Genomic DNA, 144,179 nt, shown 5'->3' with positions numbered 1-144,179 from the left:
CTAGGGCTATGTCTAGACTGCACAGTTTTTCCAGAATACTGGAGGTTGTCCGAGGCAGAACATCAGAAATGGCTGCCCGTCGCAGGGAGCCATAGCCTGTAATACCTCTGAGGCTGGTATAGGGGGCTCTGTCTGTGAGGTGGAGTGTTTTCCATATAAGGGCATGTAAATTAATAATCTTCCCCTGCTCGCTCCACCCATTGCAGTAACAGATCAGCCAGTGGGCTGACTGGTGCTCAGGCCTGCTACTCCACCCACTGCAGCAAAAACCAACCTATGGGGTGATAAGTTCACAGGCAATAAAACAGGCAGGCAGCCCCTCTCTCACTGGGGATTCGCATTGAGTGAACGCCTGGCCTGATCACCCAGACGCCTTGCACCCCCCGCTCTTGAGTCTTACTGAGCGTACTCCGAGTTGTTCGACCCGAGTGGAGACAGTTTATGAGCGTGTGACCGGTACTTGTGTTCCTGCTGTCTCCAGAACTGGTATAACACCCCCCCCCCCCCCACCATCATCCCTATCCTAATTGATTTTTTAGTTGTCCTTATTGCTTGCCAAGTGACAGTGGCTAAAAAGTTACTAAGTTAGTTTATAAATAGTTGTGGTTTAGGTTTTTTACTGTTTCCTTGTATAAAGTTGTGTAAATAGTTAGCCCTATGGATAATACCAGTGTTAATTCAACTGTTCCTAACCCCTGGGCAGTTATTGGGAATTATTGTGATTTAGAAAAGCCTCAGGGAATTGTTTTGTGTTGTCTGGCAATCTGTTTAATTTTTGTTCTGATGATTGTCTGGCGCCATCAAAATAAAATCAGTTTGTGCTTTTTGAAACCCCCAGTTGTGGTCTCATCCTTTCCGGCATCCCTTCGAACCTCGTGTATTACGGGGACTGACAGAGGTATCCCAAAAAATCTCTGCCATGTCCAAGGAAAATGTCCGCTTTTCCAAAAAATCGGTCAGAAAAGTGGACGGGTTTTGTTGGCATCCCTATAAACCTCATTTTCCGAGGAAGAAGAGATGTTCCGAAAGAAGGTTTTCTCCAAAATTTCGGAAATCTTTTCCAAAATTTGTAGACGGGCCAAATTTTGGAAAAGCCTCTTTCAGAAATAAATCAGAAATAGATACGCAAATTGCGTACATTGCGTTTCTTTTTCCAATTTATCTTTGTAGCCCAAGTTGCTTTTTAACTGTTTATAGCCCTTTGATCTACTAGTCCCCTGACTTGGCAGCACAAGGCTTGAAGCATTTTGGAGAAAGGATGCAAGGTCCCCAGTGCTGACAGCTTTGCCCATTAGCTTTCAAGTGTGCGCTGGAGCATTCTTATCTGGGGCTCTTATTATCATCTTGTTTACTCTTCCCTCAGCTCCCTACAGAGCTAACTCAGTGCCTTCACTCAGGAAACCTTATAACCCAATATGACTTGTATACGATTTCTCCTCACTGACTAGGTCACAGATAGACATCTCATTACAGTCAACACCCTCATGCTGAGAGCCCTCACCTGGGACGTGAGAGAACTGAATCCAAACTCCTGCTTCAAATCCAACAGAGGGCAGAGATTTGAAGTTGGGCCCCCCCGCATTTCAGACAAGTGCGCTAACCACGGGCCTCTTGTGCATTCTGGACACAAACACCCATATCAAAAAATGTCTGGCTTTGGAGCAGGTCCCAGTCCTGTAGGCATGTGCAGAGCGAGGCCTGGACCCAACTGGGTAGGAATCCCCACCACAGCTCTCGCTTCAGTGAGGACTATCAGGACTTACGCCGCTTTGCGACGGTCTCCTGGTGGAAACTTGGGTGCTTATGAAGATTTAGGCACCTACAAGGGGGTTGAGAATGTCATTGATGCCTCCATGTCAGCCATAGCTGCCTACCTACCTTTGTGACCATCACCCTGTCTGTCCAGTGTTTTGAAGCCATAAAGCCCTGTATAAAGGCTTATGATTGATAGATCCTTTGTGAGAGTCAAAGGCTGCAAAGGTCCCTGGATAAAATATGCTGATGCAGGTGAATGTCAGTATGCTGTTGGGAAGAAGACTCTGACCTCGGGACTATTTTTGGAGTGTTTTTCTTAACTGTGGAGCCAGTGATCTATGATAATGATGCTGTGACTAAGGACTCTGCGCTAGCAATGAGAGCGAGCCAGAGCCAGAAGTGAGGGCTGTGTGTGGGCCTCAGGGGACTGGGTAATGGGATAGAGAGCCTTTCCCCTCCAGCTTGCTCGTTTAATGGCCATACTGATTATTTATAGAGCCGTACTGCTGTGCACAGTGTTTTACAGAGACACGGGAAGTCAAGGTCCCATCTCCCAAGAGACTGCCCTGTAAATAACAGCTAAACAAAGCAAAACACAAGATCTCGCTATCCTTGTCTACTTTAATGCACATTTATGGCCCCATAACTCTACAAGAGCCCTGCCATGCCTCTCCCCTGGTCAGAGGCACCCCTCCAGAAGAGGGTAATTTAAGGTCCTTGTCTCTTCCAATCCTGCTGAAAGTTGCCAACTGCGATATCTGTTCTATGAACACACAAGACCTGAGCTGATAACTTGCAGAAGTAACGGTAGCACCCTGTTTGGAGAGACATGCTCAGGTTGTAGGGGGAGAAGGTTGGAGGAGCCACCAGGAAGTCAATCTGTGTGCACATGCCTGGAAAGCTAGCTGCAGTTTCTACACTTCTTGTAATAAGGAGCCATTTTAATTTTACAGGCATGGAGCCCTCTCTTGCTATTATCTAGCACATGAACTAGTAATGGTGTTCATTGGCTGGACTGGGGGAGCCAAGGCAGCTGGGGAGCTCTGCTTGGGGACAAGGAATTCTAGTCACCTGGAGTTCCCCAGGGCTGTGTGTGGAACATATGGCTGGGGACTGTGCCCAAACCTGACAATGTTCAGAGCTTCTTTTCAGTACAGCTACCCCTCCACCAACAAGGCTTATTGAACAAAATGCCTTCACACCAGGGATAATTAATATTGGTTAATTGAATAGTCGAGTAACCTCATTAATTCTTATTAATTAGTCGACTATTTGATAGTCCTTGGGGGTGGGGCCAGCAGCAGCATGGGGTGCCAGGCAGGAGCTGGTCCATGAAGGGAACCATTTTAAAAACCAGCTGTCCTCGCAGACTAGCTGCCTGCCACCCCACGCTGCCACCTCTGATAAAGAGGCAGCAGCGTGGGGTGGCAGCAGCTCCTGTCTAGGGGAGGTCTGATTTCCTAGACCTGGCGCGAACAACTGAGCCGGGCTGCCTGCCCATCTGGCTTCTAATACTTTAAATGCAGAGCGTTAGCAGGGTGAGCCAGAACTCAGCCGGGCTGCTGGCCAGCTTACTAAAAAATGTACTGGTTGTGGGGGGGTGGGGAGGAAATGTGTGTAGTCTATAGCGTTAACCTAAAAGCTTCGTTTATCAATTAATCAACTACACTATTACACTACACTATTACAGCCCTACTTCACACCCATAGGCTATGTCTACACTGGTGGGTTCTTATGCAAGAACCCACAAAACATCCACACTGCCCGCCCGCTCTTGCGCAAGATTTACAGTACAGTGTCGGAAGACAGGGCTCCTTGCGCAAGAGCTATGCTCTTTTCTAACATGTATAAGCCCTCTTGCACAAGAGGGCATTGTGGATGTGCGGCAGGGGTTTCTTGCGCAAGAAAGCCCTATGGCTAAAATGGCCATCAGAGCTTTCTTGCACAAGAGAGCATCCACACTGCCATTGACGCTCTTGCGTAAAAGCTCGTGGCAGTGTGGACATGTTCTTGCACAAGAATCCGCCAGTGTAGACATAGCCATAGTGCCCCAGCTCTGGCTTGGAGGAAGAAGAGCTCTTGAATTCTGGGAAGCATTTCAACACAGGCAATGTATGTGGGCTTGTGCCCCCAAACACCATGGGTAGGAGGGACAAGGGGTTGGTCAGAAACCAGCAAAGCCAGAGTCCCTGAACATCTGGGGGGGATTAGGTGAGGGCCTGGTGCCCACAGCAGGAATCCAACACACACATACACACACACACACACACTCCCCTACACTCACCTCAGCAGTGGAGGAAATGGAGCAATGCGGCACAGCTGGCTCAGCTCTCCCAGTGCGCCGGTCAGGGGAGGGGATGGGACCGCCCACACTCACCTGCGGGAAGTGGAACGACGCAGCTGGGGGAGCAGTAAGATGGGACATTGCTCTGCTTCCCCTGCTGCTGAGTGGGGGAGCAGACCCCTGTTGCCAATGCTGGCCACCCTTACTTTGCTAGCCCCCCAGGCCACATCACTTTGGAGAGAGGGGTAGGAGAAGGGGTGAGATGGAGGCAGAAGGGGTGTGTTGTCCCACTCCTTACCTGAGCTGGGAGGGTGGTCATGTGGCCAGTGGGCCCCCGCCCCCCATCACCCCTCACCAGTTGCCCCTGAAGGTAGATGCTGAACAACCTACACTAAACACACAGGGGAAGACACTAAAATCACTTGTTCATTTATTTCATTTGAAAAATCACCTTGAGGCCTTCAAGCTGTGTGCACAGCTAATCTGTGCAGCCTCATCCTCCTGCTACACTTCTCTTCTCCCCTCCTTCATCCTTCCTTGTGTCCTGCCCAGTGGCTGTGTTGTGTCTATTTAGGACCCAAACACACACATAACAGCCAGTCCATGAATAGCCCCACGGAGCCAAAAGAAGTATTTGCAGGATCAGGCCATTTCATTACCAGCTCTTTAGGGCAGGAACTGTCTCTTAATATACAGCACCGAGCCCAACAGCGCAACTGGTTGTTACTGTGAGACAAGACAGTCAATGATTGGATAGATTGGAATCTGGAATTCTTGAGGCAACTGGTTGGGGGGAGGGATAGCTCAGTGGTTTGAGCATCACCCTGCTAAATCCAGAGTTGTGAGTTCAATCCTTCAGGGGGCTTTTAGGAATCTGGGGCAAATCTGTCCAGGATGGTACCTGGTCCTACTATGAGGGCAGGGGACTGGACTCCATGACCTCTCAAGGTCCCTTCCAGTTCTATAAGATAGGTATATCTCTGGTTCCTCTTGCCACCCAGCCCAGTTTACTCCTCCATTTCAGCTATCAGGCATGCTCTTAGCATCACTTGTTCTACACTGTAATCTGAGCCAGCAGGCAAAATCTAGTGTAGTGCAGCACTTACAGCACCCGTGGGTACAGGCTACTGTCCAGTTTGCTTCTCTTTATTCACCTTTCGAAGGTGCAGGAAATTCACTCTCTAAAACATGCTGTGTCTTTGATCTGGGGATCAGCTGTCTTTCAGCAGCCTGAGAGAGATGCAGTAGGAATCTCAGATGATTATCGATTAGGAACAGCCCTTCTTTATTTCCTGTATTTTTCCTTATTGGATCAGAGAGGGAGGATTGGTTTAGTAATTTGCAGCAGCCAGGCCTGGTGGAACTCTAGTTTCCAGGCCACTGGTATCAGCCCAGCCTGTGAATAATTCCTCATCATCTCCAAGTGCCCCCTTGTATTTGGGCATCATCTTGATGGGACTATTGTCCCACTTTCCCTCTTGGCCCCCACCACAATCTTACTTGCTTCAATAACGCCCATCCTGGGGGGAGGGGGCAATTTATTACAAAAACATGGTGCAAATAATCTGTAAGGAGAGCTCCAAAGCGTGTCCCATTCATCACCTCCCCCCTCCCCCAAGACAAATAGTCCTTCCAACCCCACATCTTGTCCACCTAGGGAGCAAGGACCACACTCCAGTCTTGTCCACCACATCCTCCTGCTCCCAGAAAAGCCAATGGCAAATGTCCCACTGAACTCACTGGGAGCCGTCAGGTCCCAATGGAGCAAGCCGCCAGTTTCCAGGAGGAAGCCTGTCGTGTGCACCAAGCTTTGGGATCCATGAGAATGCCAAGTGTCACCTCCCAGAGGGTGCCAGCTGTAAGGCCCTGTCATTTCCATCCAGTGTGAATCCTGGCCTGTGTCTACACCAGGGAGCTTACAGTGGCACTGCTGTGCCAAGGCAGCTGCTCAGTGCCCATGGGGGAGGGTTCTGCCGTCAACATAATGCAGCCACCCCCAATGAGTGGTGAGAGCTAGGTCCACGCAAGAAGCTCTTGTTCTACCACACATGCCAACAAAATTATGTTGCTCAGGGAGGTGTTTTTTCATACCCCAACATCATACGTTTTGATGAAATAAACAGTGTAGACATGGCCTCAGAGAGAAACTGCCTGCTTCACGCATGGGATCGCCCACGAGGGCCTAGAACATTGTCACTGTCAGTATCTAACAGGCCCATGCCAACAAACTAAACACCCCATATCAGATCGATAGGACAATGGATTGACCAGTTATGGGACATTAGCATGTAGCCCTGTGTGCTCTCCCTCTGCTGAGCTGATCAGCATTAACCTAGTTAGAAGATGCTGACCATCCAGCATTACCCAAAGCAGAACTGCCGTGCTCTGATAACTTCCGGCCAGCCTGGGGTTCAACAGGCCTCTTTTGTTTTGTCTGCAGCAGCACCAGTGTCTGTTTCCTGTTTGTTAGTTGCCCGTGTTTAACAAATGAGGAGCTTGTGTACAGGAGGTTCCTTTTGGGCCCTGGTCTCCCACCCTTGCTCTCACAGAATAGCACCAAATTCCATAGGTCAACATGCGGAGTAAGGTACTATTCAACATGTGAAAGGCAGGGAGGATTGGGCCCCAGCTGGATAACTAAGTGGTATGTTCAAAGGCCTCAGCAGGGTAGCCGTGTTAGCCTGTAACTAAAAAAACCTTGAACAGCAATGGTCCTGTAGCTCCTTAGAGTATGTCTACACTACCACCCTAGTTCGAACTAGGGTGGTTAATGTAGGCATTCGAAGTTGCAAATGAATCCTGGGATTTAAATATCCCGGGCTTCATTTGCATCTTGCCGGGCTCCGCCATTTTTAAATCCCCGTTAGTGCAGACTCCGTGCCCGCGGCTACACGCGGCACGGAGTAGGTAGTTCGAATTAGGCTCTCTAATTCGAACTACGGTCGAACTACGGTTACTCCTCGTGGAATGAGGTGTACCGGTAGTTCAAATTAGAAAGCCTAATTCGAACTACCTACTCCGTGCCGCGTGTAGCCGCGGGCACGGAGTCCACACTAACGGGGATTTAAAAATGGCGGCGCCCGGCAAGATGCAAAAGAAGCCCGGGATATTTAAATCCCGGGCTTCATTTGCAACTTCGAATGCCTACATTAACCCCCTAGTTCGAACTAGGGTGGTAGTGTAGACATACCCTTAGAGACTAACAACAATGTATAAATAGTATCATGTGCTTTCATGGGGACAACCCACTTCTTGGTAAGCGGGATGTGGTTCTGGGCTTGAACTGGGTTGCAGAAGAGTGGACTGAGGGCTTGACTAAACAACAAGGTACCATGCTACGAGCTGGGCATGACCCTGCAGGACACCAGCTGCTGTGTAGTAACGTGCCACAGTACAATGAGAATCTGCACTCTGGGCCTTTCACGGCCCAGTAGCCGTGTCCACACAGAACATTCCTGAGCACCATGAGGATGCGCTGTCAAGTCGCACGCTGGCTTGTTGCATGGCAACATGCTGTAGAGACAAGCCCATCCCAGTCCCCACTCATAGGACACCGCCACTCTTATTGGCCTAGTGCTGTGTGGAAATATTTTTTAGTTTTATCCAAGGGGCTTGCCTCAGCTTTTGAGGTCCATACAGAAAGTACTAACCTCAGCCGATCCAATGGCAATTAACACATGAAACCCAGTTTACACTCCCACATCCCGCCACCTCAGAGAAGAACCCAACCCTCAGCCATTAGACCCCCAAGGAAGTTATCCCATTCCTGGGCTGCGAGCACCCACACAGCAGCCCCTGATGTCCGAGTCATGGGGCTGTTCCCTTGAGCGCTTTGGCTGATCTCAGCTGACTGATGTTCTGTGCTCACCAAGGGCCCACAATTGCATGAACAGAGAGGGCTGTAGGACAGGGCTGTGATACATCAGCAAAGCCTGAGGGGCAGAGCTGAAACAGGAAGAGGTGCTGCAGATTGTGAGTGAGAGGTGCTGGCAGGGCTGCAGGTGGGTACCCAGGGTTGGACTAGCTGAGGGTGCTGAAAGGCAGGATGGGGGTGTAATGGTGGAACTGTGTGTGGTGACAGGGGGAGAGGTACAGCCGGCCAGCATGGAGATGCTCTGAAAGAGCTGTTTGTGGGAGTGGATAGGAGCACAGAATAGGACTAGCTGGCAGGTGCAGCAGGTCAAGAGTGAGGGGCATTGGCAGAGCAGTGTACAAACCCACAGAACATAGAATCATAGAATAATAGGACTGGAAGGGACCTCGAGAGGTCATCGAGTCCAGCCCCCTGCCCTCAAGGCAGGACCAAGCTCCGTCTACACCATCCCTGACAGATGTCTATCTAACCTGTTCTTAAATATCCCCAGAGAGGGAGATTCCACCACCTCCCTTGGCAATTTATTCCAATATTTGACCACTCTGACAGTTAGGAATTTTTTCCTAATGTCCAATCTAAACCTCCCCTGCTGCACTTTAAGCCCATTACTCCTTGTCCTGTCCTCAGAAACCAAGAGGAACAAATTTTCTCCTTCTTCCTTGTGACACCCTTTTAGATATTTGAAAACCGCTATCATGTCCCCCCTTAATCTTCTTTTTTCCAAACTAAACAAGCCCAGTTCAGGACAGGAATAGCAAAGGGGGCTGAGGTAAGGATTGAGGGGCATTGTCAGTGCTGTGGGAGGAGCCTAGGTCCAGAACAGCAAAGGAGGCTGCAGGTCAGGACAATGCGCTGTTGGGCTGTGGGTTTCTTGCAAAGGAACGCTTTGCAGAACACCATGAGGCAGTCTTGGCCTACACCTGCCTGGCTTCAGCTAGTTTTGTTCTCTAGCTTTTATGAAGTTAAAAAGAGAGAGGAGAAAGTGCCTAGTCCAGAGCTGGCAGGTGGTGTGCAATTGCTCTGGCATCGCTTCATGTTTGTATTTTATAACTGGAAGGCAACGTGAGGCATACAGCCGAGTTAGCTTATAGCCAGGAGAAGACCATAATAGGGAAAGTGCTTCCTTTATTCCTTGGAGAGAGCAGAAATGGGACAGTGATCCTTCATTGCTGCATGTGATATTAACTCTTCAGTCGCCAGGTTCACTAGAGGTCTGTGGAGCTCAAAAGCTTGTCCCTTCCACCAGCAGAAGTTGATCCACTATAAGATCTGACCTCACCAACCTTGTCTCCCCACCCTTTTTCCATCGCTCTGATACGGCAGCTGGTGGTGTTGGGTTTTCTTGTTGTAAAACCTTGGGGAGCCAGTTGGAATTGGCTGACAGCAAACAGGAGACCGGCGAGAGAGCTGCTACAGCATGCACAGCTCTCTAAACCTCCATCTCCAGGGTGTTCTGAATGCGAGAGCGACCAGTGCATTGTCCCTGCTGAGATGCCACTTCAGGCAGCTGTCTCGAGAACTGCCACTCACTGCACAACTGCAACCTATTTCACCAGCTGCCTTCATCAGCAATGCTACAGTCAGCTGTGCACAGAGTGAGATGCACAGGTGGTGGTGGAAGGAGCAAAATCAGCTTTATTTTATTTAAATTTTTTTGACAGCTGACCCACAGCTGTGGAATTAATTCCCTTCCACCAGAAACCAGAATGACTGCCCATCTTAAAAACAAGTAGTCCTGTTGCACCTTAGAGACTAACAAAAATATGTATATAGTAGCATGAGCTTTCTTGGGCACAATCTACTTTATCAGAGGAACAACAGAAACTCAGAAAAAGAAGGGGAAAAAAGGTACCTGTCAATTGTTGGACCGGTGCTAATGAGGCTAATTAAGTAGGCTGGAAGTGTCTCATACTTAGCTTTGGATGTTAAAATGCGGTGTTACATGCAAGAACGGCTGCCCATCTTACCAGCCTCCCATTTCAGTGTAAACCTATAAGGCCAAATCTATAGTTCCAACTGCAGCCAAAGGAGTTTCACTGATTTACATGAGGGTCTGGCCCTCTCTCTTTACCACAATTTTGCTCTAGTCACTGCCAAATTAATAAATAAATTAATCACAAATTGAACCACACAAGCTGTCACAGCAGTCCAGGGAGGAAGCGTGGGAAATACAGACTGAAGACCTTATCCTGCTCTGGGTTACATGGCATCAGTTATACATCATAGCACTGAACTCCAAGGCGTTACTCCTGATTTACACCAGGCTAACCAAAAGCAGAATCTGGTCGATCTGTCTGTACTCACATACCACAGTGATGCCAGTGGGCAGGTGGATAGAAAGTTGTGACTACCACCATGAGAGATACTCACAGGTTAATTATTGCCCATTCACCCGGGAACACAACATTTCTTCAATCATATCTGACATGTAAACAAGATCCAGACGTGTTCTTCAGTTATAAGCCAAACTCAGTGTTGCTGGCCTAGCACACAATTCCATTGAAGCTTGTGCCTGCTTATGCCAGCACAGAGAATGTGATACACAGAGGAAACAAACACGTCACTTCTGAAATGCACTCAGGTCTGGGATGGACAGCCACAAACTAGAGCACAGCGCATGAGTGAAAAGAAATGTTGGCCAAGGACACTGTGAAAAAGTGACAGGTCCCCTTTCATGCTCACAGAGAGAAGATGAACAGAAGAGTATCCATCTAGCCCAGCATTCTCTCTGCTGATGGTGGCCAAAGCCAGTGCCCCAGAGAGAATGGACAGAACCTGTTTGGCTCAGCACATTCCATGCTTTCTGCGATCTCTAATCTAGATCACGGAGCCATCGCCACATCGTTTTCATCAGTCTCCATCCAGGTAGGAATTGACATAACCCTGGAATCCACAGCTACACTTGATTCCCTAAAGAACACCCTTCAAATGCTAAGGAAAGGAAACCCAACAATCTCACCACTATAATTTCACATGCTAGATGGTGCACGCCCAACCCTGCCCTCATTCCATGTGTTAGCATTAGTCCATCAGGCCAGACCATTCCTGTGGAAGCATGAGGTGGTGGGGCACTGAACACTGGGCATGTTCCTAGAGGTCTGCCTTAGCTCAGTCACAGGGGTTAGCACTGGCCAGAGACAGCTAGCCCAGTGGCTCTCATTCTGTTTGGTCTGGGGACCAGTGTCCCCTGTAAGCTGTGCACTAGGGTGGCCACCCAGATAATGAGCAGAGCACCCACAGTAAGTAGCAAGTGTTGATATTGGTGGTGCACATCTGCACTTGCCTTGGTGCACAGAACAAAATGTATTCTGCACATGGATGGAAAAAATTAGAGGGAATATTGCTGAGGCCTTCCCATGGTTGGCAGAATCTTTCCTTATGGTCCACATGGGGGTGTAACCCTATTGATTGGTCTCAGGTGATGGCACCTTGGAAGACCTTGCTCCCATAACCTTTAATTCAACTCCAGGTATCTGCAAATCCAGGTCTTATTCTTCCTAGGCATGGTAGTAGGAACCTGGGACTCCAGTTCTCATCTAGCTCAGGGAGGATAAGACAAGGGGCTCTTACATAGGCCCTCCACTTCTCTGCTCCCGCCCCTTCTCAGAGGTTTCTGCTCCTGCTCCATGGGCAGCTGTCTGTCAGTCAGCTGCTAACTCAAGGTAGTTCTCAATCTCTCTTAAAGCCACCCTCGCCTGCCTGGGCTGCAGCCTCTCATCCTATCTATCGCTAGTTAATCAATTAGCCCACTGGGGGAAAGCAGCGACTCTGTTTCTTAGGCTATGTCTACACTGCGGCTTTTGCTGCAACAGCCTATGCAAATGAAGCACAGATTTGCATATCACTGCACTTCATTTGCATAATTTATTCATGCTGGTTTTGTGCAAAAACAAGCAGTGTGGACTTTTTTGTGTGCAAAACCCCGTTTTGTGAGGAAAAAACCCCCTGTCCACACTGCTTGTTTCTGTGCAAAATCCCCTTGCGTAAAAACGATTTGAATAAATTATGCAAATGAAGTGTGGTGATATGCTAATCCACGCTTCATTTGCATAGGCTCTTGCGGCAAAAACCACAGTGTAGACGAAGCCTTAGTGGATTTATACCTCTCATCAAAGAAACTTTTCAGAGAGATAGCTGTGTTAGTCTGTAACTTTAAAAACAATGAGTAGTCCTGTGGCACCTTAGGGTATGTCTACACAGCAAAGTTATTTTGAAATAACAACTGTTATTTCGAAATAACTTTACTAGCCTCTACACAAGCCAACCGCTATCATCCTCATTTTTTGAGGAGTAACGTTAGTTTGAACCAAGCGAACGAACACGTCCCAGTGCACACTGTCACTTTTGAAACTGCTGGCATTCGGAGTAACGCGCCAGCGAGATCATGCTAATGAAGCGCGGGATATTTAAATCCCCGCTTCATTAGCAATTTCGAACGCCTGCATTTCCATCCCTAGTTCGAACTAGGGTGCAAGTGTAGACATACCCTTGGTACCACAGAACTACTTATGGTTTTCAAGACCATTTAGTGGAAACAGATTCAGTAGCATGGTGCCCGTAGTGATCCTGATACAGTCCAATGCACACCTGCACAGGGAACTGGTATAGCTGGATAGTCACATTCAAAATGCATTTTTGTGCCTCTGCAATCTAACCCTCTGGGGAGCATTTTGCAGTCAAACCCTGCCTGACTGGAGCTTCTTGGATATTATAAGCTAAGTAGCATGGATGCCAGACATTTGTACAGGAGACCTGCAGGGAAAACCCAACCTGCACAGGAAGCAATATTGATGAGTCAGGGGTTGATTTATTTATATGCTGGCAGTGTTTGTGGCCCTACACAGAACAGAGAAGGCATGATCCCTGCCCCCAAGGCTCAGCATCTGAAGAGCTTCTAGATGCTCCCCTACTAAGTCTGCGCTGAATTAATACCCCCTCGGCACTGCTAGAGGACACTCTGCTGTTGTAGATGCCACCATTTGGAGGCAACATAAAACCAAGCTCTTGGCCACTGGTGGTCTCTGGAGATGCCATGACAAGCTTTGCAAGTGGAGTTGGTGCCCCAGCTAAGCTACAACCAGGGTACGTGCAGCCTACATGCATCTCCTGTGCAGGACCAACCAGACACAGTATTCTGCACTGCTGCTGGCAGCATGGCTGTATGCCAGTGGTGGGCAATCTACATCTCATCAGGGTTCCATGTGCGGCCCAAGCACCCCCTCTCTGCCCCTCCCCTTGTGCCTCTCGTGCTGGGGGGCCACACTTACCTACTGCTGCCCCTCCCTCCCAGTACTTCCGGAGCACCATGGATCAGCTGATGTGTGTCCCAACCCCACTCCTCCCTCTCCCTCCCAGAACTTGAATGCCGCACATCAGCTGATTCGTGGCATTCAAACTCCAAGGGAAGGGGAAGAGCAGGGATGGGACATGGTTGGGAGAGGAGGCGAGGACGAGGCCAGGCGGGGATTTAATGGATAGAAACCTCATTGCTGAATTGCAAAGTGTCTGCACATCCCTCGTTCCTAATCTAAGAAAGCTTGTGGAGGACAGACCCAAACAGAAATCACACTGAGAATGATGTATTGTAAAGTAAGCGTAAATGTTTCTTCTTATTATCATTATTTTAAATTGATGACAGTTCTATTAATATATGAATAATTTAAGCATTTCTACTTGTTTTGAAATATCCCATGTGTCGGGTATTAATGTATTTAATTATTTAATCTTATTCTTGGGAACAGGGATAGCGCACATGACCAATTTAAATCTTGTGGCCCGCTGAGACAAAGGAGGGCTATTCATGTGGCCCACTCACTCACCTGGGTTGCCCATCGCTGCGGTATGCTCCTAGGTCCTGACCCAAGACATGCTAAAGTCACTGGAAAGACTCCCATTGCTTGCAATGAATTTTGCATCAGGCCCTTCACCAGCTTTTGCATTTGACCCCCATTCTCCAGATAAGCACCCAGACAGAAGAAGGAATGAAGTCTGGGGCCCTGTTATATGAAAGGTGTGGAGTGCTTGGAAAGCCAACAGGAAACAAATCTGAATAAATGTGAGATGATTATTACCGGATGCTGTTGCATAATCTCGTGTGTAAGGATCACACTGCAGTTCATACTGTATTCATTAAACGCCACTTCATCCGGGCAACATCAGCCTGGCTGTTTGACCTCAGGCTTGACAACACCATGCTGAATCAGTCTCCTTGGCTTCTGCCAAACAGACTCAAACTAGCCTTCAAATGTTATGGTTTGAGGGCTGGCTGATTTATTAGCAACCATGGGAAGACAGAACTCTGGCTAGGAGGGTGGAAACCTCTCTCTCTTGTTGTATGCTAATGAAAAAAAGAAATACTATTTGAAAGGTGATCCAGGGAACAATAAAACAAACCCCAGCTATGGGAAACGTTGGCATATTGTTCACAAAAGCATTGAGCAAATCGATTGAGTTGGAAACAGCCCTGGTACATGCTGATAACGTGGCCTCATTTCCTCATCCTTTTGCAGCAGCACTGGCTTCTCATTTATTTCAAAATGTCCCTCTTTATTTTTAAAACCTTCAGTGGAGTTGCTCAAATCCACTTCCCAGACCTGCTCTCCACTTCCCTCCCGGCTCCCTCTGCTTATCCAGCACCACACTCCTCTCTGACCCTTCACACGACCTCACTGCTGCTCATGCGAGAGCCTTCTCCCCTGCAGCCCTTTCCATCTCTCATGATCCTGGGTGTTTGCTTAATGCCTTAGCTCTTGGAGTCATGTGAATATGCAAGAAATTCCACTTCCATTTAAAAAAAAAGAATCATAAGATCATAGAACTGGAAGAGACCTCAGGAGGTCATCAAGTCCAGCCCCCTGCCCAAAGCAGGACCAATCCCAACTAAATCAACCCAGCAAGCGCTTTGTCAAGCCGAGACTTAAATAGGAACATTTACACCCCAGTTGTTGCTGAGAAAAGCTTCAGTGTGCGAGCCCTACAGTCTCAGACACCAGCAGACAAATAAAAAGAACCCAGCATTTGTTGTTTCTTAGAATCTCACAATTTTTAGCTAATGCTCATTGGGGGGCTGATTTCTGATACCTGTATTAAGATTAGAGGTTAGTAATGCTGCATCTAGCCTCCCTATATTTCTCTGCTTCAACTGCTCTGCCTCATTTCAAATCTCCGCTGCACACACATCTGCTCTCCCTTTCCTATCATAGAAGATCTAGATGGAAATTAGGAGGGATACAGAACACCTAGTGCCACAACACTTAGCCATACTTTATTCATTGGTTGAGGGGTGCAAATGTTTTCTTCTGGGCCAGTCCATGAAGTTCCAAGAAAACCCAGTTGAGGGGACAGAGTCGGGGCAGATGACAGTTTTGCGGGGCCCCGGGCAGCATAATTCCGCGGGGCCCCCCCTTTGCCACGGCGCATGCGCAGCAACGCCATGCGCATGCGCAGCGGCGCCACGGCGCATGCGCAGCGGCGCCGCGGCGCATGCGCGGGGCTTTCCGAAGTGTGGGGCCCGGGGCAGCCTCCCCATTCTCCCTGCCCTATATCCGCCCCTGGACAGAGTAGCCCCTTTACAAGGGTGGTTCCTCAATTTACAGAGGAACATCAGAACGGCCATACTGAGTCAGACCACAGGTCCATCTAGCCAACTATCCTGCCTGCCGACAGTAGCCAATACCAGGTGCCCCCAGAGGGGATGAACAGAACGGAATCATCAAGTGATCCATCCCCTGACGTTATTTCCAGCTTCTAACAAACAGAGGCTGGGGACACCATTCCTACCCATCCTGGCTAATAGCTACTGACGGACCTAACCTCCATGAATTCATCTAGCTCTTTTTTGAACACTGATCAAGGCTGGTCTTCACACCATCCTCTGGAAAAGAGTTCCACAGGCCAACTGTGTTTTGTGTAAAGAAATACTTCCTTGTCTTTGTTTTAAACCTGCTACCTATTAATTTCTTTTGGTGACCCCTAGTTCTTGTGTTATGGGAGCAAGTACATAATTTCTCCTTATCTACTTTCTCCACACCGGTCATGATTTTATAGAGGTCTATCATATCCCCCCCCCCCCCTTAGACTCCTGCTTTCTAACCTGAAAAGTCCTAGTTTTCTTAATCTCTTAGGATACGTCTACGTAGCAACATTATCTCAAAATAACTAGTGTTATTTCAAAATAACAGTCCATGTCCACACAGCAGGCAGTTATTTCGAAATAATGTCGAAATACTGTCAAGCTGGAGGACTTTTTACTCCGACTCCTGTAACCCTCATTGTACGAGGAGAAAGGGAAGTCAGAGGAAGAATGCTCTGTTTTGAAACAAGTGCTGTGTAGACCCTCCCAATTTTGAAATAAGCTATTTTGAAATAAGCTACGTAAGCAACATAGCTTAATTTGCATATCTTATTTCAAGTTAAGCCTTGCTGTGTCGATGCACCCCTACATATTTATCTTTTTTCCATTCATTTATATGGTAGTTGTCTTGTATTAAGGACCAAAGCCTGAGAGATGCTGAGCAACTGTGAGAGCAACAGGTCCTTGTTTTCCTTGATAAGGGTTAGAGGGCTCACAGAGAGGGTTCAGGATGGGAGAACTTGCTTTTGTCACAGATCACGGCAGATAATGAACCTGTTTGTGTGGACCCTTCTCTGTTGCATTAGCAGTCACCCCAGCTTCATGTGGAGTCTCATCCTTGTAGTAAAAAGACGCGAAGAAGAGGGCGAGAACTTTGCTCCATTGGGTGGTACGTGAAAATGTGAGGTGATAATGACAAGCACAAGCCATATGCTTTGTGACCAGAGATCTCTGAACGTAAAGCAGAGATGGCTAAGTATTATTATCCCTATTTTACAGATGCAGAAAACTGAGGCACAAAGTAGGGCAGTAACTTGTTCTGACATTATGGAGGCGTAATTTAGTGAGAATCCATCAGCTGATCATTTGGCTTTGCTTCAGGTCTGCCACATGCTCAGCTTCTCTGTTTAACCACATTTTCTCTGAGATGATTGTTACATAGCTCACATAAGCCAACAGCAGAGTGTACTGGAATTGCCAGACAATCAGACCAGGCTGCCAGACTATCTATCCCTGTAGCCTGCCTTCTCAGTGGCCCAGGGCCAAGTACTTGAGAGGAAGGTACAAGAATCCCCCCAGCAGGCAATGATGGGATTATCTGCCCACAGCGGAAGCATCCTCATTAGTCAGAAGCTGGCTGGGCCATATGAGGGCATGTAGCTCTTCCAAACTTTGAGCCTCTCCCCTCTTCTGAGGCAGTGGATCTACCTCCCTTTAACTGAGAGCAGAATTTAGCCTCTTTTTTTTCTTGCACGACCTTTAAAGTCTTGCTCTGCTTAGAACTACTTGGTTTCAGCTCCACTATGGTCTATGATCTTTAGACACAGAGGGAAGTCGTTCTTCCTGCCTTGGTTTCTATGGCAGATGTCCCTCCTGCTAAAAGAGACATAAAATGACTAAAAGCTGCGCTGCGGCTTTCAGTCTGATGTATAAAAGCATTCCAGAGACTTAATGCAAATAGGCGGCTCTAGCCGACCAGCTCCCTTGTTTTCCAAAGTGATATTGATTTGTTAAATATAACTATTAGGAGTGACAAATGGATCTATTTGTGTCAGAGAATTGGAAAGAAGGCTAAGAAAAGACTACTGGAGCTTGGTCAGCTGGAGACTTGAATGCTGCACTGCTGACTTGACACTAAATAAACTGCATATGCCTGGCTTTCCCCAGTTCTTCGTCGTTTGACATAATATTGGATGCCAGCTCCTGCTTGAATAATTCATGGAACATGAGAATATGAAACATTTCCAACTATTTTCTGTTTTAAACGCTTCATTTCAATCCCTGGCTGATAAATTTGTCACTGTCACTTTAAATACGGGTTTTACTTGGTTCTAACTGTCTAGATTGCTGATCCATCATTAAACAGCGGCAAGTGTTAAGGACGAGCAGACTCACTAATCTTAACCTGCGTCCGTGTTCAGAAGTCCGTCTGGGCTGTTAGTAATTTAGAAGAGATGTGGGAAAATGAGCAAGTCTGGGGAGAGGGGAGAAGATTGCGATGGGAAAATGATGGGGTGCAATGGGTCGGGGGGAGGGGCAGTGAGACATTCTGATGGAAAAATAGGCTTCCCACATCTCATGAGGCATTAAGTAGGTGGATGACAGGCAGATCCCAGCCCCATTCACGTTCCAGTGTTGATCCAGGATACTCCCCTCACTGCTGTTCCTGATTGGCAGGGGCAGTAAGAGAAAATCCTTTGCTCTCCCTGGATTATCATTGAAGCACAGATGCCCTGGCCATAGGACCTCCCCAATCCCCAGGGCTCAGATCAGCACAGGTGCTCATTTCCGTGGACACCCTAAACAGATCCTGCAAGTGGAGTGCTAAGAGATCCTCCCCCTTCCTGGGACAGCCTGCAGGATTCCATAAATTACGCAGGGCTGCTATCTGTGCCAGCACAGAGTATGGGGCAGGGAAGGGACCCTTCTCTCCCCGACACACAACAGGCTTCCCTCTAGCTAGGAAAAAAAATCATTTGGCCCACCCTTGACATAAACAACATGTGGCTTTCAAACCCAGGGGGAAAAGTTCCCGAATGCAAACAACCAGAGTCCTGCAGATCTAAAAAGCAGTCTGCAGACTCACTGTCCGTGAAGCTCATACAGGCATAGGGCATAACAGCGTGCCCCAGAAATGCTTGCCGCAGACTCAAACAAATCTCCCCATTGCCACATGGAGAGGGATCGGCCTCTTGTGTGGCACCTTCCAGCCTGCCCAGCACCCTGCAGAGAGCAGGGGAGACTCCCACAAACACGGCCTCAATGCAGTGGTAAATCTGTACAAACGTTAATGCACTGTGCACACACATCAGAGAGGGTTCTCCAGTGTGAGAGCCTGGGGTAAACGCCAGCAGTATCAATGTCAGAGCTGGGGCCTTTGCAAAGATTTATGGAGCTTGGCGGCCAAGCCCCTTTGTGTTCCAGGGGGCAGGCGGGACCGTGGATATGATACAATAACATCTTAGGTACTATAGAAATAGCTATAATAATCATCCTTATTTGGGGAACACTCTGCAAGTGGAACCTCAGGGTGATTTTTCTCTCCAAAACGTTTTGTCCTAAGAGGGGGAGCAGGGGTGTGACTGTCCCTTCAAGGCATTTATCCTAGAGGGGTCCTACAAAAGATTCTCCATGGGAAAAGATGGAACTTGAGCTTTTAAAATCTCCTTCTCCCAGTTGCAGAAAGCTGCTCCCTGTAACTGACAGTCACCTCTTCTCCTGTGTGCACTCCAGGCGCTGCAGCTGAAACGCTGTTATGTCAGCAAGCAGCTATCCTATGGATTCCCCGCACCCATCCTACGCTCCACCCAACAGTCCTGTACTTTAAAAGCCACAGATATAAACTCCAAGCACGAGGAACAAAACCCTGGAAGTCACCACCGGGAGGAGCCCTTGTCCTCATCTTTGTCCTTCCCCTAATGCCAGGGGTGGGGAACCTCAGCCCCCCCCCCCCCCCGGCTTGCCTGGATCCGGCCCCTGAGGGAGCTGCACTGGTGCTCCAGCCCTCTCCCCCCGCCACCCTATCAGGGGTCTTGGTTGTTGTTTTTGAGTTTTTTGCTTCTCACTAGTGTTCGCCTCCCAACTGATTTTTCTGTGGGTCAGCAGCCCCTGACCCAAAAAAGGTTCTCCACCCCCAGCCCTATGCCCATTCCATCACTCATCCCTTGCTTCTACCACCCCCCTTCTGGACAAATTCGGCTCCCAGTCACGCCCCAGCAAGAATCCTCCCTTTAGGAATTGCTTTGATTTCATAAACCACCCTGGGCATAGCCTGGTGTCTCTGGGGGCAGGATTTACCCCCCAGCTCCTTGCCAGGGGGATTATAACTTTATCCCTACAACTGCAAAGTGCCCTGCATCCCCAATGTAGATATTGACTGAGCACCAGAGGGAGCAGCCAGGGAGTTACTCCAGACTGGTGTGAAAGCAGAATCTGGCCCATCGCTGGGAAATAAACAATACCCATGACCCCTGTGCCCACATACCGGCTACACACCCCCTGCCCTCCTCTCCCGGACCAAAACTCACCCTCTCCTGGCTGCTTCTCCAGAGCTAACACAGTGAGGCGCGTTCTCCTCCCTTTCCAACAGAGACAGGATAGCGCTGACCCGAGAGAAACTCTAAAGAGGGGCAACCCCCCGCAGGGCGCCGGGGCTACACACACAGCCCAGGGGAGGGGCGGCGCTCTGAACCGGGCCAGCTCCTGCTACGGAGTGCGAGCGCAGCAGAGGCAGCTGAAAGGGCAGGTGTGAAATCTTTATCCCGGGACACCGCTGGCCCACAGAGCCAGCGTGGGAGCTGGCTGTATCCCGGCTCTCCCCTCCCCCACACTCAGGCGACTGCTGCCCCCTGGCTGGGCTGGGCTGGGCCACTTGGGGAGGAGGGAGCTGGAGAGAGGAGGCGCGTTGCTGGGTCTGGCTACCCCGCCCCGGCGCGCAAACCCGAACGGATCGGGGCGCCTCGCTGCCTCCTCCCCGCGCAGAGTTTAATCCTCCCCAGAGAAGGGCAGGGGCAGGTCTGCGAGCCCCCCCATCGGTGCAGGGAGACGTCAGGGGACTGCCAGCGCCAGCAGCAGCTGCCGGGCTGCGGGAGCTCGGACCCCACCCCCGCCCCTCCCCTCCGCTCCCGGGGCTCTCACTTTGGGAGCCGCGTCGCTCCCGTTCACACTTGGCGGCGGGCGCTGGGCGGGCGTGTGATGAGGCGGCCCGGCTCCCGCAGGCTCCCGGAGCTGTGAGCGGGATCCCCGGGGGGCGCTTTCGGAGTCCCCCCGCCCCCGCTCCCCGCAGGGACTCGATGCCCAGGCAGGGAGGATGGCAGGGAGGCGGCCGGCGGGCGCCGGGGCGCTGCGGCTGCTGAGAGCCCGCGGGCGCGCCCTCTCCCTGCTCCGCTGGCTGGGCATGCTGCTGCTGCAGCCGCTGCTGCAGGCCGGGCAGGGCTGCCCCGAGCACTGCTCCTGCTTCTCCACACCGGAGTTCGTCCAGTGCAGCGACGTGCCCCTGCAGGAGCCGCCGCCGGACCTGCCCCGCGGCGTGCGCAACCTCAGCATCGCGGGCGGCAACCTGACGGTGCTGAGCCGGGCGGCCTTCGCCGGCAACGGGAGCCGGCCGCTGGGCAACCTGAGCCTGCTGCTGCTGGCCCGGGACAACATCCAGACCATCGCGGAGCGCGCCTTCCAGGGGCTGCCCAGCCTGGAGGAGCTGGATCTCAGCCTCAACCCGCTGCGCGCCCTGGCGGCCGGCGCCTTCCGCGGCTGCCCGCGGCTCCGCACCCTCAAACTCAACCAGGCGCTGCTGCTGCTGGGCGAGGAGCCGCTGGCCGGCGCCCTGCGCAACCTCAGCCTACGGCGGCTGGAGCTGGCGGGCAACGAGCTGCGGGAGCTGCCGGGCGCCGCGCTGCCGGACGGACTGGAGGAGCTGGACCTGCGGAACAACTCGCTGCAGGGGCTGAGCCCCGAGGAGCTGGCCCGCCTGGACTCGGCCCCGCTGGGCAGGCTCCAGCTCTACCTGGACGCCAACCCGCTGCGCTGCGACTGCGCCCTGCGCCCGCTGCTGGACTGGATGCGCAACGCCAGCTGGAGGGTGCCCGACGCGCACAGCCTGCGCTGCGCCGCCCCGCGGGAGGTGAGCGGCACCGAGGTGCTGCACCTCCGCCTGGAGCAGCTGGGCTGTGGGGCAGGCCGGGAGCTGAGGCCCGAGGAGGCCGGCGAGCAGGAGGAGCTGGAGACCGCCTCCTACGTCTTCTTCGGCATCGTGCTGGCGCTGATTGGGGTCATCTTCCTCATGGTGCTGTACCTCAACCGCAGGGGCATCAAGCGCTGGCTCAACAACCTGCGGGAGGCCTGCCGGGACCAGATGGAGGGTTACCACTACCGCTACGAGCAGGACACCGACCCGCGCCGGGCCAGCGCCAGCCCCTCCTCGGGACTCTGAGCCGGGGCCACCTCTGGGCCAGAGAGCCCTGACCCCTGCCCTTGGGGATCCCACCCTATCAGCCCTGCCCCCACGCGCCCCGCCCCTCCAGCTCCCCCAATCCGGAACTTTGGGAAGCCCTGCCCAATGCCCGCTAGGGGACCCCACCCCTCTGACATCCAGCTGTTGGGGATTCCCCCCTTGCAGCCAGATCCTACCACTCCAGTCCCCAACCCTGGGGTTTGGAAAGCCCACCCATCCAGCCCTAGGCCCTTGGGGATTCCCCCCTTCCAGTACCCACTCCCCTGGCTCTTGGGGATTCCACCTTATTACCCAATGAGTGTTACCCACATGCATGCATAAGGCTACCACTACCCAGGAAATCCCCACAGCACTTCACCTAGAGATGGCTTGGTGCAGGAGATACCTGTTCACTCCTCTCCCCAGGAGAATACCCTTCACCAATCCCCATCCATTACCCCAGGAATACATACCGCACCCACCCACCCACTACTTGGGAATACTCCCGTCTCCCTTCCTGCCCAACAGAGGGCACTTCCAACCAGGACAACACCCACCTGTCCAGGGAACACCCAGCAACAATACCCCTCCACCAACCCCCACCTCCAGCAGAACAGTTCTGTGCTAGTCTGCTTGGGGTAGTGCAGGATCCATCCTTGGGACAATAATCCCCCAAACAAGAAAACTACCCAGGAGTCCCCCTGCTCCACCCCCTCCTCCCTCACTTCCCAGAAGAATACACCCCCTCAAGGGCCCTGGGAATTGTGAATGTACCAGAGCTACGCATCTTCAAAGGATTAACCTGCATTAGAGCACACCCATGTTCCCCCCAGTGTTCTAGGGACATACGAATGTACAGGATTCTGCATGTAGAATTAACCCCTCGGTGGTGAATTCACTGGCTCCACCCTGAGAGGCCCTTCTCTCCCCACCCCTGTGATCCAGGTGGGGTATGAATGTACAGGAAACACCCAGATCCATGCAGAATTAACTCCCATCCAGGACTATGCAGCAACCCCTCCTGAATAACCTGCCCACAGTCCATGGGTGTGCAGAATCTAGCTCAACAGAACACACCCCCTTCTGAATGAAAGCTCTTCACTCCTCCAGAGTGTGTGACTGCTCACATGAATGCACAGAAGAGTTCCATGCACAAGTGACGCTTAGTTACTCCAGGATTTGTTTGATTTTTTTCCTTTATAAAAAAAAACAAACTTCTGCAACAAGCTTAGAATCCAACTCCCTTTGAATTTACTTTGTGCACCTGGACCATGGGTGAGTTTTTACTTGGCAAATTGCTGTAAGCAATGAGCTAGCTGGTGGTAAACTTGTCTCCTGGATTTTACTGGAGCCTAGACTTTACTTTTACTGTGTACAGTTCTCTTTCTTAGTATATTTCTATTTAACACACACAAAACTAACTTGATTTTTTTTCGCTCCAAAAACTGAGGATGAGAAAACAAAAACAAAAAAAAACACAAGAAATGATATGATCTGCTGAGTCCATTTATGTTTTATGTTTTTGGTCCACAAAAATTATTACTTCTCTCAGGCACAATATAATGCACCTGCACAACAACAACAGCCCTTCCCCACAGGCTGAATGCATGTTGCTAAAGCACATGGAGGCAATTCATTTCCAACTGCGAAATATAATCTAGGTGAGGTTGTCTCAGCGATCTTTGTAACTGTTTGGGGAAAAAAAAGGCTCTCCATAACTTGCACAGGTTTGGATTAGAACTGCGCCTGTTAGTATATACTAGAGCCAATACACTGAAAGCTGCATCCAATGTATTGTATGTTTTCTATAAAACTTATTCCAAGAATTTTGGAATACTTCATGGTGGAAGCAATGTTGTTATTATGGTCTGTGTTTTGCAGAGCAAGACAGATATGAAATCATCTCTGTAAATAGTTGGTCCAATATAAACTTTTGTTCTGTTGCTAGTTCTGTGTTTAGTGAAGGAGAATGAATTGAATGGTTAGTGCACAGCATTCGGGTTCTAATCATTCTGACCGAAACTTGCTATGGGGTATATGGCCAGTAATTTCCAAAGTGGTGGGGCATATGGCTAATAATTCTGGGGTTCCTCGGTGTTCCGATGCCTAACTATTGGAACGTCTTTAGCCTGTTGTGCCTCCCAGCCCGCCAGCTGGGGAGCAGCAGGTGCTCCGTTTCTCTGGACTCACGCTGATTTTGGCCTTAAGCTGGTCTCTGTTTGCTTCTCTGTCAAAGCTGGATAATAATGTTTCATACTTCACAGGAGTGTTGTGAGCCCTAATAAATTAAAGCCTGACCCTGCTGACATCCAGGGGTACAGGATCCCCATGTCTATAGCATGCTTTGAGATATTTGGAAGCAAGGCAACATGTAATTATTATTGGGCTACCCTAAGGCATGAGCAAATCCAGGTCTCAATTCTGCAAACTGCTCCACATAGGATGTCTCCTGTGGCTAAGCAAGTCCCCCTGAAAGTCCAAGGGGAAAGCTGTGCAGAGCAGCTCTGAGGATAGGAAGCGAAGAGACTTGCAGTCCTTGCTCTGGCAAATCTCAAGTAAAGAATTCAGGCTCAGTGTGAAAAGCATCCTACGCACATGGGGTGTGGATCCGTTCCTGTTGACTCCAATGGCAAAGTCCCCATTGGCTTCCATGGAACTCAGACCCCTAACTCACACAAATGCTTTTCAAAATTCCACCTGTGGGTTCCTGCATATGAACTTAGAAGCCCAACTTTTCAGCTCCACATGTCAGCCTCTCTGCGTTTTATAGAAGGAGCTCTCTCTCAGCTCTGGCACCTAAGATTAACACTCTGACAAAACATGTCTATAGGTTTATGCAGCTTTTTAATTGCATGTGGCTTTGTCAGTTTGTGATACGGTTTAATCTAATTATGCCTGACCTGTCTGCCAGAAACTTTTTGACCATATTCAATAAATAAAGTTGGCAGAACATTTGTGGGAGCAAAGGACTCTTGCTTCATGACACCAGAGATCTGAGTTGCTGTTTCCTAAAAAGGGTTCTTTTTTGCCAAAATGAGTGAGTTGGTATTTTCCTGTTCATCAAAGGGAAGGACTTCCTAGCTCCCGCAGCAATGAGGCAGAACAAGGTTGAGTGCTGTGCGTGTCTTTAATACACCTTGGTCCTTTCCTGCAGCACCTGCTCCTTGCCATACTTGAGCGAAGCAAAACCCAACAGACCAGATTCTGCAGTCCTCCCTCCATCTCAGATCCCATTGGCTTCCAAAGAACCCAGATCTGGCATAATGTCTAAATGGAGAATAGTTGTTTACATGAATATAGAATGGCGTGCCTTGTTGCTGAACTAACCTGCTTGCCTGCTTCTAAAGGAATTAAATGCAAGGTGGATGGAAAACCTGGTGGAATTTTACTGAAAACTCCCTCTGACAAAGTAGAGGTGCCTACTACTTCATCATCTTGGGAAAGGAGGCGTAGGCATGCCTGCCATCCAGCTGGCAGATGTAATGGTAACACTGTATGTTTTCCTATGTAAGGGTGGACAATATGCAGCCTTCATAACCCTGTTAAGATCAGCGCCTCTATCTCTCCCTCTTTCCTGTGTTGTTTTCCTGTCTCCTGGAGTTAACTCAGTTCACCCTGTCAGGGCCTGATCCTGCAAACCCTCATTCACATTGGTCCAACGGGCACTGCAGATCTGCACCCCGTGGCTCAGAGTCACAAAACTCTGTTTGCAGTAAAAAAGTGGGCTCTGAGCTTCCAGTTCCCTTTGTGGACCTGGGCCTGGGTCCCTTTATGCATAGAGTGGGATTTCCAGTAAACAGAAAAGTTCCAGTGTAGACCTGCCCGGCAGGGCTCAGTATCAGCCCAGCCCTGTGACTGGCCTTGGAGGTGAACTTCCATCAGACTGAAGCAGGGGAGGACATCCATGATGGGGAGGGTCTATGTGTGGCCCAGGAAACATTTTACCATGGCCCATGAACAGGGTTTCCATCCATGCAGGTTTTTTCCTACTGGTATTACTAAAGTGACACATACATGAAGCAGGGGCATGTGAGGAGAGGTCCATGCTGATCGCACACAAAAATGATTGTGAGAGCTGTGCGCTCCTTCTGCATCCAATCAAAGTGCTTCTAGAGTTCAACCAACCCACTTCACAAATCCTAGGTATGGAAGTGCAGTTAGCAAAACTGCCCTGTCCCAGGAGGCCATTTTGGTTATGACAATCTTGTGGCCCACTGAAATGGAGGGCCCCTCATACAGCCCATTCACTAGCTTGGGTTACCCATTGCTGGGCTAAAGAAAACTCCAGAAGGCCCCCGGCCCCCACACCTGCAGGACGGTGACCAGGCCCCTTGCCTTCAGTGGCTCTTCCCACATGAGTATTGGCATGCAGGATTGGGCCTGTGGATGCCAGTAAGGCACAATGCCCCTTTTGGATTCTCACAATTCCTTGCTCAGTTTCCCATAGAACTTAATTTGCTGGGACCACCCCCCCACCCCCGCCCAGACACCTGCGGGTGAGTCACTGTAGTTCTAGAGCTGATGGGAACTGGGTTGTAGGGATCTATATTGCAGTGTTATCTGCTTGCAGAGATCAACCACAGCTTATTTTTAGTGGTGGTTTTGCTCTAACTTCTCTCGTTCCTTAAAGTTTTAGAATTTGATTCTAAAACATTGAAGTAAATGGGAGTTCTGCTTTTACTGAGCGCAGGACTGCTCACCTGGTTTGCAAATTCATGGCATCTGTTTGCCCCTCAGACATAGCTCTGGTGTCCAAGCAAAGTATTCTAGATAAATTAGAGTTCCCATGATTCTCCTCTAACTTGACTGGTGAAAATCAGGAGCCATCAGTGAAGTCCATGGAGTGACAGCAGTGGAGAAATGATCATAAGCAAAAGCAGAATCTGCCCCCCCCCCCCCTTCGGGGACTGTTGTGAACAATGCAGATGCGGCATCTCTCTGTGGTGTTCCAAAGACTCCCTGAAAAGGAAACACACTGACCAATAGAGCTCACTGCACAGAGGCAGCTGCAGGGAGCCAGGCCAGCAGTCGGGGCCTGAGTGTCTCGCGTGTGCGATTTACCGTGGATTATTGTCATCTTAGTTTCTCATTTGTTCAAAAGAAACCAACCATGGGAGGAGGGTAGTTGGTAGTATGAAAGCAGATTTGGAAGAAACAGTGTGTATTTATATATCTGTAACCCTGTGTGTGTGTATGTGTGTGGCCAGCTCCCCAACTGGTGGGAACTGGCCCAGCTACAGTGAAATGGAATCTCCGTCACTGGAGATTTTTAAGAGATGGTTAGACAAACATCTATCAGGGATAGTCTAGATAGTGTTTATCCTGCCATGAGGGCAGGAGACTGGGCTAGATGACCTCTTGAGGTCCCTTCCAGTCCCATGATTCTATGAAATCAATGGGGCTGTATCAGTTAACACCATTATTAATTGTACTGCAGTCATGACTAGCTGTCCCCCATTATGCTAGGAGAGCATACACATAATGAGACAGTCCCTCCCCTAAAGATCCTACAGTGTAAATTGACAGACAAGGGGAAACTGAGGCATAGATAAGGCCATGACTTCCTGAAGGTCACCCAGCAGGTCAGCAGGAAATCCAGAATTAAGAACCCAGGTCTTCAGATTTGCAGTTCAGTTCTGTATTCACTTGACTATGTGAAGTTGCTATGCCAGATAACACCATCTGAAGATTTGGCCCGTAACATTTCAGCTGTAACACACTAAAGAGTTCCTTAGCTTCAGTATATGCTTGAAAAGACCTTCAGGATTGACCAGGACGTGGTTAAATTTTCTAGCATTCTTTCAGCCTTGCTTATAGAATATAATAATGTCACAGCCCTGCTATATAGAATTCTACAGCACATGGGAGCTCTAATAGAAAGGGCTCATTCGCCAATACATTTCACAGAGGGATTCCTGCAGGTCTGATTTCTCCGCTGTGTTGCACCAGTTTTACATCTATCTGACTCCACTGATCTCAATAGTGCTGTCATGGGCAAAAACGGATGTAACTGTGGCGAATTAGATTCAATCTCTGTAAATTCTATTGAACTCTTCCATGGGGGTTTTCATAGTCACCCATCCCATTTCCAACACTTCCTCTGCAACAAGGCCCTTCTGACTTAGGTGCTCTGGAAGGTTGCCTTTCCCAGTTAGCTATTGTGACCATCCTAGACGTGTTATTTTGTGCTGTACAGACCACAGGAAACCTCTCCCCACTCCCAAAAACTTCCGAGTTATGTCATTTGTGTTCATCTGGTGTCAGTTTTGTTCTCCAAAGGCCAGATCCTGGATCTGCTGAAATCTAACCTCACTGGGACCAGGATTTGGTTTTTAGCACTTATCCTACCGACCCAGAATGGGAGAGAGTTCAGGGTAGTTCTCTGGGTCTGAAGAGTTCAGGGTGGGTCTCTGCTCCACTTCCTTCTGGAGTTGGATTGAGGCAGTCAGGATTATTACAAGTTAGGGATAGGCAGCAGACCAGCCATTCCCCACTAATTATCCCACGGCCACCAGAGGCCCCGAGGTTCTTAGATGCAGCAGAACTGGGAATCCCCATCCCCTGGCAATGGGGCAGGCTCTTAGGAAGTCCATGCAGGTGAGTGTCTATGGAGATTTGCTGTGCACTGTAAGGGGGCCGCTGCAGGCCAAGGAGGCAGGTCACAGCTGTTCATGGAGACACCAGGGCTATGTCTACACTCATATGCAAATTAGGCTAAATGTGGAATATTGCTGAGCCTCATTTGCATACCTAATGAGCTGCCATTTTTGCAGAAGAGGCACTTGCGCCAGAAGGAGCTGTCTACGCTACCCCTTCTTGCACAACAAAAACCCTCTTGCGCAATGCTGTTACACCGATGATTTTTCAGGAAGAACGGCATTGCACAAGAGGGTTTTTCTTGTGCAAGAAAGGGCAGCATAGGGTACGTCTAGACTACATGCCTCTGGCGACAGAGGCATGTAGATTAGGCTACCAGACATAGTAAAATGAAGCAGCGATTTAAATAATCGCCGCTTCATTTAAATTTACATGGCTGCCGCGCTGAGCCGACAAACAGCTGATCAGCTGTTTGTCGGCTCAGCGCGATAGTCTGGACGCGCGGGTGTTGACATCAAAGGTATTTGTCGACCACCCAGGTATACCTCCTGGGATGAGGTTTACCTGGGTGGTCGACAAATACCTTTGATGTCAACACCCGCGCGTCCAGACTGTCGCGCTGAGCCAACAAACAGCTGATTAGCTGTTTGTCGGCTCAGCGCGGCAGCCGTGTAAATTTAAATGAAGCGGCGATTATTTAAATCGCCGCTTCATTTTACTATGTCTGGTAGCCTAATCTACATGCCTCTGTCGCCAGAGGCATGTAGTCTAGACGTACCCGTAGACAGCTCCTTCTGGCGCAAGAGCCTCTTCTGCAAAAATGGTGGCTCATTAGGTATGCAAATGAGACTCGGCAATATTCCACGCTTAGCCCCATTTACATATTTCTGGCACAAGAAGCCGCGAGTGTAGACATAGCCTATGGGTCCCATCCCGCGCTCAGTTACTCAAGGGCAAACCCATTGAAGTGAATTGTCCATGGCCAGATATAGTCTGTGTTGGGCTTCTGTATCAGGCTGGTGGCTTTTGAATGCAGTATGGCAACTCCAGAGGCTGGTGGGGGGAGAAGCACCTTTCAGCTCTGGTGTTAGAACAGAATGCTCCTCTAGCCATTGCAACCAGGATTTGGCCTTTCTGCACACTCCAAGCAGCACAAAGAGGCAGACTGGACGAGAGCTTCTGGTCTTAATGGCAGCAGCAAACACTAGTGTTTCAGGCCAGGTGTGCTCGTAGCAATAGCATTGGATATAAAGAGTATGTCTATGCTGCAAACCAAAAAACAACCTCCCTAGTCTCAGAGCTCGATGTTTCCACTTGGGCTGGAGCTTGGGCTCTGAAACCCAGTGGGGCAGTGGTCTTCAGTCCAAGCAGGAATATCTGTACTGCTATTTCAAGTGCAGTAGCATGAGCCCTGGGAGCCCCAGTCTTTAGACCCCGGCCCTGAGATGTGCTGCTGGGGGTATTATTTTGCAGTATAGACTCACCCTAGGAAGGTGTAATAGCCTTTCACACATCTAATGTGGTTAGCACGGCTCTGATCTGAGGGCACGCCATGCCATGGTGTCATAGAAGGGCAGATGGCACGTAACACTGGAATGGCATTACGCCCCTACTGGGCAAAGCTGCAGCCTGGAATGCCTACATCACCTCCCTGGCTCCTTCCACCGATTGATTTGTGGCTTTCCATTTAGGCCCCAGATTGAGGGTTTGTAAACACAAGGGGCCATATCTTGGATTGGCTTCCAGTGAAGATCCCCTGTGCCAGGATCTCCCTGTTTCTGTGTGCACGTGGGGGGCCAGCCGCCTCTGGGCACTGTTCCCCTGACCCTGAACCCTGTCAAGGACACACCATCAGTTCCATGATCCATGCATCAATAGACAGAAAAAGTACATGGCACAAGAGGTGATGCTGCAAAAACCTAATGAAGCCTAATGTTGCCTTGATGTTCACATGCGGGCCCATGGCATGGGGGGGGGGGGGCGGTCCCAGAGACAGCAGTAGCTGAGGGAAAACTTGATAACATTGCTCTGTTGCACCACACTGCCAGGCAGCCAAAATGGGGAGCTAAAGAACCCTTGTACAGACAGCCACCTTGGAGGACCCAGAGATCTTTGGGGGTCAAACCCCAACTTGTTCCTTTAGTGGACAACTCAGTCCTTTACTCCCATGATAGAATCATTGGGGGGGGGAATTCTATGTAGGGGAACCTTTCAGAATTTCCCTCCCATCTTGCCCCATTCCATGAGATATTTGTTGGTGGAGGAGGAGAATCTAGTTCTACAGACTGGCAGCAAGAGAGATATTTGTGCATGTAAAATGTCAATGGAAACAGGGCCATGTTTGAGCTGAAACATTTCCCCTGCACAGTGGAATACCGAAGCCTGGGGCTATTGCAGGAGAGCCTGGAAAGAGAGACAATCTGCAGAGAAAGTAGGAGCCAAAGAGAAACGGACTAAATTATTTCAAAATCCAGTGCAAATCAATAGCATACTTTTAAAAATAACCAGCATCAGTGGTAACAGCTAATGTACAAATTAAAACCCCAGTGGTGAGCATTGAGTGTCACAAGCTAGAGGTGATTTTTAAGTATAGCTCTAAGAATGTGCCTTTCATTTCAAGTTGTCACCATCCCGTTTATTTTTCATAGTGCGATTTTAAGGCAGCCCTCCAATTTTCATTGTGCCATCCTCCTCTCAGCTTCACATACAGGCCCAAGAGTCATAAGACATCGTCCTTGCTCTACTACTGATTTCCTATAGGATGGCTCTTTTACCCACCTTTGTAAAGTGCTTTGATATCCATTTTCAGTTTAGGTCTAAGTGGCACCACTTGGCAGAGTTTGTCAGTAACCCCAACCTCTAATTAATGTCTGTTGTCTGGATTGTTTATACATTGCACATGGATCAGTCTGCTTACATAGGAATGCATTGCATGACATAGTTAGCACCCTGACAAGATTGTGAGAAGACATGGCCGTTTATGTAAATAATTATTGTAATGCCTTGAAACAGATGGCTACAAAATCCGATGTGTGAGCCAATGCTGCTCACAAAGAAACCAGCATCCTGGGAGGCAGCATGGCTTTTACTATGTTCCCAGGTCCACTGTTGACTTAGGGGTGGCTGTTGCAGTCATGGCCATGTTGTTGCACTCCTCAGTGTGTCAGTTGGCCTACCGGTAACATGGGCATGTGAACATGTAACCACCACACAAGGGTCAGGCTCAGAGAAACAGTGTTTATAAAGGGCTTTGAGAGCCATGGCCAAATGGCGTGATGTAACTAGCACGTACGGATGGATCGTCAGCGTTTGTACAGTATCTTGAGGGTGCAATGGGCCACCTGATGTTTGTATTTGAAAGGGCTTTGAGATCTTTGCTTAAAGATTGCTTACTCTTTATCAAATGAAACACCTGGCATCTACGAACTCATGGACCTGTCGTGTCACCAATCGGTCAGTTCTGGGGTAGGAGCTGATCACTTCCAGCATGTGTTTAAGTTGCTGCCTACTCACCCAGAGGTGAGGGAACCCCCCTACCCAAATCCCAGCCCAAGGTAGCAGTGAGTCCAGAGACTTCTGGGAGGCAAATCAAACGGACTTGCTTTCAAAGATGGAGGGACACGGGAAGGGCGAGGTGTAAGGCACGGGGCAGTGCATGCAATCCCTCAGCCCCACACGTATTGCGGCTCTCTGAAGAGAACTTCCCACCCACAGAGGGATGAGCTCTCCCTTGTGCTGCTCTGTCTGGTGGGAGGCAAATTGCAGCTGGCCACCATTCTGAGCCTGCAACAAACCCCCTCCTCTCCCGTACAATGCAGGCTGGGAGCTCACATTAAAATAATGCTGGTTTTGTATCACACTTCTCGTTGTGGAAGATGGCTGAGGCACAATGGCCATGTGGTGGGGAAAGAAAAAGCTTGTGTTGTCCCTTCACCATCCTCGAGAAACTAGGCTATGTCTACACTGCAGGCTTCTTGCACAAGAACTGTTTTGCACAAGAGTTCCTGCGCAAAAGTTCTTGTGCAAAAGTGCATCCACACTGCCATGTGATTTTGCGCAAGAGCGTCCATGGCAGAGTGGATGCTCTCTTGCAGAAGAAAGCTCTGATGGCCATTTCTCTCTTGCGCTAGAAACCCCTGTTGCCCGTCCACACTGCCTTCCTGCTCAAGAGCTCTTGCACAAGAGGGCTTATTCCTCGTGGGGAGAGGAATAACTCTGGTGCAAGAAGCCCTCTGTTCCAATGCTTTACTGTAAATTTACTTGTGCAAGAATGCACATGCAGTGTAGACGCTCTGCCAGTTTTTGTGCAAGAACAATTGTTCTTGCGCAAAAAGTAGTCCCCTTTGCATTACTATGCAGTACATGTGCATTGTGCAACATTGTACAGTCATCTGCGCAGGGTATAAAGTCAGGGTGAAGCTAAGCAGGGCAACAGGGGGTGAACGAAGTACCAGGCTGACCCAGAACCAGGTTCCATTCTCAGCGCTGCAACTTTGGGGCAGTCACTTCAGATCTCTGCACCACAGTTTCCTTATCTGTAAAATGGGGGCACTCTTTCTTACCACTGAGTAAAGTGCTTGGAGATCTACTTTTGGGCCACACAGGTCCAAAGTTTGATTAAATGATGGTGTTAAGTCAGCAATTAGAACTTGCAAAGCAGTGCAACATGGCTAGCTTGCTTAATTATCTAGACTCCTGCACTGCGAATCCTTGTGGCTTGGTAATATCATTTTGCAAAATATGAACCCCCCAGTGTGGCAAATCAGCATTTTAATAGCATTACTCAGTTCCTGGTCCTCATTCATGAATCTTTACATTAGTTAGAGCAGTATGAGGTCAATGCTGGGCATGCTTTTGAAAATTGCACCCTAAATACACCCTTGGTAGAATATTAATGCTCAAAATTATTTGATGGCCTAAAATTGATCACACTTCATGTAAATTCTGAAACCAAGCTTTTCTGCAAATAGAAACCAGCCTCTTCTAATATTAGGAACTCTAATGCTGCCTGCAGTGCAGTATTGTGTGCCCAAAACGCCAGTTCACTTCAGCAAGTGCTTTGACTTTGCAAGATTTGCTGGGCCCAATAATATACGTGAAGGATCTAGGGTTTGAAGAAATCTCTGAATTAATATTTACATTTTATTTTACAAGTAATATCTTGTTTTCCTCATAGTATCTTCTGTGCTACTATAACACACTAGTTTAATGCTGTGTCCATGTCTCTCTCTAGTGGCTGGCCCCAGTGATTACAACAGCTAACTCCGAATGCCCAGTTAAAGGAATTGCTCATTTCAGTATTCCTTTTGCTCAAGTGCCAAAAGCTCATGCTTTGGGTGCTGAAAGTCTCAGGTTAGATCCTGGTGGACATTCATAAGGTCTGTATATATAAGCGGTATGGAACTAATTCTGCAAGGCCCCCTTATGCAGAAATCCTATTGGAGCATGTCAACACTAATACCTTTAGTACCTTGAGTCACTGGATTGCTAATTAATCCAAGGATACCAAAGCGTAGTAAAGACAACCCGTTGGAAGTAATAACAGTTCTCTATGATCCTACATGCCAGTCTATTTTATTTTTACATCAACGTAAGCCATGTGAACTGAAACCAAACAGCGGGAGAGGTTGCCTAGTGTTCCTAGGAATCCACAGTGATTTAGCAAAGATTTAATTCACACTGACTAGGGAAACTGTTGTCTACTGAGCAGATCCCTCCGGAATGCTCAAGATATATTTATGGAAGCGTTTGCAGGCAAAGTTCCCAAGCCCCAAATTAGACCTATTGTACATTGCATAGTTAAAGCCCTTACACAGGTCAGGGCCCCACCAATCAGTTGGCGCCTGAGTTGCCTGTAACTAGAAACACCCATTTTCGATATTTCAAACCCATGGCCGGTGCACTGGGCAAAGTGCAGAACACTGTGCTACCTGCAACCAGGGCCGGATTAACTCTTCTGGGGACCTGGGACTATTAGATTTTGTGGGGCTCCGTAAGCAATGTGGTGAGGCCAAAAATGAGGGGTTCAGAGTGGGGGGGGGCTATGGGTTGAGGCAGGGAGTTGGGGTGCAGAAGGGGGTGAGGGCTGTGGGGGGGCTGCAGATGAGGTATTTGGGGTGCACGAGGCATTTGGGGGGCTCCAGGCTGAGGCCAAGGAGTTTGCAAGTGCAGGACGGGGCCCAGGACAGGAAGTTGGGCAGAGGGGTGGGGGTAGGCTCTGGGTGCGAGTTAGGATGCTGAAATACCATCAGTGCCAGGGCAGGAGGTTGGGGTGCAGGTTCTGGGTGTGGGTTAGAGTGCATGAGGGGCCTCAGGACTGGGCAGGAGGTTGGGATGCAGGACACTTAGCTGGGACAGCTCCCCTTTGGTAGTGGAGGGGAAGCAGGTGGCTCGCCACAGGCCATGCTGCCCTTGCACTCATCTGCAGGCATCGCTCCTGCAGTTCCCATTGGCCGTGATTCCCAGCCAATAGGAGCTGTGGGGTGGAGCTTGCAGGCAAGCACAGGGTACGGACAGCACTTCCCTCAGCACTTGAGGGAAAGGCACTCAGGAAAGGCAGCGCACATAGCCTCCCCCAACCGGGCTAAGGGAACCCTGCAAAAAGATTTGCCCTTTTGGTGCCCATAGAGATCTTTTTGCATGGCCACCTTAGCTCAGAGCCCTGGGCTGCAGCCCCTAACATCCCTTTCTTAATTTGGCCCTGCACACACCAGAATCTACAGCAGGATCCCAGCATATGGAAACATGGAAACTTCTCCACGCCTTTTGCACTCCACACATTCTTGCGCCTACTCCCCTTCCTGCATCTGCCTGACTGATGTTGGAGAAAAGATGCAAACAAATTTGGCCCCACACTAAGAGCACCTCACAACAATAGCACCTCAGTGGGAAAGGACAACCATGTCCTCCATGCTCCATTTCTCCCTCTCCCCTTATTTTGCCCCTTACACCATGTGGTGGTACCTTGTGTGGTGTTTGCCCAAATTAGATTATACGCTCTGCAAGAAAGGGACCTTGTCATCATCTGTCCATCTGTCAAACACCAGACAGCTGTCTGCATGGCAGAGAAGCTCACAGGTGCCTCCCACAAACTGCGGCTTGGACATGGGTGAACTGGCTCCAATTTAGCCAAGACAAGGCTGAGGAAATGCTTAGAGGTTGCAGAAGCCACCAGAAGAAGTAGTGGAGGTTCTCTCTATTGCTTGCCATAAGGTGTAATCCTGCGCTCTGTCTCACACCTTGCCAACTTAAGGGGATTTAACCAATGCAGCATGATCAATCGGCCCTTCTCAAGAAGATTATAGCTTTTTCGTTCAGATTCTGACCTCACCAGTTACCCCAGGCCTTCGTCACTCCAAGTTAAGATCACTTCTGTGCGTTCTGCACGAGATAGGATCACTGCAAAGCAATCTCCCGGGGCTACATTCTAAACATTCAGAAGTTTCAGTCCCAGGCAAATTGCTGGTCCATTTCATTCAAGGACTGCATTACATGAGTGCTCCAAGTCTGCCCAGGCTTCCAACTCATGGTGCTGGTGCGGGCCCATAAAACCCAATATGATCTGGACCCTACTGACCAGAATAATGCCTCTGAGCAGACAGCCACATTCTTAATGTTGAGGGGGATGTTCTCCACCATTGGAAGTTACTTCTCCTTGAGGCCCAACAAAGCAGAAGTCCAGTGACCTTCAAGGAATTCTACAAGGTTCATCTGCTCTCCTTGGCTCTTGTGAAGGAGCAGAGGGTGAGAGAGTGGATATTGAGGTCTGACGGGCTGGGGGAACCATCAGAGTAACTTTGCACAGTTTTATTCATCATATAAAATGCAGCAGTGTCCCCTTAGCCTCGGAGCCTTAGAGCATAGACAAATACGTTCTCCAAATACAACTGAAATAGAAACAAAGGAGGAGGTACTAACAGAGCTAATAACAGTAAGTACATCCCTCTCCTACACACCCACACAGCACCCTCTGGGGAGGGACCTTTGATTAGACGTTCACTGAAGTGTTTCCATCCTGAAGCATAGATCTTTGCTGACAGCCAGCAAGTGCTGCTCAGGGTTGATATTAATGACCCAGGAATAACTCGTTGCCATCACAGAAGTGTCATTAATGGACATCCTGGTTGCAAAGATACGGGAAGTGTGGCCCGGTGAAGGCCAGGGAGTGCAGTAGCTATACTTGTGTTGCCGCATGCTGAAACAGGGACATAAAAAGCGTCCTGTCATACTCTGGTGCTTATATACAATAAGTGGGGTGAACTCAGGGTATGCAGTCCAGCTACAGACCTCACCCTTCACTTCCACACACCCAGTAACCCTTCCCACCAGCCTCTGACCTCTTGCCTTCGTGGAAGGGACCATTCAGGCTAGGGTCATTCTTATGTCCCGCTTGCCTTCTGCCTCTTTCTCCACAGTGCTGGTAATCACTGACATTTCCATTCCCTGGACTCCTCCTCCCCCATGAAACAATCAGTGCAAATCTCTGCCCTGCGATGCCACCCTAATATATTCCAAAAGCTTCAAAGGGGTAGCTGCATTAGTCTGTAACTTTAAAAAACTTGAAAAATAACAAATAGTCTTGCAGCATCTTAGAGACTAACAAAACATGCAGATAGTTTCATGAGCTTTCCTGGGCACAGCCCACTTCTTCGGGTGAATGGCATTAAGGGAGTCAGATTCCAAATAAACAGCAGAGAAAGAGAAGAGATGGTGGAAAAGAAGGAAAAAAACACTGTCAAGTAGACAATTGGCAATATATTCCAGTTAGTTTATGCAATAGAGTCTAACAGCCCCTCTGTACTGCCCGACAACCCACAGTGAGCAGAGGGTTTCAATGTACTGTGTGCAAGAGCAAGTCCATCAGAGGGCCAGAAGCTGGCAATGGGTGACAGGAGAGGGATCATGTAGGCTGTGTCTACGCTACAGAGTTTTTGCGGAAAAACTCGCGGCGCATCCACACCCCAAGCGCATTTTTGCGCAGGAGAATCGAAAGAACAAAGGGGGTTTTGTGCCATTGGTAATCCTCTTTCTATGAGGAAGAAGGCTATTTGTGAAAGAGTTCTTTCACAAAAAGATGTGTGTGGATGGGCAATGGGAGGGAGGAAGAGGGTTGCGCAAAACGAGGAAAGAGGAAAAAGCACAGGTGCCCTGGTGGTCATTCTGTGCATACCAATCATTGTTTACTTTCGAGAGAGCGTCCATGCAATCTGGACGCTGTCTTTTGAAAAAGCCCATCTTTTTTTATGCGCTTTTGCAGTGTGGACATGCTGTGGTGCAAGAAGTTTTGCAGAAGATCTCTTTTCATAAAAATTTCTTGCACAAGAAGCCTGAAGTCTAGACGTAGCGTTGGAGATTACTTGTTCTGTTCATTCCTTCTGATGTACCTGGTATTGGCCACTGTTGGCAGACAGGGACCCTGGGCTAGGTGGCCCTTTGATCTGACCCAGTGTGGCCGTTCTTATGTTCTTAGTGTGCAAGTTCAATTTGTTTCTTCTGACATGCATGAACTTGAACCTGGACTAACGACTTTGGAGACCGACTGCCCGAGATCCAGAAGCAAGGTAGCAGACACACCTCAACCAAAGGCAGAGCGAGCATCTCCCAAAATGCAGCACTGATTTCTTAACCCTGCCCTGCAGAGACCTCTCCTGGGGTGAGAAAAGAGTCAAGATTCTGCTCAGGAAATGGGCACGGGTTTCAATAAGCACCCAAATACCAGCATGATGTAACCAAACCTGTTGGGAGCTACAGAGCCAATCATCACAGTGTCTAGGCACTTGTAGCTAGGAACGCGGTGGTCCAAGGACAGGTCTGTGTCTGTAAGTGGGTAGAGAGACTTGCTCTGGATACAGAAGGCAGCCTGCAGCATTTCCCTGTTTGTGGAGAGCTGAGATCCTGGTTGGGAGTAGGAGCTTGCTTGGTGGAGCTTTGTCCAAGCCAGAACCTGCTGCTGAGAAGCTGCTGAGGCTGTGACCAACCAGAGAGCCTATTTATTGCTGCATCTCACTGGAGCCAGGATGAAGACTGTTGCTGTGTGCAGCTCTGACTGCTCTTGGCATGTGGTGAAGGCAGAGGGAGTAACCACCTTTGTTGCTTGTGACAGTGCTATCAGGGAAATCACAGAATCATAGGACTGGAAGCGACTTCGAGAGGTCATCTAGTCCAGTTCCCTGCCCTCACGGCAGGACCAGGCACCATCTAGAACATCCCTGACAGGTGTCTGTCTAATCTGCTCTTAAAAATCTTCAATGATGAAGATTCCACAACCTCCCTGGGAAATTTATTCCAGTGCTTAACTATCCTGGTAGGAAGTTTTTTCTAAAGTCCAACCTAAACCTTCCTTGCTGCCATTTAAACTCATTGTTTCCTCTCCTCTTCTCAGAGATTAAGGAGAACAATTTTTCTTCCTCCTCCTTGTAACAACATTTTAGGTACTTGAAATCAGTTATTTCCCCTTTCAGTCATCTCCAGACTAAACAAACCCATTTTTCACTGTTTCCTCATAGCTCATAGCTAGACCTTTAATCTTCTTTGTTGTTCTTCTCTGAACTTTCTTCACTTAGTCCAACTCTTTCCTGAAATGTGATGCCCAGAGCTGGACACAATACTCCAGCTGAGGCCTAATCAGCATCTTCTTCTGTGTTGCTTACAGCATACCTGCTAATATAACCCAGAATGAACACAAATGGCTTTCATAGCTCCCCAGTTAGCTCCTTTAGTATTCTAGGATGTATTTCATCAGGGTCTTGAGTGGGGCACTCAAAAAGCAAGGCATTCCAATCTAGCCCCTTGAAAACATTGGCCTGAGTGATTTACCCAAGGTCTCCAGCATGTCTGGGGTGCAGCCAGAGCTTAGATTCAGACTGACTGCCTCCCACTCCTGTGCATTAACCAAATTGCCCTTTCTACCAATTCAGGGAAAGAAAGAGGAATCAGGTTCATCCTTAGGAAAGAGTCATAAACCTCCCTGTGTCTAGCTTGCCCCATCCAGCCCAGAGCTATAACAAAACACACACAATAATATTGCGCTTTGATCTTCTACAGCTTGGCATTTCTATTTCCACTTAAGCAATACTCAAGACAGATGGCTCGTTGGAAGGGCTTTAAAATGAAATAATTGAACTATCAAATCAAAACTATTAAATTGCCAGATTTGCACGGCATCATCTCTCTGGGAGAATGGGACTTTTCCTGCCAGAGGGAGTGCTGGCAAATAGGAATGCTTCAGCCTAGCTGTTTATGGCACTGTAAAACTCCCTAATCACAGAGCAAGATGTGCTGGTAAATAACCGGTGTTGGGATGAATATGGTCCTGAAGCACCGGGTTTCCAGTGAGGGCGCTGCACTTTCAGATCCAGTTTATGGTTCATGGCAAGCCCGCTGGAGCGTGCTTTAGAGGACAGTCGGCAGGGCGAGTGTAACAAGTCTTACTACTTTATGCCACAGGCTGCTCTAATACCCTGCACCAAAGAGCCACACTCATGTGCTTTGGAAGGCAGCTCAAATGAGCCACTATGATTAGCCCAAAGAACCAGGGGGCAGGAGCAGTGTTCTCTGTAAGCTAAGTACTTGTGGTGTAGATCATACTTAGGTCTGCCTGGAGTGCAGGGGTCTGGACTAAGGGACCTCTCATGGTCCCTTCCAGTCCTATGAATCTACAAGTGGTAAGGTTTTTTTCTTTTTTGGAGGACTTACAAACATTAGGTGATCTAATACACAGAGGTGTCTAGCAAGGGGCCAGCCTTGGCTAACAGAAGGCCTTTCGGAGTTTCCAAAGGAAGGGAATTCACAGCATCATGAAGTCTGTCCATCTAATCCCATCTCTTCCTGGCACGTGTGCTCTAGGGCATGAATCCAACCAATTTACAGGCAGCGTGCCATTCAAGCAGATGGGCCAGGGGGATGTGTCTTTGCTAATCCATCTCTGATCTGGATTACCTTTCAAAAAAACTGCTTTCATGGCTCCTCTAGGTACATTTTTTGCACATCTGGAGCAGGTGGGATTCTGGGATATTGTGAGAATGGATCCTAGAGGAGGCAAATTCAGAGAAAGAAGAAAATAATCTCCTTTCTGCAGGTTCACTTGTGTTAGTTGGGTTCCCCAAACCTGTTCTGGAGGATCCATCAGCCGGGCATTATTGCCCTCATCTCAACAGGTTTAAATCTTTTTTAAGAGGGAGCTAGAGTTGATTAGATGCAGTTGTGAGTTAAATTGTGCATTTCCTTTGGGAAGCTATTTATCCAGACTGTGTCTGGGAGAAGGCATGTGATTCTTGACTGGCTCCATAACACTCAATAGTTCAGATTCAAAAAGTTTGAAATCCACTACATTAAGGCCACAGAGCGAAGCTTGTGATCTGTCTGATCCCGCAGTGGGATTAGCTCCCAGGACTGGTAACTTCCTTTCTTCTGGCACCATACGTGGCTTCAAAAGAAGTCAGGGAAGTTAATCCACTGGGTCAGGTGAAATTCTGAGACCATTTTAGAGATGAACTTCAGAAGTGGTCTTAACACCACCTTCTCTCCTTGAAAGGAGGTAGGAGGAGGTCTGGCCACAAAGGGTAAGAACTTGATGGTCCCCTGTGTTCATAGCCACTCAATACCGCTGTGAGCATCAGATGGGGGCACTAAGCCGTTAGCTCAACATCAGCTCAAATGCAGATGGCATGAGTGTTAGGAGATAGGTGGGGTCCTACATGGGATTCTGGTTTTTCACCAGAAAGGCACCTTTGAGGAATTTTGATATTACTGGAGGTGAAAGCACAACATGCCACTATTGCTGCAAGGAGGCGGGGGTGGGGAGGTGGGAGCGCGGTTGAGAGATAAATACTAATCCAGAATGTTTCAAGTGCAGCATGTAATCAATGAACATTGGTATCTGGCCCACTACTGGGTCTAGATTGTATTGGGCTGCCTATTAGGGACATTAAATTGTGGTTAATCAGCTAATCGCGTAGTTGATAAGGGAAGGGGAGGTGCTCGCTTCCCCCACTGCAGCCCTGCAATTTAAATGTAGTAGGCGCCAAGAGCACAGGCAGCCCGGTTCCTACTACATTTAAATTGCAGAGCCACAGAGGGGTTACCTCTTATGGTCATCGCAAGCTGGGACTAAGCAGTCCTGGTTGACGCTGGTTCCTGGACGCCGGGCTCTTACTACATTTAAAAGGCAGAGGAGCAGTGGGATTATCTCCCAAGGCTGGTGTGAGCCAGGACTAAGTAGTCCCAGTTCACGCCGGCTCTGGGACTACTTGTCTCTGTCTCTGCTGCTCCCCCATACTGCAGAGCTGGTGCTGGGGGAACCAGCTTTTCAGCCAGCTCCTCCCAACACCTGGCTCCTCTTTCCTCCCACTTGCTGTCTCTGACACAGAGGCAGCAAGAGGGGGAGTGAGTAGTAGACTCGACTACCCCATAAGCATAGTCTTATCGGGTAGTCAACTACTCCCCTACATCCCAACTGCCTATATGGAGAATCTTTCCCATTTCGAGGAGTAGATCCTCTTAGTAGAAAGTTTTCTGCTAGGAATGAGACACTCTTGAACCACTAGGGATCAATCTCTGTCAATAGTATCATCCAAGCTGTCAAATGTAATGACTCCAGCTCTTAGTGCAGAGTCTGGCTACGATGCTGAGATATGTCTGGACAGGGTGGGAGATGTATCAACAGCTGCCTGAACACGTGCAACCAGTGTGACAAAGTCATCTCAGCCAATAGGTCACAATTAATATCATTGTGACTTTATCCCATTTGATCTTGGATATTTTCCCCGGGCTCTGGGATATTTCCCTGGGGATCAGAGGAATTAGTGGAAAGCTATTTAGGAGTCCTAACCCTAGCCAGGTATGCACCATCCTTGTCAGTTTGTCTCGTAAGTTAATTCACCATTGACCAGACTAATATGGATGTGTGGGCCACAGAGACAGTAAATCCCAGATGTGGAGGCAGTCTGAATCTGGATGGAGCACTGAATGCTGGGATTTGTAGTCTTGGGGATTGCATCTCTACTGCTCAGACCAAGAAGGATGGTTGCCTTTCTGGATCTATGGTCTGTGAACCACATTTCATTGTTAAAGATAAGGACCAAGGTAATAATCTGTTTCATACAGATTGCTGTATGTGTAATCTTTGGACTTCTATCAATATGTTGATGTGGCCTTCAGACCATGGGTGGACAAGGTATGGCCCGTGGGCCGGATCACACCTGCCAAGCCTTTTAATCCAGCCCGCAGCCCGCCCCAGTGGCTGGAAGCAGCTCCATGCTGCTCAAAGTGGCAGGCTGCTCCCTGTGGCTCTGTGTTGTGCAAAGGGGCTGGGATGGGGGGGAGGCTTTGTAAGCTACTCTCAGGTCAATCTCTCCGCTCCTATTGGCTGTAAAAATAAGTCCAGGCAGATTTTTTGTACTGGTTGGACCTCCAATAGGCTGGAACAGATCTTCTGCAGATTGGAATAGAGGAGTTCTGAGCATTTTTGCAAGATTCAAAGATTAGCTGGAGCCAGGGACTAGCAGACTGACCACTGATTTGGTTCCATCTCACCACCATGGGCAGCAAGAGGGAACCGAAGGAAAGTCACAGCTGTTCTGTCCTTTATGCCTCATGTGAATACAAGGACAGACCAGGCACATGTGCAGACCTGACTCCAGTCTCGCATGCACGAGGCACATGTGTACCACAGTAGGATCCACACAGACATGCCCTCAAAGAAGAACTCTCTCTGCTGTAGTAATTGGGGGTGAAATTCTACAGCCTGCATTATGCAGGCACTCACGCCTAGGGAATCAAAATGGTTCTTTCTGGCCTTAAAAGGCTGAGTTTACACTGAGCTGGCAGGTCAAATCTAATGCAGCACCTGCAGAATTGTTGATACCAAAATGCTTAACAAATTATACACACGAGGCACCATTCAAGCAGGACCCTCGCTAACGCACAGTGCAAGCTTGTCCTCATGTGCAGCCTGGCCCCCCTCCCCTCAGCTGCAGTTTGCATGCACTGTCACCTATGAAAATGGCCGCCTGCCACTGCCAGGTGCACTCTGCAGAAAATAAGTCACAACAGACACAAACTGCAGCCGCCATGGTCTGAGAGACCCTGTCTGGACAGAGCTTGGCTTTTCCGCCATGGACTGATGTGATGCTGCCAGTATTTGAAACCAAGTGAGACATACAGGAGGGCTGGCAGGCTTGGTGGGCCCCTGGGTAAGGTGGGGGGAGGGTGTGGCGCTGCAAACCCAGAAGGGGCAGGGCCTAGTGTGGAAGGAGTGGGGCAGGGGGAAGCTAGCCCTCAGAGCCACTCAGAGCATGCCACACTGCACCTCCCCACTCCTCCCCGACAGCCCTCAGAGCCATCCAGAGCACACTGCGTTGCACCTCCCCCCAGATAGCCCTCAGTGCCACCCAGTGCCACCCAGAGCACCTCACGCCACGCCTCCCCCTGCCCCCACCCACGCAGCCCTCAGAGCCACCCAGAGCACCTCACGCCACGCCTCCCCCTGCCCCCACCCACACAGCCCTCAGAGCACCTCACACCTCCCCTTTCCCCCAGCCCGACAGCCCTGAGAGCCACTTGGAGCACGTGGCACTTTGGTGGCTATTTAAATTGCCCAGGACTCCAGCCACTCCTGAGCCCTAGGCCTTTTGTATTGCCAGGCCCCTGGGCAACTGCCCCCTTCTCTCCCCGCCCCCTCAGTGGGCCTGGAGAAATACTGAGCCATTATGGATTTTCAAGCTGTACCTCTTCCGCTTCATCCTGCCACATGCAGCTGTCTTTGTCAGCCGCAGTGACAGCCACTTGGGAGTGACCCAAGATCATGCTTGGCCCTGATACACCAAAACTTTCTCCTCCCTCCCCCTTGGATGACAAGCAGCCAGTGCCACCCAGACTGGCTGAATCAGAATCAAGTGACTCCCAGCTACCGCCTGTCTCTATTACCAGAGCCTTGCACGGGTACAAGATTTGTATCTGCCACCACATCCATATCCACAAAAATGAGCTGCTGCTCTCCTCACTGACACCCGCAGGTACGGACACCTGTGGATATAAAGCCGATATCCACAGATTTTCAGGGCTCTGTGTATCACCCCGTTACCCTGTGTCAGGCAACAGATACAACCTGAGGGAAGGGAGCACCACAAGTGAATCTTCTCCTCCCTAGATCTTGCACCAACAGCCGAGCAGTGACTCCTGCACTGTTCCCTGCTGCTCACTGCTGTGCTGAAGAGTCCTTGGGTCCTAGACGCCCAGCTTTTTGCCTTGGTCCTCTCTCAATCCTTCTGCTGGCTCATGAATGGGGTGGCCGGTTGTAAGGCCTGTCAGCTCCCGCACTGGCAATGTGAATGAAGGGGGAGAGATTAACATTTGCTCAGCCCACGAGGCCAAAGGCCCGGGGTCGGGATTTGGATTATGAAAGCAGACAGCATGCGAGCACATGGGCAGACAGCTGGCCAGCAGGACCCAGATTATGACAAGTAGCGGCGACTATGGGAATGAAACACTCCTCTCTCGTGAGAATGGCAATGCAGAGAGAAAGACCGTCCCATCTGCCCTACTAGGTGGCATTTGGGCAGCCCTAGACCAGTGTTTCTTAAACTTTTTAAGACTGAGGAACATTAACCAATATATATATTTAAAAAAAAAGCAGCCCCCAGGGAAAATTTGTTGAGCAAAAAAAAAAAAAAAACACTGGACCTGAGCCACCTGGGGGTTAAAATGCGCCCCCCTGCCCCCCCCCCCCCGGAAGACTGCCCTAATAACAATGTGGTACATGGAGCTGAAAACATAGACCAACAAAAAAGTAGGGATAATAATAAACTGGGCATGAGGGGGGACACTTACCTTGCTTGGCACCTTGCTGCAGCAGGGAAAGCCTCCAGGGAGCATGCTCTTGTTCCTGGGAGGGTGGAGAGATCAGTTCCTCCCCCCCCCCCGCCCCACATCCACCCGCCCATGCAGCGGGGAACCCAGAGCAGCTGCAGCACCAGGCCAGGTTTCCCACTGGCAGGGCAGGGGGGAGAGGAGGGAGTAGAAATTCCAACCGTCCCCACCAGATTAAACTCTGCCTCTTCCCCAGCAGAAACGCTGCCCTAGACAGCGAGCCGAGACAGATGGACACATGATTGGCCCCTAATGATTTACAGCACCTGTGCTGAACTTGGCCAATAAGATCCATCTCATGGGTTGGGTTTAGCTCTCAGGGCCAACAGGACCGGCATGACATTTTGCCTTGGCACAGGCCCACCTGATCACTTAACCTCCCCACTTCTCATTGTTCCTCTCTTCAGGCCAAACATAAACCCCATTCAAGTCCTCTTCTGTTGCTCCAGCTTCTATCATATGCCATGCTGTGCCCTGCCCTTGTCTGCCAAGTGCCCCCATCTTCCCCTCTAGACACTCATAGAAATGATTGGGTTCACTGCCTCTAAAGAGACAGCACACACACCAGCCTGCTAAGTTAGCAGACGACTCATGCATCCCTGGAATACCCAGCACTGAGATGGTTCTGCAAGAGGACAAGGAGACCTGTGTGAATGGAGAACAGAAATTTAAGTCACAATAAGCAAGAGAAGAGAGGAAGGTCTGGCTGCAAACAAAACAAAACACACATCCTAAGGACTCCAATGGTATCTTAGCAAGCTACAATCTTTGCCTAAACCATTTTCTTACTTACATCCAGTTACCAGCCTCCCCCTCACTCTCCAGATTAGGGATCCAGCTTTCCTAGGTGCAGCGGGCTCTGTACCCTATTGTCCCCTCAGTGAGAGATAATTAAAATGTCTTTTTTATTTTAAGCTCATGCTTCCAGCACATGCCTGCCACATGACCCCATACATACGTCACACAGTGATTTGGGGGACCAGCTCATCACCCATTTACACAGGACACCTTACAGGCTACCTTTGAGATTCATATTATGACAAAAGGATGTTGGGGCCGTGAGTATGTCAAGTTTGATGTGAGTTACATTATCGGGAGCTCTCTGCCAGCTGGCCTCAAAGGACTCCCTGGTCAAACCTACAAGGTCATTCTGGTTCCAACCTTGGCATTATATTGTCTAAGTTATATCATAAACTCTCCATTGCAGAGAACCCCAGGCCAGCTCCTTAGCTCACAAACAGGCTCTGATCCATTGACTCTTACTTATACCCGCTGAGGATCTGGCCTTCTGTAAAGTGTGTTGTTTACAGTGTTGTTATTAGGGCTACGTCTAGGCTACAGGGTTTTTGCGGGATACCAGAGGTAGTCCACAAAAACCCCACCGCATCCAAGGAATGCGTTTGCTCTTCCGCTTTTTTTTTTCGCAGACAAGCAAATGTGCTCTTTCGGGGAGCCCTGTATACCTCATTTCACAAGGCATAAGGGCTCTGCTGAAAGAGGAGGTTTTTCCACCATTTGGCCCCGTCTAGATGGAGCCAAATGGCAGAAAAGCCTCTTCAGAAAAAAAAGCGACACAAAATGCAGAGAGCATTTTGTGTAGCTTTTACTGCAAAAACACCACAGTTTAGACCTAATCTGAATGTTTCACAGGGGTAGCCGTGTTAGTCTGTAACAGAAAAAACTTTAAAAACAACAGATAGTCCTGCAGCACCTTAGAGACTAACAAAAAATGTAGAAAGTATCACGAGTTTTCATGGGCACAACCTATGGTTTCCCTGGCCAATGCAGGTAGAAGTAAACATCTCGATAATCCATTCTACAAACATGGTTGTATAGCTCAGAGAGGTCAAAATTGCTTCCGGTTATTGGAAAGAAATGGGTTAAATACAGGTTTGATGTGTATGGTTGCCATTTTGGTTGAATCTCCATCTTGAATTGGAAAAAGGACAACTTGGCCTCTATTCTGGTGCCCCTTCTTCTCCAGGCTTTTGGCGCCCTTTTTCCAGTTTGACGCCAAAACAGAGGAAAAGGCGGGAACACGGAGGGCCACATGACGGTAAATGGGCCCAGCAACTGGAAAGTATCTAGGGGAGTGTCTGTCACTCTGACAGGGCTCTGTGTCTCTGTGTGCAAGCAGATCATTCCGTTGGGGCACAGAGATTTCCCACAGCAAGCCAGCGTTGCTGAGAGCTAGAGCCAAAGGAGAGAACATCTACAAGGGACCCTTTAACTCACACCCACGCACAAACCAGACAGGGAGCGTCCGCATGCCACACGCAGGGCAGTGGGGGACAGAAGATCAAGGGAAGTTCACTTACCTGTTCCTGGTGTTCCTGTGTTCTCCCGTGTCATCCCAGTGTCTACAGGACATGGGATAGTCTTTCCCTATGGTCTTGCTTCCCTGTTTTAAGGGTCTGGTCTCTGATGTTCATCCCCTCTATGGTAATATCTGTGCTAACAGCTGAGCCATTAGTGTTATGTTGCAGGGTGTCCTAGTGTGTTCGTGTTATTTAATAAAGATCTTGTTTTATCTAACCTGCCTGCGTCTCAACTACACTAAACACCAATGATAGATGCGGAGGGGGTAGGATACTGCAAACAACCCATCTTCTGATCAGTAAAATCATAGATTTAACTGTTTCAGGCTAACACTGTCTGCGGGGTACTTGTATTGCAATAATTGGGCAGCCCTGTGCATTAGGTGGTCCATAAAAGGGTTGGTGAGAGCTCAGATACAGGTAAGTAGCATTGGCCTCAGAATCACTAACCCACCCATGTGCAATAAAACCTAATAGATCTAGCACAGGTCTAGGGCTCAATACCTGGCTCTAGCCTGCTGTATGTCCTTGGGCAAGTCACGTCCTTCCCTATGCCTCTGTTTTCCCCTCTGTAAAATAGGAACAAGGATACTGCTAGCCTTTGTAAAGCACTGTAAGAAGAAGCAAAGTCTAATACAAGCGCTAGGTGTGATTATTTATTGTAAGTTGCACTGATGATGTAATGCATCCATCTTCTGTTTCAATGGCTGAATGTACTGTCATTCAGTATCCATCTGTCTGGCAATAAACCCTGGCTAGTTCTGCTCTCTCCTGGCAGAGTTGAACGCAGCTTTTAACAGAGCAGCCCTTTCCCTAATTTGCTTCCACCCTCCTGTTATTAATTCAGACCCGCCAGGCAGGTCCCCCTCTCCCTCCACATGACAGCGCCCAGCTTAGCAGCAGGCTAGGGCTGCTTTGGAGAGGGGAGCTGAAAGCGGGGCTCTGTGAAATGCCCTTTGCAGATATAATTGCTCATCTGCTAAAGCAGATTTCCCTCTGTGATTCTAGAGTCCCGGGAAATGGAACAACTGAAGGGATTATTTCATTAACTAAATCAGGCTTGCAGCATGTCAAAGCGCATCTTGCCCCACTGAGGACACAGGGAGCTGCAGGCGAGCCGCCTTTCCCAGCCCTGCTGGCAAAGGGAGATGACACTCTCCAGGGTTGTGGTTCTCCAGGGCCAGAGCCTGAATGGTGCTGAGCAACCGCTGCTCCAGTGGGGCTCCAGTGGCTCCGGCTCGGCTCCCGAGTTACGCTTGCTGCAGCGCCGCAGGAGGAAAAACTGTCGCTGTGACCCTGCGCTGGCCATTGCTTGGTGGGAGGACCAGCGGGATCCTACACCACTGAGGACCAGACTAAGAGCCAATCCTGGAGCCTGTTAGTCTCGGCACTCTGGAAACTCAGCCTCGAATGGGGCCACAGTAAAGGTGAGCCCAAGGGAGGGGACCTGCTGGCCAGGCTGACCCAGGCATTTAAAATTCACGGAGTTGCTAAATGAATACTTAAAATGATGCAGCCTGAATCCAGCCCCAGCCTACAGCACGGTAATGCAGCTCAGACCTGCGGGGCTTTCTGAGGTCTCTTTCAACCAAGCAGGAGATTCCTTGAGGCGCTGTCAGCCGACAGTCAGGGCAGTGTGTGCGTGTGTGTTACACCCAAGTCTTCAACTGCTGAGACACAGAGTCTCGTTGCAGCGGGCAGCCTAGGAGGCTGGAGGGCACCCTGAAAAGTAGTTTAACGTCCGTGACTTTACTGCTAGGACCGAGGTCCCGTCGCAGAGGGTAGCCAAACAGGCTAACAGACGCCCCAGTGTGTACAGGAAGAGCTTATTACGCTTCAGATTTTAGCTACTAGAATTTCATAATTCCTTCGCAGCGGGCAGCCTCGGGGAGACTGAGAAGCGCCCCAACTGAATTTTGCCACCTGGGTGTGACACAAATTCAAACGCCCAAGCTCTTCCTATACTATGTGTGTACTATACGCCTAAGACTTTAACTGCTGAGACCGGGGGTCCCTTGCAGTGGGCAACCTGGAAGAGGTTGAAAGGCGCCCCAATAAGTGTACAGGGAGAGCTTATTACGCTTCAGATTTCAGCTGCTAGAATTTCATAATTCCTTCGCAGCGGGCAGCCTCGGGGAGACTGAGAAGCGCCCCAACTGAATTTTGCCACCTGGGTGTGACACAAATTCAAACGCCCAAGCTCTCCCTATATCTGTCCCTTTATGACCGGCTGAAGTTCTTTTGTTTGTGTTCGGTTCGGGTACAGCAGCACGGGTTCAAGTCAGAAGCTTGACACGCACTGGCTTATTTATAGGAGAAAGAAAGAGAAAAGAAATAAAGAAACTTGGTTCAGTGTATATAGATATATATATTTTATAAGTGAATGAGGGCACCCCACTTGTTCCCAAAGTTTATAGCAAAATCACCTTACCAAAGGTGATTTACAATAGAAATGAAGCAGTCTGACTTTAAGAAAACTATAATAAAGTAACTAACTTACAACAGAGAGACAATTAGAGTGTACACATAAAGAAAAACACATTGCAGGTACAATTCTCACCCCTGCGTTCCAGACTTGGCGTGGCCAGCGTCTTTCTCTCAATCCCTCGGGAAGAAGTAGGGCGAGGTTGGGCGTCCCACGGACCTCGGGAGACAATCAATACCTGCCAGCAGGTGTAGGTGATTGGAGCTCAAATTGGGTGGGCAACTCAACCCTCTTTATACCCCTTGGGTCACATGGGCTTCTTCCTGGTCTTAAGTGGCCAATCAGGAAAAATGGCTTTGAATGCCAAGTTTCCCACGAAGGGTGCAAAGCATAATTCACACCTGGGAAGATGCAGACAATGGGCACCTCTGGTATGTGATGGGCGAAGATTCCTCTCCCGAGACAGTGCAGGCGTGTCAATTACTGATACTAGCCATCACGGCGACGGGAGGCCTCCCAGTCGTCAGCTAGCCCATTTACTGTCTGGTTTCTGTTTATGGTAGAATAAGGGACAGGCACCACACCTGCGTTCCCAGGGCATCAAAGGCTGACTGCCTTTCTCTTGCTCTCTGGGGGGGGGGGAAAAACAAGATGGGGCTCGTGGAAAAACAAGATGGGGTGTTGTGTCTGGCTACATTCCACCCCCTTGACACGCCTCACTATGTCTCAGAACGCAAGATGGCGGTGATGCCAGCACCTTTTGCCCTTCTTGGAGGAAGCTAAAATCGCCCTATCGGCAGGGTCTGATCAGATAATTTTGGATCAAGGGATTGATTAGGATCGCTTCCCAACGCCATATATCGGACCTGTACAGAGGAGGTAGCAGTGTACACCAAACGCTTAACAATACATAGAAGCATGCAGCAAGCAATTACAACAAGTAAAACGGTTAATATAGTATTTACAATAGAGTGAAGGAATGGAGTTAACGAAAATCCTAGGTGTTGGGCTAGCCAATCTAGCCATGAGGCTTTTCCATCCTCAGTTACAGCATGTAGTACCTTAACAGCGCCCTTTATAGCGAGTACATCTTGTTCAATTTGTCCTGATTTATTTACATAGAAGCAGCAAGATTGGTTGATTACCGCACATACTCCCCCCTGTTGGGCCAAAACTGCATCCAAGGCTATTCTGTTCTGCAGGGCAAAACGGGCTACTGATTGAATTTGCTCGTTAAGCAAGCCCAGAGCATCTGCAGTGTGGTTGAGTGCCTGTTCTATTTGCCCAGATACATTTACTATTGCCTTCTCTAGCTCAGCTACTCCAAGCCAGGGCAGGAGCGCACGGACGAACTGGTGGAAGCCTGTGGGACGTATTATAAGGGGATTAGTGGAAAACCTTCGTGGTGACCGGTGTAAGAAGCTCCCAAGATTAGTAATACCAGGAGCCATAATGTGAGGGTGTACAGTGAGTCCCCCAGGGGCAGCGTGCCCCATTGAGCAGCGCCCCATCCAATTCAGTGGCAGATACTTGTAGGCTTTCTGCCCGCAAATGAAAAAGAGTCCTGGCTCCTCCTTCAGAATGGGGGAGTAGGGTCCCTTATACCACCCTGTTCCAGTGGGTCCTTTCTTTGGGGTATGGTGGGTAGCACAGTAACTATCATTAGCAGCTGTGCAATGTAAGGCAAGCAGCAAATCCTGTAGGACCTGGTCCGCTGCAAAAAGCTCTGTCCTAGCGCACTGGTTTGGGAGTAGGGTATTACTGGTTACCAGTGTGGGGTTGTATATTTGACCGGTGTTAGGAATTATGAATAATGACTGATTGTACCAGGCTTTTCCCTCCAGGTATTGGCTGAAGTTTAGGGGAATAATGGTGACATTGCTAGATAGTGGTGTGCCACTGTGGGAGATATTATATCCCCCGCACCTTAAGGGTTTTTGGTGGGTTGCACTGGGATAGACATCCCAGACCTTTAATTTCTTATTAAAACTTACTATGTGGGTGCACTGCTGATCCCCTAACCACCCGAGGTGAGGTCCTGTACCATTTTTGTTCTCAAAGCAGATGGGGTATACTTCCCTAGAGGTTCCTGTTATATACTCCAGAGGTTGACCCCATAGTGTAGGTTGCCATTGTCCATGCCACCCCCAAGTTCCCTTCCCAGAGTCATTTAAAAGTTTGTAGTCGCTGGAGCTGCTGTCATCAAACCAGGCTGGTCCCCACTTGAAAACGTTGCTCTTGTTCCACCAGTCATTTAAGTTTAAAGGGACAAATTCAACTCCCAGTCCTGTGGGGGAACCTAGCAGGGTACATATCCAGCAGTTTGTAGCATCGGCTGCAGAGGCAATAGTCTGGATAGCATTCCTGAGAGGGTGCTCTGGTACAGCGGAGATCGCAGTGATTAGGAGAAACAGCAAAGCTCGATCCGGAGTCATGCTGCGTCTTGAGTTGGGTAATGAGGTATTGTTCTCTTGTTAACTCCTTCCCTGCAACAAAACAAAAAGTCAGCCGGTCTTGGATACAATCCAAGCCTCAGAAATGGTTAGTGGCAGTTTGTTGGGGTTTGCAATAATCCAAACGCCCTTGTTTTTATAAGACTGAAGTACACAGGTATGTGTGCCCAGGCTGGGGTGTTTGACCACAACAGTATCCCCAGGGGCATATTTGGAGTCCGTTAGTGGTGTCCCTGGAGTCAGAGAGGCTTTCCTTGTTGGGAAAAATCCTTTGCTAATTGGGCTACCCGTAGGGGTTTGCCGATTGTTTAGCCGTTGAACCACGGCATCCAGTCTGCCTCCCCAGGTTCCCTCTGTAGGCTTAAGGTGGTATTTTAGCAGTCCATTCCATCTCTCAATTATGCCATTGGACTGAGGTCGGTATGGGAGGTGAAAGGTCCATTGGACTCCATTCTGGAGAGCCCACTCCTGGACAGGCTTGTTTTTAAAATGTGAGCCATTGTCAGATTGAATTTCCTGAGGTGTTGGGACAAGTGCAATTAGGCGATTCAGTCCCATAATTGTGGATAGTCCTGTTGCTAAACGAGTAGGGTAAGCGAACCCTATACCTGAGATGACTTCCACTCCTGTGAGAATGTATTTCCACCCTTGCCTGGTGGTGGACAATGGACCCACATAATCGATCTGCCAGGTCCCCCATAGCGTTTTCCCATCCCTTGGTTTGGCAAACCGTTGTCCTTCCGTGATATGCCTCCTGGTCTCAGCACATGTAGTGCAGGCTTGCACTAAATCCCTAGCCTGTTGGTGGGTGATGGGCCACCCCCTGATATGTGCCTGCCTCACCAGCTCCTCACTCCCCGTGTGTCCCAGATTTTCATGCAGCCAGATGTATAGGCGTTCCCAGTCCACCTGGGTAACAGAGATCTGTGCTGCTTCATCAGCTAGGTTATTCAATTGTGCAGTTGGGGTGTTATTCTTTTGGTGTGCTGACACATGTCCAATACTTAGGGGTTGCTGGGTGGCATGGTGGTATATCCACTTCCAGTACTCTAATCCCCATACGGATTTCCCTCCTATTTCCCAGTGGTTATTTTTCCAGTTAGTTATCCACTGGGTGGCTCCTGCCCATACAGCATAGGAGTCCGTATAGATAGTACTAGCACCTGCTTCACAAGCCAGCTTGATTGCTGCTAGTTCTGCAAGCTGAGCTGATCCGTCCACATCGGTGGTTAAGGGTGTGGTGGAATTGTCTGCTGGAACAGCTGCAGCCTTTCCTTTCCATCTCCCTTTAATCAATTTAGCACTACCGTCTGTGAACCACACTCCCTCAGGGTGAGATGGGTCAAATGCAGCGGCGTTTTGAATGGGAGAGGGCTGTGGGGGCAGGTGATATTCATTGGGCATTCCTACCCTCCACAGAGACTCCTTAATCATAGTGGGGTTCTGTGCGGAGTCTGCACCACCCACCCTGTAGTGTATGTACAGTGCCCATTTCTGGGTGGTCATTTTCTGTGCTACTTCTGGCGGCAGCTCCTTTCCTTCCAATATGGGCTTAATAATTGGAAGGGGAGTGTGTATGGTTATAGCGCGATTTTGTGTTAGCTCCTCAGTCTCCCTTAGAGCAGTATAGGCTGCCAGGAGCACTTTCTCATAGGGAGTGTAATTGGCTTGCGATCCCTGCCATGACTTTGAGCCGAATTGTATGGGGCGGCGGGGTGCAGTTTCACTCTCTTGCCATAGGGCATAAGACATTCCCGTAGCTCCTATGGTGAGATACACGTGGAATGGAGCATCGGGATGGATTGGACCCAGAGCTTGGTATGTGTGTATTTCGTTTATTAGCTGCCGCAGCGCTTCCTCATGTACAGGGGTCCATTCCCAAACAGAACTTTTCTTTAGCAGATTATACAGTGGTCGGGCAATTACAGCAAAACCGGGCACATGTTTTCGCCAAAACCCTAAAACTCCCAGAGTTTGCCTTAGTTGGGACTTGTCCCCAGGTGAAGGTGCCTGGCTCAGTTCCTGTACAGTGTCATCAGGCACAGACCTCCGCCCTCCCATCCAGACAGCACCCAGGAACTTCACCTCATGAGAGGGACCCTGGCACTTATCTGGGGGTAAAGCTAACCCAAGATTTTCTAAGGCAGTCTTTACTAAGTCCACAGCTTGCTGCACTTCTTCAGTAGTGTCCCCTCCTATTAGGATATCATCTATATATTGCAGCATTTGGATACTAGGTGGCATGGTTAAACCATCTAGGACCTTTGACAGTGCCCCATGGCAAATAGTGGGGGAATGTTTGAACCCTTGGGGCATACGTGTGAAAGTGTATTGGACACCCTTCCATGTAAAAGCAAATCTGTTCTGGTCTGCAGGCTGTAAAGGGACCATGAAAAACATGTCCTTTATATCTAGCACAGCTAGCCATTGCTTGTTCCAAGTTTGTATGGTATTTACAATGCTTGCTATGTTGGGGACTGCTGCTGTTAGGGGTCCTGTGTTACTGTTTAATTTTCTGTAATCAATTGTGAGCCTCCATTTACCATTAGGTTTCTTTACTGGCGATACCGGGGAGTTGTAAGGGGAATGAGTGCGAATTAAGACTCCCCTTGTTTCCAGATCTTTAATTAGCTCAGTGACAGGCACTACAGCTTCAGCTGGGACATTGTATTGTTTTACATGAGTCACAGCTGATGGTGGGAGAGCAGGAGCTTGGGCTAGTAACCTGACACTATAAAGAGGAACTTTCCCCTCCTCCAGGATTGTTGTGCTGGGTTTGCAGCCAGCTCCGAATGCCCACCTTTCCCCACCAATGATTCCTTCCTTGCCCTTTAGGATGTCCATGCCCAGTATATTGGCATTCCCAAGTATCAACTCATGTTTCCTGGGCTGCTGGTAGGGGTTTAAAGGGATATCCAGTTTTACTTTGACCAGCGGGTAAGACACAATAGTGCCGTTTACTCCTGTAACCAAAACCTGCTTTCGGCCAGAAGGTGGAGGTCCAAGAAAGTTTTCTCTTTTAATCATGGATAATTGGGCTCCAGTGTCTACCAGGAAAGAGATAGCAGTCTTATCATTAACTGTTACTAAAATCCGGGGGTCGTTGTTATGATTTTCTCTCTCTGCCTGCTCAAGTTTACTTATACAGAGAGAGATTGGACCCCCGCTTGTTAGTTTCCCTGGTCAATTTCAACAAGCGGCAGCAGCTCCTGTAATTGCTGCCTTAGCTGTGCATGAGGAGGGTCAGAGCTGATGCGGGGAGCACTAGGAGTTACTGCTGCTTTCTCCTGCTCAACTCCCTTTGAGGCAGCCAGAAGCTTTAGCTTATCGGTTGCCAGCCCATGTAATAGATCTCGGGTGAACCCTAGATCCAAGCACCGTTTCCACAATTTAGTCCTAAATTCCCTCTCCTGTGGTGTTACTTCGCGTCTAGGCCTAAAGCCTTCCTGCTTGCTTCTATAATCTCCTTTTAAATTCCGCACCTTAACTTTAACCTGCGGTGCCTCAGTTTCCCCAAATTCTCGGAGATCCCGCAGCATAAAATCAAATAAGTCCTGATAGGTCATGCGGTGGTCCTGAGCATGATTTCTTGTGGCTAGTGCTATAGCCTTATAGGATCCGGGAGCCCCTTTTAGCACTGGTCTTAAATCTCCTGTCACTACCTGTTGTTCCCATGGGCTCTCTTCCTGCCTCCCATTTTGGGGACCCCCTTGACGGAGCATAGCTATTATAGCAACAGTTTGTAGGGCTCCTCTAAGTTCATCCCCATTAATCCATGGGATGCTAGTGGGTTCACCTCTGTCAGCGTGGTGAATTCCCCGAGCCCATCTACAGGCAAAGGTCCAGATAGACTTTGGACCCTCCTGATTCCTGGGGCTAAGGAATACTCCTGCACCCAGATTTACCCTGCCACACTCCCGGGAGGACAGTTGGGTATGGCCAGCTCCTGTGTCCCATATCCTAGCTAGCCACTCTATCACCCCTTCCCCAGGTCTCTTGGCAAATTCGTCCTGGATCTTTCTCAACTCTGCAGGCTCATAACTGCGAGTAGTAATTCGGGTGGGTCGGGGTTCTGTCCTTTTGCTAGTGGAGGGGTTATCTTCATCAACCTCACTCTCATCTTTCTCAGTTAGGTCCTTTTGGTATGTGATGATGGGTCTCATGTGGACAGGGGGATTCCCTAACTCAGGGGAGGTGGGACACTCATCATCGGAGGAGTCCCAGATGTCTCCATCCCAATCCTCCGGATCTACCCAGAGAGCAGCCTCTACTTTGGCTTGATTAATTTTTCGGGGCTTGCTCTCTAATCTCGCTTTCCTTTCTGCTCCCTCCCTTTTTATTATTGGAGCAAGACGTTGTTCTAATTGGTGCACATCATTGCTCAGCAAGCGCGCCCGGGTGTCTAGGTTCTGGCAGCGCCGCTCTAGCTCATCCCTCTCCTTCTGTACCCTTTCAAGCTCCATTTCCAATTTTAAATGGCTTTTACATGCTGTCTGCAGGGCACTTTTAAATAGCCAAATACATGCTCCTTTCCCCTTTCCCCTTTTCATTTTACAAGCAGTTCTCCAGTTACAGAACTGCAACCACATTTCCTCAGGGTTTCCCCACTCCTCTTCTAACATTTCTTTATCCCATTTAGGGTCAGCCCAACCTTCCTGGGCGAAACTCTTTTCTACCTTGCTAAAATCAGTGACAGGCTTCATGCTGCTGTATTTTGAACCAATATCACAAATCCTGCCGACTACGCCAATTCTGTCAGCCGACAGTCAGGGCAGTGTGTGCGTGTGTGTTACACCCAAGTCTTCAACTGCTGAGACACAGAGTCTCGTTGCAGCGGGCAGCCTAGGAGGCTGGAGGGCACCCTGAAAAGTAGTTTAACGTCCGTGACTTTACTGCTAGGACCGAGGTCCCGTCGCAGAGGGTAGCCAAACAGGCTAACAGACGCCCCAGTGTGTACAGGAAGAGCTTATTACGCTTCAGATTTTAGCTACTAGAATTTCATAATTCCTTCGCAGCGGGCAGCCTCGGGGAGACTGAGAAGCGCCCCAACTGAATTTTGCCACCTGGGTGTGACACAAATTCAAACGCCCAAGCTCTTCCTATACTATGTGTGTACTATACGCCTAAGACTTTAACTGCTGAGACCGGGGGTCCCTTGCAGTGGGCAACCTGGAAGAGGTTGAAAGGCGCCCCAATAAGTGTACAGGGAGAGCTTATTACGCTTCAGATTTCAGCTGCTAGAATTTCATAATTCCTTCGCAGCGGGCAGCCTCGGGGAGACTGAGAAGCGCCCCAACTGAATTTTGCCACCTGGGTGTGACACAAATTCAAACGCCCAAGCTCTCCCTATATCTGTCCCTTTATGACCGGCTGAAGTTCTTTTGTTTGTGTTCGGTTCGGGTACAGCAGCACGGGTTCAAGTCAGAAGCTTGACACGCACTGGCTTATTTATAGGAGAAAGAAAGAGAAAAGAAATAAAGAAACTTGGTTCAGTGTATATAGATATATATATTTTATAAGTGAATGAGGGCACCCCACTTGTTCCCAAAGTTTATAGCAAAATCACCTTACCAAAGGTGATTTACAATAGAAATGAAGCAGTCTGACTTTAAGAAAACTATAATAAAGTAACTAACTTACAACAGAGAGACAATTAGAGTGTACACATAAAGAAAAACACATTGCAGGTACAATTCTCACCCCTGCGTTCCAGACTTGGCGTGGCCAGCGTCTTTCTCTCAATCCCTCGGGAAGAAGTAGGGCGAGGTTGGGCGTCCCACGGACCTCGGGAGACAATCAATACCTGCCAGCAGGTGTAGGTGATTGGAGCTCAAATTGGGTGGGCAACTCAACCCTCTTTATACCCCTTGGGTCACATAGGCTTCTTCCTGGTCTTAAGTGGCCAATCAGGAAAAATGGCTTTGAATGCCAAGTTTCCCACGAAGGGTGCAAAGCATAATTCACACCTGGGAAGATGCAGACAATGGGCACCTCTGGTATGTGATGGGCGAAGATTCCTCTCCCGAGACAGTGCAGGCGTGTCAATTACTGATACTAGCCATCACGGCGACGGGAGGCCTCCCAGTCGTCAGCTAGCCCATTTACTGTCTGGTTTCTGTTTATGGTAGAATAAGGGACAGGCACCACACCTGCGTTCCCAGGGCATCAAAGGCTGACTGCCTTTCTCTTGCTCTCTGGGGGGGGGGGGAAAACAAGATGGGGCTCGTGGAAAAACAAGATGGGGTGTTGTGTCTGGCTACAGGCGCCCCCTCCCTCCGGCCCAGGTAACCACACATGCTGTAAAGGTAGGCACGAGAGGGAGTGGAGACTTAGCCCAGCACCAGAACAGAAGTACCTGGAAGATGGCCAGTTTTCATACTGGCTGTCCCACTGCCTCCCAGACAGGCACTTCGGTCTGGGTGCTACACACCATCCTGCTGCTCCCAGGGCAGGCAAGGATGGGATTCAAACCCACAATCCCAGGCTTCAGCAGCTGATGCCTTATCCAGTAGACCACTGGGCCACCTATGACATTATCCTGAGCACATGACATTCTCTGCTGCAGCCACTAAAATGAGACCTGAGCTTTTACAGCTTCCCTTGTAGGATTGTTGCGGTCCAGCAGGGCTTTGCCAGGCACTCACAGGCTAGGCATGACCACGGCCTGCCCCAAGATGCTTCCACTTCAAGGGCCCACTCCCACTATTCACCTGAGCATGGGCAATCATGAGGCTACTCCCGTGAGCCAGGGCAGCCCGCTCAGGTACTCAAGTGTGACACACCTTGGAGGACAATAGCCAGAGAGCAGCACGGGGCTGTCAGAGCCGGTCCCCAGGTATGGACCATCTTGTTGGAGATTAGAGCAAGTATGGCCCCATCAGCTCCAAATGCTGGAGTCACCTCTCTGAGTCCTCCCAGGAGCTGTGTCTCCTTCGAACTGGCCCACAAGAGAGCCCAGGGGAAAGGGAAACAGGGACTCATACAAGAGACAGAGGAGAATGGTGGGGGGGAGGGTAAATGAATACAATAACAGCAACTGCTCTAAATACCATATACCCATTAACCAGCAAGATCTAGATTATCATAGCATCTGAGGATCTCACAGTCTTTAGTGTATTTGTCCTACCAGCATCCATGTACCATAGGGAAGTGCTGTTAAGCTCCACTATCCAGAGGTAACACTAGACACAGACAGGCTAAGTGGCTCAAGGAAGGTCACAGAGGATGGCTGTGGCTGTGCAGCATTGAACCCACATCTCCTACTGTCCAGGCCCCTAACCACTAGACTCTTCTTCCTCTGGTCACACGGGATGGAGACCGGTGGAATCTGGCAAACCTGTGCGTAGGTACTGGTAACCCTAACAGTGGCCCGGAAAGACACAGTCCAAGGCTTACAACAGTCAGTGATCCTGGACCAAATGTGCCGTATCAAACACCTGCCGCCTGGGTAAATCACAGTGAGTTGTCCCCCCCCAGAACAAAAGCTGACTTGGCAGCCACAGGCTGGGTTGTGAGGCCAGCCAAGTGTGAGCGGGCAAAGCAGCAGGAAGGGTGTCCGAGGTGAATGGGGAAGGGGCGGGATTGTTAAAACCCACAAAATGAATGAACAGCAGCAGCCATAAGTTGTTGCTCTGTGTTTAACAGTAACACTACCAAGCACGTTCAATTTTAATATCCCGGCAGTGTCCAGGGGCCCTGAGCAGTAGCAAGCCCGCCCTGTGCCAGGCAGAGAGAAACCACAAAGAAAGATACAGTCCCTGTCTGAAAGAGCTGATAACCCAAGCAGCCCAGGAACGCCTGGGCATGGGGCAGGTTTGAGAGAATCCAGCAGGAATAGTTACTGCAGACTTTGTGCAAGACATGAGACATGATTCTTCCGCTCTACTCCATGCAGACACACATGTATGAACTGGAGTGTTGTGTCCAGTCCTGGGTACCACATTTCTGGAAAGAGGCAGACAAATAGGAGAAAGTCAAGAGAAGAGAAACACACATAATTAAAGGCCTAGAAAACATGACCTACAATGAAAGACTGAAAAAACTGGGTTTTGTTTTGTCTGGAAATGAGAACACAGAGGGAACATGATAACGGTTTTAAGTAAAAGGTTGTCACATGGAGGACAGAGAAAAGATATTTTCCTCTGAGGATAAGGCAAGAAGCAATGGGCTTAAATTGCAGCATGGGGGGGGTTGAGGTTGGACATTATGAAAAATTTCCTATCAGGGTGGTTACACACTGGAATAAATTGCCTAGGGATGTTGTAAAATATCCATCATTAGAGATTTTTAAAAGCAGGCTAGACAAACACCTGTCAGGGATGTTCTAAACCAAGGGGGTGGGCAATAATTTTTAATAGGAGGCCACTCCAAGATTTTGGTAAGTGGTCAAGGGCTGCACTTCTATGGAGGGGATGCAGGGTCTGGGACTGCAGGTAGGGTGTAGAAGGGAGCTTGGGATAGAGGACAAGGTTGCAGGAGAGAGTGTGGGGTCTGAGAGGGAGTTGAGTGACGTAGGGAGTTGTGACCTGGAACAGAGGATTGGGGTGCAGGGTCTAGGATGGGGTATGGGTGCAAGAGAAGGGTGTAGGAGGAAGTGCAGGGTCTGGGAGAAAGTTGAGACCTGCAGGAAGTGGGGAGAGGGAAATACAGAGGGTTTGGGTGGTGACCTGGGACAGCAACAACTAGACTAGATAGTGCTTGGTCCTGCCATGAGTGCAGGGGACTAGACAACCCCTCTAGGTCACGTCCCATTCTATGCTTCTATCTAGAGACATAGGAACAGCTGTTCTGCTCCCATGCAGCACCAGGGTAGGGGAGAACTCAGCACCGTCCATTTCAAAACAGGCTCCTACAAGTTCACAAGTACTCTGTATGCTGGAGGGCATGATCACACACAGCTAGTGGGGCTGACATCCCATTCAGTAGAAGGCAGCAGTGACACACGTGCTCACTATTACAGCAGAGCCATGCACACTACAGCGTGCAGACCTAACAACAAGGGTCGAAGAGGCTGTAGCAAAACCCAGTAAAACCCAGGACAAGAAGGGGAACACCCAGGAGACTTGCTTAGAGAAGTGAAAGCTCCTTGTGGGCAGAAATGTTTTAAGAGAAGCTACGCAATAAACAAAGAAAAACAGGAAAATGGTTAAACAACCTCCCAGAGCCTAGGAAACGTCCTCTCTTCCTGTCACTCAGATTCATTGTTGGACACACAAGCGATTCTGTAGCTACGGGGGTGCTGGACCTCACAACTGGCTGCCGTGCTTTGGATGTGCCACCCAAAAGCCATAACGCCCCGGGGGTGTCCAGACAGATCCCTGGACTTTGGAAGAACCCCAGCAGAACTTGGCCTCAGAAGATACAGGCCCCAGCGCAGACTAGGACAGGCCTTTAGGGAGTGCTGTGCAACTGCTTGTAGGGTGCAGGCAGGAGCAATTATATATGGAGCCCCCATGCTTTGACTTAAGAAGCTCCCGGCCAATGGGGTCATTAAATGGGAGAAGGGCAGCACAGGAGGGGTATTTTGACAGATGTGACTTGTGTTTTGGGCACCAAGCGGGTGGCCAACGCATCTTATTGTCATAGGCAATTCCAGAACTGCAGGGCCTCCTAGTGCAGCGCTGCAAGGAGACATTCGCAGAGATGATGAAAAGGACAGTGTCCACTGGAAACATCACACTTCACACTGAAAACCTTTCCCTACTAGCTGAGTGGATAATGAACATTAGCACAGCCATACTGGGTCAGACCAAAGGTCCCTCTAGCCAGGTGCTTCAGAGGGAATGAATTTTACACATACCCCTGGAGTCAATAAAGCCACTGTATCTCTCCATATATTCTCAACTGCTGTGTACAACTGATCTATGAGGTGACAGAACTAAGCCTTTCACAAAGTGGAGCGCAGCCTGTGGGTTGTATTTGTAGTCTGTGAGACATTTTGTCACCAATGCCCACTTGCAGACTCCACTGGTCTCCGTCCACAGAGGTATTTTTCCTACCAGTATTACTGAAGTGACACATGCGTAAAGCAAAGCACGTGAGATGAGGCGTGTGCTGATTGCACACAACATTGACTGTGAGAGCTGTGCGCTCCCACTACATCCAGACAAAGCACTGCTACAGATTGCACTTTTTTATTTCTGCCAGTGTTTTCATTCGCCCCTAATTCTATAATGGATCACTTTGTGTTGAGAAAGAATGAAAGAAGGAGAAGCAAGTAAAAAAATCAAAAACTTCAGAGGAAGAAGTACCAACCCAAAGAGGAAAATTGGTGACAAAGGCAGAATGGTAAAAGAGAGTTTGAAGTTGGATTATTTTGTTATTGAACAGAAAGGGAAGCCATTTTGCTTAATTTGCCAGGTGATATCAGCTCCAAAGAAACACAACGGCAGCAGGCATTATGAAATACACCATTACTCTCCCATAAAAAACCTTCTGGTAAGTTCTGCCCAACGTGCTCGACAGCTTTCGAATCTGAAGGAAGCCTTGGAAACGCAGAGGCGGGTACTTAGACAAGCATGAAAAGAGAGTGATACCGTGACCTTGGTAAGCTCCTGTAATGCTTGGTTACTTGCAAAAAAAATGGAAGCTATGCTCAGCTGGCGAGTTCGTGAAAGAATGCATCGTCGACTCCTCCGAGGTTTTATGCGACAGATTTAAAAACCAAGTGGAAATCACTACAAGTGTTAAATGTCTGCAAGCCAGTAGATGTTCTGTGAGTCGCAGAGTGCAAGATACAGCCACCGATCCCACAGAACAGCTTTTCAGACCGCACGTTCAAGTGTTTGCATATACTGGGTGAATGCAAAAACGTTAACGACATTGCTCAGCTCTGCAGATGGGCTCCTCGTGTTGACAGGGATCAGAACGTGAACAAAGAATTTTTAGATATCTTAGGAATACAGGGGTGAGCACAGGGCTCAGTGGCTATGTCTAGACTGGCATGATTTTCCACAAATGCTTTTAATGGAAAAGTTTTCTGTTAAAAGCATTTGTGGAAAAGAGCATCTAGATTGGCATGGACGCTTTTCCGCAAAAGCACTTTTTGCGGAAAAGCGTCCGTCCAATCTAGATGCGCTTTTGCGCAAAAAAGCCCCAATCGCCATTTTCGTGATCGGGGCTTTTTTGCGCAAAACAAATCTGAGCTGTCTACACTGGCCCTTTGCGCAAAAGCTTTTGCGCAAAAGGACTTTTGCCCAAACGGGAGCAGCATAGTATTTCCGCAAGAAGCACTGATTTCTTACATGAAATCGTCAGTGTTCTTGTGGAAATTCAAGCGGCCAGTGCAGACAGCTTGTGGACCTGACTCTTTGGGTGTGTCTAGACTACTGAGTTTTGTCGACAAAAGTGGACTTTTGTCGACAAAACTATACCAGCGTCTACACTACCGCTGAGTTCTGTCGACGTAATGTTGACAGAACTCAGCAGTTTTGTCGACGCTGGTAAACCTCATTTTACGAGGCATAACACTTTCTGTCGACAGAGTTCTGTTGACAGAAGGTGTTATTGCTGTAGGGTTGCGTCTAGACTACAGGGTTCTGTCGACAAAGCAGCTTGCTTTGTCGACAGAACTCAATGTGTCTGGACGCTCTTTGTCGACAGATACTTTTGACAAAACTTCTGTCGACAAAACCCGGTAGTCTAGACGTACCCTTTGGTATGACTTGCATAATACTCCAAGAAGTGTTCAGCCCTAAACTTGGCAAGGGAGACAGACTGATAGTCGCAATGGACAAAGTGGTGCAGATTGTTCACTTCACAAATGCTCACCCCCTGCATCACCGTCAGTGTGTGGAACTTGCGGGCAAAAGTGAAAGTTAACCTGGTGCTCTCCTGTGCAGTGCACTGGTAAGAAAGCAGCCAGCTGGGGCCAGGGCTCTGATCCAGCCCCCTTACTCCTGTTGTTCCCTATCCCCAAGCTGAGAACAAAGCCCCAGGCATGCATGCCCAGCAGCTGGGACCCTGGTGCACAGGGCCCGCAGGAAAGCCCCAGGCACACGGGGCGGCAAGAGAGCCCCAGGTGCAGGGGGATGGCAGCTGGGAGTTGGGACTCTGGTGCACAGGGCCAGCATCAAAGCTTCAGGCATGTTGGGACGCCAGGCACTGGCCCGGGATGCTGCAGTCCCCCCTACCCACACTCCTGGTTCCCCTTTCTGTGCCTATGGTCACTGTCCTCAACTCCCATTTGGCCAGAAACAAGAGCAGCACAGGGTAGGGTCACTAACTGGGACTGTTTCAGCCCTGAGTCCTTTCCCCCCCCCACCCCCCAAGAGGGAGGGTTGTAATATGACAGCACCTGTAAGAAATTTCAGTTACTTCCCCCTCTCCCCCCCACTTGTGGAGCAAATTTAAATAGAATATAGAGACCTCATCATGAGCACTGAAGTGCACTGGTGAAGCTGTGGTGAAGTCCTTGACCGTTTCCTGGCACTTCCACCAAAATCAAGCAGTTTCTGGCTCAGAAATCTCAAATGTACCCAGAGTTAGGAGATGAAAAGTGGGTTTTGGATGTGGCTTCTCTCATCAACATCACCTGAATGCCTTGAACGAGCCATTGCAGGGGAAAAATCACCTCTTGCCCACACTAAGTGCAGTCTGTAGGCCCACTTGCAGAGTGAGGCTCTTTTGGAGTGGGTATGGGTATCCAAGTCTGGCGTTGTGCTTCCAATCCTTGTGCTAGTGGAATAAACGCTGGCAATATAAATGGAGGCTGTGATGATGTAGCTCCCTGAGTCTGAAGATAGCCTGAACAAAAGGCCCTGGCATGAGCTCTGCCTCCTTCAACCCAGTAGACTGATAACTCTGAAGCCTAATGAGGATCATTTACAAGGAAATATCCAGAAACACCCAGCTAGAGCTCTTACCCCATCACCCCACCTGCAGCTGTGTGTTGGTCCTATATAAACCTGTAGCTATCTGCCAGTCTGGGACTGGCATAAATGAATGTAAAAATCACACAAAGAGCACAAGGATCTACAGGCTACAGCAGGACTGGGCAAAATACAGCCCCGGGGCCAGATCCAGCCTGTGGATCACCCTGCTGGGAACCTCAGGCACTCAGCTGCTGCTGTTTAAAGTCCTTAAGTTTCTCTGCTCTGCAGGGAGGGGGGAAACTGTGTGATCTCTCCACCCCCAGCCCAATGTTTAGCTTCTATTGGCCAGAAACAACCAGCCAATAAGAACTGACCTCAGCCAATCTCTCAGCTCCAATTGGCTGGAAATAACCAGCCAATCGGAGCTGTGAGATTGGCCTGGGAGAAGGGGGCAGGGCAAGCCTCTTCCCCCACCTGGAGCTGAGAGCCACATGGAGGGAACAAGCCTGCAGTTGTCAAGTGAGCTGGGGCTGCAGCAGGTAGGGAGCCCAGCCTGTCTTGGCCGTGCTGCAGGGCTGCTTGCTCAGGTAAGTGCCTCTCAGCCAGAGCCTGCCTCTGGCACCCCAGCCCCTCCTGCACCCCAACTCCCTCCCCCAGATCACCATCCAAACCCTCTGCAATCCCTGTCCCAGGTCACAACTCCCTCCTTCACCCTCATAGACCCCACACCATCTCCTGCACCCCCGTCCCTTACCCTGTGTGCCCTTCGGTAGGTACCCAGCCTCCATCCTAGACCCCACACTCCCTCCACAGAAAAGTGCAGCACCTGACCACTTTCCAAAATCTTGGAGTGCCCCCTCACCAAAAATTATTGCCCACCCCAGGGCTACATCTCCCTGTGTATGATCGGGGGGGGGGGGGGGAGAGGGGGAAGGAGGGAGGGAGGAAAGCAATGTTAGAGTCACTGCTGCCTGCCAGTGTGTAATTATATCAGTTGCACTTGTACATTTTATGGAGCTGTACTGACACCTTGTGGCCACGAGGGTAATACTGGTAAATATGTCCAATAGGTTTTCAAACTATGGGGTTGCAAACCAGTCCTGAGTTGTGGGTCTTGGTGCTGCAGGGGGATCAGGTGACCAGCAGGGCTGCTAAGGCAGCTTTCTGCCTGTCTGGCACTGCAGACTGCGCTGTGCCCCAGAAGTGGCTGGCAACAGGCTTGGCTCCTAGGGGGCAGGGATGGGAGGGGAGCGCGCACAGGGCTTCATACACTGCCCCTGCCCTGAGCACTGGCTCCACACTCCCATTGGCTGGGATCTGGCTGCAGCCTTGTCGCGGTGCCAGGAGAGGCAGGAAGCTGCCTTAGCACCCCTGCTGCACTACTGACTGGGAGCCGCTCAAAGTAAGCCCCCTTTCTGTCTAGATCACACAGCCGTGCCCCGCACCTCCGTCTGTGTGGGCCCAGAAGGAATAAAGCATCTGCTCAGGATCAAGAGAAGATGTTTCCCCGTGGGGCGGGGGTCTCACATTGGTTAATCACCTTCATTACTTTGTCAGTGGTAAACAGACATTGGATTAAAATTTCATTCTCACCCTGAGCTGGGTTTCCAGCCGTAAGCAGGGCCAGATTCAGAAAACCTTACGTACTCTATGACTCAATACAGGGCACCAAAACTTCACCCAGGGCTTGGCTGTGCTTTGGTCCCAGGCTACAGCTGGCTGATGGTAGGAAATGTTCCCTTCTGCCCAAGCAGGGACAGGACAGTCAGTATGTTGGGGTCCCCATTCTCCAGAAGGGAGCAACAGAGGTCTTCTCACCCCTCCAGAGTGACCGGGATGGCAACACAGAGAGGAATGGATAGTAGCAGTTGGGTGCTTCATAATTAGCCCAACAGCTGGCATGTGCCCACTCGAATGGTGCATCCAGACCCATGGGCCTTAGCATTCACAAGGCCTGTCAGCCCCCTCCCCGCTGCTGTTTTAAGTTGTCATAACACTCGGAGCCATCACTGGGGTGAGGACACTGGGATTAGGGCAGGAAACTGGAGTTTTCAAAAAGCAGCCAAAACAACAGATTGATTCAGGAAAGCAAGAGGCTGAGGGGGTGACCCAAAGCACCCCTTCTTCATACCCTGCACACGAGTGTAATCATCTTTGTGAGAAATGGGCCTTGTGAAGGATCATCTGAAAATCAACTCCCTGGTCAGTGACACCTGGGTGATACATACGCAACAACTGTACACAGAAAATTATTAATTTCCCTATATGTTGTTAGCAAAGCATGTGATACAGTCTCATGTTACCTTTTATCAATAAACCAGAGAAATATAACCTAGATAGGACTTGTCAGGGCTGTTCCCAACTCTGGAGGCGGGGACCTGCGTAAAGCTCAAGAAAAAAAAATCCCTTGCCTCTGAACGTCAGTGTTCTTGCGCAAGTACTCGTGGCCAGTATAGACAGGCGGCAAGATTTTGTGCAAAAGCTGGTCAACACAGTGCAAAGCTGAAGTCATCTTTGGCATTAGAAAACAGGAAACTTTTAGGCAAATCACAATAGTGCTCTGCCCCGTGCAAGTAGGGGGAGGTTCCTTTCCAGGCCAGTACTTGGAATGTAGAATCCAAAAGAGATTAGAAAATCACAAACAACACAACAAATCAAGGGACAGTTATGAACTAATGCAGTGTCTCCCAACCAGTGGTATAAGTACCCCTAGGAATACTCGAGACACGTCTGGAAGGTACATCAACACAACTGAAATTGAGAGAAAACTTTTTTTTTAAGTTTTACAGCGTTTTATTATTTTTTGGATGGCTGACACATGTGAAAGTGGGGGATACTAGGCAAATATTTCACTATTTGGTATGTAAGCGCTTTGGGGCAGGGACTATCTTCATTGGGTGCATGGAGCACTTGGTACAGCAAAACCCTGATTCTTGACTATGTTGCGGGAGTATCAAGAAGCTCCAAAGGAAAATAAACACTTTTGTGAAGTGTTGTAAGAAACCACTGTCACAAGACCTCATTTCACGGTATCTTATGACTTATCCTACTATATTAAATGTTAAACAACAGGTTTTAGGAGGATGTGTTTATTTGATCTTGTTGGGATTTCAGCAGGTTGATCCTGGGAATCAAAATATTTCAAATCTGATGCTTAAGATCACTAAACCCTCCCCTTAAGTTGAGAATAAGACAACTGTCAATTTTCTACTTTTCCAGTTTAAACTAAAAGCAGAAGAAAGAAATGGAAGAGACCTGCTGGGTAAAATTTTCAACCTAGCGTAAATCTTACTGAATTTCAATGGGAGTTAAACACAATTGTATCTATCACACTACCTAACCCAGCTCTCTGTGCCTTTGCAGGGCTTTGTCCAGTCTACTATAACATGACTCAAATGATAGAGGTTTTCATCATTTCACATTTTGTTACCAAGAAAACAAAGCCTTTAAAATTACTTCCACTATTACAAAACAGATGTTCTATGTTTTCACCACTGTAAATAATCTCCCATGTTATTTACATATTGAATCTCAGACCGGAGCTGGTTAAATATTTAGGAATTGTTTACAAGACAATTTTACCTCTCTATCAATTAAAAAGCTTTACTAAATAACACACATTACTCAACCAACTGTACAGTATATTGATTTACTCGTAGCATTAAAGAAATGCTTCAACAAACACCAAAGAAACACATGGAGATTTGCTATTACGAAGAGAATTTTTTATTAGTTACAACACTTCATTCGGGTAAATCCACACACAGTAATCCATACAGAAATATTCAGAAAAAAAAGTGCAAATTCTCAGTCTATGTTTGTAATACACCCTGATCTCAAAAGAAAAGGCATTTGGAATAACAAATGTAACAAGAAAAGGTAACCGATCTAAAATGCGCCTACATTCTAAACTGAGAGCCATGACATCAGGTACTGTGGGTGCTTTCATCTTGGAAGAATCAGCTATTGAGCATTCATGGGATATAGCTGCTACACTCACACAAGGAACCTGAGATCGGAATTGGGCTCGGAGTGCCCAGGGCTTCCCCATGCAAACAGCACCTCTCTCCCCTACATATGGTAGGAAGTGCTCACAAATGTCTGTGCCTTTTAAAAGTTCAAGGTCAAAATTAAACAAATACCCCCAGGAAAGCTGATTCAATCTCTCACTAACTTTTAGGATCAATAGTTTCCTGAGCAATAGCAAAAATCTCCTCCCTTGTGCTGAGGCCAACTATCTGGGCTTGGCATGGAGGACTAGAATCTTGTGCCTTAGGCTGTGGAGTGACAGCAGACATCCTCCAACCCAAACCCGGCAGTAGCCATCACTGCTTGTGCACTACAGTTTGATGTGGGGAGCAGAAACACCCCCTCCCAGGTTCCAGACAACACATCATCCCCTGCAGCAGAATAATGCTGAATTTGGGGCCTTGTGGAGAAAGGGAGAGAGAATTTGGCCCTCAATCTAAATCCAAAGGAATTGCTCCCATGGTAGAAGGGCAGTGTCTTGGCAAACATCTACTTCAGGTTAGACACTGCCTAGATGGAGTCTCAAATACAGCTCAAAGCAAGAAGCTGTAAACTCATAGGGGAGGTGTGCGTTGGGGTGGGGAGCTCATCTTATTTTAAGGGGTCTGTGTGGCATATCATATTTATGCCCAGGCATGGCCAGTTTTAGGGCATGTCTTTACTCAGCAGGTTACTTTGTTCATTCCTTAGTATTAGGGGCTTTGCCCTGGCTGAAAATAGCAGCAAGCACACTTTTGCTTTCCACACAAACATTTTCAGGAAGTATCTAGAACTCAGGGTGCTTCATAAACCATCCCTTGCCCTCAGCTCCAGGGAGTGAAAGCTAACACCAGTAGTGGGGTAGAGTTCAAGAACACTATGGGGGCACTGGCTGAGAGCAGGAGAGTACATGTTTTGGGCCCCAGGTAGACACACAGCTGTTTTCCTCCAAATTTCCAATCTCTGGCCTAGAAGCTTGGCATATGTGAAAGTTGGGGATAAAGGTGGTGTCTGAGCATTGCAGTACCAGAAAGCATTATTGCTGGCACCTCTGCGAATGGAGAAAATGCAAAGCGTAAAGCCCAGTCCAAAACTACACGTTGCCGGTAAGGGGATATTGTTGTGTTATTGCAGACTAACCCAGACTTCAAACCAAAATTAGTCAGCATTTAACTGACCTGAACCAACCGCACTGAGGAAGGAAATGCTCTCTTCTCAACCCACAGCTAGATATTTCACTAAACACAAGGGCAGAGCAATCCTTTCACTAATGGGTTAGAGATCAACCTAGTATAAGATTGACTGCCCCTCAGGTTCCTTCACTTAAGTTCTCTGACATATACACAAAGACAAAAAGCCCTGGGAGTCCATGACTGGACTTGCATTCTAAGGGTGCATTAGTGTACGCCTTCTCTTGTAGGCTTCACTCTGCCAAAACCCCAAGTCTAAGTTCCTCAATTTCCACTCAGTCTCATGGAATCAAAACATGAGCAGTAAGCCCTTGCAGGTGAACTGTATCGGGTTCAGCAATCAGCTGAAAGAGATCATTGTAGTGTATTCCATGTATTCAGTCCCATTTTAATAGGGAAACATCCTGTCTTCAAAGACAGAAGGGTGAGTAACTGTATTTCTAACTACAGTAAGAGGTCCACTTAAATTTTGTTTTATGACCTGCCTTGTCATTCAGTGTTGCACAGCCAGGAGAGCAGGGAAACACACATTAACAGCTTCCGCTATCTGCTTCTGCTACAGCTCAAAGTCTCCTCCAGTTATGACAAGCAGTGATGTTACCACTGATGGAGGTGGGTAACAGCTGTTGATTTCCTTTTACTGAGTGAATAGAAAGCACCTTACATTCTGGAGAAGATGGTACTTATACAAAAAACACAAATAGAAGAGGTGTATTCTAAATAGCCTCAATTTGCCTGACAAATGACTTATGCTTATTTTAAAGGATCATATCCTAGTCCCATGGAAGTTCTGCCACAGACTTGAATGGGACAGAGATTAGGCCTCTGTATTCAGCGGAAGGGGAGGGGGGGTAACCACTTCCACAAACAAATGAAACTAATCAAATCCCAGACACAATTAATCACTGGCTCTGTCAGACCTGATGAATCGCTCCAGCCTTTAAAAATGCATCTTATAAACAGGAAGCGCCGTAAGTCAGTAAACATCCAGACAAAAAAAAAAAAAGAAGCTGGTCGGTTTAGAATTATACCTTTCCCCACAGAGTTCAAATATTTCTACAATGAAGACAAAACTATTAAAAACACTCATAACTGAAACGAGACTGTGCACAATTCCAAAGTGCTGAGGCAATAGGTACAGCAAAAAGTTACTTAGCCATGAGGTAACCAGATGATCATCTTCAACATTACAAAAGTAGGGAAGGCAGAGAGAGGAAAGGAAACTGCTTCTCCAAATGGAATAGTAGGGATACTTCAAGCATTAGACACATCAGTGGAAAACAATGGTAGCAGCAGATTAAACAGCAGTAATTATTATACCCTTAGAATACAGGCAATCATTCTGGTGCACCACTTATCCACCTTCCAAAAAGCATGTCATCCATGAAGTATTGCTTCAGAAGTAGGGACCTAACCATTACCTTAAGAAACCCAGATTCTCAGCTCCACTAGATTCGTCAAGTCTCAAAAGCATACTCAAAGTTCTGGCATGCATGTAAAGATTTACACCCTAATTCTGGATTTGATTCAGACCAGGCTCAGCTAACCAGCTGCTAAGAAAGCTGATCTGAAAGCCTTACACAACTCTACATGCTACACCGCACGCAGCACTGACCTATCCACATACAGAACTCTATACGCCTTTTGCAATGTTTAGCTCTGTTCAAACTACGCACAAAAAAAATGAATTGTTCTCTTCTGAATTACAAAAAAATTCAAAACCCCAAGGACTTGATCCTGCTGCCAATGAAATTAATGACAATGCTTCTTAGTGGGACCAGAATCAGGGCTAAAGTTTAATTTCCATCAGGAAAAAAACCCCATGCAAAGTCCAAGCAGCAACTTAAATAGACTTGCCCCATATGTCTTTGGATATCTTCTAATGCTGTGCAATATTGTGAAAGCAATGAAGCTTCATTGCTTTCAACCATTTTCCACCCCTCCCTATCATTGCATTCAAACACAATCAAGGGAAAGGACCTTTTTGGCATAAGAGAAATTTCACTCAATTATGTGGACAATTTGGAAATCTCACTTAAAATAAAATAAATAAATATTGCTTGTAAATAAGAATTTGTGCGGTAGACAACTTCCTACAATACATGTACATTCATATACAACTAAAATACTTACTTATGGTCCTAGTGCAAAGCCTCTGTCAGCATGACATGTCCAATATCGGCACAAACAGAAAACATGTCCTTTTTATCTGCCTAGCTGAGTTATGTGCAGCATTGCTCTGCACTTTCCTACAGAACTAGCTATAAGGGTATAATGAAGTAGATGACAAAGTCAAAGGTTTAACAATAGTGGCACACAATGGTTTAAACTTAAGTGCCTCTTGGGTTATGGGAACTCATCTAAATACTGATTTAGAGCTGATTAATCAAAAAAAGGTATTACTAGAGTCCTATAACCATGTTTAGGCATTAGACACCATAGTATGTAGTTGTGTATTCAATTGTTCTACTTACTTATTTTAGTACCATAGTAGCTAGATGTCCAGAGCAACACATTTATTTTAGAAGTTTCTATCACCAGTTTAGCAAGACCGTGCAAAGCATTAATTCTGCACCCAGGGACATGAGCATCTAGAAGATGGTAAACAGTATGCTTTTTAAAATAGCACCTGTACTGGGAAAAGTGTAACAGCTTCCAAAAACCTTCCACATTAAGAAAACCAGGTTCTAGTCAAAGCAGAGTAAGCAACTAGTTAAGAATAGCTGGAAACTTACACTAACAGATCAATCATTAAAGTGAATTTAGAGGAAGGATCAAGTATTTGCAGGCAGGAAACATCAAGAACTAATCTGAAGATGCAACTTTAGGCACAGAAAGAGTGAAAGTAAAGAGGTGAATACACAGCCCCAAGTCCCACGTCTATTAGCTTCCACTCTCATAAGTGAGCAGAGAACATGGACACTATAATTTCAAGATGTTAGGGTACGTCTACATTAGCCCCCTAGATCGATCTACGGAGGCTAATGAGGGCGACCGAAATTGCAAATCAAGCCCGGGATTTAAATATCCCGGGCTCGATTTGCATGTTCCCGGCCTGTCACCATTTTAGAAACTGACTAGCCTGAAGTAACTGCCCGCATCTACACGCGGCAGTGAAACGGGATTCCGATTTAAAGCCCCTACATCGAATTAGCTGGTAAACCTCATTGCAGGAGGAATACCAGCTAATTCGAGTTAGGGCTTTAAATCGGATCCCATTTCACTGCTGCGTGTAGACGTGGGCAGTTACTTCGGGCTAGTTAATTTCTAAAATGGCGACAGGCCGGGAACATGCAAATCAAGCCCGGGATATTTAAATCCCGAGCTTGATTTGCAATTTCGGTCACCCTCATTAGCCTCCGTAGATCAATCTAGGGGGCTAGTGTAGATGTACCCTTAGAGAAATATTAACTGGATTGTCACATAGTGTCCCAACAATGCATTCACAATGCATCTATATTTTAGAACAGCCTGCTTTTAGATGTTTTAATTTGAGAATTTAAAATAAGATCCAGAATATTGTGGGAGATTTTTATATGGTGAATGAAAGATAACTGATTTAAACCAGACTCAGTGGGCCTCTGGTGGTTAGAATCAATTTAAACAAGACACAGATTATTTCCTCTGGATAGGTCTGTCTAGAAAGGCACGCTTTGATCAGTCAAAAACCAAGCTGCAAATCAAATTGCATGGAGTTTGCCACTATTGTTTCACCGTTAAGTAAACATCAATATTTTAAGATACACTGGAAAAAATACAACGCGCCACGAGCCCCTCTCATAATAGGATATTTAAATGTCTGAAAACCATATTCTGTAACAACTTGTCTGAATTAGAAATGTTGAATACTAAACACTATTTTAACATACTTGTAAATTAAGACTTGTAACAGTAAATGGTACCTACACACTCTATGGCAATGAAGACGCTGGCTCATTTTGTCAGTTTTATGGGATTACTAATTCCCTTCAAATACACTTCTGATTAACAGAACTTTTTGAATTCAAGTCTCTTCAAACCAAAAGGTGCTAGGTATGTTCATTGAATATGAAACCCAGTGATTTATGCTACAGCCAAATTTAGCAGTCTTAATCCTTTGGAGTGCTACATTTTGAACTATGGGAGTTGACTACACTATGCTAATGTACATGTGCCTTTGGATCAAAAGAACATGAAATTGTAGATATTAACTCCCCCAAATCAATCTGTCAGCCATAGCTTTGTGGTGGAAAACTGACAAAAAGATGCTGCCTCTTTATTGGTTATAAAAATTTAATCAGGTAACTGACACACACACACTTAATGCTAAATAGAGTTCTGATCTTGGTTCTTTTGTTCCACATGATACAGCGCAAGGAGAGTCACTTCTATAACAAACGGTTGGAGATCTATACGGAGCGCCAGATCAGTCCGTTCTTACTGGGCTCCAAAAAATTCTTTATCAAAGCTTCAATGACTTTCTGTAGTAGTTCTTCCAGAAAGGTTTTGTCACTAAAGGGAGAAATGAAATGGCTGAAGTGAAGAGTAATATTACCCCACAAAGGCAGCTTCAACTCTCAAACAAAATTTGTTTCAGTTTCAAAAACCTAGAAGTCTTCTTGCCATTCAGCTAATTATAACGTTCTTACTTCCTGAGCTTTCAGCTTTAAAGCTCAATCTGTTTACTTCATGAAAAAGACAATGGAGAGGTGATCTTGATTACCGTTTCAAGTAACTTCAGGAGGAGAAAACATCTTGTGCTAAAGGGCTCTTTAATTAGCAAGGAAAGGCATAAAAAGAACTAATGGCTGGAGCTGAAACCAGACAAATTCAAATTAGGCACAAATCTGAAACACTGAAAGGGATTAACCACTGGAACAAACTACCAGAGAAATGGGTTCTCAGTTCTTTGGACTCTTCAAATCAAGGCTGTCCTGGAATATGTGAGTTAGGCTAACAAGTGACTAGGCTCAACAATGTGGTAAATGGGTGAAATTTAAGGATCTGTGATACACAGATGTTCATACCAGATGATGTAATGACTCTAAAGCCATCCATTGTACATTACATACCCACTGGATGCAAGAGGAATTAACTCACTCTATCTGATATTAAGTAGAGATAGGTCAAATTACTTTATACCCTCTGTTTAGATCAGCTTTAGCCATTTTGACCTTGCCTGGGAATTGGCAAGAGAAGACTTAAAATACAAACACTGACACAGAAAAGCATCTTATCTAGCATAGCACTCCATTCCTGCTGGTGACCAAAGGATAATGCTTCAGAGGGAAACATTCAACCTTTACCATTCATCTAGCTGAGCAGTGCTATTATATCAGGGAGGAAGTGCTTTTCTGTTATGTAGGTGCTGATCTTAAATTCTGGAGTAGAAGGTACTGATAGCCCTTCTATCCTGCAGAGTTAAAACACACACTCTTTTTAGACTTTCAAATAGTTAATTCTTTACAGAAAATTAAGCTATTTCTTTGCATTGATGACTAAAACAATCCAAACCAGCAAGACATGGGCACATGTTCGGGGTCTGAACCAAAGCCCAAACAAACCAATGAAGTCTTTCGATCAACTGCAGTGAGGTTTGGATCAGGCCATTTCTGAGTAACTAGTTCATTGTTTCAGAGGGCTAGCTGTGTTAATCTGTATCTTTAAAAACAAGGAGCAGTCCTGTGGCACCTTAGAGACTAATATATTACATTCATGAGCTTTCATGGGTAAAACTTTATAATCGGATAAAGTGGATTTTACCCATGAAAGTTTATGATCTAATACATACGTTAGTCTCTAAAGGTGCCACAGGACTACTTGTAGTTTATTGCTGTTCCTCTCTACACTGTTCTTGTCCATTTACAACCCTCAGTTGCATCATATATATCTGTAAGATGGTCTATATGAGTTCCAGCAAATGTCTTTGCTGGCAGATTACTGGACATACAAAGATAATTTGCCTCACTTATTTTCTTCAGCTTCCTCTCTTAAGCAGGAAAAACACATCAGAAGTATATAGAAAGTCAGCTTGTTCGTGCAGTATTTCAGATTTGAAGGGAAAAAAAGTCTTAAATGGATTGAGAGCTGCCAAACTGACATGCATCCCCATGAGTGTCTACAAAGATCATATGCAATCAAATAAAGAACTGCTGGCAAGGGTCAAAATTCAGAAAATTACTGTTAACAATAATTACTGTTACAGTCCACTTTGAGTTGCTATTATCCTGGCTCTAGTCAAACAGAAATTTATTCAAGGACCACCATTGCCTCACTATGATAAGCAGTTATTAACTGCAGTGTGTAAACTGGAAGTTAAATATATTCAAATTTGGTGATAGTTGCATAAATACCAACATATGCGCTTAAATACATGACCTGACTTTTCCCAAGGGCAGAGCACCCATGGCTGACTGACTGCATGGAATGAGCATGCTTTGCACCCTGAAAATAAGGCCACTTGACGTGTCTGTCTTTACTTTTCAAACACGGAAGGGCCTTAAAGTCTAGGTGGCTCTCACCTGGGAGTAGTGTGGCCATCCTAAACCCTTTCCTTCCAAGAGCAATAAACACTGACAAAATAGATGGCACATGGTGGTATAAATGTTTCTCCCCAAAAAGGGGCATTTGGGACACTGAAAAGGAGTTGTTTGGTTTTTTTGAAAAAAACAAAGTGGGAAGAGATTAACCAGAACCACTGTCAGAGGGAGGAGAGTTTTATACTGCTGCACAACTCACTGAAGCAAACATTTCATAGCCATTTCACACTATATTCATCCTAGGTTATCCCTACAAGAAGGATGGGAAGGTGCCTCCTGCAGTTCTTGGACCTCTCAGTATGAGCAGAGCTTGACTAGGAGTGAAAGAAAAGCCTTTGCTCCTGGATGAAAGTTGGGGGCAGGGGAAGAAACAGACTGAACAGCAAACTTGTGACATTTAACGCGTCCATTTTATCCACTGCTAACAGTTTTAGCAGTTAACCCTCCTGAGCAAATCCATGCATGTCAGTGGCTGGGGAGGCAGCTGAACAGCCTGTAAACATCTGTCCGTAAAGTTATGTGCATTATAGCCAACAACTAGGTTGGGGAAGCTCTTATTTTTGGAGTATGTGTCTCTCCTAATGCATGTCCTCCTACAGGTCTGTGGAAATGTTTTAATGATGAAGGTGCAGCTCCAATACGCCCTGTTCAAGAAAAAAAGACTGAGCAATGTAGAGGAAAAAAAAAAAAGACAGATTCAGCAAACCTAATGTTTATGCAATGCAGAAAGGAGAAACCCTCACCTCCGCTCAGGCCGTGCACACATCTCTGCATAGTACTTGATCTTTGGCTCAGTTCCACTTGTCCGGAGGGTGGCAACACACCCATTTTGAAAGGTGAAGGTGATCATTTGACTGTTTTTACTCACAGGCAACACCTAACATACAGGTTAAAACATTATATCAACATTCATTTTCAACTCCTTGCTATATTAACCATTATTCACTGCATACAAACTGACACATTGCAAAGTGGACAATATGAAAATTAGTTTCCGATGACCTAGTATTGTCTACATGGGGACTTTAGCCAACTTATAGCTGATCTGGGATGTGGATTTTTCACATCCCTCTGACAGATATAGTTAAAACCAATCCAATTTTCTAATATAGACTGGGCCTTAGTCATCAATGTGTAAAACTATTTTAATTAATTCATGGATATCTTTGTAGAAAATATAAAACATTGTTTCATGGATAATTCAATTGTTTATGAAAGATTTTATCTGCTACTCGTATCCTTTTAATCCAAGGTGTTTAAATTACTTTGAAGCTACTGAACCTTTCTATAACTTAAATGAGTTTCCTTTAATTAGCATCTTGAATAAAAGACTTGGTCATAAACTTTGTCACCTGTTTCATTTACGGGTTTTGATTTTAAAAGTTTGATTGGGAACATAGTTGAAAATCTTAATAGAATGGACACTTGTTTCTATCTCACCAAACATAGTTCAATTACATAATCATCAAGTCTGTGCTTTAGGCTAGTGGCCTTCTGCTAATGGGGATAGATATGAGCATTATTGTGAACATTGTTTAAAGTTGTTCTAGTTTATTATTTATGTGAAAGAGTATAGGGAAGACTTTAATGTGATGGATTTAATTGTCTATCACTTATTGTCAAGAAAAGATACTATATAATTATATAGCATATAATCACTCTTCCATCGAGATAGCGCCCACTTCATGGGAAGACAGATTACCTCCACTGACAAGAGAACCCCTCCTATTAGTGTGGATAGTGTGTACACTGAAGTGCTACAGCTGTGTCACTGTGGTTAAGTGTAGACAAGCCCTACATTGATATCCCAAATATTAGCTGTACAGTATCCTTCTGTATCACAAAATTAACTTAATGTACTCATTGACAGGCTCAGAAAACAAAGGGTTAAAATGTTAGCTACTAGATTAATTCTCTCACAAAGTATTGTGTAACTCACCGATTTCTTGTTAAGCTGGCTACTATCATAGCCAGTGGTAACATCCCGTACATGTAATATATCATAAGCGCCACAAGACTTTGGATAAGATTTTGGGGAATCAAAGTTCCGAAGCTTTTCGAATATCCTTTTGATAGTAGAAGGGTCATAGCACAAGAAATAAGAGGTCTTTGAAATGTGATATCCATACCTACAAGGGAAAATATTATTTTAATTGCAAGAGTCATGGTCTTCTGCACACTTTAAATCTACAGAGGGATCAATTATTCAGAACAGTGACCATGAATCTGCATATGCATGAGTATACACATAGTATTATGCAGACCCTGGAACTTTCAAGCAGATTTCACTATATTTTTAGAAGCCAAGTTTACTTTTTAGAATATTTCAAGGCCTTTTGATTTTAAAAGATCGCCTACTCAATGTAAAATGATGAAAGAAGGTCTCAGCCTGTTTGCAGACCCAAAAGCACTGAACTTCACCAATTCACCCAAAAGGGAGGATCAGCAGGAAATTAATGTATAGTAACCCTCCAATCACAGAAATGGACTGAATCCAGTTGAGAACACTTGAAATTTGTGACCCTAACAATACAGAATCCCCATCTGGAGCCTGGAAAATTGTGCTTATAGTGGAGACTTGATCCACTCCCTATTTCCATGAATGCATCTGATGAAGTGGTTTTTACTCACGAAAGCTTATGCCCAGACAATCTGTTAGTCTTTAAGGTGCCACAGGACTTCCTATTGTTTTTCCAGACAGACTAACATGGCTACCCCTCTGAAACTAATCTCCATGTTGCTGTCCCTGGTCAGATCCATAACTCTTCCCTATTCTTCCTTGACCTCCCAGCCTCCAAATACTCCTGTTTCTTTCTGGACCCACAGACCGGCCTAATTCTTGTCACGCTAACCCTTCCTCACCTTCTCCTATAACAGTTCTCAAACTTTTGCAATGCAAAAACCCCTGTTTGGACTTACATTTTTTTGTTGTCTCCTAAACAAGCTTCTAATTTTATAATAATAAGAATATGGAGATATACCATCTCATAGAACTGGAAGGGATCTTGGGAGGTCATTGAGTCCAGTCCCCTGCCCTCACAGCAGGACCAAGTACCATCCCTGAGATTTGCCCCAGATCCCTAAATGGACCCCTCAAGAATTGAACTCACAACCCTGGGTTTAGCAGGCCAATGCTCAAACCACTGACTTATTCCTCCCCGTGGGGATGTGCAACCTCTGCCTCGCCTCAGGCCCCGCCCCCCACTCCAACCCATCATGCAAAACCCCACCCTTACTCCACCTCTTTCTGTTGTCACTCCACCCTGCTCCTCCTCTTTCCAACCCACGCACACTGTATTAGTTCTCCAATCCTGTTATTGTGCTCTGTTGAGTTAGTCCTGCCACAGTCTACACATGACAGAGTGAGCTCAGTACAGCAGCAATCAGAATAGTGTCCAGTATCATTTTGATGGGAGACATTTAAAAACACAAGCTAATCCACAGGACAAAGCAACAGCAGCAACATTATTTTCAAATTAATAAATGACTACCACTTCCTTTTTAGAAGCTAATCTCTCAGGAAACCTAGGAGCATCTAGCACAGTGGTCCCCAACCTTTTGGGGCTGCCCATGCGCCCGGGAGCCGGGGCGCAAGAATGACTTGGGCCAGCCCTGGTCACTCGGCGGGCGCACATAAATGCCTCAGCGGGTGCTATGGCGCCCGCGGGCACCACGTTGGGGACCACTGATCTAGCATAATAGAGACTCAGGCAGAATTAGGTATCTGGAAAAAGATACTTGGGAAAAGTAGCAGTGATTCAAATATTGATATAAACCCAGAATTTCAAAACTTGAAACAAAAATGCACCATTTCCCCTGTGATTAAACTGCAAATTTCAAGGTTTTAAATGATTCCTTTAAGTGGCCACCGAATGTGATGAACTTCAGCTTGCATGGGTGTTGCTGGCGCATGCCCCCAAATGCTGTGGATAGGAGGGGCAAGGAGCCATAGCCTGAGGGTACATCTAGACTACAGGCTTTTGTCAACAGAGGCTTTGTCGACAGATACTGTCGACAAAGCCTCTGTCGAAAAAGAGTGTCTAGACTACAGCCAGTTCTGTCGACAAAGCAAGCCGCTTTTTCGACAGAGTGTAGATGCTCTCTTTTGAAAAAGCAGTGTGGATGTAATAGCGCCTTTTTTCGACATAACTGTCAAAAAAAAGGTGTTATTCCTTGTAGAATGAGGTTTACTGCAATCGACAAAACTGCCACGTTCTGTCGACTTACTGTCGACAGAACTCTGCGGTAGTGTAGACGCAGGTATAGTTTGCTCAACAAAAGTCCACCTTTGTTGACAAAACCCTAGTCTAGACACACCCCAAGAGGCCTGGGAGACTAGCAGTGTGGGAACCTGGCACCCGCACTAGGTGTTGGGCTCCTACTGCACTCACCAACAGCGATGGGAAGTAGAGAAACACAGCCTTGGCCTACTCCACTCCCCCCCTGGTTCCCAGCTATGTCACTCAGGGGAGGACTTAGAACTGCCCCCCTACTCTCTCAACTATAGGAAGCAGAGTTACATGGCTGGATAAGCTGAGAGGGCTGGAGTCGCCTCACTCTGTTTCCTCCCCACTGCTGTTGAGTGTGGGGGGGCCCAACCAACCTGTTTCAATCTGTTAACTAGCAAACTTTCTTAGCATCCCCAAAGTAATTTGTTTTTACGTTTATGTAGCACCTTTAAACCCTGATAAGATGGGAAATGGTGGAACAAAATGGAAATGAAGAAGATACACAAAGAGGAAGGAACCAAACAACATAGCAAGACAGATGCTGTACTGGAGGCAAAAAGAGGATAAGGTAAACCAAGTACAACTCAGAAAAATCATAACTGAAAGCTATTGAAGGTACATAGGCAGAAGTTATGCCTGTAGTAAGAGATGGTCAGACTGAAAGCAGTTGTGAGGGCTCTGTATTTTGCATGAAATAAAGCAGCATTAATCAAGATAGTTTACACTCCAAGCACTTTACAAAATTACAGGTAGTTAACTTTAAAAAAAAGCACGTTCCCAAAAGGCTTAGTTTAAGAATAAATTTTCAGGTGAAGAGTTCATTGTTAATTTTAAAAATCTTGTGATTTCCTGAAAAAAATCAAATATATACCCTAAATATGGGATTGCATTTAGTCCCTATATACCCCTTGATTTTGCCTGTATTTCTATACTTAATTTGCCCCCTCTCCTTAAACACGATATGAAAAGAACCTCAACAAGAGGTCAGAACTTCTCTTGCAAGATGTTTAAACAAGCAAAAATTAGTAGGTAGAAGTGTATAATTAAACTCATTTAATAGTAGATTTCCAAAGATAACAAATATAAACATCATCCTTGCTAATAGGACTCTTTCAGGTATTTATTCTAGTAGCCAAGTTTTTTTTTTTTTTTATCGTCCCTGCCTATCTGAATCAGAGTTGACAGGCATCATATTTTTCTGAACAATACATGCATATTTAATGTAATTTACATTTATATCTTGTTAAATGTTTTATATTGCACTTATTTTGTACCAAAGAAATATGTCCTATTAGCAAGTGACAGATACTATTCTGATTTTGATAGCGCTTAGAAAATTATGTTTGATTATGCAAAGCTCTTAAAAAAAAATCGAAGGAAAGTAGAGCATGTTAAAACAGAACTTACATTTCATATATTTCAGTTAGTTGCTGTGCCAATGTTAGGTTCTTGGTTTCCAGATAAGATGCCATTTCAGCTATAACCACAGCTGCACTCACGCCATCCTTATCCAACACTGATGTGCCACACATGAAACCTGACAATCATAAGACTAATGTTCAGAGAAGTGCTCTCCATATATTACCATTTATTTTACTTGGGCGAAGTGTTAAACTTCAGGTGCCCTTTGTGCACACAAGACTAGACACACCTCCAACTTGTACCACTCTATGCATAAGCTACGCCCACCTGCCCAGTAAGCTAGCCAGCCTAAGAGTTATAGGGGTGGGAAGATGCATGGAACAACTTATCAGTTTCAGGTAGACGGTAGACAGAAGCCGTATCATGCTAAGGGCGTCACAAGGAGGAAGGAGAAAATTTGTTCCTCTTGGTTTCTGAGGACAGGACAAGGAGTAATGGGCTTAAAGTGCAGCAGGGGAGGTTTCGATTGGACATTAGGAAAAAATTCCTAACTGTCAGGGTGGTCAAATATTGGAATAAATTGCCAAGGGAGGTGGTGGAATCTCCCTCTCTGGAGATATTTAAGAACAGGTTAGATAGACATCTGTCAGGGATGGTGTAGACAGAGCTTGGTCCTGCCTTGAGGGCGGGGGGCTGGACTCGATGACCTCTTGAGGTCCCTTCCAGTCCTACTATTCTATGATTCTAAGCTACAATCTCCCTCAGATATCACACACTACACAGGATTGGTTTGAGAAGTATACTTGTGTGCTGCAGGAAGTGTGGCCCGTGAATTAGTAAGCAGCACTAGTCCTGCAAGTCAATCATAAACCAATGCCCCACAGTGCTGTCAGATGTATAGTCCTTGGGATCACATCTAAAAACCAAGGTCTTAACACCTTGCAGTTGTTAAAGGTTTCTACATTTTATGTAAGCTCAGGGATGTTCATTGTAGGACTGTGCCAATACAATTTGGCTGCACTCTGTTTCCCTAATCTCCAATTTCACTTAAGTTGGATACAGTTCCTGTGCTACACTGATATGCTTCTATGTGCTGCTAATCTGCTGCCATGTTCCATTCAAGAGGTGGATGAATTTCCATAGCTGAAGGGCTCTCTATGTAGTCCTTATCTCCCTCTAAAGGGTGTCAAGAGGCTTTGTTTGTGAAGTGCTCAGAGAGCTTCAGATGAAAGATACTACAGAAGATGTGCCAACTTTAAAAATACTATAAGCTACCCAATAGAAAAGTAAGTGTTTTAGAGATGTTGTAGTTATGCTGGCCCCAGGATATTAGAAAGACAAGGTGAAAGAAAAGCATTCAAGCTACACAGAGCTCTTCTTCAAGTTTGACTCTGTGTAGCTTGAAAGAAATTGTTCCAGTAAAAGATATAATCTCATCCATCTTATCTCTCTAGTGTTTTCACTGTTAGCCAGGATGTGCAGGGATGATGCCCAATCCTCTTTTTGCCAGAAGCTGGGAATGGATGACAGGAGATAGATCACCTGTTTTTCATTCCCTCTGGGGTACCTGGCATTGGCCACTGTTGGAAGACAGCATACTGGACTAGATGACCTTTGATCTGACCCAGTAAGGCATTATCTTCTACAACAAACAGAATACTTCAGAAGTGTACTCTACTGGATTTCTTACACCTTGTTCTGAAGAACCGGTTGTGGCCATGGTTGGAGATGGGATACTAGACTACATGGATCACTAAGCTAAGCCAGTATGGAAATTCTTATGTCCATGAGGTACAAAGTAAAGTGGACCCTGCAATGCAGACAGGAACTTAACATAAGGATGCATCAGTAAGGAGCTTTAGTAGAAGTGGCAATTGGTCAATGTACTGCTGGTACAGTTAGTTCTGAGAGGATGAATCAACTGTTAGACATTACGCATTTCCAACATTCTTTCAAAGGACAGTGTTAAGTGAACATATTTGGCAAGCAGATTAATTTACTTTTCAGTAAGGTGATCAAAAATAGTCATTAAGTGGCTCAGTCAGCAAAAAGATTAATAAAAAGCAAAGCAAAGCAAAAATCCAACATCCATTACAGAGAATGTTATCAAGTGAACTAAAGACTAGACATTAATTTAATCTGGTCCTTCAGAATTCTATATCAATGCTACAGATCTTCTGATTGTCAATATTAGTAAACAAGATGTTAAGACAACATGCACTTCAAAAAATGCAAAGAGAAACAAGTCCTAGGGATTCCTTGTCACAACCAAGGTACATTAGCAGAAAGAATACTGTTTACTAGTTTTCCACATTAAAATATTTTAATATATTGTACATACCAATAGACTCTTCAAATGCAAAAAGAACCTCTTTCCCATTGTCTAGAAGATCTTTTACTCTACTTCCAATCCATTTAAAACCAGGCAACGTTTCCTGAAAAATAAAGAGGCCACTCTATAAAAGTTGATACTACTAGAATAATGGAACACACAGGGAACATTTGCTGCTTTCACGTAAAATTAACACTATTCGCCCCGAATGCTTTTTTGTATGAAGACAAAAGTAGAAGGCCTGGAATATCTGAAAACCTGAAAAGGTAAAAGGATGCAAAAGAATTTCATGATCAACAGGACCAGAGAACGCTGGTAAACCAAATAAAATTAAGAATGGTCATATGGGGTCAGATCAATGGTCCATCCAGCCCAGTGCCAGAGGCTTCAGGGGGAATGAACAGAACAGGACATAAGAACAGCCATACTGGGTCAAACCAAAGGTCCATCTCGTCCAGTATCCTGTCTTCTGACAGCAGGCAATGCCAAATGCCCCAGAGGGAGTGAACAGAACAGGAAATCAAGTAATCCTTCTCCCGTCATACATTCCCAGCCTCTGACAAAGGCTAGGGATGCCATTCCTACCCATCCTGGCTAATAGCTATTGACGGACCTAACCTCCATGAATTTATCTAGTGCTTTCTTGAATCCTGGTCTTCAAAACATCCTCTAGAAAGAAATTTCACAGGCCGACCATGTGCTGTGTGAAGAAAAATTTCCTTTTGTTTGTTTTAAACCTGTTACCTGTTAATTTCATTTGGTGACCCCTACTTCTTATGTTATGGGAAATAGTAAATAACTTTTCTTTATTCACTTTCTCCACACCAGTCACGGTTTTATAGACCTCTATCATACTCCCCCTTAGTCTCCTCTTTTCTAAGCTGAAAAGTCCTAACCTTTTAAATCTCTCTTCATATGGGACCCATTCCAAACCCTTAATCATTTTTGTTGCACTTTTCTGAACCTTTTCCAACACCAATATATCTGTTTTGATATGAGGTGATCACATCTATTTGCAGTATTCAAGATGTGGGCGTCTCATGGTTTTTTAGAGAGGCAATAAGATGTTCTCTGTCTTATTCTCTATACTTTAATGATTTATCGAGTTACTCCTCCATGTGTGTTGGGTGAAAGGCGAAAGGCAAGCCCCAGGCCCACCCCTTCTTCCTGAGGCCATGATTATTACCAGCCCGATCCTTCCAGGCCATATGGAGAGCTGTGGCTGCGTGCTGCAGTCCTGGCCCAGCAGCTCTCTCTCTCCACCCGGCTGCTGCATCACAGCTCATTGCTCCCAGGCAGCCGGGCTGCTGAGCTGGGCCGCCTTCCCCGGCGGCCAGGAGTCAGGCTGGTGCGCTGCCGCCCCAGCCTTCCCTGGCAGTGGCCCTAGCTGTAGGCGCTTATGTAGGCAATTTTGGGAAGGCTTTACCCTTGCTTTGCCTACAATACTGACCACCCATGAACTCCTCCCCTGTTCACCAGTTTGAGTTTCTGGCATTCAGAAGTTTAGGAAGAACCAGAGCATGGGTTGTATTCCTGACTATCTTGGCTAATAGACCTATCCACCAGGATCTTATTTTTTTTTTTAAACCAGATGTACTTTTGGCCTTCAGAAAATCTCATGGCAACAAGTTCCACAGTTGACTGTGCGCTGTGTGAAAAGTACTTCATTATGTTCATTTTAAACCTGTTGCCAATTAATTTCCAAGGGGTGACCACTGGTTCTTGTATTATAAGCAACTAACACTTCCTTATTCACTTTCTCCAAACCACTCAGGATTTTATAGGCCTCTATCATACCCATCACCTTAGTTGTCTTTTATAAAAAGAACAGTTCCAGTCTTTTTAATCTCACCTCATACAGAAGCTCCTCCATACACCTAACCATTTTGGTTGCCCTTTTCTCTAACTTTTCCAATTCTGTTTGAGATGGGGTAACCCGGAGTGGACGTTTTCAGACAACTATACACAACTCAAGTAGCAATAGTGAATGCAGAACTCTTTTTTTTTTTTTGAACTCTTGATTGAAATTATGACAATGGATCACATATATTTCTAGAATAAATATTTTCCAACTCAAAATACAGTATTTAGTGACAGACTCCAGAATGTTCACTAGAGGGCAGCACTTAAGTAGATTAACAGCACTATAGGATAGTAATTTCATACATATTTTAGGATTTTTTGCTCTTCATTGTTTGACAAAATAGAAAAAAATCTTCTAGGGTTTTCATACGGTCCTAACTGACACAATTATACTAAACAAGACCAGAATCTTATTTAATATGTTTTTTCAAACATGATAGTCACAGAGCTCTAGGAATCTGAACAAAATCCATTGCTTGTATTGGATTTACAAGAAAAGTGGTTCCCTTCAGAGCAGCCCCTCTTTTTTTTTTAAGTATGTGAGGAAGTGACAGAAAATAAAAAAGGATTAGTGTCATAGGACAGTCCCAATCACATTATTACAATTAACTAAAATCTAGCTCAAACCTCAAGTGTCAAATCAAAATAAAAATATTGAATGATATATTTCATATTCTTTATTAAATATTTTTATAAATATGAATATATTTTATGCAAAATATTTCACATAACATGTCCCTTTGAAAGTTATAATCTGCTGAATGTGTATATTCTATTTGTGTGCTTATATCATTCCTGGATTTGAAGTTAGAATTATGAAGAATAGATCTAGACAAACTGAGGACCATTAGTGGTAATTATGGAACTTAATGGCCCAGTATTTGGAACAATGATCCATGAATAGTCTTGCTTTTCCTGTGAGCCTGGACTATGGTTGAGCCTACAAAGACATGTGATCATGTCTCCCAGTGCAGGAATGGAATCCATCTTGAATTTTGTACTTTTCCATAGAGGTATGGGAATTTCCCACCTTGGGAAATTCTATATAATAAACAAGGATTTATCTTCAGCTGTCTTCACAGACTGCCTCCTCACCCCAAGAGGATACACCTAGAAACAAAAAAAATCCTCTAAAGAACTCTAAGACGGGGTGGACAAGAAATGCTCTACACAGGTCAGAAAGAACACCTCAGGCCTGAGCAGGACTTTACCTGAAATAAGAACTAGGGTGAGAAATTATGTTTTGTAACAACTTCTCTTAGGATATTAGGTGTAGTTGGCATGTTTGGTTTTATTTTAATGTCTTACTTTGATCGGTCTTATAATTTACAACCACTTAAATCCTACTTTTTACACTTAAAAATCACTTTCATTAGTAAACCCAGTGTAAATAATTGTTACCAGGAAAAGGGGGACAAAGCTGTGCATCTCTCTCTTTCATTGATAAAGGGGGCAAACAACTTATGAGCTCACTCTGTTTCAACTTTATGCAGAGTAAGACGGCTCTATCTGGGGCTTTAGTCCCATTGGTGCTGTGCACCTGAGTGCTGTGTCAAGCCCTGTAATTGAGCCTTCCCAGAGCTGAGCTGCTCTCATTGCTCTGCTATTGGCTGTGATCCCAACACTGCCATTGTGGGGGGAAGACCAGAGGTTCTGGCCCAGCAGGACAAGGTGAGGGGGCACCCCATAGGGCAGGTAGGTATGCTCAGTTGTATTTTCAGCATATCAAATGATAGTCTCAAGGGGATCTCTGTGACCGAACCCGTCAAATATAGTTTATGTAAATTTAAACTCTACTGATTAGGTTTCATGTCACAGATCTGAGTGCACAACAATTTTTGCACATGCTCCCCATCGCCACACAATAAAAATGGACTCCCCTCTTAAAGGCAGAGGTTTGAGTTATTAGACCCATTTTAGGATACTGAACCCAAAAATTAACCTTGCAATTCTTTAAGGCTAGAGAGCAATTCTTTAAAGCTAGAGGGCATCAAACTGCCTCACCAGAGCACCTTCCAACTCTTCAGACAGATATTACAGTCTGCACACTCTGCAACATGGATTAGCAGGAAGCACACATGCTAATCTGCAAGGTAGATAAATGAGATCTAATGGGTAAACTGGCAGTCCCAAATGAAGCAATGAGTAAAAGACTTTTTTGGAGGTGGATGTAACAAGGCAACAGAATCAGTTATGATAGCAATGGCTATAATATTCCTCCTGAATGTAACACCTGGGGATTACACCACACATAAGCCACCCTTACTTCAAAGTGAAATCCTTCTTTAAGTGCAATCGCCTTCAAAATTTTAGAGGAGACTGTGGTTGCTAACATGTAAACGCTCTTCACATCAGCTTCTTTGGAACTGTTGACCTTCCAGCTCCTGAACATCCACCACCCAAACAAAGCAGCCAGCTCGTTGCCAGTGAATACCTTCCAACGACCACTGCAAACAGGATGGAAACAGCATCAATCACTTCCTGTAAGTTTCTCAGGAGCATGCATTATGAGTCAAAGATTGCACAACATATTCAGTGAACAAGCTGTCATTCTACCCTAAAAAAATCAGCTCCATGAACAGCACACTAAGGCTAAGTCTAGACTGCAAGCCTCTTTCAAAAAAAAAAAAAAAAAAGCATCTAGACTACAACCAGTAGTTTTGAAAAAGCAAGCCGCTTTTTCGAAAGAGAACATCCAGGCAGTCTGGATGTTCTCTTTTGAAAAAGCACAGTTTGCCTTACATAGCGCCTTTTTTCAAAAGAGCACTTTCGAAAAAAGGCGTTATTCCTCATAAAATGAGGTATTCCACGGTAGAACACACAGCAGTTTTTTCAATTTCCTTTTGAAAGAATGCGGTAGCAGTCTAGACGCAGGGGAAGTTTTTTTGAAAAAAGGCCACTTTTTTCGAAAAAACCCTGAAATCTAGACACACCCTAACAGGGCTCTGTGCTATCTTGTCTCAATGCTTTCCACCCCAAATTTGCTGTTTACAAGTTAAAATGTGCATCCCCGTTGACAGCCCTAAATAACCCAGAAAGAACCAGTCACCAATAATAATGTCTTAGCAATTACGCCTGTGCAATCCCTTTGTCTTCAATGGGGTTGCATAAGCAAATGGGTTGGCCAGGATTTAGTTCTGCTTTGCAAGTTAACAACCATTGAGGATTCAGGTATGTTAACATCCAGCTCACTCTACCATAGCTGTATTGATTCAACAGGGTGTGCCAAAAAGTAGTAAAAATATATGGTCATCACAGATACTATGTTTACAATCACTTTTCATGACAAATCTTTAGTGACAGGGTTTAACTAATCTTCCTTAAAATGCATCATTTTGATAACAGAAAAAAATGAAGACTTTACTAGTAAAAACATCTCAATATGATCTAATGTCACATTGTTAAGGAGTAAAGTGATAAATCTAAGTGACTATCAACAAGAACATGGAGTAGCTAGTTCCCTACCACCACCACCACCCACACATTTCTCTCAAAGGTAAGGTTAAAATGAAAGGTCCCATTTCTTACTGTTCTTGTAGCTCTGCCACCGCCAATCTGTCTGCATCAGGATCAGTGGCCACCACCACCCTGGCACTTTCTTTCTCTGCAAGCCTCAAAGACAACTCCTGAAAAAGGCCATTTAGAAATTATATGCAGGTAATCAACTATGTTGTAGTCCTCAAGTGTATTAACTGCTGACATTCGTACATACTCAGTTCTGACTATTACATTTCAAAACAAGTGGAAACCCCTCTGCCCCCCCCCCCTTTTTTTTTAAGTGACTGAACTAAAGAAATAAATACCAGCACAGATTCTCCTTCTTCAGGATTTGGACATTTGACAGTAGAAAAATCTGGATCTGGATCTTTTTGTTCAGGTACTGGAATGGGAGGCTTAAAACCAAATGCTTTAAAAGCTAACTGCACGTAGTCATGCCCAACACCATGGAAAGATGTATGAATGAACTTCAAGTTGGTTTTTGTGTTCAGTTCCCTGAAAAAGGAAAGCAGCCTTCAATTAATGTTACAGGTTATTTTACAAAATGCTGTTTAATTATGAATCATGATGAAATGCCAAGACAACATGACTGAAGTTTACAGCAAAACTGCTCATTCTGCAGAGGTCTAAGGTGCCATCAAAGAACATGTGGAAAAGGAACATTTCTACTGTAAGTATACAATTCTGTCTCTCGCTCGAAACTGGAATCTTTGCCTCTGCTGCTCGGCAAATCTCTGAGAAGGAGACATTTATTTTCCTCTCTATGAAACTCATGCCTCTATCAGAAACAGTGATCAGTCTGTTATGCATGGCAAAAGCAGAAGGCCAGGGCTAAATCACTTAAGTTTAAGGTAAATACCTACATGTGGGGCACAAAAATATATCACAGAAAAGATGTACAAAACCCCATTAATTTAGTTCCTCATGAATCCCTCACCCCAAGTTGATTGCATATACAGTAAACTTCCGATAATCCGGCACCTTTGGGACCCAGGGGGTGCCGGATTATAAAATATGCCGGACTATCGGAAGGGGGAGCTATGAGAGGTGTGTGGGGGGGGGGGGGGGTGCTGCCGGGCTTCCCCGGGCTTCCCTGAGTCAGCTCTTGGTCAATTTCAGCAGCGGCTGACTTGGGGACGCCTGGGGCAGCGCAGCTGGGGTGCTGCCAGGTTGATCCAGTAGCGCCGAGGAGCGGCGGTGAGGGACCAACCCAGCAGCACCCCAGCTGCTCTGCCCCAAGCGTCCCCGATTCAGCCGCTGCTGAAATTGACCAAGAGCTGACTCCAGGAAGCCTGAGGCAGAGCAGCTCTGCCCCGGGCTTCCCGGAATCAGCCGCTGGTCAATTTCAGCAGCGGCTGAATCAGGGACGCCTGGGGTGCTGCCGGGTTAGTCCCGCAGCCCCCAGGAGCAGCGCTAGGGGACCTACCCTGCAGCGCCCCAGCTGCTCTGCCTCCGGCTTCCCCGATTCAGCCACTGGTTAGTTTTAGCAGCGGCTGAATAGGGGAAGCTGGAGGCAGAGCAGCTCCAATGGTCCGGCTGCGGAGCACTTCCGGGTTCCTGATGGTGCCAGACCATCAGGAGTGCCGGACCGTCAGATGCTGGACCAATGGAGTTTTACTGTAGTACTTTCCCAATCCTTATTTATTTTTAAAGTTGGACCTACATTCATCATCACAGGTCAGAAACTATTACACTTTGACAAGTTTCTGAAGTGAGCCCTGCATTAGTGTGAGAGTTATGTTATAGTCTTCTCCTTAAAGCACCTGTGATAACAGATCTTTTTCAGATCCTCCATATAGCTTTTAGAAATTTCCTCCAAAGGATCTTGTGTAAGATGACTGGTGTCTACTAGATTCTCGTTCCACGAACCATTCCATGGTTCAACACATTCTTCTATACATTTCAGGATTTCTTTGTCGTGAGGAGATGTGATCTGAGCTCCATTTTCCCAATACACCTGGCATAAGGAAAATAGACACTTAGAATTGTGTTACATGTATGAGATCGAACCTTTATAAATGTCCCACTATCTTAGAGTTACATAAAGTCCAATCATAAACAAGAAGCTTGTAACAAAGCACAGTATCAGGACTAGTTCAGTTCTCAGGAACTTTTTTTGGGATCACTCAGTCCAAAAGTTTTCAAGTATCTAACATGTAAATTCATCATTATGTTGGGCATCCATGCCCTTCCCCCCGAAACTAGACTATAGATGCCTAAAGTTAGATACCTATATTTTAAAATATTAATCTGAAAGTACTACATGAAGAAAACCAATTGTCATTTTTATAAAATCCCACTTCCTTTTCAAAAACAAAACAAAAAAACCCACCACACCTATGCCCACACACACTTAGATTAGAACGGAATAGGATGAAGATAGACAAGCAACATGACAAGATGTGATGCTTTGTTCCACAACAGCATCGAGTTGAAAGGTTACATTGTCATCCAATCAAGTCAAATCCTCAATTACTGACATGGGCTTTGTACCACACGTGAATACAATGGGAGCTAACACACAGCAACTGGGAAACCCAAGGACAAGGAGCAAGGTTGATGAGATAAATACATAAGTGAGCCTACTTCCTTTGGAGAAAAAAGCAAATCAAGTATAGGTTGAACCTCTCTAGTCCAGCACCCTCAGGACCAGACCAAGAATTTGCCAAACCACAGGTCAATATTGGCTAGTAGCATTACCATCACTTCCACTGCTTACTGGGCTCTTAGAACATATTTAGGGATAAATTAGAGCTAGAGAACACAGAATATGGAGAGCCAGGACTGGTGCTGTAAACAAACTTTATGGGACTGCGGTAAACTTGGCCACACACAGGGTGAGCGGACATCCAGCTAACTAAAATCATGATGGACCATGGATTTGTCAGACCAGAGCGTGTCAAACTTGTACTTCATATGGAAAGCAGTACTGAGGGCAACATCCCAAATAGTAACTTCAAAATAAAAGTTGAATTGCTCCACATAACTCCTGCTCTATATACAATGTATTTAAGTTAAATGCATATTGTTAAAATTTAGTCATCAAGTTCAAACCCTCACACCTTATACAGACTTCCATAAAGAACTACACAAAAAGGAAATCTGACATGCATTTAAGCAATATGTAATATTGTGGCTGATTACAGTGCTCCAAGTTAATCAAACATGGAAGTGAAAATGGACCCACCCCTTTAAAAAGAACAGAATCTCGCAGTAACTCCAGCAGACAAGGTATTTTTAAGTAAGTACTCACAGTACTAATCTTTTTTATAAATACTTTTTAAGCAAAATTCTTTAGAAAGGCTGGGTCAGTTCTAATCCCATTTTCAAATTACCATTTTGGGTTGGGAAGGTTTTTTTAACTATTTCAGATATTACTTCAGCTGCTTGAGTAACCCATGTGTAACAAATGACATGGGAACAGAGTGTATTCCACACCTACTATAGATTTGAAGTGGAAACTTCCTTGCTTCTGTTGTCAAAACTGGAGGTATAATTCAGAAGCCAATAAAATAAACAATTATGTAAAGCTATTTTTCCTTCTCATGGGTATAGATAGAAAAACTCCAGAAGAAGCCAAGTCATATATTAGCTATTTATAAAGTGCCAGTTGCTCTAGCATCCAGATGACACACTGTATACTGCTCAGCCCAACTTACTTGTCCCAAATTTGCAAAAATAAGAGTCCAGGCCTTACCTTGTATCCATTGTCCTCTTTACGATTATGGGATGCTGTGATCATCACACCAGCTACAGCTTTGAGCTGCTGAACGGCATACGGCTGAAAAATGAAAACATTTTAAAAATTCACTACTTCACTAAAGGCATCAAGTCAGTTAAGTGATTAGTAATACAGGTTCTTAAAATCTCAAGTTGATTTCAAAGCTCTCATTTGAACAGTTGATTAACCAACATATTGTGTGTCCTATCATCACCAATGGGTTGTGAGAGAATGCATGATCAAAATTACTCTGCTAAATTACATTCTAAGAATGTTAAATATCAACTAATTGACTAATCAAATAGTTGATGCATTTTGATTAGTTGATAGAGCGCCTCCGCCTTTCACTTTAAAAGTGAAAGCACCACATGGACTCCCCTGCTAACCTCGGGCTCCCTGCGGTGCTGCCGCTTTGAAACACTGTAGGGAGCCTGACATTCCTCGCAGCATTTCAAAGCAGCAGAGCTGCACAGAACCTGCGGTCAGCAGGGGAGTCCCCAGCTGATCCCGGGCTCCACGTGGCACTGCCACTTTGAAATGCCATGTGCAGCCGGGGGGGGGGGGGGGGGGGGGGGAGCGACTAGTCGACTAGCCTGTCGATTATCCGATAAGCATTTGCTTATCGGACAGTCGACTAGTCCTTCACATCATAAACTTCCAAAAGAGATAGTCTGCTGGAAGTACTTCCAGATATACAACTTTTTAACGTTTTATGGTGAAGAACAGTCTCATTTAGATTGCATGTATTCGAGGAGGACAGAAAAGACTAGAGCAACTATCAAGAAGTCAAAAACCATTTGTATCCAGGAAGGACTTCACCAAGCATTTGGTAAGCTAGCATACAGCTGAAAATAGATTTTTAGCAGTTATATAGATAAAAATCACAAACCAGAAGTTATCGAAGCCATCCATCATGGATCAACAGTAAATTTGTTCTCCAACATGGAGGAATTAATTGATAATATCAAGGTTAGAAATAGACAGGTGGTAGCAACCACAAGCAACCTAATTTAAGTATGTTAGGAATGGATTTAATCAAAAACACACTAAGCACTACTCGGGAAACCGATAAACCTAATAAGATTATTTCTTCCCATAGTACTAGTCATACCCACAAACTGGGGCCAAAAAGTCACAAAACCAGTTGGGACATTACAAATGCTAATACAAGTAGAAGTCCCTGTACTGGAGATGTTTTGAAATTTTAAATAAAGAATACACTTGCAGAGAATGATCCTTCATTTCTTCTACCTACCTCTGGGAGGAGTCCACAGGTCCCAAACCGGCAAATACTAACACACAAGTAGATCCATTGAACTCAAGAGAACTACTTACATGTGTAATAATTTGTACAATAAAAGATATAAGGAACCTATATGCCATCTTTAATTATGGGCCTTATTTTTCTCATCTCACTGGAGTAACTCTTCTTTAAAATCAATGGAGTTACTATGGATTTAATACTAGCGTAACAAAACAGAATTCAGACCCAAGTTTTCTTCCTGAGGAGTCAAATGTTCCACCTCTTACCTATTCTTTCATTCAGTTTGGCCTTCCGGCAAGGATAAATATTTAGCTAAAAGTAAGATGGTAAACTTGATGAAATCCTATAAGACATCAACTGTGATAGAACAACATGTAGAAGACTTACCACAAACGGCGTAGGAACGTATTTTGAAAACAAGTACACAGGTATACCTTTCGCAAGCAGGACTGCTGCAGTAAGCTTTGCAAGTCTATTAAACAGGAAAAATATTCAGTGAATCCTATTATCCACAATACTAAAAGCCCCATCCTAAAGAACCAGTTATTATTCTGCCTTCTCTCAAGAGGTTCTCATTATAGAAATGCAGGGCTGGAAGGGACCTTGAAAGGTCATCTAGTCCACCCCTTGCACTGTGGGAGGACCAAGCATACCTAGCCAGTCCTGACAGGTGATTTTTGTCCTTCAGCTCCAGTGACCAAGAGTGACTAATGACCTGCTAGAGACACTGGATGGGTGTGGTAGGATACAGGGGCGGATGAGAGTTTTGCGGGGCCCAGGGCAGCACAATTTTACAGGGCCCCCCTTTGGAGAAAAAATTAGAGCAGGGGTGCATGCCTGCAGGGCAGCAGAGATCACAAAACATTGAGTACAGTCATCAGGACAAGCATTGTGGGATACTGGTGGAGGCCAGTTCTCTCAACAAAACAAACAGCAAAGACTACACTGGCTCTTGTCAACAATAAAGGGAGGGGAAAAGACAAGCATCTCACAGAGGTAGAAGTTTGTCACCAAAAGTGGGTGTTTTTCCCACCAAAAGTTCCATTGTAGCATAAACGCTCTCACTGGTCTGTCACCAAAAGGCAGGTTACACAGATGTAGTGATTTCTGCATCATGGGACTATAGCCCTTGTGCATATAGCCCTTGTGCATTTAGAAGATACACTCTTTGGAGGAAGGACTGTTTTTGTTATGGGTCTGAACAGAGCCTAGCCTCTGGTCCATAACCAAGACTTTTTGGCACTACAGAACTATACACTAAACTCCTGAGAAATTGCCCATCTGAAGAGAAACATTCTAAGCCAAACTTCAAATTACAATCTTTCAAATGGAATCAATCTTCATACCTCTTACTACTGCAGCTACTGGTCACCTGACCTCGCGTGTCATATCCAACAACGAAGCCTCTTTGCTTGAAGTCTGAAAAACACCTCTCAAGGTATTTGTACATTCCCTGCAGCAAACCAGAAGCATGAAGAGTTAGCTCCATTATAGTGTACACACACATCTCAAAGATTACTCTGTTTAGAATTCATTGTGCCATAATGGGAATAAAAATATCTGATTCAATAGTGCTGGGTTAATAATAAAAGTGAGTATGCATAAACATACATTCAGGCATTTGCAGCACAAGTACACTTTTGTTTCCAGAAAGGAAAAGATTGCAAATACTCATGAGACTCTTGTAAGAAACAGATGACCAGACAGAAAATTAGGTAGCAAATCTTTGATGTAGCAAGTATTTGAGATTAATCCCCAGGACAAAACATGCTCAGACCATCTATCAGAGAATTATAAATGATAAACCAATTCATAAATGAAAAATCTGAGGAATCACTCACACACACACACACACTACCTTTGATGCACAAGTACCTCCTTTAAGTCTTCATATTTGTGTTTAGAGCACAATCTATAGAACATGTGCTAGTTCTCACATCGTAACTAAAATAAATGATCCTTCCAACAGTTATGGCAAAGCTCTGGCTATGCCCATGAATCCTACACTTCTGGCAGACTGTTCAGCCTCAGAGGCCTGCTGTGACCTTCCATGCAGCCTCTTCTTTTTCTAAAGGCAAGGACCCCAGCCTACTGAGCCATACTCATCACAGGCTAGTCCATAGTATGTAGTAAAATTCCTCCATAGTCCTGGTCTTCCTACCCAGGGAAAGACTCTGTAGTGGTATGGGGAGAACTGGGCAGAACCTGGACCTGCCCGCTACTCCGGGTTCCGGCCTAGGGACTCTAAGGCAGTGGCAACATAAAGGTTTTGTTCTACTCCTACTCCCGCAACTACTTCCCTGGGACACTTCCCCCAAACAATCCCTCACAGAACATTTCCTCTGGTAACTGACCAGCCTATGCTGCTCCTCCACGGCACTCTGCCTTACCTGTCGTTCAGGAAGGTGGGGTTTTTTCATATCCAAGTGACATAAGTTTTATTGACATAAGAGGTAGCATAAACATAGCTTAAATTCCTCTCCATCATTCATGCCACCAATTACAGCTGGTCCCCGACTTACGAACGAGTTACGTACCAAACACTAGGTCGTAACTCGATCTGTTCATAAGTCAGATTACATTCACTTACATACAACCACACTGTTCATAAGTGCGGATTTCTTTCGTAACTCGGGTTCCAGCTGTATAGGAGGTTGGTCGTAAACACAAACGGTCATAAATTGATTCGTTCGTAACTTGGGGACTGGCTATATCCTTTTTGCTTCCTTCCCCACAGCAATGCCCAGCTCCAACATATTCAGGCCGCTCCCAGTTTTCAGATTCTTCCTTGCACACAAATAAGCAATTAACTGGTAGGCTGATGGGGGCCTATCACTACCCTGGTCACATTGTTAATATAATATATTCCTTCTCTCCTCAGCTACATCTGCCTCAATTTTTTTAGTGTGAGCTCTGTAGAGCAGACAGCTCATATCTGTCTGTTTAGGAAGACCCTGGCACAGTTGGATGCTACCAAAATCTAAATGATAATACTCTCATAGAATTATCGAATACTAGAACTAGAAGGGACATTGAGAGGTCATCGAGTCCAGTCCCTTGCCCTCACGGCAGGACCAAGCAACGTCTAGATCATCCCTATCTAACCTGCTTTTAAATATCTCCAGTGATGGAACAAAATGCAGGACAATGTAGCACTTTAAAGACTAACAAGATGGTTTATCTTGTTAGTCTTTAAAGTGCTACATTGTCCTGCATTTTGCTTCAACTACCCCAGACTAACACGGCTACATTTCTATCACTATTCCAGTGATGGAGATTCCTCAATCTCCCTAGGCAATGTATTCCAGTGCTTAGCCCCCCTGACAGTTAGCGAGTTTTTCCCCAATGTCCAACCTAAACCTCCCTTGCTGCAATTTAAGCCCATTAATTCTTGTCCCATCATCAGAGACCAAGGAGAACAATTTCCCCCCTCCTCACTGTGACATCCTTTTAGATACCTGAAAACCACTCTCATGTCCCCTCTCAGTCTTCTCTTTTCCAAACTAAACAAGCCCAATTCCTTCAGCCTTCCCTCATAGCTCATGTTTTCTAGACCTTTAATCATTCTTGTTGCTCTTCTCTGGACCTTCTCCAATTTCTCCACGTTTCTTGAAATGTGATGCCCAGAACTGGACACAATACTCCAACTGAGGCCTAATCAGCACAGAGAAGAGCGGAAGAATAACGGCTTGTGTCTTGCTCACAACAGTCTTGTTAATGCATCCCAGAATCATGTTTGCTTTTTTTGCAACTGCATCACACTGTTGACTGATATTTAGCCTGTGGTCCACTATGACCCCTACATTCCTTTCTGCAGTACTCCTTCCTAGACAGTCGCTTCCCATTCTGTATGTGTGAAACTGATTGTTCCTTCCTAAGTGGAGTTCTTTGCATTTGTCCTTATTAAACTTCATCTTATTTACCTGAGACCATTTCTCCAGTTTGTCCAGATCATTTTGAATTATAACCCTATCCTTCAAAGCACTTGCATCCCTTCCCAGCTTGGTATCATCTGCAAACTTAATATTCATTCACAACCCTAGTTGCTAGCAAAGGTGTTGGCAGGGAACCAGAGAACCAATGGGCATATGGTGCTGAAATTTGAATTGTATGAGATTCCTTGCCTGCTTTCTTTGTAGGGGACAGAAAAACAAGGAGTTGAAAGACAGAGAATGATTTAAACCCACGCACTGCCACCATGCCTCCAAGGAATTCAGGGCATGGAAGTGGACTGAACAAAGAGAAGATTGGAAGTAAGTAAAGGAAAAGGCGAATCCAGTCACATTCAAGGTATTTTTTTTTCTTTATTTTGTAGTTTGGTGTCAACTGCTCTATGTGAATCTATGCCTTCCTCCCCCTTTACCAGCTAGCACTGTGTCCAGAGACTTCTCTGTGTTTTAATTTGTTTTCCTTAGTTGCTCTGTAACATCTAGCAACCAAGGATATTTTATCAGGTTTATCTTTTGCTTTGTAATAAAAATTGGGTTTTTTTTATTTTAAGGTAATAATTTGATTGCATCCTGGAAGGAGTCCTGGAAGGTGTCTATCTGTCTGTGTATGTCGGCATGCCTCAGACTGAGAGTTCAGCTATCAGAGACTGCAGCTTGATTCTCTCTCCTTTTTTCAAGCTCTTTTGGGGCAAAAGAGCTTGTGGTACCCCCTGGGGGTGGGTTCAAGTGTTCATCCCTTGGTTTTTTAGGGATAAAAAAAATCACTTGATAGTGGCAGTGATTCCTCAAAATCTGTGTATTGTGATTCTGTGGGGAAGTTTTTGTAACCAGTGTCTGTAGAGGCAAAGGTGGTTTTTTTCTTCTTCTTTTTGAGCTTTGTGAGCCCCCATCTTCTGCACTTGGCGTGTCAGAGTGGAAAACAGCCCCGAAAGCTTGGTCCTACCGGGAGAGCAGAGGAATGGACTGGATGACCTCTCGAGGTCCCTTTTAAGGATGTTAAATTTAGATTAATTGGCTAATCGAATAGTCAATGCAATTTGCCACTGGGGCTCTTATACATTTCGAAGGAGGAATGCAGAAGTGCCTATCAACTAGTCGATGGAATTTCCATCAACTACTCGACTACTCAACTAGTAAATTAACCATTAGTTAATATCCCTGTGCCAGACTAGAGAGGATTAACTTCTATCTAATGTTTATCCATGCATATACAGGCTATAATTTTCTCCTATCCTGACCCACCCACAATTTGGCTCAGCTTTTTTGTTTCTGATAGGAATATTAAAAGCACAAGAGTGTTTTTAATTAATGGAAAAGCCTTTGGATATAGATTTCAGTAACACACAAAATGTAGTCATAATGATTTTAGATCCCTAGTTTCTAAGCATAATGTTTCACCGGTTAACCAATTAAAGGGAGCGTAGATGGAGGGGAGGGGTACTGCTTCAGTCCAGCTTGGCTTCCCGCTTACCCCCCGCATACACACACCTGCTGTGGCCAAGCTAGAGCAGCCCTGCCTGTGGTGCACACAGGCCAAGCCCTCTACCAACAGGGAGCGACTCCAGCCCAGCTGGAGTGCCTCTCCGCCCACAGTGGGCCCTGCAGGGCTGGAGCAGCCCCCTGCCAGTCAGTGGCAGGCAGGGATCAGCTTCAATCCCTACAGTTATTTGGAGCCCGTAAGCCTCACCCATTAAGGGTGAGGTTTACCAGTTAATTGGTTAGCCATTCACATCCCTTCTAGAAACTAATGCTGGTTGCAGATTTATACTGCTTTCTTGAGCCTAATCCAGGATGGTGCCAAGCATTCACAATCCCAAGAGAGTAAATAGCAATGGATCCTGGGCACCTCTCTAGATCAGATCTTTGTATGATTATGTGACCTCCAGTTAAATCTCCTTGGCACTGAGGTTTTGTGCACAGGATATACTTAGAACAAAGATTTCAAATGGAACACCTTAGAAAGAAACAAATCTGAATTACACTAATGGCTATTTAAAGTACTGCTACAGGTATGAAGCAGTTACAATTTTTAGTAAATCAAGATTATCCATTTAACACACTCACTATACCTTACCGCTGAAGTAATTAAAATCCCAAATTGCAGAAGACTGAAAATACTCAACTAACAGAGATTAAATCAAAAGCCTTTCTGATTCAGAAATAACTTTTAGCCCAAGATCACAGTAGCATACCTAACCACAGACAGTAAACAACCAAAAATAGAGCCTTTACAAAAAAAAGTTAAAAGTGAATCACACGGTGCGTCACTGGAAAATACTCATTCCCTAGTGCATAAAATGAAACTTTTCTTCACTTCCTGCCAAGAATGTTTATTCTGTCAGCCAATCCAAGTTCACTCACACTTTCAGCAGACTCAGAACACAAAGGCAGCATGCAGTATTCAGGCACTGAGAGCGTGAACAGCTCCAACCACCATCACACAGGTCAAAAAGTGAAGGGACTAATTAACTTTCTTTGTTCCATACTCCCTATTACTACTGTAGCTAAACCAGTCCCAACACTGACTCTGCTCTACAGAAGTTTTTGAACTGTACTCATTACCATATTATCAGAGCACTTTCAAGTAATTGTGTTAAGCAACATGAGTACATAGCTGGCATGTGTTTCTTCTCTCATCTTCTCCCCAGAAAAAGTAGTGTGTGCAGTGCAGTGCTTTGCTAAGATTTTCTTTTAATTACGCAAATATACCTATTGCTATATATATTTACATTAGACAAGGCAAGGTCCAAGAAGTGCATCTTGCAATTGTGCAAAAAGCTGCACAGTTTGTGATGGTCCTTATTTTCTGGGGTAGCTCATTTCAGCCTCTTGGACCACTCCCAGAGAAGATTCTGTCTTCTGCAAAGATGATCTTTATTCTTATTGTTGAGAATTCCCCATGCTGCCAGAGGAGAAGCAGTCAACCATGGCCGTAGGTCCAGACTTTTAGACAAACTTTTAGGTAACCCTGTGTCCAGACTAAGTGGCACTTTGAAGGTTCAGTAGCAAAAAAATGTTAATAGCAGTACATCGTCCCCTTGCAGAACACTGAAATGAGCAAAACCCAAACTTCTGAGAACCAGGAAATGCACAGCTAAGATTCAAAGGGAGGGCCCATTAATTTTGTTAGGACAAGATTAGGACTGAATGGGGGAACAAATTGTTGCACCTGAGGATATAATCTGCCCAATCCTTTTAGAAATAGAATAATTATAGAGTTGGAACAAAGTGATCACCCACCCACAAAAGGGTGGAATGCTGAAATGACTGCCAAATGTACTTTAATAGCACTGTCAGATCTTGGTGTTTTATGTGCAAGAAATAATTCACAATGGTTAATAAAAGCATGCATTCAAGACCAAATAGAGAAATGTTTCCATTTGACCAGGTAAGTATGACTAATTGAAAGCTTTCTGCTATTCAGAAGCATCTCCTGCTCATCTTTTAACTAATTCTTATCTAGGATGTTAGCCATGAAGCACCTCCTCTGTCAAGTGCAGTGCTTATAGGTCTCTTCCACTTGAATATATAAAACATCCTTTTAAGCAGTTCTTAGTGAGACCTGTAATCTTCCTGTGATCAAGAATCACTCACCAACTCTATCACCTTATCTGGTGATAAGTAACACAACATGCCTTGAGGGCGGGGGGCTGGACTCGATGACCTCTTGAGGTCCCTTCCAGTCCTATTATTCTAGGATTCTATGCCAGGTTACTGAGGCAATGGCTAGTCTGCCTCTTGTAGCAGAGAAGCTGTATAAGTATCTTCCCATTGCTTGGTCCTGGTCAGCAGGGAATGTTGTCTTCAGGACAGATGATCTCAGTGCACCTTTGATGAAGCCAGCTCAGATGGATAAGAAGAGATCCTAGCATCAGGATAAACATCCCACCATATCCAGAACAGCCACTAGCATGGTGATGGAAAGCCCCACAGTTACACAGGCCATTGCCCCTTGAGATGCCCCCCACTACTGGGACAGCCACTAACCCTAACACTCTGATGCAGGAAAAGTTTTCCATCAGGTATGGGTCATAATAGGACCCGTTTTCAAATCCAAAAAAAGAGGAATCAGTCATACAATAATGCTGAAGCAGAACCCATGTGGACAGGAAAACAGTAAGTCAAGCCCAGAGATGATGGTACCGGGGATATTCATTGAGGTAGGCAGGAGAAATGGGGGCATAGGGACATCATTTGAGCTCCCTGCCTTAGGTGCCAAAGTGTTGTGGGTTGGCCCTGTTCGTAGGCACCAGAAGTGGCATCAGTACCATGTGCTCTTGCAGAGCTGATATAGTGACTGCAGTTGCCAGTGGGCTGGAACCCTTCCTGAACTATCAGGGACACTGGTACCAAGAGCTTAGGAAAGTCTCTAGTGACAGCATACACTCTGGTGTTGTCACTACTGAAATTGGATCTTGGGTCTGACACGCAAACTTCAGAAGATGACCTCAACAGATGTGGCACAGGTTCCAAATTGACAAATCTCCCTTTGCAGCAGATGGGCATACTGGGGAAGGCTTCCCTTCAGAGTTCTTGCTGTTAGCTCACTTGGGTACTAAAGTTCTTGCTAGATAACATACCTGGTCATTGACAGATGTGTCTCCTTCAGTTCTAGAGATACTGAACACAGTGCCAAAAGGCCTCTTAGGATGCACACAGTGTACTGACATCATCATCATCTGGTATCAATGAGGGAAAAACTGAATATGGGGCATGCACACAACTAAAGTGGAATGATGTGCAATCACTCAAAGAATGTTTCTGTGCCATAGCTTATACATTTACTGGGTAGGCATATACCTGCTTATCTCCTGAATAAATATTATTCTGACACTTAAACACTTTCCACATAGTCGCTGTACTGATCATTCAAATGTTCAGCCAAATCAGAGAAAACTACTCAGCCTCTGGATGCAAATTTCAGATGCAGTCCAAATCTATTTTCATACATTGTTTACTTTAAGGTATATACAGTAAACTTCCGATAACCCGGAACCTTTAGGACCCAGGGGGTGCCGGATTATCAGATATGCCGGACTATCAGAAGGGGGGGCTATGAAGGGTCTGGAGTGGGGTGGGAGGGGATGCCACCCCAGACCCCTCATAGCCCCCCCCTTACAATAGTCCGGCTCTGCCCCAGGCGTCCCTGATTCAGCCACTGCTGGTCAGTTTCAGCAGCAGCTGAATCAGGGATGCCTGCAATAGAGCAGCTGGGGTGCTGCCAGGTTGGTCCCACAGCGCCGAGGAGCGGCACTACAGCACCAACCCAGCAGCACTCCAGCTGCTCTTGGGGACGCCTGAGACAGAGCAGCTGGGGTACTGCCCGGTTGGTCCCATAGCGCTGACCCTCGGGGCTGCAGGACCAACCTGACAGGACCCCAGCTGCTCTGCCCCAGGGGTCCCCGATTCAGCAGCTGCTGAAACAGATCAGCCGCTGATCTGTTTCAGCAGAGACTGACTTGGGGACTCCTGGGGCAGAGCAGCTAGGGTCCTGCTGGGTTGGTCCCACAGCGCCGAGGGGCGGCACTACGAGACCAACTCCGCAGCACCCCAGCTGCTCTGCCCCAGGCATCCAGATTCAGCCTGCTTGTGAAACTGACGCTGCTGGTCAGTTTCAGCAGCGGCTGAATCCTGACGCCTGGGGCAAAGCAGCTGGGGTGCTGCCGGGTTGGTCCCGTAGCGCCACCCCTCGGGCTTCCTGGAATCAGCCGCTGATCTGTTTCAGCAGCGGCTGAATCAGGGACCCCTGGAGCAGAGCAGCTGGGGTCCTGCCGGGTTGGTCCCGCAGCGCCGTCCTTTGGTGCTGCGGGACCAACCCGGCAGCACTCCAGCTGCTCTGTCCCAGGCATCCCCAAGAGCAGCTGGGGTGCTACCGGGCTGGTCCCGCAGCCCCGAGGGGCAGTGCTACGGGACTAACCTGGCAGCACCCCAGCTGCTCTGCTCCCGGCTTCCCCGATTCAGCTGCTGGTCAGTTTCAGCAGCAGCTGAATGTGGGAAGCCTGTCCGGCTGCCCCAGCACTTCCGGGTTCCTGATGGTGCCGGACCATCAGGAGTCCCGGAGCATTGGATGCCGGACTAATGGAGTTTTACTGTATCAGGAATAAAAACGATTGCTACATGAATCACTATCATTGATTAATACCTCTAACTACACCAGCTAGATGCTTCAGGGTGGATAAAACGTTATACAAATGCAAGCCAACTCTCTCAAGCAAAGCAGCTTGTAGCCAGCATGCCCCATGTCAAGCTGTTCTCTTTGCTCTCCTATAAGTTTCTGAAACCTCATGATCCAAGAATCACCCTGAATCCATATGGTGCCAAGTCCAGGCAGTACACATATTTCCTTTCCATCAGTGATCAACTTCCATGCTGTGCATCTTTGGAAACACCAAATTAATCTTCCCAGAGATCAAGTAGCAGCCCAGCACACTACTACAGATAGAAAAGGCAAAACATATTGAGCGGGAGGGGGGAATCAAGGTAGAAATTGCTGCAGAGCCAAAATATAGCCAAGAAGAGGGTCTGTTGGGACAGCAATTTTTCCCAGAGTCTCCCAGGGACTTAGCAGGTGCCATGCAAAACCAGAGATCAAAACTGATCAAGTGAGCCCATTTTGACCTGCATCAGAGCAACAGTTTGACCTCTAGCTCAGTGAGGGAAAATAATCCGAGCCTATTTTTGAAAAATGGCTATTTTTCCTCTTCAAGTTTATCTCTTTGTAATCCCTAGCTCAGTGACCCCAAATTTGGATCAACAGCCCTACTCTCACCCAAGACTTGGCTAATTCAACAAAAATCCATGCAAGCATGAAGCTTTTAGAGCACTCAGAAGTGTCCTTTAAACAGGAAGTGAGGATGGAAAGGGCTTTTTTATACATCCACTGACAGCATGGGAGGGCTTGAAAGGGGTGAAGTGGCCCATTCATTGTAATATGATGTTCTCAGCATGAGAAATATCCCCTTGAGAGGAATATAATCTAAAACAGTAGATCTGAGGGATGTGAACTGCTCCATGCATCTCCAAGGATTTTCCTATCCACCTGAGTGCTTTACAATCTGCGATATGCATGAAGTATGCATGTTCTGAGCTCTCCAACTCAAGGAATTTTCCAAATGCTGGCTCAAATGGATGGAGGCCTCAGTGTCAGATTCACAGGTCTGGTGCTCTTGAACAGCTCTGGAATAATTCCTGGGAGGATCCCTTTAAAGTAGGGTCATACTCTCTCACTGGGGTAAGTCGAGGGTTGCAAAGGGTTAACCGGTTACCTGGTAAGCATTGCCTTACCAGCATGCTTACTGGGGTAACTAGTTAACCAGTGCCCTGCTCCAGATGGGGTGGAGGAGTGTTCCAGTCTGACTGGGCCCACCACATCACCAGCAAGCCCATCCATGGCACTACAGGCCAGTTAAACCATATAGTTTAACTGGTTAACATTTTAAACAGGATTTTACATCCTTAGATGAGCCCCTTAACTTCACCGTCTCCTGGGTCCAAACTCTACAGCGCCTTTGGCACCATTTCACACCATGAGCTCCCCCCAAATGAGAGTCTACTCAAATTGTCCACCTAGGGGAGATCTGGGACACCCCTAACCTCAGTGTGTCTCTATTTTTTTTAACAATGCTGTCTGAAAGGTTTATTAGAGGTCTGGAACAGAGCATAGAAATTCCTTAGTTAGCGTTGAGAATACAAAAAGTTATAGTAGTCCATCTGAGTCAGTCCTGAGATTCTTTGTCCTTAAAACAGAAGTGTGTCTCCTGCTGCTATAAGTCCACACTATACAATCCCTAGGGTCCCTCCTCCATTCTTTGCTCTTCTTCCCAGGCTAAACAGGGTCACCTGGTTTTCTACCTTAGCTCTCTTGTTGCCCAGATGGTCAAAAAGAGCCAGCTTCCTGCAACTGGGGGATAAGGAGGTAGTCCAGGGTCATTAGTTACCAGGCACCAGATGTCCAACCATAGGAGTGGCCATATTCCACTGAGACTCTGCCAGAGTAAAACAACCCTTCCCAAGATGATTACTATGAAGTTATAAACAAGTAGTCTGCCTGTATAATGTTACCCAACAGTTACCTGTGTTGACTGGATCACTGTAAGGTCATTAATGTAGCAAAAACCTGCCCCCATGGCAGAACGAAGCCCAGCAGTCCCGAAGGTCAGCCTGCAACAGAGACGATCCCGCAGCTCCTTATTCATCCCATTCCGTAACAGATTTTCAATCTGCTCTTTTGTTTTAGGGTTCTGCAAAAGAGAAATGAAGATTCTGTTCACATTGCTCAAGGAGGATCTGATGGAATAGTTACTGCTACAGTGTAGTTAGAGAAAATTATTTTAACAAAATTCATAGGATAGGAAGAAGTGATCTCTGTATCCACAATCCAAGCTTTTATAATACAAGTTTTATGCTGATGTAAGAAAGGATCGCTCTTTACTCTAACCTTTGTCATTTCTAGCATGCTCTCTTTTCAAACAGACTTGGAAGTATATATTCGTATTTGTAAATGTCTATTTCACCATATATACACAAATATCCCTATCTAGAATAATTAAAACTCGCAGATAGGCAAAGAAAGAAAAATTTTGTTTGAGAATCTGCTTGAATTTGAGTTAATGCTCAAATTTACTTTTGTATATTTGGACATGTAATATTGATTATTTGCATTTTAGCAGTTACAAAACATTTTGAATCTCAACTAGGGATGCGAATGTGTAGCCGACTACATGGTAAATTGATGAACCTGGGCTCATTGGTTAACCCTATTACATGCAGTCCATCCCCGCTGCTGCCTCTATATCAGAGGCTGGGGGGAGGGGAGAGCTTTAAACCTGCTCTTTCCATGCCACATGTCCGTCCCCCCCACTGCCTACTACAGAGGAGCTTAAAATTCAGCTCCCCACGAGCACAAATTCCTGTGAAGCCACCTACTCCTCCCCACCAAACCCACGCTGCTGGAGGCAGCAGCACAGGAGTAGAGGTGGGGGAAATGGGAGACAAAGCCAGATCCCCGTGAGCACTGGTTCCTGCCTCCCCCGATGTAAATGCATTTTAACATCCCTAATCTCAACATCTATCATGATTAAATTGTTCTGACCTTCCTATTGTCTGAAACATACCCCATAATTTCTTGCAACTGAGAAAAGTGAAATAGAGAAGTCAAAAAATACTTAAAGAAACGTTTTATATTAATCATCAAAATAGTAAAGTCAAATTCTCCCAAGTCTAATTACTTTAATTTTTAAATTAAACATAGTGAACTGGACATCAGAAAATGTTTCTTTTCCAAGTTAAGACCGAAAGCTAGATATCTTGGTGTAGTTCACATTTCAAGAATTCTCAACAAAATTGCTTATTAGATGCACTAGGAAACAGGCATTTTAAAAGGCCTACAGATTAATTTTCAGAGGCAGGGGTGATGTAATGGAGGGGGATATGGAGTGGGATCCTTCCTCCCCCCCCCCCCCCCCCGGCCACTGGGGAGGTCCAAGGCAAGGGACCCGCAACCAGTGGCAGAGCTGTCCCATCCTACAGACAGTTTGTCCAACTGCTCCAGCCCCACACTTTGGCAGACTCGTGTGGCCCAGAAGACTGGCAGAGGGTACATTCCCCAGCTGCAGTGGGAAGTGAAGCAAGTCAGCTCTACACCACTCCCCTCTGTCATCTTCCAGCTTCATCACTCTACTCCCTGCCGTCCATGAGTGCAGTGGGTGTTTCCACCCCCTCCTCCAAGCAACGCAGCCCGGGGAATTAGCACCCCCGCCAGACCCACACTCAACAGCAACAGAAGCTGAGTGACACTGCTGGGAGCCAGGGAAACAAAGTGGGCTGGGGCAAGGTCACTCTGCTTTCCCACACTGCTGCCAGTGAGCACAGTGGGGTAAGACGTGGCAACTTCTGCTGCCAGCAACAGCCCCCCTCCACTCACTAATCCCCTGAGCAGCATCACTCGGGGGAGAGGTGTTGAGGAAGGGATGAAGAGGGGTAGGGCAGAAGCAGGGCCCAGCCTCCCTAGGGCTCACCCTCCCGCACAGGCTAGAGGTGTGAAAACAGGAGACACGTGGGAGCAGGAGGTAGTCACATGGCCCGTGTCCCCTTTCTGTTCGTTTCTCCACAGCACCACTGTTCAAAGGCACAATTAGTCCATGAGACTTGAGCTCTAAGGGTGCCAAAAAGGTTAGGATAAAATTTACTTTTTATAGAGGAATATAAATATAAATGCATAAGCCGTTTCTTTGTGTCTAAGCAGCAACAAATATTACTGTGGTGTACCAATAATTAAATCAAAATTGTAAAAAAAATATTGTAAAATACAGAACACAGCATTCATACAGTGTCCATAGTTAGTTATAAAAAGCCTGGCCATGCAAATCAGAAACTGCAGTTCCAAAAGTACATTTTATTGCTTGATTTAAAGCACGTCTGAATAATATAAACTAGATCTTTATCCAGAAGAATATGAGTGTGTACTGTATTTGCACTGAATAATCTATATCAGTGGTCCCCAACATGGTGCCCGTGGGCGCTATGGCGCCCACGGGGGCATTTGTGTGCGCCCGCCAAGTGCTCAGGAGTGACCTGGCCCCAGGCACGCGATGCATGCATGATGCCGGAGCTGGCCCTGGGCATATGGCGAAGGGTGAGCACCGGCCCCGGGCGCGCAGCACTTGGGGGCGGCGCCGGCCCCGGGTGCACAACGAATTGGCCACCCGTGCATTGGGTGCATGGCTATGGGGGGGGGGGGCTGCCCCCGGGCGCGCTTCTATGGGGGAGAGCCGCCCCTGGGTGCGCAAGTGTCCCCACCCTCTGGCACCCAGCAGGCAAACGGCCACGCCCCCTGGCGCCCAGCAGCCTCAAATGGTTGGGGACCACTGGTCTATATAAACCATTTTCTATTCCTTTTTGGTTAAGTATTACTGCTTATTCCAAAATTCACATCTTTGTGACATTTTTTCTTGTGGCACTTACAAGCTCCTTACTCCACAGCTACAGGCAGTCCCCGGGTTATGTACAAGATAGGGACTGTAGGTTTGTTCTTAAGTTGAATCTGTATGTAAGTCGGAACTGGCGTCCAGATTCAGCCGCTGCTGAAACTGACCGCCAGTTCTGACTTACATACAGATTCAACTTAAGAACCCCAAGTCAGCTGCTGCTGAAACTGATCAGTCGCTGATTCCAGGAAGCCCGGGGCAGGGCAACTGTGCCTCGGGCTTTCTGTAGTCAGCGCTGGTCAGTTTCAGCAACGGCTGACTTGGGGACGCCTGGGGCAGAGCAGCTGGGGTGCTGCCGGGTTGGTCCAGTAGTGCCCAGAGCGGCGCTGCGGGACCAACCGGCAGCGCCCCAGCTGCTCTGCCCCAGGGTCCACAACAAAAGCCTGGTCTGCTGGGGGGGGGGGCACACTAGCTGCGCCCCCCTCCCAGCAGACCAGGGACACGGGGAGCAAAGCCGCAGTGGCAGGGTGCCTGCCTCTGAGGCTTTGCTCTGGCGCGGACCCACCGCCGCTGCGGCTTTGCTCCCGGTGCCCCGGTCTGCTGGGGACGGTCCCCAGCAGACCAGGGGCACCGCGAGCAAAGCTGCCAGGGCTGCGGCTTTGCTCCCAATGCCCCTGGTCTGCTGGAGACGGTCCCCAGCAGACCAGGGGCACCGGGAGCAGCTTTTCTCGCCCCGGAGGTCGAGGTGGCTGACCGCTGCCTTCGAGCTCCGGGGCGAGAAAGCTCCGTTCGTAAGTGCGGATCCGACATAAGTCGGATCCGCGTAAGTCGGGGACTGCCTGTATTCTGTTAGCAAAGCTTTAAAATTCTGCCTTTGCTACAGCTGAATTCCAAAAACCAATGTTTGCACTTCTGTATCTGTATTGCCGTGCGCGTGTCATTCTTCCAGTGCACATATCCAAAATACAATATTGAATGATTAAATCAACATTATTTTGGTTCAGTCTAAGCACTGGAAGTCCGCCTCAACAAGCATGAGGTCCATATCAACTTTCATGCTTCAAAGCTCAGCTGTTTCTTTTTACAACTGGAAAACGGGGAGGAGTGCTTCCTCCCCATTTGACTTTGGATAGAGACCAGGACAGGAAGTTTACAAGAATGCTTCCAAACTGAATTCCTTATTGTGGGTATTTTTCTCCAATGTTTACATTTATGCAAAACTTTTCCACAAGAAAAGCTTTTCCAGGGAAGTGGTGAAACTAGACAAAAAGATTTTTTTAAAAAAATTTTGCTTTCTTTTACATTAGTCATTTTAGGTGTGATTTGTCACCACAGTAGTACAACATTCAGACTAATTTTTTTTCAAATCACATCTCTTTAAGCCTATAATTTGTTCTGAGTGTAAAACAAACAACAACAACAAAAGATACTGGAGCAGCCCCCTGTTACTCCACTGATTAAACCTTCACATCCCTAGTATGTAAATATGGGTATGTCTACACTGCCACCCTAGTTCAAAATAGGGTGGCTAATGTAGGCATTTGAAGTTGCAAATGAAGCCCAGGATTTAAATATCCCGGGCTTCATTTGCATCTTGCCAGGCGCCGCCATTTTTATATAAGAAGTGATTGGACCATTTTATATAAGAAGTGATTGGACCATTCTCTAATTCCACAAGGAGTAATGGTAGTTTGAATTAGAGAGCCTAATTCGAACTACCTACTCCGTGCCACGTGTAGCCGTGGGCACGGAGTCCGCACTAACGGGGATTTAAAAATGGCGGCACCCGGCAAGATGCAAATGAAGCCCAGGATATTTAAATCCCGGGCTTCATTTGCAACTTCAAATGCCTACATTAGCCACCCTAGTTCGAACTAGGGTGGCAGTGTAGACATACCCATATTTACATACTAGGCAGTGGAGACATACCCTATCTGCTGCCATTTATAATATTGGCAAGACAAGGTAGAAGAGCTCAAAAGTTTATCTCCCTCACAGAAAATGGTCCAATTACTTCTTATATCATGACATTTCTAGTATTAGCACTGATATTTAATCAGAAGAATGACTCAGAGGTCCTTATATTTAACTATCAAGATAGTGTCAAATTCTCTCTCCTGATCAAAAGCCTCCAATCCATTTTCAAGCCTGTTTTTATTTAGAAAAATCCTATTTGATTGAGAATGAGCTTACTAATCATTTTGCCTGCCAACAAGTGGTCCATTATTTCAAATATTAATATTGATTGTTCAACAGCCTTCTTGAACATAATTGAAAAATGTCCCTGAGTATATATTCTGATAGGATATTTCTTTCAGAATCTATCAAAACCAGTACAAATCTACCCCAGGAAAGCTAAAACTCTGCTTTTCTTTGGTCAAGGTCCCCACTGCTGTTTTTAAACTACTGCAGTAACTTTTTCTGCCTCTGCTATTTTTAGTTGCCATATAAATAATCCTGTCTAGCCTTCTGTTTATTATGGAATTAGATTAGACCCAATCCTGAGGTAACTAGGGATATCTAAGTGCAGTTAAAGGCTGTGCATTTTATCAAGGACTCTATGGTGTAACTACACAGCTGCCAGGAACAAGTCTCGCACTCAAGGTTGATATACTCACTCTAGCAGGGCTTGGACTAGCATGCTACAAACTGACATTTGGGCTTTCTAGGCTTCACAGCCTGAGCCCAAATAGCCACATGCTGTTTTTAAGCATGCTATTGTGAGCCCCACTAAAACAAGTCAGTTGATGTAGACTAGAAGACTTGCTCCCAGCAGCTATGTAGACAGACCTTCAGAAGTCTTTGTCAACTAGAACAATTTGCAATAATATTAACAGCAAATCAAATGAAGCTATTTTTAAATGACCTATTTATGAGACCAAGTATCTGAGTTTTGTCTGGATGCAGAGTCAATATGTGAATACGTATGGTAGCATACTTCTACAGAAATCACAAGAATGCAGAAAGAGCTTACTTTTACAAGAAACTGTAGCTGGAGTCAGCTGTTCAACATGTTTTGGAACTATTTTCAAAGTGAATTTGATGACACAGAAGAAGGTCTGTTGCTGACTTGCCATAGTAACAAGGCAACAAAACCCTCTTCCCTAAAAAGGCATTTAGAGTTGTCAAAAGCGTAATTTAAGTACCTAACCTGCAGTTACATTCTTACAAGCAGACCTTTGTAACAAGGTGAAGCCCCAACAGCTTCTATGGACTCTAAAAAGTGAGGGGATAGCAGCACCAGGGCATTAGAAACCTTCTCGAATAACAATATTATTGGCTATTTTGTGCACATTAGAGCAGGGCAACAGTAATAAAAGACTTATGTTGCAGCCTTATGGAACTTGATGGCAGGGGGAAGTTTGAAGAAATCTGATATATCCTCTACTTTCTCAAGCAGGCCAGGCAGCCTGCCTAAATAGTTTCATGACAACATTGATAGAATCATAGACTATTAGGACTGGAAGGAACCTCGAGAGGCCATCAAGTCCAGTCCCCTGCCCTCATGGCAGGACCCAGTATTGTCTAGACCATCCCTGATAGACATTTATCTAACCTACTCTTAAATATCTCCAGAGATGGAGATTCCACAACCACCCTAGGCAATTTATTCCAATGTTTCACCACCCTGACAGTTATGAACCTTTTCCTAATGTCCAACCTAAACTTCCCTTGCTGCAGTTTAAGCCCATTGCTTCTTGTTCTATCTTCAGATGCAAGAAGAACAAGTTTTCTCCCTCCTCCTTGTGACACCCTTTTAGATACCTGAAAAACGCTATCATGTCCCCTCTCAATCTTCTCTTTTCCAAACTAAACAAGCCCAATTCTTCCAGTCTTCCTTCATAGGTCATGTTCTCTAGACCTTTAATCATTCTTGTTGTTCTCTGGACCTTCTCCAGTTTCTCCACATCTTTCTTGAAATGTGGCACCCAGAACTGGACACAATACTCCAATTGAGGCCTAATCAGCACAGTGTAGAGTGGAAGAATGACTTCTCGTGTCTTGCTCACAACACTCTTGTTAATGCATCCCAGAATCATGTTTGCTTTTTTTGCAACAGCACCACACTGTTGACTCATATTTAGCTTGTGGTCCACTATAACCCCTAGATCCCTTTCTGCAATATACTCCTTCCTAGACAGTCGCTTCCCATTCTGTATGTGTGAAACTGATTGTTCCTTCCTAAGTGGAGCACTTTGCATTTGTCCTTATTAAACTTCATCCTGTTTACCTCAGACCATTTCTCCAATTTGTCCACATCATTTTGAATTATGATCCTATCCTCCAAAGCAGTTGCAACCCCTCCAAGCTTGGTATCATCTGCAAACTTAATAAGCATACTCTGTATGCCGATATCTAAATTGTTGATCGTTGATTATTTGTGATTCAGGATAAACCATTTAGAACAACCTCTGGTATCATACTCAGGAATGATGAAGCTCAGGACTTTCCTGAGATAATTCACATAATCTCAAGAGACCAACTGTCACTTATTACACAATTAGGTCTGACTCAAGTTGGGGTTTGTGGTTTTTTTTGTTATTATTTTAAGCCAAGGTTTAAAACATAAGCACGTTAAGCTTGTGCAGCATTATTACTGTGGTAGAACTGAAGTTAGAAAAATCAAAGCAATGGTTCCTACTGCAACAATGACAGCCTCACCACACACACACTGGGTAGGAATGGGTAAGTGATACAAATTCAGTGGCAAGATTACCCAAAATACTGCTTTCTGAAATAGATATCATGACATGACCCTATAACACTGATTATTCACTCTATCCAAAAATTAGATTCACTCTCTCCCACTGCAGTCAAACAGTGGATGTAAAAGGGACTAAACTACTGATACTGAGGGAAACAGAACAGATACAAGATGCATGTAAGATTCCAACCATAACGCTGAACATCCTGAAAAATAAAAAACCCTACAATTAATAATACTGAGCTTAACTGCCTTTAAAGCATTTGAGATACAGCATGTGTACTACTGTGTGCACCCAATCATGGTGACTCCGACAGCAGTACAGGCAGTCCCCGGGTTACGTAAAAGATAGGGACTGTAGGTTTGTACTTAAGTTGAATTTGTACTTAAGTCGGAACTGGCGTCCAGATTCAGCCGCTGCTGAAACTGACCAGCAGCTGACTACAGGAAGCCCAAGGCAGAGTTGCTCTGCCCAGAGCTTCCTGGAATCAGCCTCTGATTAGTTTCAACAGCAGCTGAATCTGGACGCCTGGTACAGAGCAGCTGGGGCGCTGCTGGGTAGGTCCCCGCAGCACCGCACCTCAGCGCTGCGGGGACCAACCTGGCAGCACCCCAGCTGCTCTACCCCAGGTGTCCCCAAGTCAGCTGCTGCTGAAACTGATCAGCGGCTGATTCCAGGAAGCCCAGGGCAGAGCAACTCTGCCTTGGGCTTCCTGTAGTCAGCCACTGGTCAGTTTCAGCAGCGGCTGACTTGGGGACGCCTGGGGCAGAGCAGCTGGGGTGCTGCTGAGTTGGTCCAGTAGTGCCGCTCCTAGGCGCTACTGGGCCAATTCAGCAGCACCCCAGCTGCTCTGTCCCAGGCGCCCTGATTCAGCCGCTGCTGAAACTGACCAGCAGCGGCTGAATCAGGACGCCTGGGGCAGAGCAGCTGGGGTGCTGCCGGGTTGGTCCAGTAGCGCCGAGGAGCGGCACTACTGGACCAACCGGAAGTGCCCCAGCTACTCTAACCACAGGCGTCCGCGAGAAAAGCCTGGTCTGCTGGGGGGGGGGGGCACGCACTAGCTGTGCGCCCCCCCCCCCCCCAGCAGACCATGGAGACGCAGGCGGCAGGACCGAGACGTGCCGCGGTGTCGCCGCCCGGGCCCTCAGGGGCGAGAAAAGCTGTTCCGCGTCTCCCTTGTCTGCTGGGGGGCCCCCCCCAGCAGACCAAGGAGATGTGGAGCAGCTTTTCTCGCCCCAGAGGACGCGGGTGGCGGGACCACGGCACGTCTGGGCGGTCCTGCCGCCCGCGTCCTCCGGGGCGAGAAAAGCCCCGTTCGTAAGTACGGATCCGACTTATGTCGTAACTCGGGGACTGCCTGTATCTTCCTCAAAAACTGATGTTCTGCCTGGTGCTGCTATTCAGACTAAGCACGGGCATAAAAAACATGTGTGGTATTAATTAACTGGACTAGGGATGTTAAATTGCAGTTATCTGACTAATCATGTAGCTAGTCGATAAGGACCACTCTGTAGAGCCGCAGTGGGTATAGCTCCAGGAGCTGGCTCAAGCTGGTACCGAGCAGTTCCAGCTTCTGCTGGCTCCGGGAGCCACCTGCGCTGCAGTTCTGCATCTTAAATGTAGTAGTAAAAGCCACTGGGCTCTTACTACATTTAATGCAGAGATTCAGCGTCCTGGACCTGTGCACGATGGGACTGCTCAGTCCCAGCTCCTGTCTGCAGCAGACAGGGCTGGCCGTCGTGAACAGGGGCTGCTACCAGATCAGCTCCTGCCCGTGTCCAGCCCGGGCCATGACGAACAGGGATAGGGATTGCTGCTGGAGTAGCCTCCCGTCTCCCTCTTGCAGAGGCTGGGGGAGAAGGGCAGGCAAGACTGCAGAGTCGGTGCTGCAGGAAACCAGCTTTTAAGCCTGCTCCCCCCACAGCACTGGCTCCTGTTCCACCCCCCCTTGCTACCTCTCGGAGAGGCAACAAGGGCAGGGGAAGCAAGTAGTCAGTACTCTAGTCAACTACTTGCTAACATCCCTAAACTGGAGACTTCCATTTTATTAGTAGTTAACCAAGGGTACACTTTGTTAGCTCAGTACAAACATAACAGGCATTTAGGAAAGTGAATTTTCCAGTTGAGACTGGAGTTTTCCCTCTACCTCTATTATATACTTAAAATTATTCAAAAAGATGTTAAAGGTCAAACACGTTATATATAAAAAAGTAATACAGATCTGGCTACATTATAATTTAAACAAACTACAGAGAGGAACCAGCCAGAGACTCTAAATAGTAAAAGCAACTAAAATAGGGATCCACAGACACGGATTATATCTGAATTTTCTAATTTTAATTGGACCTTCACTCCATGCTAACTTGCTGTTTGTACCAATGCTTCTACAGTTTTCATCTCAGCCTCATGCTACACCTGCCCTTATTAGCCTTCCCTGTCACAAACATACACCATTTGTTCTTTAAAAGTTGTTCTTATAGTAGAATGAGGGTCTGAAACATAAGCCCACATATCACAGGCCAGGTATGAGGCCTAGACAGGAATGGTCAAGACTTTGCTAATATAAAGCAGATTTAAGCTGTGAGTAAGAAGCAGGCCTTGCTCACAGAAGTTGGCAAGAACTGGGCTGATATTACAGAAACACTCATAACTAAGCGGTACTAGGTACAGGGTGTAAGCACATTCCAGAAGGGTCGTAACAGAACGCCTCGCTAAGAAACATTTTGGTACCAACACAAACCCCACAGATAACAAGAACATACTGACCTTGTTTCAGAACAGGGTCTAAAAAACTGACATGATAGTGATTGAACCCCCGTGTACAAGGTAATGGGTTGTCAAGGCTGTTCCCCACTCTGGCACGATAAATGCAGAAGTGGGGGCCCACAAAAGCACCCCAAAAACTGATTGCTACAGACTTTGGTACAAAAACTCCCCCAAAATCCTAATACCCAGACTTTGCCACCACCCAGATATTCCAAGAAAACCAGGGAAGAGATCACTTGGGAAGCCTCCTCCCTAAAACCTCAGGGGTACCTCAAGCTCTTTTCCGCAAAGAGCTTGGGGGGGGGGGGGGGGAGAGAGAAAATACAAGCTGCAGTCTGTGGTAGCTGCCCCGTAGTCAGAGGCATGCAGATACCCACAGACAGATTTTCCAGGACACAGAAATGAACCAATACCAGGTTAATTAAAAAAAATAAAAGAAAGAAAACAAACTTTTATCATCAAAACAATACCATAGTTGCCAGCATAGTGACTAGATGGAAAAGAGTCACCAATTAATCTAGATGCTTAGGGCTCAGGACTTAGTTACAAAAGAGGGGAAAAACCCATTTGTAACAGCACAGATATCATTTCCACATTCCCAAGCCAGGAAAACAATAAAGCCCGATGGGTTAACTAACTTTACTCTACTTACATATTGTGAAAAGGCTTTTCTTAGAGAGAGACGACCACCTCCCATCTCCCTCTTACCGGAAAAAAAAACGTTCTCACTCAGACAAAGGGGAGAAAAGTTAAGGATTTCAAACTGGGACAAAGGAAATTTTACCTGCATTGTTATTGGCTAACCAGATATCTGGCTAGAGACAGGAGATATAGTTAACCACTTAGTCCCCAGGTGCTGGCCAGCCCTCATGCTTATGACAGGGGTGGATCTAGGTAACAAAGGGCGGCAACCCTCTGACAAATGAAGAGTGAGGTGTAACTTGTTTGTTCCAGTGTATAAAAGTGTACACCAAAGAGCAGTCTTTGGCCGAGGGGGCAGTGATGGATTCCCATGTCACTGACTGAGTCGGTCCATTGTTAGGGGGGGACACATGTGTAGTGGTTCGATAGAGTCTACTGACAACTATTATTTAACAGTAAACCTGACCAGGCACCTTCAATCCTTGTCTGATTTTTGTAATGTTTAGAGGCTCAGAGCCTGCTGTGTTGACTAATTGTGCTAAATGGGAGCAAACACAGAAATGCACACAGCTAACTGGCTATCATCATTGACAGAGCAGGAGATCTGTCAGGACACCACATCAGTGAACCCTGACTGCTACAATTTTATGCAACAGGTAAATCTTGATGGCCCCGTTTTCACCACTGCTATAACTGACTTCAATGGGAGCTGCAGTACTTTGAACACAGATTTATACCAAGAAAGTAAAATTTGGGCCTTTGAAACAGACTTTCAAGAATATCAAGACAGCATTCTGAACAGATTTTAGCTGAAAACCCAGCTGCTCTATCTCCTTGACATTTCCAAAGACTTAAGACTTCCCATCCTTCACCATTTGAGGTTTGGCAGCAAAGACATGAAAGAAATACCAAGACTTGCAAACTGGGGGGAGGGAAGGGGGAGGGGGATTGCCTCTTTTCTCTTCAAGAAAAGTTTAAACAGTAACCTTCTCCCCACAAGGTGATATGCTCTTGAGTATAAGATCATTAGGATCTTCAGTACTCTGTCCATAGTAGATTTTCCTACGGGTCCCTGGGATATAGCAGTATCTGAATTGACATCTGTCCACTTCAGGATAGTCTTTCAGTACACACTGTCTGGATTCTTAATCCAGATCAGTGTGCTTACAGTACATTTTACATTTGGCACAGTCAAAATACATTTCTGAAATGGAGTACGGACTGGACAGTTTGAGCTCTATTATCTATAGATGACAAACTATCTTGGGCAGACTGCACACACAACGAACAAAACAAATGAATAAAATAGGTTAAAAGGAAAAATAGCAGAGGGGGAAATCTTACAGTCAAAATAAAAGAAGCAGCTCAATGAACACAGGGAAAAGGATAGTTCCAGTGCTGTGAAAGGGTGGAAGTCAAACTGGAAGTGAGCCAAGTACAGTAGGCTGGGGGAAAGGAGGGGGGAGCAGCTGGATATAAATAACTGATGTGCTTCAGAGCCCATCTAAACTAAAGGCTCTATAAAGACAGCGAGAGTTATCAGGAAATACAGTACTGTGCATCTATTTCCAATCTGGACAACAGGTTAAATTCATCCCAGTTTTAAGTCCAAGGAGGAATTCACACCAAGAGCTTCTGGGTTTACTCCTGAATTGCATGAAAAATGTTACATCAAGTATTGGATTTCATCTGCCAGTACCAGACTCACTGCCCCCCCCCTTACCATCACCTTTCAGGGTACCAAGTAAGTCACCCATATAAGAGCCCAGAGAATACTCAACAGTAAGGGCTCAGCCCTGCACGTTGTACATATACAAAGACCAGCTTCTGACGCACAAGTTTAATTCAAGTCCTTGGCCAGCAGGCTGTTCCATTTTGTCTCATTTAGCATGGCAGCAGTCAACTCACTATGGGAGTCTCCGTATAAAATTTCAGCAAAACAATCAATGAGTCCCCTAATTGTTGATATTCAACTTGACACCAGATGATAGACAAGATCTAGCATAACTCCGTTAAAACCAGTGCTGGACATCTGTCTGTTCAACACTTACCCAATCTGTAGTGTTGCAAAGCCTGCACATATGTTCAAGAATTTGAGATATCTGAGTGTGCATGCCATGCAGACTACATATTTAAATGTAAAAAATAATTTTAATTTGTGGCAATTAGTTACATTGGCCAATGTAAGTGAAATACAGTATCCTTCCCCTATCCTCTTGATGACACTAATCTAGGCCATCTAAGCCCTCTAGTTATTTCACTGATTCCTCGTTAGAATTCTTTGCCTCCTCTGACTGTACTTCCACTGTGACCCCCCACACTGATATCAGCAGTTAAGTACCTTGGAAAGGGGAAAGAGCTGAACACTGTGACTGTTTCTTATAGCACATGAAAACTTTCAGCAGCAGCAATAGGCAAACCTTGCTATTCCCTTTGCTAGTGCGCCTCCTTTTTCACATGAGCAGGGGACAAAGCTATCTGGAAAAAGCAAAGGTTCAGCTAGGAAAAAATGCTGAAGGGAAAGTTAAGGACAAAATTATCACAGAGCACTCTCACCTAGTGTGCCTTGATCTACACATAACATGGAGAGTGAAGGCAGAAAGAAGGTAGAAGATGACAGGTCACCAATACAGAGTGATCTGGATTGCTCAGTAAAAACAGTTTGCATGCAGCCAGTTTAATATGGCAAAACGTACGTATGTACATCTAGAAAAAAAAAGTCGGACAATCTTACAGAATGGGTAACTCTATCCTGGAAAGCAGTGATTGAAAAGGGATTTGGAAGTTGTGGTGGAAAATCAGCTGAACACGAGCTCCAACTGTGATGCTGTGGTCAAAATGGCCAATGCAATCCTGTGATGCACAAATATAGTAATCTCAAATAGAAGTAGAGGGGTTAGAGCAGGACTGGGCAAAATACGGCCCGGAGGCCGGATCCGGCCCACTAAGCCACCACCCTGCCAGGACCCACAGGTATGCAGCTGCCACAGTTTAAAATACAGTTTAAAACTCTGCTCTGCAAGGAGGGGGAGGGCTTTGTGCAATCTCCCTGCCCCCAGACCAATCCTCAGCTCCTACTGGCCAATAAGAACTAACCTCAGCCACTCTCTCAGTTCCTATTGGTTGGAAAGAGCCAGCCAATCAGAGCTGAAAGATTGGCCTGAGAGACTGGGACAGGCGGTGCAAGCCTCTTCCCCCTCCCCCCCCCCCCCCCCCCCCGCATTGAGAACCACATGGAGGGAGCAGCCTGCATTTTCAAGTGGGCTGGGGCTACAGCAGGCAGGGAGCCCAGCCTGCCTTGGGGGTGCTGCAGCCTGCTGGCCAGGAGACACTTGGGTAAATTCCTCCCACCCAGTATCTGCCTCTGGCACCCCAGCCCCTCCTGCACCCTAACTCCCTCTCCCAGATCACCATCCAAACCCTCTGCACCCCCGCCCCAGGTCACAACTCCCTCCCAGACCCTTTACCCACTCCTACACCCCTTCCCCAAGCCAGAATCCTCTCCTGCACCCACATATCTTCCCTGACCCTACATCCCAATCCCCTGACCCAGGTCACAACCCCCTCCTCCACTCAAACACCCTCTCAGACCTCACACTGTCTCCTGCATCCCAATCCCTTACCCTGTGTGCCCTTCTGCATCCAACCTCCAACCCTGCACCACTACCCCCCACAGAAAAGTGCGGCCCTTGACCATTTACCAAAATCTTGGAGTGGCCCCCCACCAAAAATTATTGGCCACCTCTGGATTAGAGCTAACCACTCCTGGAATACCACATCTAGTTCTGATTCCCATAATTCAAGGAAGCAATTGATAAACTGGAAAGCGTTCAGAGAAGAGCCACAAAAATTATTAATAATCAGAAAGCCTGCTTTATAGTGACAGATTGAACTCTGAATCTAATCAGCTTGCCAAAGAAAAGGTTAAGGGGTGACTTGATTACAGACTATAAGTATCTACATGGGGAACAATTAAATAAAGGGCTCCTTAATTTATCAGAGAAAGGTATAACATGATCCAAAGGCTAGAAGTTGAAGATAAATACATGCTGGAAAAAATGGTTAAAGCAATTAACCATTCGAACACCTTACCCAGGGCCACAATGGATTCTCCATCAATCACCATGGCCAATTTTTATATAGCAATAGGATGTATTTTACTAAAATATGCATATTAGGAATTATTTTTGGGAAATTCTATGGCCTGTGTTATATAGGATGTGAGACTAGAGATCATAGTAATCCATCCTGAATTTGGAATCTATCAATCTATATGAAAGCTGTAACCATGGTCTGATTTACACCTAAAACTTCAGTTGACATAGCTATATTATCCAGGAGGCATGAAAAATTCACATCCCTGGGACACAGGCCAACCTTAGCCATGATGAAAACACTGATAATTGATGTAAAAATTCTTCTAATCAACCACTTCTCCCGAGGTGTTTGAGGATATCCATTGCTATGACAATGGAAGGAGTTTTCCCATTGCCTTAGTAAATGTCTCCTCTAGAGCAATACAGCAGCATAGCTGCACCACTGCAGCATTTGTAATATAAATATAAGTCAAGACTCAAAGCTGGCTCCCTAACAAAGCAGGTCAATCTGCAGTCCAATTAATACACAGCTATAGCTCAATTAAGTCTTCTGATAACCAGACAGCACAACTGTACGTATACATTGGGTACAGTAAACTTAGACGAGAGAAGTGGAACTCCAGCAAGCAACCTACAGAAGGGTCCTAAACACAGGTTAAAAAAGGCAACTTGAATCATGAGCACCACTGACATTTACCACACAGAGGTCAGCCAGCTTCTACAGCTAGCACTGCTTGGCACTGTAGATACACTCTGCAGAGAGGATGTTTCCTATAAAGGATTAAAAATAACGATCCTGCACTGGAAAGGAAAAACAAAGCTATTTAGGCCCAAAAGCCTGATTTACTTTAAAACTGTTCAACCAATGTGAAATAAGGCCCGAGTGGTAAAGACCAATATAATATTTAGTTTACATTAACCTTTTAAAAAGAGGCCAATACCACATTGTGTAAGCTTTCATCTGACTGTGCAGCAACCACTAGCCACTCCCACAAAAGCATACTAATGCTAATAAAGCTGGTGCACCAAAAAGAAATTTAATATAGTTTAGATTCATTTTCTATTTGAAAAGATTGCTGGGACAGAACCAGTACTAGTCAAACAGCAGATGAACCAGAGCAGAGGGTATTACTTTTGAGCTGAAAGAAAATTTCATTGCACACTAATTGAATGACTCATTTCAGATTATCACAATTTTGCTTGTTTACGGTTTTGCAAACCAGCCAAAGATGCTACATCACACAATACAATTTGATCATTTGTTCTAATAGTTCAGTTTTATGATAACATTTACAGTATACTAGTAAATGTACTATAGGACTGACAGTTTGGGAGGTCACCCAGGCCAGTAAGAGGTTCTGTCTCACTCTGGTGCCTCTGGACTGCATGGGTTTGGCTCAGTCCTAACATAAGCAGCAGGCTCATAGAGCAAGTGTTTCACCCCTGCTTCCACCAGACCAGCTACTCTTTTCAGGGTGATCCCGACACCTCCTTCAGTCTCAACTCTCCCCAAAACTATCTAGTCCCTCTTACCTCTGTCAGTAACACCTATTTCGCTGCTGCCAGAAAGCCAGTATACAAACACCAACTTGTTAGGTCAGCAGGGGTTATACACTCCACCTTAATACAATTGCCTGAGATGGTTTGCCACAATGCCACCTCCCCAGAAGCGAGGCCAGCAGTCCCTGGGAACACTTTGCTATCTGTCATTGGGGTGGTCTTAGTCACAAGTTCATTCTGCAAAAATAATTAGTTCTTACACCACAGCACATATGTATATATTACCAGTACAAGTGTGCCACTCATAAAAGCTTGCTAACACTAATAACGATGGTGCACCAAAAAGGAATTATCCATAGAGCCTTGTGCGAATACAAAGTTTGTATCTGTATCTGCAAAAATGAGCTGTAGATAACCATATCTACATCCATGGATGCAGATACCCGTGGATTTGTGTATTACAAAGGAAGAAAATCAACCAAGAATTTCCTAAATGAATTCTAATTTGTCAGGCTCTTATTCAATAGCTAGGTAATTATGAGAATCTTTTTTATTTACCAAATCAGTGAGCTAAAAATTAGTAAATCCCAAAGCTTTCAACAGATGTTTATCATAGAAGCGTTTAGCAGTTAAGGGACCTCAAGAGATTAACTAATCCCGCCCTCTGTGCTACGGCCGGGCCATATAAACCATCCTAAACCACCTCGATAAGTGTTTGTTCAAGCAGTTCTTAAAAACCTCCAATGATGAGCATTCACAACCTCCTTTTATAATCTGTTCCAGTGCTTTACTATCTTTACACTTACACAATTTTTCCTAATATCTATTCTAAACTTCCCTTATCACAGATGAAGCCAATTAGTTATTGTTCCGCTTTCACTGGACATGAACAAAAGATCACTGCCCTCTTTAGATCATTTGAAGATTTATCAGGGTCCCCTCTCAGCCTCCTTTTCTTGAGGCTAAACATGTTCAGGTGCTTTTTTGTTTCTAACTTTCCTCATAGGATAGGCTTTTTAAAACTTATAATTTTTCCTCTCTTCTGGGCTCTCTCTACTTTGCCCACATTTTTCTTAAGTGTAGCATTCCAAACTGAATACAGTATCCCAGCTGAGACCACAATAGTTCCTAGCAGAGGGGGAACCATTACCTACCATATCTTACATACAATACTCCTGATATATATTAACTTTTTTTGCAACTGCATCATCATTGGTGGCTCATGTTCAGTCTCTGATCCATTATAAGCCCCAAATCCTTTTCTGCAGTACTACTGCTTTGACAGTTATTCCCCATTTTGTAGCTGTGAATCTGTTTTTTTCCTTCCTACATACAGTGCTTGTCTTTACTGAATTTCATCTGTACCAAATTTCATTGATTTCAGTTCAGATCAGTCCCCCAATTTGTCAAGGTCATTTTGAATTCTAATCCTGTCCTCCAAAGTGCAGCTTCTCCTGCAGCATCATTTGCAAATGTTATAACTATATTCTCCACTCCATATTCAAGTCATTAATGTAAATAATGAATAGTACCAGACTCAGGGCAGATCCCCACAGGAGTCCACTAAGTAAGTCCTATTGATAACTACTGTGAATGTGATTCTTCAAAGTGTTGTGGACCAACCGTACAGTAATTTCATCTGGATCACATTTCCCTAGTTTGCTTATGATAATGTCATGGGGCACTGTCAAACACCTTATTAAAACCAAAATATATCACATTACTGCTTTCTCCCATTCACTAGACTGCAGTTTCAAGATAGAAAGACATTTGTTATATTAACAAGTCATCTACATGAACTTATCCAAATACAATTAAAACTATGATTTTAATTTAATTGCATAAAAACTAGTGCTACCAGACTATATGTAGTTTAAGTTTATGCTGTACAGACTAACTCAGCTACCCTCTGAAGCTTATGATTTTATGGTCAACATTACACATGCCTGGAATTATACCATTGTTTCCACAGCTGCCTCTATGCCAGCTCATCTGGCAACATTTTTACTCTAAGGGCTAGTCTACATTTTAACTACTACGGGGCACAGCTGCATAGTGCATCCACATAGAAACTACCTATGATGTTTTCCTGTTGGCATAACTAATCCACCTCCCTGAGAGGCAGTAGCTAGGTCAACAGAAGAATTCTTCCATTGAATTAGCTCTGTCTAAACCAGGAGATAGATCAGTGTTTCTAGGTCTCTTAAAGGTATGCATTTTTCACACCTCTCAGAAGTAGCTGTGTCCATGGAAGTTTCCAATGTTGACTAGTCCCGAATCTTTGTCGGGGATTTCTAACGACTATAAAATTTTGATCCAGGATTGAAATTTTTCAAAGTCTGGTTTAATTTCTTGTGCTCAATAAAGAACTACACACAATAATCAGAATCTATATACAAATGTATTCTGTAAAAGCAGGATCTTACATTATTAATCCCCACCACAGTTTCTGCTATTAAAGCTTCATTGAAAAGGAGAGCAAGACCACCAGGATTTTTTTTTTTTTTTAAACAGAGAAGTGTATTACATAAATTCTACAGGAATCTATTTTTCAAGTGTCAATGGCTAAGTTAGAGGTCCAGTTCTTAGCTCCGTAAGACAAACAGGAACCAGCAATCGGCACAGTCATTGAAAATTAACATTTGTGTGACATGGAATGAACACTGGAGTCTGGGTGTGGGTGGAGTATAGGGAAAAATGACACTATTTCAATATATCGACTGTATTGTGCAGCAAAGTTTTCAGCATATACTACAAAATTACACTTCCCACTGAGTGTATGTTTTGCACTGGCTGAATATAGGACTGAGAAAAGATGCAAGGGGATTAGTAAAACTAGGCAACATTGCATTATATTAAATTCTGGAGTCCAAGTAAACTTGATATTTCTTTAGTCTGAATCAATGAGATGCTTGGATGAGAACCAACACCTTTGCGCAAACAAACCTCTTTTACTATAACAACCTTTATTAAATTTATTTATTTTAAGTTAGACAATACCTTGTACCAAACTAACCAAAAGCAAAGAGGAAGTTGCTCTGTAGAATCATGCTCTTCAGACTACAGAAAACGAGTACAACAGAAACAGACAGGAATTAATTCAGACCAAATTCAATTAAATGTAAAATAGAAGGTCAGAAAAGAACAGTTAAAATAAATGAAATGCATATGTAAATTGACATGCCTTTTCTTCATAGCTATTTAGGACCAGATCTATACTAAAAGGCGAAGGTCGACTTGAGATATGCAACATCAGCAAGTAGCGCCTTAAAGACTAACAAAACATGTAGATGATATCATGAGCTTTCGTGGGCAACTTCTTCAGATGATCGGAGTATTACAAGTCCAGATTCAAGAATAAATAAGGGGGAGGAGGGGAGAGAAGGAAAAAGGGGAGGAGAGGAAAAAAAGACACTGAGTAGATAGTTCAAATAGTTACAAGAGGCAGTTAAACAGTAGCATTGTTTGGTTGGTAGGTAAAGTCATTAAAAGGTGGAAGATAGTATGCGAACCATCCTATATCCCGGTTTAGACGATTAGCATAAGAATTAAACTTGTGAATTAAGTTAAATTCCAATCCTTCTCTGTATGTTTGGCTTATGGAATTGGTCTGAAATAAAACAGCAACTTGGAGATCCATTAATGAGTGTCCAGGAAGGTTAAAATGTTCTCCAACAGGTTTTTGTGTATTATCTTTTCGGATATCTGATGTGTGTCCATTAATTCTTTCCCATAAGGACTGTCCAATTTGCCCAATATACATTGCAGTGGGGCATTGCTGGCATAGATCGCATTAGTGGATGTGCAGTTAAATGAGCCTCTGATTTGGTGGCTGATGTCGTTGGGTCCAGTGATTACATTAATTACATAGCTGGAGTTGATGTATCTTAATTTGCATTTTCACACTGTCCACACACTGGAAGGTTGACAAGAGCAAACACTCCAATCGGCTTCCCTCACTCCTCATGAGAGCAGGACTACTGGCTCTGATGGAGCAGGACTACTCTCTATTCAAATTAATGAGTCTTCACTAGACCTGCTAAATCAAAACACTGGAAGATTGACTGCAGCAGCATTGATCTTCCGCATACTATAGACATGGCCTAGATTATTATAACAGAAGGTTTTAGAGAAACTCTTTAAAGTTTCAAAACAACCTAGGTTGTTTTGATATAAAATAGCAGTTACTCCTCAATGATTTTTAAGTTTTCCTTGTTTTATAAAACAGGTGTTCTGGGACGTTGACATCCTTAAAAGGCCCCAACAGTGCAAACTTCCTTCTGATAAGGGCTTGGATTCAGCTAGTTGCAGTTTGTGCTGTTCAGTCTGTAATCTAAAGATTGTTAGGGATAAGAGGTCTTGTTCAAAGGCAGTGGCAAGATGACATACCCCCACAAGGCAAGTAATCATGTTTGCCCTCAGCACTCCCACACCATACCTGGACAGCAGAGATCAAATCCCTGCTGGTGTCAAATGTTCTGCTCCATTCTTATGAAAAAATGCTCCCTTCAATAAGTGACTCATTTTTCTGTCCATATTTTTAGTTAGACCAAAGGTTTTGATTAACATGGGTTGGGGAAGCCACCTAGCAGTCAATATTTAGCGATAAAAGCACAAACTAGTAATAAAAATTCCTATCATTTCCACCTTCTAGGTATTCTCTTAAAGCCCTCTAAACAAGATCTCAGAAATCTAAATGAAAATATTTTAAGAATATTAATTTTAAACCAAAGGGAAATCCCATTTGGAAGACAAAAGAAGTAAGATTGAATTGTTAGGTTAATGTAATCAACAGTAACATAAAAGCCACTGGAAACTTAGCCTTGAACCCACAAAACTACAGCAAAATGTAACACATGTATCTAGTATTTATAACACAGCACCACAGCAGCCAAAAAAGATTTCCTCTATAAGAGATACCAAGTTTGAATATTGTTCTTGACAACATACTGACATAGGACAATGACTTATACGCCTATAATAGTTTGCTTTCACAATTGCACTTGGGACACTGAATTAGCTGATTTTGGGGGGGGGGGGGAGGACCTAATTTCATATTGCTCTCTAACCCAAATTTGAGACTGAACCAAAAAGATAAAGTGTCTTAAACACATTTTAAATAAGCCTATTTTAATAATCAATTTAGTTTTCATGGCATTCTCTAGTTCAGATAAATTCATTGGTCTTACCAGACAGTGAAAGAGAGAGAATATTAAAGATAAAAAGAGTTTTTGCAAGAGCAGGGGTTCCAAGAATAAAAGCAAAGAAATTCAACCATTTGTGGAATCTAAATAGTTTGACCATTTCAAATCAATTTTCAGATTTACATCAGGATGGTATGCAAACTTAATCAGATTCTCTCACAGAGATCTGCAAATTGATAAGTCTGACTTCTACTCCACTTTCCTGAAAACAACAATACATGAACCCATAGCCACCAGCTCATACAGAGCTTAAAATTCCTGCTACCAAAGTAGAGCCGATTCCTGCAATTATTGCAGGTCAGGGACTTTTTATTAAGGTTTATTAATTGAACCATGAGCAGCCGTCAAAAATCCAGGAGGACTACCTTGGAAAATATTTTATAGCTCCGTGGTGTCCAACACACTAGTCACATGTGGCTATTTGGTCGGTTGAGTGTGGCTAGTTTGCTATAGCTATGCCGACCATACATCCCAGATTTTCCTGGATTGTCCCGATTTTAAATATTCTGTCCCAGTGTCCCCATCACGTAGTAAAATGTCCCAGAAAGCCCCACTGGATTTTCACTACTGCATGGGGATACCAGCTTGCAGGGAAGAAGCAACCAAGAAATGGCTCTGTGCACTACCAATTCCCCCGTAGCGTGGCACAGCAGCAACAGCCTCCTCTCCCCACTTCCACCATGCAAAGCATATCGGTGGCTCCACTGGAGCTTTGCTGGCGGGCAGCCAGACCAGCTTCTGGTAGTGCGCTTTTCCAGTGACTCTCCTATCCAGTGCCCCACCACCGTGTGCCACACAGCTCCCTACACCCCCACAGGACTGCCTTTGGCTTGTGGGGAGCCTGGTCTAGCCATGCCACCTACTCCTTTCTCCAGGCTGCTTGTTGGTACAGCACCCACTGCCGAGGGCAGGCTAGGCCGGTCCAAGGCAAAACACATCTGAGCCGTTCCTGGACCCCCAAACCTTGGAGCTCCTACCCAGCTGGGGCGCTGCGGGTTGGGGCACACTTGGGCTCGGCAGGTGCACTCCATGCACTGCCATTCTCTCTCCCCCCTCTCCTCGCTGGGGGAGCAAAAGCAATCCTGGTCTGTCATGGAAGGGGGGGTTTCTTCACTCCGTGCCTGCCAAGCAGGTAGGTGGAGCTGGTGCTGCAGCCACGCCAGGATCCCTGCTGCATTGCGAGGGAGGGGGGGCGCTGCAGAATGGCAGCACACTGTCCGGAGGCTTTCCCTATTGCAAGGGGGTCTGAAGCCAGATAAGCGTCCCCCCTCATGCACAGTCCTCTGCACCTCAATCCCCCTCACTCACTCTCCTCCCCCCCACCAAGACCCACACCTCCAACTTGCTCTGACACCGTCCCTCTTGGCCAGAAACCCTACCCCCAACCTCCTGCACCCTCTCTCCACACACCCTGCCCCAGGCCCCCTCCCTCCTGGCCATATAGTTGCATAGGGGTTCTGTGGGGCCCAAACCCATCCCTATTGGTAGAAGATGGTGGGAGGAGTTCTTGGAGGGGTCACACAACACTCTTTACTGAAGGTCATGTGTCCTTCTTGATCCCAGAAGTACCACCTCTAGGGCGGGACTTCCTGTGGCAGGTGGGCGAGGCCTAAGGGCCAGGATGCATGGCTAACAAGGTCCCCATTTTTGGTTCAGAAAATATGGTCACCATAGCTATAGTGGCTACTGTTTCAGAATTGGTTGGACACCATGGTTATAGATGTTCCTGAGCAGTAGTGAATTTAGAATTTTCTGTGACAATTAATTCATCTCTGATATATAATTTAATACATTATTACCCTGAGATCACCACTTATACAAAGTTTTTTAAATTCTATTGTAGAAAAAAAGCCAAAGACCTACTTTTTCTGTATTAAAATCATCTCAATTTACTAGCATTTGTACCTGTGCAATAATACAGGATCTAAAATTAGGCTTTTAGCCTATTAAAAGTTTTTTTAAAAAACAAGCTTATCTCATGAATGCAAGTACTATTCTTTATGCTTCCTCAGTGAAGGATAACAATTGTGCATTTCCCATAACTCATTGTTTTTATCCCCATGGTCAGGATGACCCCTCAGTGTTTCATTCCTCATGTGCTGACCTCAAGTTGTTGTTTTATCTTCCTCTGGACTCCATATGCAAAACAGGGCTTCCAATACGTAATCTACATATGAACTAAGGCAAATAAAGGGATGTAGATTCCTGTGTCTGGCAAAACCTGTCCAGGTGGGATGCAGATTTTAAAACCTTTTTAGTACATACATATACAAAACTTTTCACATATGCATACATCTCTCAGTAATTATGAGAGTCAGTATGATTTAAGTTTTTGTTAAGATTCCTCTCTTGACCCTCTTTGGATATGTGGTGAGTTTGTCACACCTCCAAGAGGGTCATAGCAAAACCTAAACATTGCTGTATTGAGAAACTGAAAGTGAAATTAACAAATGAAAGGAAAAATAATTTTCACTGGAAGAGCTGAAGGAAATGCAAAAGCTGCTGCATAGAGAGAAAAGCAAATAAGATATTTAAAATTCACTTGTTAGAATGAATACTTAAGATTTGATCCACTTACACTGTATATTCCAACTCCTACATGTACTTCAGATTACACTAGACAGTTTGATACCTCCTTCTCTTCCTTATTTTAATTAAGAAGTCTAGACTTTTGTTTCTCCTTTATAGATCTTTTCTATTTCTTTTACTATATCATTAGAGATTAAATGTTGTTTCATTATCAGCATCAAGTTTAGATCACTGCATCATATGAATCTATACTGAACAGCGGTTGTTTTATCCAGAGATCTTCATGGACTGTGTTACACATCCTTTTGACCTCAGAAATAATTCAAACCTTCAGCATGTTGCCTATGTTGATACAGCAGACATCTGTACACACCAGTGCGCAACAGACCATGGTAATGCACTCTTCAAGCCTCTCCACCACTCTGGCTCTAATGTAGCATCAACGATTCTTTACTAATAAAAAGCACTACACTGTTACATAATTTTTACCAATATTGGTTGCCAGTATATTTTAGGTTCAGTTTTAAAACACTAATATACAAGGTACTGCTTATCTTACTGCATGAACTGCTAGCTCCCCATAACCTTTTTTCACTTAGAGATGCTTCACCTGCAGTGAGTTATGGCTAGGATTTTCACTTTAGTTCTTCACCTTTATTATAAACGTCCTTCAACCACTAAAATGCATATGGAGTGACTTCAAAACTTCTTCTGTGGCTTGTGTGCATAACTGATTTTGAATTTGTCATTGGTGGAGAAGCTTGCTTGAAAGGTCTTGTAGAAGAAAGATTTTATATTAGTTACACTGTCAGCCTTTAGAAGACAATTTGATCGATGCAACTATTTTAGTTTTACCTTTAAATATGAAAAGCAGAGTACAGGTGCACTGCAGTATCTTTTCAAAGTGAAACAGCTCATCTGATATAATTTCCCCTCAGCCATCACTACCAGTCCACATCAAGGATGGTAGCCAGCAACCAAGGCCTAATTCTGCAATAAGTTCTGTGTAGGTGCACCACTGTGCTCACAGAGCCCCACTGAAAACAATGCGTTTCCTCTCAGGGCTCTGAACATTCAGACTTACAGCAGGTTCACAAGTCGAGTAAGTTTTCTGAATTTGCTGTTCAGATACAGGTTGAACCTCTCTAGTACAGAACTTTCTAGTCCAGAAACATCCATGGTCCAGAATGGTTTTAGTTAGACAGATGTCCACTTTTCATGGGTGTGGCCAAGTTTTCTGCAGTCCCAAAAAGTTTTACAGTCACTTATCCTAGCTCTCGGTGTTGTGTTATTTCACTCTAATTTACCTCTAAATGTCCTCTAGCAGCCCAGTAAGCAGTGGACACGTTGGTAATGCTGCAAGACAATATCAACCTCCCATAGTCTGGAAAATTCTCTCATTTGGAACCAGTCAGGTCCTGAGGGTGCCAGACTAGAGAAGTTCAACCTATATCAGCTTTGCAATCTTCTACCAGTATAATAATCCCCTCTTCTCAGGCACAGATTGACATCCATATTCCCAAGGTATTAGTCAAAGTACAGTCAAAGCCCAGGCTTCAGAGAAAATAATGAATATATTATTAAAGTCGTCAAAGATTTCAGGCTCTGTTCAAAAGCATCTGGCAGCCTAGATTAGGCCTGCTGTCTACCTATTGACTACCCCAGGTGTAGGCATTGCAGGAGCTAATTAGCTAGCTGAATGTTTGTTGCTAATAAGAGAATAAGCATTTATTTTTAACTACAGGCAGTCCCCGGGTTACGTACAAGATAGGGACTGTAGGTTTGTTCTTAAGTTGAATTTGTATGTAAGTCGGAACTGGTACATATTGTAGGGGAAACTCTAGCCAAACATTTCTCCAGAGCTCAGTTTTATTCTCCCACACCTCACTTCCCTCAGTCCTTTATTCTCAAGCTGAGGTGTCTGCTGAGAAAAGCTGCTCCGCGTCTCCCTGGTCTGCTGGGGGGGGGGGCGCGCTAGCTTCGCGTCTCTCTGGTCTGCTGGGGGGGGAAGCAGCTAGTGCGGGGTTGCCTCACCCCGTTTGTAAGTAGGGATCCAATGTAAGTCAGATCCATGTAACCCGGGGACTGCCTGTACTGATTGAGAACTTCCCTCTCAGACAGATACCCCATCATTATGCATACTACTACATCTTTCAAGCCAGGGATATAAATCCTTTTCTTTAGGCTGTTTTTAATTTAGTTGCTCCAAAACTGGACTAGAGGTGCTGCTGCCCCAGAAACATTTTCGGGTGTGAAGCCAGAATTTGATCTTGAGGGTTCATATAAATGCCTTCTGCATTGCTCTCCACAACAGGTTCTCAGATAGTAGGGTAACAGGGGCCTTTTAAAAGGATTATATCAGATCTTCAATGAAAGAATCTTGTTTTCCTACTACTCGAGAAGCATATTTTTGGCACTACATAAAGTCACCTAATGAAAACACATAGCCCACTTGATCACAACTGAGGTTGGGATCCTACAGTGAGCTACATGTGGGACGTGTTCTGCTCAAAAAACACCTGTCCTGGGGCCCCTTTTTGATAAGCCTGTACATGGCCAAGCTCAGTTTTGGGAAAATAAAGGGAAACAAAGGGAAATAATAACAATTTGGATATGCAAAATAGAACCAAGGAGAAAGAGGAAATGGTTATAGTAGAATAGACTAGTGTTTCACTTAGAAAATTATGTGGTCAACAGATAAGGAGCGAAGACAGAAAAACAAGATGCTGTTGTAACTTCTAAACTTGAAAGAGCTAATTTCTAAAAAATAGAAAAATGAGGCAGGGAGCAATAAGCAAAACTGACAAGAGGAAATTGAGAAAAAGTAAATGAGCAGAAAAGGAACCAAATGGAAAATTGTGATAGAAACAGAATTTAGACTAGTGAAAGCTTCCTTTGTACAAATACCTATATGTTTTGGAAAGCATCCTACAGCTCTTAATCCAAGAGGAAAAGGAAAGATAGTATTAGCAAGATAGTGCTATTTAGCCTGAAGTCAAATGGTTGCCTATTGTTCCTCTTGGACACTGCAGATTAATGGCAAAGCTGGGTGTTTTGGCAAGCCAGACAGCTAGTTGAAGGTACATTTAAAAATCTAAAAGGCTAGAGGCTGCAAATTAATTAATACTCCAAGAAACTGGTTTTAAAATGGAGACAGCAAGTATCTGTTTACAATGACAATAAGAAGTCCTGTGGCACCTTATAGAATAACAGATTTATTGGAGCATAAGCTTTTGTGGGCAAAGACCCACTTCATCAGACGCATGATTTCTTGTTGTTTATGCAGATTCAGACTAACACAGTTACCCCTCTGATACTTGTTTACAATGACAGTGCTATGGGATGAAAGCTTCCCAAAAGTACATTAATAGTGTAAGCGCAAGGCACATTTTGCTTTGGTATCTGGCCAAACAAAAATAATCATAATTAAGGAATTTAAAACCACAACAAAAAGCCACATATATAATGATTCAGATTTATTAAAAAAATCCAGCTCACTAAATTCATGTTGATAAATACATCATACTAAAACATTTTACTTTTTTCAGCTCTTATCAAAATATTTTTCCATTAAATTCAGTAATTAAGAAACCTATTTTAATGTTGTTCTATCTAGCATTATTTCAGGACATACAGACCAAAAATTCTGCACATTTTACCTTCATACTTTGTTCAAATACATTCATTCAATGAGCTGTCTGCTCAGTAAGTCCTGATGCTCGTATTTTAAGATGGTGCACTTCGGGTTGCAGTTGCACGAAAATTCTGGAAAACAGGCACTAGTACAAAGTGAAACTAGCACAAAGAGCAACTGCAAGCAAAGGTGATTTTGCCACCTTATTCCACTGTCTAAAATAAAATCTTCATAAGTTAGATTTTTTTTAAATTCATTGTTATCTAAAGATGTTTAGTAATAAAGGACAGGAAGCTTTACAAAAATAATTTTCCTTCTTACTGTATGTATAGGATTTTTTTTTTAATTCTACACCCTGTGTTATTCAGAAGGCCAGATTAGATTACCACAATGGTCCTTCTGGCTTAAAAAAAAATTAATGAAACTTTAAAGGAAAAATTATTAGCCCAATACAGGATCCTACTATACCCTAGAATGTAATTGTAATGCTTTGAAAAAACTGGCATAGATGTGCAAGCCTCTTGGTGCTGCCTTCTATTTTTTAAATAGCATACTAGAAATCCAACCAACCTCTATGCTTAATGTTACAGAAATGATATAAATCTACTTTTACACATTAGTTTTCTAGATTCCCGAAGTCAAAACAAATAACAATGTCCTCACATGATTCAGTGTAAATACACTTTTAAAACATGGATAATTGTACTGTTTTTAAACTCCTTTAATGTCTGTACAAGGTATTCTTCACTTCTTGTCCCAAGCAGCTATGGCACGTGCTATTAAGCAGTTGCTGTATTTCAGGTGACTGCACTCAGTACTAGCCAAAAATGTCCTCTTTACACAATCAATACAATTTGTAAGAGCTCCAATATCTCAAAATGGGCCAAATCCTGCAAAGCTTATCTCATGTAAGCAATTTTGGCTTCAGCAGGAGAGAAGTCTTTGTAGGATCAAGCCTAACAAAGGTACTCTCATATCAAAACAAATTAATGAGCCTTCTATGTAGTCTGTTATCAGGGACAACAGCTAATATTCAGTGCGTCAGATGAAAGCATTCAAACATCCAAAGCATTCAAACATCCAAATGCATCTAATTATGTAATACCACTGGATACCCCAGCTCATTGACCCCAGCTGGTAGTAAGCTTGTGCCATTAGGTATCACAGCTTTTTTAAAAATAGAGTTAGTGTAAATGCTATCCCTAATTTATACAGATGTCTAAGAGTTTTCAGTTGTTCCAATACATATTCTACAATGATGTACTCCTTCAGATTAGTTACACATCACATTCAAAAGAGTGTTTACCCATTTAAAATTTTGCCTTTTCATATTAAATGCCTCCTCCAAACCTGTCAATCACCACAAAATGTTTCTGATGTTGCCCTTTTCACTAGAACCAGATGAATCCTCTCTGGGATTTATCTGAAAAGAGAAACCAATGAAGTGTTCACCCTCCACAAAGAGCAATTCAGTAATTTAATTGGCCAGTTAATGCATCTTCCCCAACTTCCCCTTAATATCTTCTTACAGACTGCATTATGTGCTAAACAGATTACAACACGCTATTTACCCACTCTGTGATTCCAGGATCTTCACATGCCACACTCTTCCCCTATATATTTTTCAAAACACAGTTCTCACTCTTCCCCCTTGTTGCATGGGAGCTCACCTCATCACCTGAACAGTCAGACAACCTCTCAAAAGAAGCATCAGATACTAAGAAGGTAAAGAAGATCTGGGATAACTGGAACAAGATGTTATGAGACCAAACCTGACACTATTGGCAAAAAACTAGATGAGGAAGAGAAATGCGCACACATGTAATCAAGGGCAAAGCAAACTCATGTCAAATGAATGCACCCCCAGAGGGAACATTAAAAAACCCACACTTCTCTCCCATTCACTATGTGGTCATGTTTAAAAAGAAAGTCTTAAGACAGCAGGGTCCAGTGATGATTAAAATACATTTTTATGTAACTACAAAATGCATGTTAGTGGGATGAAATCTACAAAAGGGGAGGGAAAGTAAGCTCTCCAGAGGAAGGTATCTGACAACACTGCTGGTTATCTGACAACACTGCATACTGTCCTTTTGCGCAATCCAGTAGCTGGGAAAGAGACTTGCCTATAGTGCGGAATCAGGCTATTACGGTAACACTTGGCTCCAATCCTGGATTGGTGGGTTTGGTGCAGGGGTACTAGGTGGGATCAGCAGCGTGTGATTTACAGAAGGTCCCAGAGATGATCTGGGGGTGCCTGGCTACTGGCGTTAAACCCCAGGACACACCCTCCCAGACGCTTGCAGAGCCACACGCACACCCAGCAGCTCTCACAGGCCGGTCTCAGAGGGGCAGCAGCGTTAGCCTGTATCTGCAGAAACCATGAGGAGTCTTGCAGCCGCTTAAGACTCGGGGATTTATTTGGGCATAAGGTCTCGCGGGTAAAAGCCGCCTGGCCAAGTGCATGGCCATGTCTCTGATGAGGAGGTTTTTACCCACCAAGGCTTATGCCCCGATACATCGCTTAGCCTGTAAGGTGCCACAAGACTGCTCCTGGTTAACACACACACAGGGCCCCGCTCTGGGCTGGGCACACGCAGCCTGACCCCCCCCCCCCTCCTCAGCCCATCAGGGGCTGCCACTCGGGTACCCACCTGGTCCCAGCTGAGCCACTGCCAGACCGCCTTGTCCAGCTGCGCGTCCCCGGTGCTGCGGGCGACGAGCAGGTTGGAGTTCACATCCCCGTCTCCCATGGCGGCGGCGGGCCGGGCGGGTGGCAGAGCAGCGCACGCCGGGGGCTCACCTGCCAGCGGCCAAGGGCATCGCCCGGGAGGGGTGGGCGCTGCCCGGCGCTCAGCCGGGGACCAGGCAGCGGCGGCGCAGGGAGAGGATCGCTCGTTCTCCGCCTGGGACCCGGCGCTCACTGCGGGGAGGTCCGACCCCACCCGCTCTGGGGCCCCCTCGCGCCGCCTCAGAGTAACGGTCCCTCCGCAGCGCGCCGCGCGAGCCGAGCGGTAGTAACAACAACGCCGCCGGACGCGGCCCCGCCCCCCCGCTAGTGGCCCCTCCCGCCAGTCGTGCCCAACGGCCCCGCCCACCCCAGAGCCGGCAGCAAGCACCGCCTTTGGCACGCGCGCTCCTGGCTCCGACTTCGGCTCGCGCGGTATGCCCCTCCCACTCTCTTTCGCAGTGCCCGACGGGAAATGGAGTTTTCCCTCCCCCTTCGTGCGCCGAGCTGTGGGAGAAGCAGAGGCAAATCAGGGACTCCAACTCCCGGCAGGCCCTGCTCGCTCGCTCGCTCTCGGGGTTGGGCGCTGTCCGTAGGGCGGCTGAGCAGGGCACGTTTTCCTCTTTGTCAGAGGCTCGAGCAGCTCCCCAGGACACTCCAGCTCCCAATGGAGCCCATCCCAGCCCCTAGCTTGATGGCAGCGGGCTGGGGTGCAATGCGCACACCGCCAGTGATATGCAGCCACCTCTGGGGCTGAGACCGGCTGCTGCGCACTACACACGTGTTTAGAACGAGAAGTGCAGCTGACAGTCTCAGAGCAGCTGAGTGGGCTTGCAAGGCGGGAATCCAAGAGCCCAGTCACTTCAGAAGGAAAGCAGGAGGGTGCCATAAGTAAGGCGCTTTTCTCTGTCACAAGCGTCCCTGCCTAGCAGGTGCTCTTAGGCTGGGTATCAAAAGGGAAGGTATGATAGAGATTGATGAAATCATAAATGATGGGGGGAAGTGTTATTTACCTCTTTTATTTCACCTCATAACACAAGAACTAGGGGCCAACCAATGAAATTAATAGCAGGTTTAAAATTCACAAGGAATTACTTCATACAACACACAGTCCCACTGTGGAACTCATTGTTGGGGCAGTTGTGAAGGCCAAAAGAATTGATGAGTTCAACAAAGAATTTGATAAATTCCTGGAGGATAGGTTTGCCACCGACAGCTGTTGGAAAACAGAATACAGGACCCTGGGTCTGACCCAACCACATCTATGAGCAAAGAAAATCCTCCCCAGTTGCTTCATCATTCCTTCCCTGTATGTTGATTCAGAACACTCAATCGCCTATTTCTAACTTAAGAAAACAATCTTTTTTGCCAGTTGCACTATTATCTGTTGTATTCCCAAATCCCTGGAACACCTCTCTGATCTAAATAGACTATTTTCATCCATCTCCCAGCAAATGAGGAAAAACCCCATCTAGGGAATAAATCCTTTGTTCAGCAGCATTTCCAGCAGTGCCTCAGCCGGAGTTGGACCACCACAAAAAATTATATCTGATGCGTTCTTCCCCTCCCCCACTCCAACTCAGGCTGAATTTGCTCACATGCCCTTTCAATTCCACATTAAACCATTGTAGCGATCACATCTCTGCAGCACATCCTTGCTTCTGTTTCCATGGAGATAGGAGGCACTGAGTGCAGAGAAATGTGATGGTTTCAGTGCAGGAAGCCGCAATTGCTGTTTATGAGCTGTACAGGGAAACAAAAGCCTGACCTGGTAATGTCATTCTAGGACTGGTTGAAATTAAGGGAGATAAAAACAGTGGGGATATCACAGTTGTGGGTGTAAGAAATTCATGTGTGGGGGTGGGGCGAGAGAGTAGGAAGGAAAGAGAATTGATCAATGCAGGGTGGGTGGAAGAAAGGAACAGGACAAAAGGAATGTGAAAGCCAACAACTGAAATGTGAGGCAGGCAGCTTCAGTTAAATAATATGCACCAAGATAACAGCAGAGGCTATTTAAAAGCTTAAGGTATAGCAGAGAGCTAGCCATCCCATGAAAAATGTTGAACTAATTTTACAGTGGTTTCCATAAGTCTCAAGAATTTTGAGTCAGCTTCCTGAGACGCCCTGTTTTCTGGCCTCAAGCACACAACTAATTCCCATTTCAGGCAATGAGAGTTGGTACCCTATGGCAATGGAGGCAGGCCTGAGGATTTTGGTCAGCTGAAGTTATGAATCCGGGGGAAGTCACCACACACAGCCTACAACCAACTTGACAACACTCAGGCTGCTGGAGTGCTGAGACCATTGCCTGTCATTCTGACTCCTTGTGCTCCCCATCTGTTGTCTCCTGTCTTGTACTTGGACTGTGAGTTCTTTGAGGGACAAGGACTTTCTTTTTATTTTGCCTACTACAATGGGGCCCTAGTATATGACTAGGACTCCTAGGAGCTACAATAATATTAATAACAATTAATAATATAATAATTACAGGTTGCACCTTTAAAATCTGGGATTCTCTGGTACAGCAACATCCATGGCATGACCATAGATGTTCCAAGACCAGAGAGTCCCCTCCTGCAGCAGGATGGGGGCCTGGGAGCTGGTGTGCAGCTCAGTTGGGCTGCGAGGGGGGAGCCAGGAGCTGGTGTGGGCTCAGCAGGGCTGCCAGAGGGGCAGAGAGCCCACGCATGGGCTCAGCTGGGCTGCTGGGGGTGGGAGGAAGCTGGTGTGGGGAGAGGAGGGTAAAGGAAGGCCCTGAAATGACCTCCCCTGGTCTGGAAAAATCCCTCATTCGGGACCAGTCTGGTCCTGAAAGTGCCATACCAGGGAGATGAGTTAATAAAAATACAACTGTAGGAAACTCCAGAAATCTAGACTATCTCCCTTGATTTCTTGCTCACAGAGCCCAGGGTGACATATCTACACGTGACAGTCACCTAGAAAACAGAATGTCATTTATACATAAAATAACTAAGTGGAAGAGGAAAACTCTGGTTTATTTTTAATTGCTCTGTGGACATCTGGGTCTCACAGCACTTACCAATAGCAGCCACAGCATCTAGGGTCATGTCTGGAATTCATGGGAGCCGCTCAAGTCTATCCAATGCTTGAACATGGCCTTTGGCATTGTTAACAGAGCAGTGGTTTCTTTCAAGAGAGCTTTGGTTAGGCTGCATGGGAAGTGCTGTGCACAGTTTGGGGCTCATTGGTAGCAAACAGATGAAAGCTGCCTGGAGGGACTCCAGAGCAGGGCAATAAATACAAGGATTACAGGCTGTAGCACTTGTAAGGGATTAAAGGGATTTTATATGTTCAAGAGAAAATAAGACAATGTGGGATATGACAACTGACCCACTATACATCACACTTCATGGCACAAAAAGCAAGGAGGAATTGATGAAGTTGGTTAAGAGGAGTCATACAAAGAAGCTAACCTAAAGCCAGATTGCATCTGGCCCTATGTAGATGTGCAAGAGAGACAGAAGATGTAGCATTCCCATTGTCTGGCTTGTGCTGCACAAGAGCCAGACACAGTCTCAGTCCTTGCACTCAGAATAAGGACTGCCTCAGGGACAGTGACTATATTGATATTAGCCTCCCCAAACAGAGAAGAGACATCCCTAACCGGACCCCATTCAGGGCAGTGTATTCTGGGTGACTGTCACATCTTGTGAAAAGGTGTAGTAGAGGCAGCCTGCATGTTCTGGGGGAGGGGTCAGTCAGAGGAGAGTAGTGCTGCCAAAACGGGTGATGCTGGCCAGATAGGGTATTCAGCTGAGAGGGCTGGGATCATGTTAAAACAGTATATCTCTGCCAGGCCCACACACATGTGTCGGGTGTGTGTGCTTTTTTTGTAAATGTGGACTGCAAGGGTGTGAATGTACCCCTTATGGTCACCCAAGTAAGCAGGGAAATTAGCCCTAGCCTTCCCCTGGCCAGCCAGAGCATGTTTACTCGAGGAACCATGGGGGGGGGGTGCACCTCCTCCCCCCTATGCAGGCCTGACAGCTACAGCCTCAACCACTGGAGTTTCAGTAAAGAAAAGCTCCTTGCCCTATCCCCTGTGTGGTGCATGCAGTCAGTGGTGCAGAGAGATGCAACTGGCTCTCATTTTAACCCAGTGTTACAAACTCTCGTAATTTTACCAGGAAAGGATAAACACTAAATATTCAGAAACAAAAAGGCAAATAAAAAGAGCTCAACTTTTGTTATTTCTGTAAATCTGATGGGGTTTAATCTAATCTGACCATTTTTTGAGTCAGGGGCGTTGTTCTGAATGTCTAACATCAGCAATCCTATAAACCTGTAAAACTGACTCCAAGCCTAAGAGGAAAATGTAACAGTAAAGTCCATTGTCCAATGGGGCAATTAGCTGATAAAGGCCAAGAGTGCAACATCACTGGAAATCATGAACAGACTAATAGGTGTGAAAAGGCTTGTATGGTCTTGCCTGATGGTTAGAAAGTAAAGGTTAATTGACTCTCTGTCCCAGAGCAGAATATAGAGCTGTCAACTCTCATTCACCTGGGATTGCCAAGGAGCAAAAGCCACAGGGGGTATGTGACTGAGTTTAGCTAGAGTGAATTACTCTAATGCTCCAAGGAATTGTAAAAAAAAATGTGTGTGAGAGGTTTTGTTTTCTGTGAGTTTGGATTACTTTGGTACCAAGCACCCTATTGCTAGCTACTCTGGTAAAAAGGGAGACTGACTTATTGAAAGAAGCCTTGTCAGGATGCGCAACACCACTGAAAATTAAGCTGCAAGTATTTTGTAATGAACTGATTTTGTGTGTATATCTGTGTGAGTACGTCTTCCTTCTAGTGGATGGAATCAGAACTGCTTGACTGTGTAACATAGACCCTATATTGGTAGCAGCTCAAGGAGCTTTTCTATCCACTTGAGTGGCAAGTGGCTTGCATTTTTGGAATAGGTGCATGTGAGTTCTGTCTTTGTTGTCATGAAACTAGGAGTGGCCATGATGTGTAGCATAATGACAGTTGCAGAGGGGTAGGTGACCACTAGGCCAAAAAACTTGTTTTAAAATACAGAGAAAATAATATCTTTTGGCAAATGAAAGCTAACAAGTGGTTTAAAATAATAAACTTCAAGGTTTGCAAGTATATAATCTAGTGAACAGGAGCCCACCACTGGTCCTAGGTCAATGGGAATTTTATCATGACTTCAGTGGGACTACAATTAGGCTACAAGGTATCAGAATCATAAACATACGAATTCTGAGAGATGATGATTTTAACTCTCTTTTTAATAAGTGTAATACATATTAAATACTCAGCAATATGGTCACTGTCAAAATATAGCTGTACATACCGTAATCCTGCAAATCAGTATGATCGGCTGGCTCCCTACCTCATCTGGTGTAAAGAGGCTAGCACCATTGACTTTAATGAAGCTTATTATGGGTTACATTAGAGGGGTCCCTTTGGGACTGTCACCTGATATCACGGTTATGCCACTAAGCCTTCCTTCCTGCCACTTGGGACATTCCCACCACCCTGTCCTGCTGGGCCAGAAGCTCTGGTCTCCCCCACCCAAGGCACAGAGTTGAGGTAACCACCCCCCAGCAGAGCAACACAGAAGCTGAACCAGCTCAGCTCTGGGCAAGCTCACGTAATGGTATAAGGCCACTGACAGTACCCAGGAATACCACCCCAAATAGGGCCAAAACCCCAGATCAATATGTCTTACCCCATGTGCAAGGTTTAGAACATAAGACTATAAGAACAGCCATATAGGGTCAGACCAAAAATCCATCTAGCCCAATATCCTATCCTGTCTTCCAACTTTGGCCAAAGCCAGATGCCCCAGAGGGAGTGAACAGAACAGGTCATCGTCAAGGCTACGTCTACACTGGCATGATCTTGCACAAAAACTCTTTAGCGCAAGAGTTCTTGCGTTAAAGTAGTTGTGCAAGAGAGTGTACACTGGCATGTGCTTTTGCGCAAGAGATGTGCTTTTGCCAGTGTAGACGCTCTCTTGCGCAAGAAAGCTCTGATGGCCATTTTAACCATAGGGCTTTATTGTGCAAGAAATTCATGTTGACTGTCTACACTGGCCTCTTGTGCAAGAACAGTTGCGCAAAAGGGCTTATTCCTGAGCGGGAGCATCATA

General features: G+C 46.0%; 3 protein-coding genes across 4 annotated transcripts; 1 reads left to right on the top strand and 2 right to left on the bottom strand.

The window, feature by feature from the left end:
- The first annotated feature begins 20,222 nt into the window (after positions 1 to 20,222).
- On the top strand, positions 20,223 to 25,547 carry TPBGL (trophoblast glycoprotein like). The gene has a single exon (XM_006127540.4). It carries the CDS (start codon positions 20,795 to 20,797, stop codon positions 21,911 to 21,913), a length of 1,119 nt encoding a protein of 372 aa, XP_006127602.2. The 5' UTR covers positions 20,223 to 20,794; the 3' UTR covers positions 21,914 to 25,547.
- A 24,041-nt stretch (positions 25,548 to 49,588) lies between these two features.
- LOC142826594 (endogenous retroviral envelope protein HEMO-like) lies at positions 49,589 to 53,281 on the bottom strand. Its single transcript, XM_075919606.1, has one exon. The coding sequence runs from the start codon at positions 52,552 to 52,554 to the stop codon at positions 50,899 to 50,901; it is 1,656 nt and encodes a 551-aa protein (XP_075775721.1). The 5' UTR covers positions 52,555 to 53,281; the 3' UTR covers positions 49,589 to 50,898.
- Positions 53,282 to 73,903: 20,622 nt separating this feature from the next.
- Positions 73,904 to 138,422, bottom strand: PGM2L1 (phosphoglucomutase 2 like 1). 2 transcript variants are annotated; one of them, XM_075919605.1, is made up of 14 exons: positions 137,977 to 138,420; positions 107,392 to 107,559; positions 96,716 to 96,822; positions 95,757 to 95,841; positions 94,082 to 94,165; positions 92,148 to 92,341; positions 90,690 to 90,879; positions 90,415 to 90,512; positions 89,153 to 89,333; positions 85,033 to 85,126; positions 82,737 to 82,866; positions 79,040 to 79,229; positions 77,844 to 77,977; positions 73,904 to 75,073 (listed from the first exon to the last, which is right to left on the bottom strand). In XM_075919605.1, the coding sequence occupies exons 1-14, from the start codon at positions 138,073 to 138,075 to the stop codon at positions 74,971 to 74,973; spliced, it is 1,857 nt and encodes a 618-aa protein (XP_075775720.1). In that variant the 5' UTR covers positions 138,076 to 138,420; the 3' UTR covers positions 73,904 to 74,970. The 2 variants fall into 2 exon arrangements, with proteins under 2 accessions (XP_075775720.1, XP_075775719.1); XM_075919604.1 differs by lacking the exon at positions 73,904 to 75,073 and adding an exon at positions 75,080 to 77,744 and having other exon boundaries at positions 137,977 to 138,422.
- Positions 138,423 to 144,179: the final 5,757 nt, after the last annotated feature.

The sequence above is a fragment of the Pelodiscus sinensis genome, chromosome 1 (genome assembly GCF_049634645.1).
Source record: "Pelodiscus sinensis isolate JC-2024 chromosome 1, ASM4963464v1, whole genome shotgun sequence".
NCBI classification, from domain to species: Eukaryota; Metazoa; Chordata; order Testudines; family Trionychidae; genus Pelodiscus; species Pelodiscus sinensis.
The sequence above is the reverse complement of the archived record's forward strand: the minus strand, read 5'-3'. Positions and strand labels throughout refer to the sequence as shown.

Excerpts from the sequence above, each read along its gene's own strand:
- TPBGL (XM_006127540.4), top strand. The coding sequence starts at position 20,795 with ATGGCAGGGAGGCGGCCGGCGGGCGCCGGGGCGCTGCGGCTGCTGAGA.
- LOC142826594 (XM_075919606.1), bottom strand. The coding sequence starts at position 52,554 with ATGACTCCGGATCGAGCTTTGCTGTTTCTCCTAATCACTGCGATCTCC.
- PGM2L1 (XM_075919604.1), bottom strand. The coding sequence starts at position 138,075 with ATGGGAGACGGGGATGTGAACTCCAACCTGCTCGTCGCCCGCAGCACC. Across the intron at positions 92,342-94,081 it reads AAGAGGACAATGGATACAAG|GTGTATTGGGAAAATGGAGC; the intron begins GTAAGGCCTGGA and ends TCCTTATGCCAG. Across the intron at positions 82,867-85,032 it reads TGCATTTGAAGAGTCTATTG|GTTTCATGTGTGGCACATCA; the intron begins GTATGTACAATA and ends TATGATTGTCAG.